Source organism: Canis lupus, chromosome 1 (assembly GCF_011100685.1).
Source record: "Canis lupus familiaris isolate Mischka breed German Shepherd chromosome 1, alternate assembly UU_Cfam_GSD_1.0, whole genome shotgun sequence".
NCBI classification, from domain to species: Eukaryota; Metazoa; Chordata; class Mammalia; order Carnivora; family Canidae; genus Canis; species Canis lupus.
The window spans coordinates 55,580,064-55,723,250 of record NC_049222.1 but is presented as its reverse complement, the minus strand read 5'-3'; the positions used below and the strand labels follow the sequence as shown (position 1 = coordinate 55,723,250).

The 143,187-nt window shown below is 48.9% G+C and overlaps 2 protein-coding genes, 2 long non-coding RNA genes and 2 pseudogenes across 10 annotated transcripts; 3 read left to right on the top strand and 3 right to left on the bottom strand.

The window, feature by feature from the left end:
* Window positions 1-64,241: 64,241 nt before the first annotated feature.
* On the bottom strand, window positions 64,242-77,335 carry LOC102153253. Of its 2 annotated transcripts, XR_005353799.1 has the most exons (4): window positions 76,513-77,335; window positions 74,380-74,858; window positions 68,273-68,434; window positions 64,242-67,189 (listed from the first exon to the last, which is right to left on the bottom strand). It is a non-coding gene; the product is annotated as an uncharacterized LOC102153253 (long non-coding RNA). The 2 variants fall into 2 exon arrangements; XR_005353798.1 differs by lacking the exon at window positions 74,380-74,858 and having other exon boundaries at window positions 64,244-67,189.
* On the top strand, window positions 76,735-118,391 carry UNC93A (unc-93 homolog A). Of its 5 annotated transcripts, XM_038526550.1 has the most exons (11): window positions 76,735-76,868; window positions 78,894-79,044; window positions 80,187-80,324; window positions 93,654-93,791; window positions 96,669-96,850; window positions 97,775-98,004; window positions 100,339-100,464; window positions 102,929-103,140; window positions 105,023-105,158; window positions 106,152-106,283; window positions 117,606-118,391. In XM_038526550.1, exons 4-11 carry the CDS (start codon window positions 93,705-93,707, stop codon window positions 117,869-117,871), a joined length of 1,371 nt encoding a protein of 456 aa, XP_038382478.1. In that variant the 5' UTR covers window positions 76,735-76,868; window positions 78,894-79,044; window positions 80,187-80,324; window positions 93,654-93,704; the 3' UTR covers window positions 117,872-118,391. The 5 variants fall into 5 exon arrangements, with proteins under 5 accessions (XP_038382478.1, XP_038382475.1, XP_038382477.1 ...); XM_038526547.1 differs by lacking the exon at window positions 80,187-80,324; XM_038526549.1 differs by lacking the exon at window positions 80,187-80,324 and having other exon boundaries at window positions 76,858-76,876.
* LOC100855528 lies at window positions 83,893-85,353 on the bottom strand (annotated as a pseudogene).
* Window positions 115,038-126,329, bottom strand: LOC111095973. 2 transcript variants are annotated; one of them, XR_005353801.1, is made up of 4 exons: window positions 125,762-126,329; window positions 123,458-125,448; window positions 123,006-123,146; window positions 115,038-115,804 (listed from the first exon to the last, which is right to left on the bottom strand). It is a non-coding gene; the product is annotated as an uncharacterized LOC111095973 (long non-coding RNA). The 2 variants fall into 2 exon arrangements; XR_005353800.1 differs by lacking the exon at window positions 115,038-115,804 and adding an exon at window positions 122,531-122,699 and having other exon boundaries at window positions 125,762-126,328.
* A 7,082-nt stretch (window positions 126,330-133,411) lies between these two features.
* TTLL2 (tubulin tyrosine ligase like 2) lies at window positions 133,412-135,467 on the top strand. Its single transcript, XM_038526546.1, has one exon. It carries the CDS (start codon window positions 133,839-133,841, stop codon window positions 135,429-135,431), a length of 1,593 nt encoding a protein of 530 aa, XP_038382474.1. The 5' UTR covers window positions 133,412-133,838; the 3' UTR covers window positions 135,432-135,467.
* Window positions 135,451-136,837, top strand: LOC111095971 (annotated as a pseudogene).
* Window positions 136,838-143,187: the final 6,350 nt, after the last annotated feature.

Genomic DNA, 143,187 nt, shown 5'->3' with positions numbered 1-143,187 from the left:
CTTAAGACAAGACTTGGGTATTAAGAATCTCAGTGATTTGTCTTTAATCCACAAGTGTCCCTGCCCCACCCCAAATAATTTATTTTAAGTTGAAAAAGGCTGAGTGGCATTGGCGCTTCAATCCTGTCTCACTGAATGATCCCAGGAACAGAGACTCTTGCTGAGTTCCACTTCGATACATAACCTGTGAAGCCTTAGAATTTGACTGTTTTAACATTTGTAATTTCAGATAATCCTGACTAGATCACTTATATTGTGATCAAAAAGTGGATATGAAGAAAAAAAAAAAGTGGATGTGTTCTGGAAACCAAACCAATGACACAAAAACAGCAGGTGGGATAATTTTGACCGGTACAAACAGAAAGAAAAAATATGGGCCACTCTTAACGCATCTTTACTGCCTCAAAATTGACCCATTAAACTGTGTGCTCCTTGAGGATCTCTGGGTGGCTCAGCGGTTTAGCTCCTGCCTTCAGCCCAGGGCATGATCCTGGAGACCCTGGATCGAGTCTTAGGTTGGGCTCCCTGCATGGAGCCTGCTTCTCCCTCCTCCTGTATCTCTGCCTCTCTCTCTCTCTGTCTATCATAAATAAATAAGTAAGTAAGTAAATAAATAAATAAATAAATAAATAAATCTTTAAAAAAAAATAAAAATAAACTGTTTGCTCCAGATCCTCTGATCTGGTACAGTGTGTATCATGTAGAGAGAACACTTTTAAAAAGGGACTGGTTGTTTGTGGACCAGATTCTCGCTTCAAAAACATTCAGAATCTACAGCGAGGATGATCTGGGGAAATGCCATGGATTGAGTTAAGGATAAAATGTCAGCAGGTGGCAGCCCCCCCCCCCCATTTTAACTTGGGGGGGGGGAGTTGGGAGAAGAATGCTTGGAATGAGCTCCTCTTTGCTTTGGTTTCAGAAAATAGTAGAAAATTTTAAGAATTATAGTAATTTTGGGGAAATGTTTTAAAATAAGAGGAAACCAATTGCCTTCCTAAAAATACCTCACAGTGAATCAGGAAACTATTGACATAATATTGTGATAGCTAATGTGGAAGAGCGCTTGTTTTTCCAGGTCCTACATGTTAGAACAGAGAAATCCCTGGGTCCCAGCTCTCAGAAGGAGCCTCCTGCTGGAGGGAAAAGCTGGGTTCTTGGTTGTGGGGTGGGAGAGACTTAGCAAGGAATACAGGAAGTAATGTGAGTAATGCCTGGACAATGAGGTTCTCCATCAGGAATCCTTGGTTTCTGTAGGCAGTGTCGGGCATAGTGCCAGAAGTGGTAATTCTCCCAAATTTGATTTATCAATTTAATGTGAGCCAAATCAACCCCCTCCCTCCCCGCCACAGAGTTTGTCATGGAGCTTTACAAGCTGATTCTAAAGCAAAACAAAACAAAATGAAACATTAAAGGCCCAGGAATGGTCAACACATGCAGGGAGAGGGAACTTGAGAACAAGATATCAACATTTATTATGAGCTATTAGGATATAAACATAGTGTCCCAAAGGGGCAGCTGCACCCCAATGTTTACAGCAGCCATGTCCACAATGGAAAGAGCCCAGCTGTCCATCGACAGATGAATGGATAAAGAAGATGTGCTCTACATATAAACAATGGAATATTACTCAGCCATCAGAAAAATTGGAATCTTGCCATTTGCAATGACGTGGATGGAATTGGAGGGTATTATGTGGAGTGAAATAAGTCAGTCAGAGAAAGACAATTATCATATCATCTCACTCATATGCAGAACTTAAGAAACAAAACAGAGGCTCATGGGGGAGGGGAGGGAAAAATAAAACAAGACAAAATCAGACAGGGAGACAAATCATAAGATTCCTAATCATAGGAAACAAACTGAGGGTTGCTGGAGGGGAGGAGAGTGGGGGGACGTGGAAACTGGGGGATAGGCAATGGGAGGGCACGTGATGGAATGAGCACTGGGTGTGATTTAAGACTGATGAATCACTGAACTCTACCTCTGAAACCAATAATACACTATATGTTAAATAAATTGAATTTAAATAATTAAAAAAATGAAAGATAAAGCCACCTGGGTGGCTCAGTTGGTTAAGTATCTGCCTTTGGCTCAGGTCATGATCCTGGTCCTGGAATTGAGTCTTGCATCACACTCCCTGCTCCGTGGGGAGCCTGCTTCTCCATCCAACTCTGCCTCTCTCTCTCTCTCTCTCTCTCTCTCATGAATAAATAAAACTTAAAAAAGAAAAAAAGAAAAAAAAAGACAGCTGCTGATGATATAAGAATATAGAAATTGGTCAATGGATTAGAGCAGACAGCCCGGAAACAAGCCCACACCCACAGGACCTTGATTTATGACAGAGCAGTCACAGCATTGCAGAGGGAAGAAGAGTAATCCACCTCCTAAATCCAGAAAAAGCAACTGTTCACTTGGAAAAACTAGGGATCCCTACTTCAGGCTGCATCCAAGGCAATTCCAAAAGGCTTTAGGACTTACCTGTCAAAAGAAAACACTTTAAAACCTCTAGTAGAAAATATAGGTGTATTTCTCTCTGTCCTTGTGGAAAGAAAGGAATTCTTAAGTAAGAATCCTAAGTGTTAACCACAAAAAAATAATACTTGATTCTACTAAAATTAGAAATTCTGCTCATCATAAAGACAATATAGAGAAAACAGACCATAAACAGGAGAAAATATTCTCAGCACATTTAACCTGAAAGAATCAGTGTCAAGAATATATAAATAGCTAAAAATCAATAAGAAGATGATAAACAACCCCGTAACAAAAAGGGGCAAAAAATCTGCCAGGCATTTCAGAGAGGAGGGAACACAAACACCCAATAAGAAAATTAAGAGGTTGTTGGCATCCTCAGTAATCAGAGAAATGCAAATCACAGATTCTGATTCCGGAGGTCTGGGGTGGGGGGGATTCAAACATTTGCATTTCTAAAGGGCTCCGTTTCCCAGATGCTGCAGTGCAGAGCCTTAACTTTCATGACTGCTGCCTCAAAGAATATCTTTAATACAAAAAGTGCAAAAGCAACAAAATCTAAATAAAATACTCCTCCTTAGGCTTATGTGGGCACACGCACACCACTCACCTGCTAAGGCCTAAAACAATGCCAGGGCCAGCGGAAGAAGCAGGAGAACCAGGGCAGGGCTGCCTGCAGGCGGGGCAGGGTGGGGGCACAGATGGGGCCAGCAGTATGGACAGTGTTGGGTGGAGGAGAGGTGGGAGTATAGGGTTTTCATTATATTAACTGAAAATAGGGAAGTGAATAGGTGGAAGGAATAAAATCCAAGAGGGCAGGAGAGTCAAGTAGGAACCAGGGATGTGGTTTTGATGATTTTGTCATGAATCAGGAAAAACTAATTCGTGATAAGAACTTGAGTCCCATTCAAAAAAATAAAAAACAAAAGAAAAAAAAAAAAACCCGATGGATGCCAGTATGAGCAGCAAGTGAGAAGGTGGCCAGCTCCATATTTGAGGAGTCCCACGCACGGTGCCCAGGAAAGACTAAAGAGGACGTGGGTGGCTCTGTACCCACCAAGGTGTCTGCAGGGGAGGGGGGTGGCCAGCAGGAGGAGGCTCTCTCCTTCCTCCACTCTACTGGGTAAGGGGAGATGGACACGGATGATGTCAGGTTAGGGAGAGGATGAGGGACAGGTGGGGAATAGGGAGGAGACTGCCAGGTGTGAGTGAGCCCAGCACCTCCCTTTCTGGTCCGTGGGGACTTCTCATCTGGAGAACAGAGGTCAGGGCACCTGCCTTACTCCACCTGGGGTCACCGTGGGCATGATCTCGGCGGTGGAAACTGCGAGGCTAAGGAAACACCAGCACTCATGATGAGGAGCAGGTGAAGTCTAAGCGATAGGCTTCAGCTGTGTCACCTTCGTCTTCGGGTCTCCTCGGGCACCTAGATGAAAAGGAGCCCTCCATGGCCCACCTGCCATCTCTCTGCCCACTGACCCAGCTCTGCTTTTCTTCCTGGTGTTTCTCACCATCTGAAGCTGATGTGCACGGACTCATTAACCTACTTATTGGACATCTGCTCTGAAGGAATACAAGCTCCAGGAGGACAAGGGTCTGGTCTAGCCCATCCATTCCTTATCCATGGGGAGAGAACAGGGCGGGTCTACTGGGAGTTCTCTGTGAGTTGGGGTGATGAATGACGAGGAGGGGGGAGGCGGAAGAGGAGAAGGGGAGGGGAGGTCCTGCAGAGGCGGAAAGACCAAGCACCCCCCACCCCCTCCATCCCCACTCTGTGCTCCAGTTTCACCTCCAAGCAGGGATCTCTCACTGACCCTGCTGCGGCCACCCCACAGGACCCAAGGGTGTGGTGCTTCCCTATGAAGCCCTGGTCCACGGGCGGGCGAGTAGACCTCTCTGTGTTCCTTGGACCTCACTGAAGCTTGCAGAAAGGCTCACTAAACATCAAGGTGGGTTCACTAAAACATATCCCACCACCTGGGCTTTCAGAGCTCCGGGTCCTGCTTTTCCCTGTCCCCTCCTGAGGTGGCCTCGCTCTGGCCACAAAGGCTGGTACAACTCCACAGGGATCTTGCCAAGGGCCCTGGCCACCTTGATCCAGAAGCGCTGGATCTCCACGCACGGTGCAGGCAAGCGGCTCCCATAGAGGATGCTGAAGCTTTTCTGGCAGGACCAGGGGGGGCCAGTCCCTGGGGCAAGCATCCAGGGTCCAGGCCCCTCCCCGCGGTGGGCCCTGGGATGAGCATCTCTTCCGGGTCTGCTGCTGAGTGCCATCCTTCTGTTCATTATGGAGATGATTTTCTAGCTTGACTCTGACGTTCTGACTCATCCTAAAACCTGCTCAAGAATCCTGTGGCTCTAAACTGATTGGGTAGAGGTTGTCAGGAGGAAAGCTGCCCTGCCAGACCCACCCACCCCGCCCTGAGCCCTCCTGCTGGGAGGGGCAAGGGAGTGGTCACACCTGCCCAGGCCCGGACCCCACTCCCGAGGCTTCTGACTTGGGGATCTGGGTGTGGTCTGTGCTTCAGGATGTTTTTAAAAGTTACCCTGAACTATTCTAACAGCAGCCTAGATTGAGAGCCATGACTGCACAGCCAGGCAGTGACTTCCAGTTCTTCCAAAGGAGACATGTCACCAAGGGCATTGCCGGGCACATTCGTTCTGTTGCGAGTTGACTTATGTCCCTCCAAGTTCCCATGTGGAAGTTCTACCGGGGTCCCCCCACCCCGGACCTCAGGAGGTGACCCTGCCTGGAAATAAGGTCTTCGTATGAGTAACCAAGCTAAAATGAGGTCCTTGGGTGGCCCTGATCCAAGATGACTCATTAAAAGGGGAAATTTGGATAGAGACATCCATAGAGGGAAGAGAACACGAAGACCGGGAGGACGGGTCTACGTGCAAGCAAGTGAGGCCTCCGGAGACCCCACCTGTGCCTCGGCCTCCCCTCCCCTCCTGCGGAGGATGAGGAGAACCGCTCCTGTACTCAGGCCCCTGGTGTGGGGGTTGTGTCCCCGTGGCCGCAGCCCCACCGAGCACACTCACAGCACACAGAGATCTCTCGTTTCGTGGCTGATGAGCTGAATTCCCCACCAGGACTATCTCACCTTCCAAGTGCGCACGCCGTGAAGTGGGAACCTGTCATTACCGTTCTTCCCGGTGACAATGCTGAGGTTCGGAGACACGGAGCCCCAGTCAACCCTGGCCCAAGAGAGCCGGGAAGCTGCTGGGGCCCCAGGGGGAGGGCATGGAGAGCAAGGAGCCTCAAGGTCCTGACCCAGAACTCAGCTGCCCACAGCCTTCCTCCCTGCCTCCCCACAGCTCACCCTGGAGGCTCCGGGAAGCCAGGGGGCTGGCCAGGACCTGCCTGATTTCTCGGTGCCATGGGCTGGGTGACACAGCCTGTGCCAGGAGGACCTTCATCGCTACAAGGGAAGCGTTCCTTTTTACTCAAGTCATAGCACCACATAATTTCTCTTTCAAATGAGCTTCCAGACTGTAGTCCCTGAATCCTCTGGGGTGAGTTAATGCAGCTTGACACCCTGTCTTCAAACTCCCTCTTTGCTTGACCTCCTTTTCCAACCACATCATGGCTTCGAGGTCAGTGGGCGGGCGGGGTGCTGGTGGAGCCCGGGCCGGGCGGGGGTTCTGACCGCTGTCCCGGGGTCTGTGCTGAGGACGCATGGGTGGAGCTGACCACGATCTGCTCATCGTCTTCCAGGCCTGTTTTGAGAACGTATTGGATGAAAGGCTTTCATTTAATGCTAGCTCCATTTATTATAGCTCAACCTCTGAATTAAAATGCAGACAGGAAGCATCTACACTCCCATGACTGCATAGCCCCTGTTCTGAAAGATTGCATCCGCTCCAGCTACCTTCCTACAGATTCAGTGACGCAGCCATGCTTGCTCCTGGAACCCCCAAAACCTCGTTCTCTCCCTTGTACTGTAGCCCCCCTCCCTTCTGGGCTCTAAAACATGGGCCTCAGCTCTGCTGACGTTCCCAAGAACCCTCAAGAACAACTATTTTCATGGCGAGGAAGGATTTGAACTCGGTCACTTCAGCTTTGGAACGCCACACGCATGCAGACTGTTCTCCTTGGGGTGGGGGGTTCGGGTCTCCTTCATGCCCTCCTGCCTGATTACCTGCCCCCCCCCCATGACCTTTGGACTTCAGTCTTCCTGTGGCTTTGGCTGCCACGTTAGCTCTTTGGGGGCATCTACTGGCCATTGTGGTTGCAGGTAAGAGGTGGCAGCCTGGGGGTGGGGGGAATGGGCCTTGCCTCTGCTCTAAGCCACGTCCTGGGATTTTGTCTGCTTATACCAACCCCCTCTTGTTCGCATGAGCATCCATTTTGTGACGAGGAACCGGTTTTTCCCTATTTAATGAGCAACACGATGTTAAAATGGGAATTTTCATGGTCACTAATGTCCAACAGGTGCTGTGTTCAGAACTGAGGTGAGAGCCCGGTGAAGGCGACAAGGGGCCTTCCCTCCTCCTGGGAAGGTGCTCCCTTCCTCCTGGCGGGTGCTGCCTCCCGCATCTCAGTTCAGGGAGCCAGTGTCAAGAACAGCCGTAGGGAGCTCGAACCCACGTCCCCCACAGCCCACGGATGGCGCAGGGCCTGTGCCTGTGCCAGAAAACTGGGAGGAGAAGGCGACTCAAGACCACAGGCGTGGTTCCAGGGGATCCACGAGGACCGTGGAGGTTTGCCGGCACAGACCCCGCAGGGCTAACAAACTGCGTGTGTGTACGTGTGTGTAGATGCACACACACCTGTGCAAGCACACGCGTGATAGCGAGGGAGGCGAGGCTGTGGCGGGGAGAACGGATGCCGTGTTGGCGGTGAGACGGAGGAGCTGCTGTCCGCGTCCTGGGGTCCTGAGCGGTCTCCTGGGGCTGCCAGGGACATCAGCACAGACCGGTGGCTTGCGACCAGGGGAACGTGCCCCTTGGGGCTCGGGAGGCCAGATCTGAAATCAAGGTGTCACCAGGCCCGCTGCCTCCGAAGGCTCTGGGGGAGGAGCCTGGCTGTCTCTTGTGCCCCTCCCTGACCAGGCTGGGGGTCGCCTGGCTCCTACCTCTGCCTCTGCCTCCACGGCCTCCTTCCTGGGGTGTCTGGGCCTCAGATCTTTCCCTCCTTTCTGCTTTAGGCCACCAGCTCTTGGGTTTAGAGCCCACCCTCAATCCTGGGGGATTTCATCCTGAGATCCTTAAATCCAACTGCAAAGACCCTTTTACCAAATGAGGCCACATTCACAGATACTAAAGGGTGAGCACGTGGACACCTCCTTTTAGGGGCCTGGGGCTGAGGAAGAGGTAGCAGATGGGAGCCCCAGTGGTGGAGAGGAGGGCAGAGGCTCCACAGAGCCATGAGCTCAGCCCCCAGGAAGGGGACGGTTCCCCTGGCAGCACACAGAGCTTCAGGCCAGACCACCCGCTCGCCCCCGTGAGACCGCCGCTCTCTCCTCACCGCCTCTGCTCCGAGTCACACTCCCGACACAGTGTAGACCGCCATGGGCAAGGTGGGTAGAAGAGAACTGTCTGGATAAGAGGTAAAAAAGTGACCATCTCCCCTTCCCTGGCTGAGATTCCTGCTTTGAATCAAGAGTGAAAATTTGATAACTGAAAGGGGCTGGGCTTCTTAATAACTAAGCAGGCTATGTTTCTGATTAAAAATGAAGGAGATTTTAGAGTTTGAGACAGACCAGAAAATCCTAGGATGTGTCCAAATTTCATCAAAGTAAATAGGAAAAAAAATCATCACACACACACAAAAAAAGAAAAGAAAGAAGAAAGAAAGAAAGAAAGAAAGAAAGAAAGAAAGAAAGAAAGAAAGAAAGAAAGAAAGAAAGAAGAAAGAAAGAAAGAAAAAGAAAAAGGAAGGTTTGTTGCTCTCTGTAATGGTTTCAAAAATATTTTGGTGGGATTGACTGTAGAGAACACCTGCCTGCCCCAGGACCAGGAAGGGGCCGACTCCTGGCCTCCCCCTGGAATGTGACTCAAGGCTAAAGAAAACTGTCAATGTTTACTACCTGTCCCAGTGTCAGAGTCCTTAAGGAGTTGACATGAAGTGCTGAGAGTGATCCAGTGCCTGTCCTCTCTGACCTCACGGTCCCCTTTCCTGTAAATGCCCTTCATGGCCAGGGGTAGCAGGAGTCTGTGTGTGGCTTGCAGTCAAAGAACCCTGGCTGGCCCACAGCATTGCCTTCTCTCAGCTGTTCTTGGGGAGACAATTCAATGACCTGGGTTCCCATCCGTGTGACTCAGAAGCAATGCTTGTCCTACAGCCAGCGGGAGAGTCAAGGGACATACATGCTGGCCGAACAGAACAACTCCTGTCTTAGTCCATCTGGGCTGCTAAAACAGAGTAACACACACCGGGGAAGGTATAACAACAGAGCCTTTTTCCTCATATTCCGGAGGCTGGCAAGTCCCGGATCAGGGGACCACCATGGTGGGGTGAGGGCTCTCTTCTGGGTGGCAGATGGCTGTCTTCTGTCTCCAGGAGCACAAGGTGCAGGGAGCTCTCTGGGGCCTCTTTCATCTGGGCAGGAGTCTCATTTGTGAGGGCCTCACCCTCATGACCTAATCACCTCCTAAAGGACCTACTGCCAATACTCACCCTGGGGGTTAGCTTTTTAACTTTTGAATTTGGGAGGACACAAAGATTCAGACTATGGTAATAGGTAAAAGTGCTTTGCAAATTATAGATCATTCTACAAATGCAATCCATTATATTTGCATTTGTATACTGTGCTTTTAAAACCACAAGTCCCCCTGACTTCAGGGCGTATGAATTCCACTGCCTTCCTTTGTTCTAATGCGCATGGCAGTGAGGGCAACTCTCCTAGAGGGTGGGTTGGATCAGACAGGGTTGCACCTGAGTGGATTTTCACAAGAATGGGTGAGTGGAGAGGGTTCACTTAGCCCCACAAGAAGTAAGGTTCTGTGTGGTCGCGTGTCTGTGGTGATGGGGGTGGGAATGTTGCCCTGGGGCAAGATTCCTGCCTGGGGAGCAAACTGTGGCTTCCATGGAAAAATGTATTTTATGTTCTAAAATATCCCCAGTAACTAGAACACAGCCTGAAGATCTCGTGCCCTACACAAACACTTGCTGGAACCTGGAGCCACCTAGAACCACGTTCCTTCCACCACCACCACATGAAGGTGTGGAGCGCTGTTGTAGAGAGGTGGGTCTGGGATGTGGCCCTGGCCTTTGGGTTTGTTCCATTTCTTCTCTTCCATGGGAACTTGTTGCTCTCATAAGCTGCCAGCAATTTAGGGTACGACTCAGTCCAACACCTGCTGCGTTGCATGTATGCACCATATATGAAGGGTAGTTCAGGGGCTGTGGGTACATGAGACCCCAGCGGAAAGTATATGGACCTCAGACCAACTCACATAGGCTCTCGCAATGTCAGACTGGCTTCGGGGCCAAGCTTTGCACTCACGAGTGCATCTGCTCAGATTCCCCACTTCTCCAACTCGGAGAACAAGACAGCAGTTCTCGATGGACCTGTGCACTGGGCTCTTGGAAGAGTGACATGGAAAGAAAGAACAGAGGAGCTCCTTTCCTTGCACTTGTCCACGCTCTCTGACCACGTTCTCTGACCGCATCACCCCAGGGCGCATTCCTTGCGCTGTCTCTGCTTGAATCTGGGTGCTCTCCCACGAGTCTCCTAAATAATTCTCAATAATCGGATGCGTAGTTAGAGTTGGCGGTATCTTTACTTTAGTGATTAGTATATAGATACCGAAGGCTTACTTAAATTTTCACAGAAATGATTAGGACCAGAAGCTAGGTGGATTGATTTCCAAAGGGCCCATGACTTTCTGGAGTACAAGACGTTTATAAATTAAATTTCTTTACCGTCCATCTCCAGACTGGTGGCTCAACGTGCAGCGAGCATGCCAAGGAACCCCAGACCGTGGAAATGGCTCTGACTGCACCTGCACTGACCCAGAAGGGCGCTCTCCTGACAACCCATAGAAATGGTGGTTGTGGAATGAAAGCAGATTGTGTGCGATTATCAACCACAGAGCCATGACTGTGTTTCTAATATAACAAAGTGAGAACATGAGATTTTCCATATACCATCTGTGCTGTTAAGTTAGCAGTTTGGGGGGCCCTTATGTTATGTTAATGCTCTTTTCTTCTGTGAATATATATTAACAAATGCACGTGTGTTTGTGTGCATATATGTGTATGTGTGTGCATATATATACGTGTATCAGTGCACCTGGGCACACACACAAACATATTCACTTTACTCAGCTTCACCACCTTCCACTTTCCTCTTATAAAACCTTTCAGTCACTTGTTATGGAGAATAAGTGTTTTCATCATATAGACGCCCTGTAGTTGATATACATGTAATGAGAACCATTCAATTCTTTCAGAGATGGTTTAGTTTATAAAATGCTAGGGGTGGGGCCACCCCAAAACATCTCAATGTTTCCAAAAGACCATAAAGTTCAGGCAGCAGAACAGGTGGTCAGGAGTCCTCTGTTCCTGGTCCCACAGCAGGCGCTTCCATTCTGCATGACTCTGCTTTCCAAAGCAAGATACCGTGTCAGGTGCCACCACAGCCAGCTCCCCGACCTCCCCGGAGTTCAGTAGGCCCTATTATCCCTTACTTCTTCCCTCAATCCCCGTTTTGCCTCTTCTCTGGGAAAGCCTCCTACATGGCATGCAGCCCAGCACAGCTAGGCCATGAAGATGGTGCAGACCAGCCCCGCGCGTTTCGGGGCGTCAGGCAGGACATGCTAGGGCGGCCGTGCTGGGCAGAGAGAGAACCCCCCCTCAATGCCACCCGGCCACTTGGCCCAGCTGTGGAGCCCTGGCAAAAGAAGCTGGGTGTTGACTTGCTAGGATTTCTCTCTGAGACAGTGGTGTCTCGGCTTCTGCGTGTCCCTGAGCCCACCTCCCCTGCACTCCCGCTTGGCCGTCACCAGCAGCAGTGCTATATGGCTCCTCTAGATCGCTGCAGCATTAAGAAAATATCAGATTTGCCCACGACGTACAATCAGTATTTCTGCAAAATGATGAAATTTGCATGAGAAAGAGAACCATCAATAATTAAGGTGCTCTGAGCTGGCATCTTCCAAAAGAGGAACAGAAGCAGAAGAAAATTTGCAAGACTGCACGTCAGGGGCAACTAGTCATGGTTATAGTTAGGGAAAATTATGGCAAAAGATTTAAAATTAGAAGCCCACAGTGTGCCTAGAGACCATCTAAAACATTTTATTAAATGCCAATGGAAAAAGGTATACTGTAAGATGGCAAGCAAAGGTCCAGCTAATTTTTATAAGTATGTGCCACAAACAAGGAAAGCAAACAAAACCTTTCCTACAGTGGCACAGAAGTAAAATGTGCAGCATTTTTTTTCTTCATCCAACAGATACTTACCAGCACTGTTTCAGGCTCCGTGCTAGGTGCTGGCACCAAGTCCAGCCTTCAGCCCTGCAAGGAGGAGGTGGGCATTCACCACAAAAGGCACGTGGTGGGGAAGTGGCACCCCCACCAGGATCTGCAGAGGCTGGCTCCAGCCAGGGCAGGTTGTGGGAGGGGAAGGAAGGGGAAGGACGGAGGGAGGGTACCACAAGCCAGATTAATGAGGAGTCCTTTTTTTTTTTTTAAAAGTTTTTATTTATTTATTCATGAGAGACAGAGAGAGAGAGAGAGAGAGAGAGAGAGACAGAGGCAGCGACACAGGCAGAGGGAGAAGCAGGCTCCATGCAGGGAGCCCGATGTGGGACTCGATCCCGGGTCTTCAGATTGGCACCCTGGGCTGCAGGCAGCGCTAAACTGCTGTGCCACCAGGGATGCCCACTGAGGGTTACTGACGCGAGTGAACACATCAGGGCAGAAAGCAACCAAAGATGGAAGAGAAACTGGTTTTCTGCATGCAGGTGGAGCAAAAAACTTCATATTCACAAAGGGAGAGGGATACTAACAAAGCATGACTGAGGGGTACCTGGGTGCCTTCGGCCCAGGTTGTGATGTCAGGGTCCTGGGATGGAGCCTTGTGTCAGGCTTTCTGCTCAGTGAGGAGTCTCCTTATCCTTCTCCTCCCCGTTCATGCTCTGTCTCTCTCTCTCTTATATATAAAGCATGAGTGAAACGGGGTACCTCTGCTCCCCCTTCTCTGCTCCCCATCTCAGGCAGCTCCTATGAGATGTAGGCAGAGCCCATGACCTCTCTAGCCACCCTCTGCTCTCAGCAAACACCCCATGAAATGAAGAGTGGAATCCTGAGGCAGATTCAGGAGGCATTAATATAAACTCCTTAGCAGTCCCTTGATAACAAGTTATTAATGAGACCTGGAAATCGTCCAGCAGACGCCCCAGCTCCTCAAACTGGCGCCAGAGGACACGAGCTTGTCATTTGTTGGTGGGACTGTGAGAGCAGAACTCTCTGCCTTGGAGAAGGCCCCGACTCAGTGTGGCGCTGGCTCTGCCCTTTGGATGCTCGGCTCCGGGAGCCCCCAGCAGGCCGTGCACACCCTCCCTCCTGGCCTGCACTTGCCCAGACATGTGCCCGCGCTCTGCCCGCTAGCCCAGACTACAGCATGTCCTCGCTTAGCACCACTGTGCTGCCAGCGGCCAGAGGCATGGAGGGTGCTCCAGAATCCGGTTTACGAGAGTGGCTGGAAAGACAGCATAGTCCAGAGGATTCATGTCATAGCAGTGTCATCATTTTTTTTTTTTTTTTTTTTTTTTTTTTTTTTTTTTGTGGTATGACGGTTATTGATGGAGTGTTTCCTATATGCCAGGCTGGCTAAATCCTGGGGCTTCCAGTTTAGTTAGACGCCTACAGGCAGGGTTTGAAAACGTCCAAGAGGCTTGAGCTGGCTTATGTGGAGATGCCATTTCTTTGTTCATTCTATTGGCATGAGGTCCATAGGTTGTGGAAAGAACCTCAACCCCTTTTGCCCAAAGGGAAGCAGGATTTTTTTTTCCGGATTATAGCAATTATCTGCCTGTGTAAAAAAAATACCCCAGTGCCTAAAATGCGTAATATCTGTATTTTCCTGAATTGTGCAGGTGCAGAGCGAGTTCACTGAACCCTTGCTTTCTCTGTTAGTGGAGGTGGCTGGGTGGCAGCAGCCTGTCGGGACCCGAGCTCCCGAGGGGCTTGGTCCCTCCCTGGATGGAAGCAGCCTGTCTTCCTCCCTGTCCCCAGCTGGAGCTCCCACCCACGCCCGAAGCAGAGCGCTCCAACAGGCAGGAAATAATTCGACCGTCTTGCGCCTCAAAGCCGCACTAATCCAAAACATGACTGGTTTTTAAATGTCTATCTTGACTGTCAGGCAGCGCTGTGCACGGAGACGGAGCCTGTATCAGGAGGGGGGGCTGCAGATTCGGGGTGGATCCCGGACCAGGCCCTAAGGCAGAGGGCAGGGAAGGTGGGACCTCTTAGCGGGGGTGCTGGGGAGGTGGGGGGCCCACCCCCGCCGACAGACACAGGACGCTGTGTGTCATATTTGAACTTGAGACCTTCGACAGCCTCCAACAGACAGGCGGCCAGTGCGTGCTGAGCTTGGGAGCTCGGAATTTCCTTCCAACGCGTGTCCGTGCAGGGGCCTGCTCTTGTTCTGCAGTGAGCCCCCCCCCGCCCCCACCGTGTGTTCTTTTCTGCTCCATTTATCTCACACAGCTGTCATGTTTTTGAATTCTGCATCCTTGTCAGTTTTAATGATTTTATTATTTAATCAACCCTGGCTGGCTCCACCGCAATGACTCAGGGCTTTACAATTAGGTGCATCGTTCGATGAGCGCAGGGGCCGCCCTGTCCCCGCAGTCCCAGCGCGGCCGCCACCGCCTTCCCTGCCCCCCTCCCAGACGATTGTCAGCTGTGACGTTTTGTCGGGCAGCCTCCCTACGTGGCTTCCCAGCCTGGCTTTCCTGCTATGGAACCATCTCCTGCGGCATCTGGTGTCCCGGCCTCCCGTTGCCTAGGAAATGAGATGGGGCCGCGGCTGCGCGCTGCGCTCCCAGCCGGGTGGGGGGACGGCCCCCTCCTTCTCCTCCTTCTCCGACAGGGGTTTCTGCAGCGGGGCGGCTCCTTCACATTTTTCCCAGGCCACACCACAAAAGAAGGCTGGCGGCGACAAAAGCGGGGTGCAGGCGGCAGCGCTCCTTTGTCCCTGGCCCGGCTGCGTCTGCAGGCGACGCATGCATAATTGGCGCAGCCGCTGAGCCACATTGTGCCTCCTCCCGGAGAGGCCGCCCTGGGCCAGGGGTCGGGACCGGCTGGTCCAATTAGGAATACCCGGTTGTGCTTCGTATTTCTTTAAAAAAAAAAAAAAATTTTTTTTTTACATTTTTAAATTTACATTCAATGTGCTTTGTATTTCCATAATGCAGACTTAAAATTTTCTCAGGTTGTGGAGCAGGGAGGAAAGCATGGATTTAATCTCTCACGACAGTGAAGTGGGATCGGAGTACCTTTAGATCCAGGAATGCCACCCTCTGGAAAGAGTCCTCAGCGTGTGTGAATCAAGGCAGCGAGGACGCGCACGCCCGGGCCTGGCGGCGCCTGTCACCAGCACTTTGTTCCGTGTGCTGCTGCTTGCGGGCTTATGTCCTCGGATCCTTGGAGCAGTTTTGTCCTCGCAAACAGAATTCGCAAACGGAAACTGGGGCGTGCTTCCCATTGTGCATGCTGCTCCTAGGGACTGATGGGTCTTGCTCTTTGCACGTCTTCCTTCAATCAACCTGTCACATCAGCCTCCATGGGGTGTGGAGGGGGGGACAGGCAGTGCTGTTTGGTTTTTAGGACTGAACCAAACACACCTTCACCTGCCTGATGCCCAGCAAGCCCATGGGGGAATAAACCCTGACACGGAGCTTTTGCAGTGAGGAAAGATGGATTATTTATCTGTATGGCACCATCCAGGGGGACAGGGAGCTAATGCTCAAAATCCCCAACTTTCTGGTGGCTTGCAAGGGAAGGTTTTTATTTATTTATTTTTTATTTTTTTAAGGGAAAGTTTTTAAAGGCAAGGTTTACAGTTAAGGTCTGGGGGTGGAGTGGCCTCCAGCCAGTGGTGGACAGGGAAGCCATGTGATAAGATGCCATCTTGTCTTCCTTGATGCTGGTGTGCCTGGTTGGATAGGGGTCCACTTCCAAGGCTGTGACTTTGAAAAACATCTATTCCTAGTGCAGCAGGACAATACATCCTGTGATTCCCAGCCCCGGTGATGTACTGTTTTACATTAGTTAGTAGTTACTTCCCTACTTACCACACCTCAAACAACACACACCTGAGCCTCTATCACGGTGCCCGGTGATGCCAACCTGCAGCTCATGAGTCCTAGGCCGTGTTCCCTGCTCGCTTCACTCTGCCCCTGGTGTCCTGTGTTGATTGGTACTAAGCTGGGCAGCTGATGGCTTAGACAGGTAGTGCCAAGGGAAGCTGAAGAAGGATAAGGAAGATAAGACTCTTTTTTGGAAATTCTATAATAATTGCAACCTTGAGTACTGGCAGCACTGTCATTTATGTTTTAAATTTCAAGAATTCAGGAGGCTGCGATCTTGCTGCTTAAATAGGACACCCCTATTTCCGATGTGGGGCTGCCAATTTTCTAGACAATGGTTCTGGAAGCCCTGCATGTGCCTCAGAGTCCAGTGGGGGCTGTGAGAGTGCTTACTGGTTCCCCACTACCTGAAGGCCTCACGGATTGAAGTCTCCAGGTGGGCGCTGGGGGCGGTGCACAGGTCTCTACATACAGTGTGTTGGGTCTACCCATCCGTTTGGGGAGAATTAACATTTTAGACATATTTACTGTCCAGTCCATGAACATGATCTCCGTTTAGTTAGGTCTTCGATACTTTCTCTCAGCAAGTATTGTATTTTCAATGCGTTTTTAAGAAAGATTTTAAGTAATCTGTATCCCCAACGTGGGGCTTGAACTCACAACCCCGAGATCAAGAATCGCACACCCTTCCCACAAAGCCAGCCAGGCGGCCCTTCGGTGAGCTTTTTAGATCTTGCAATTATTTTGTTAAATTTCTCCTTAAACATGTGCTTTATACCATTTTAAATTTTTAAAATTTCTTTTCCCAATTTTTGCATCGGTAGTATGTGGGAATGTCATGGAAGTTTTGGTGTTACATTTGCCGTATGTATGTTTGCAGCCTTGCTTCAGAGATCTAGAAGCTTTTCTGGCAATTCCTTAGAATTTTCCACATACTTAGTCATATCACTGGCAAGCAAAGACAGATTTTCTTCTTCCTTACCAGTACGTATGTCCTTTATTTCTTTCCGTGGCTAATTTCACTGGCTACTTTTATGTTGCGTAGAAATAGTGAGAACACATATCCTCATCTTGTTTACCGTCTCAGGACAGAGTGTGCATCTTCCAATATGAAGTATGTTAGCCATAGGGCTTAATCAGAACAGAGAAATCTCTTTTATTCCTAGTTTACCAAGGTATATCTATTTATTTAATTATGGATGTTAAATATGTTTTTCCAGATCAGTTGACATGATTATGTTTTTTTCCTCTGTTCTGTTGATAGGATGAATTACACTATTGGCTTTTCACATAATAAACCAGATTTACAGTCCTAGAGTCAACCCCACGGATCACTGTATTATTTTCCTGAGGCTGCTGTCACCAAATACCATTAACAAAACAGCAGAACTATGCCCCGTCACAGTTCTGGAGACCAGAAGTCTGACATCAGGGGTGGGCAGGGCCATGTTCTCTCTGAAGGCTCTAGGGAAGGACCCTTGCCCACCTTTTCCAGATTCTGATGGGGCCAGCAGTCCTTGGTGTTCCTGGGTTTATAACCTCTGCATCCATCATATGGTGTTTTCTTTGTTTGTCTGTTCCCAAGACATGCTCTTCTTCGCCTGTCTACTGCTGTTCTTGCAGAGACGCCAATCACATGGGATTTCGGGCCCACACTAACCCAGCATGACCTCGTTATAACTGAACTAATTATAACTGCAGAGACCCTATTTCCAAATATGGGCACGTGCAGAGGTACCTGATGTTAGCATTTCAGCAGATCTTCTTAGGGGCTGCAACTCAACTCACTATAACCAGGATATACCATCCTTTTTGTACATTTGTGGAATCAATTTTGCTAATCTTTGTTGAGAATCTTTGCATTTATGCTCATGAGATGTATCATTCTGTAATTTTGTTGTCTTATAATGGGTTGTTTGGATTTGGGCACGAGCAGAGTGCCAGCCCCAGTAAGTGAGCTGGGGAGTCTTTGTCCTTGTTTTCTTTCTCGTAAACGTTTCTGTACGGTTAGTATCTTTCTTCCCCAAATGTCTGATGGAGTTCACCACTGGGACCATCTGGACTTCTCTGTCTTTATTTCAAGTTCAATTTCTCTATTAGATATTCTTTTCTTTAAAACGTATTTTTATTTCAAGTTCATTTTCTCTGTTAGGTATAAGGCTATTCTTTTCTTTAAAATTTATTTTTATGTCACCGGGGATCATTTGTGTCTTTCAGAGAATGTGTCTCGAATCTACATTGTCAGATCTGTTGGCATCATTGTTCGTGACATTTCTTACCATTTCACATCTTCAGCATCTGTAGCAATGTCCACTCTCTTATTCCTGATCCTAATTTCTGTTTCGTCTCTGCTTTCCCTAACCAGCCTAGAAGCTTATTGATTTTATTGACCATTTAAAAAAATCAGCTTCAGGTTTTATTCATTTTCTTTATTATGGTTCCATTTTCCATTTCCCAAATCTCTTCCTTATTTTATTATTTCCTACCACATACTTATGTTAGGTTTGTTTTGTTTTTCTAGCTTCTTAGTGTAGGAGCTTAGCCATTGATTTTAAACCTTTCTTCTTTCGTGATGGAAATATTCATAACTATTAATTTCCCTCTACTTATGACTATAGCTGCATCCCAAGGGTTTGATAATTTGTGTTTTCTTTATCATTCCAAATATCGAATGAGCTGAATGGTGTCTCCAAGAATAAGTCCACATCCTCACCCCTGGAAACTGTGAATATCATCTTACATGGCAAAGATGTGATTGTGTTGACAGTCCTGTGAGGGGAGTTTATTCTGGACCCTCTATGTGGGCTACATACATCCCTGTGGGACAGACGGAGGGGGTTTCGACAGATGAGCACAGAGGGCAATGTGAGGGCAGGCAGGAGGGATGATGACACCCACAGCACCCTTGAGGCCCCCAGGAGTTGCAAGAGGCAGGAAGGATGCTCTCCTGGAGCCCCAGCTGAGCACCCCCCCCGTGGCACCCTAGTTTCTGTCCATTAAAATTGATTATGGACTTCTGGCCTCCACGACTCTGAGAGAATAAAGTTCTGTTATTTGAAGCCATCCAGTTTGTGGCAATTACAGCAGCCCCAGGAAAGCTAATGCTCGTTCGTTCAATCTTTCTTTCTTTCTTTCCTTCTGTTTTTAAAAAAATATTATTTATTTATTTATTTATTTATATATTGAGTTATGTAGTTATGAGATGAGAGAGAGAGGAGAGAGGCAGAGGACCACAGCGAGGAGGAAGAAGCAGGCTCCATGCTGGGAGCCCAATTCTGTCTTTCTTTCCTTTTTCTTCTTCTTTATTTCTTTCGGTCAATTCGGGAGGTTATTTCTTCGAGGATGCGTCTTCTTCGTCTTCTGAGGAGTCTGCTGGGAGGGAGGGGGCATGAGCGGAATCCCCTCCTCTCTCCCCCTATCCTTCTCCTCCTCCTCCTCCTTCTCCTCCTCCTCCTTCTTCTTCTTCTTCCTCTTCCTCTTCCTCTTCTTCTTTATCCATGGGTTATTCAGAAGTGTGCTATTTAATTTCCAGGTATTTGGAGACTTCCCAGCTATGTTTGTGTTATTGGTTTCTAATATAATTCTGTTGTGGTCAGAAAATACATTCGGTATGATTTCAGCACCTTTACATTTATAGAGACCTGTTTTACAGACCAGAAGGTGGTTTATCCTAATTCATGAATGATTACGATGCCCTGTAAATGTCAGCTGGGTGAAGCAGGTTGGCACCGTTTCTCAAACCTCTGTGTCCTTACTGTTTCTCCATCGAGCAGTTACTGGGAGCTATAATTGCAGATTCGTTCATTTCTTCTTTCAAATGTCAGGTTTTGCTTCATCTGTTTTGAAGCTATTATTAGGCACATCTGCTTTTAGGCTATTAATAGAGCTACTCCAGCTTTCCTGTGATTCCTGTTTGCACGGAATATTTTCCTCCAACCCTTTGCTTCTAACCTATTTGCATCTTTATGTTAAAAGTGTGCTTCTTGCACATGGCATACAGAGAGGCATACAGAGAGACTTCGCTCTTTATCCGCCCTGACAATGTCTATCTACCCTCTCTTAGGAGAAGTTAGGCCACTAAACTTAATGTATTTACCAGTACTCCTCACGAGTCTATTGTCTGGGTATTTCTATATGTGCTCCATCTTGGGTTTTTTTAAAAGCACAAATGACAGGTATTTTCTTTAGATCCCCTTGGTGTCCTGCCTCAGTAGGACCACAGGCTTGTCCTGCAGGGAATCAGCTGCATGAGGCTTGCAGTGGATTCCCAGGCTGGGCAGGTGTGTAATCTGTGCTCTTCCCAAAACACGCCCCTGTTCACAGTTAGGATGGTCAAAGGGACTGTGAGAAAATGGGGCTATCTGTTCACTGATGTGGGGAGGCTACATGTTAAAGATACGGAGACAGATGTTTCTGATTGTTTGCGTTATATAGAGCTTTCTCCACTTGTCAAGGGGTGACTGCTAGGCTTGAGCATTCCCAGTCCCTGGGGTCACATCCTACAACCCAGAGGGTAAAACCTTCTTCCCCATTCCCCAAAATAACACTCAGGAAAGGTCACTCATGATCCCAGCTTGTGTCACTGCCTCCTCCGGGGCCCAGCAGTGAGGCCAGGAGAACATCACACCCTCATCCCCTGGGCAGCAAATGGAGCTGGGGAGGACCCCTCCCAACAGAAGTGGGGTGCTGGGCAGACATGCTGTTCTGGTTTCTGGCCACCTGAGCTTCCCTCTTGCAGACAGGATCACAGAGAAGTGCATGTTCGGAACTGGGTGGATGCTGAGGGGCTGTGCTCCACGTTGAGATGCAGCATCCGGGACAGTGGGACCTTGAGCCCCCGGACCTATTCCCATTTACTCTCTGGCCATGGGACCTGGATGAACCACCCAGCATCATGATGACTGGCTCTCCTCGCTGGTGGTGTGGCAGCAGCAATAATGTCACAGCAGCTAGCAGCCACCAGATCTGGTGACTGGATGCCATGGTGGCAGAGGCTTGTTTCTCATGTGTATCAGACCAATAAAGCCTACTGTTCCAGACATCTTGGGAGACTAATGCTCCTTGGAACACATTTGTGAAAAAGCTGGGCAGTGGGAAAAGAGTGGATTTGGGAATTGGACTCTAGATCTTTGGGGAGTTTTCTTTCATTTTTGGTGTGGGTGGTATATTTCACTGAGTAATATGTTTGTTTTCAGAAAGAGTGCATGGGTGGTCAATATCTTTTTCTCTCAAAGTTAAAAAATAGTTTGGGTGAGTGTAAAATTCTAGTATCTCCCATCCTTCTCTCAAAATCTCTATAATCACTGCTTCCTAAATGTAGTGTCTTGGTGAGGACCTCGATGCCAGTCTGGTGTCTCCTCTCCCGTAGGAGGGTTGTAGAGTCGTCTTCCTCTTGGAGCTCAGAGAATTCAGTCTGCATTTCTGTGCGTGACGTTTCCCCCCAGTCCTCTGCCTCAGCCCTTTGATGTGAAGACTCGTCTCTATTTAATTTGCAGGAATGCTCCTATAGTGCGTATTTTCGTGTCGCCTCTCCATTGTCTGCACGAGTTGTACTAGTCAGCTATTGCCATGCCAATGCTTCGTAACAAGCCACCCCACTCCATGGTGAACCACCAGGAGCACGCATCACCTGGACGTCAAGGTAGTGCAGCCTCAAGCTGCAGGGCTGTGGTCAGCGGGTAGGCTCTGCTGGATGTGCCTCTCCTCTGTGAGCAGCTACTGCGGCCACGTCAGCTCATGGCTACGGAAGATGTTCAAGAGCAAAGCAATTCATGTGGCCAAAATCAACACCAAAGGGACTGAGACATATACATACACTGCCTCTAACAGGGAAAGTCGTGTGGCTCGGGGTGTGGGTACAGGGAGGGCTGAGGCCCCCGGGACAGTCAGGCATCTGCTAATATAGGCTATGGATACGGGTTCCTGGTTACCATGACCGTGCCTCTGACTCTTCATTCTGTGGTGTCTCTCTCCCTGTAGTCTCCCTCTCTCCCCTTCTCTCCCTCCCATCTGATCTTAGTTCCAAGTGGATTATATGTGATAGTCTTCTAATTCTGTCATTCCGTTCTAAGCATAAAGTCAAGAATAAAGACAACCTATCGTTAAGCTTCACCACCAATCAAAGAAATGCAAATGACAACCCGCAGAATCACATTGTCAGCTGGACCCAGAGTTCGGGAAGCAGGGCAGTGCCCCTCGCTGCTCCTGTGGAGGCTGACGTTGGGAAGACACCCTCTCATGGAGGGGTGGACGCCTGCTTCCCTGACGGCTCCCCTCATCAGATGCCTGTTCGCCTGAGCCTCTGGCTGGTGCTGGAGAGCCTTCCATTCCATGGTGACCTGAGGTTTCCGCCCTTTATGCCGAGACTAAGCTGGTAGATACGGTGCCACTCATTAGCCACACGTGGCTGTTGGCTGTTGAGCACTCAAAGGTGGCTGCTCGAAACAGAGACACATGGTAAGGGTGACAATCACACTGGGTTAGAAAAGTGCCACCCCATGCAAGACCTCATCACATGGTTCGTACTGGTCATATGCTGACATGAGGGTGTCTGGGTAGATTGAGTTGCACACAACATGCCTTTAATATTAATTTCCACTGTTTCTTTTGACTTTTTTTAACTCAACTCCAAGAAAGTGTAACATTACCTAAGTGGCCTGTGTCATGTTTCTACTGGATGTTGCTATCTTAGGCGATTTCCCAATGGCTTTAAGATTTTAGATTTAGTCAAGGCTACTCTTAGAGTTTTTTTTTTTTTTTTTAAAGATTCTATTTATTTATTCATGAGAGACACACACAGAGAGAGGCAGAGACACAGGCAGAGGGAGAAGCAGGCTCCATGCAGGGAGCCTGACGTGGGACTCGATCCCGGGTCTCCAGGATCATGCCCTGGGCCAAAGGTGGCGCTAAACCGCTGAGCCACCCAGGCTGCCCCATACTCCTAGAGTTTTTGTTTTGTTTTGTTTTTAACGAACAAATTATTGTATGATGCTTATCTATTTGACCTTTTATACTTTACCTGACCTTCTGTTGTATCTTATCTTACAATTCCTCCTCTCTTTTTACAACAATGTATTTATCTTATCTTTTGTTCACTTTATTTTGAATGGAAAAGTGGAGATGATAGCGCAAGAAGGGATCATTTTTGTTCGGGAAAGGGGAGACTACATCCTGTCATTTATTTTTATTTATTTTTTTTAAAGATTTTATTTCTTCATGAGAGAGAGAGAGAGAGAGGCAGAGACAGAGGCAGAGGGAGAAGCAGACTCCATGCAGGGAGCCCGACGTGGGACTCGATTCCGGGTCTCCAGGATCACGCCCTGGGCTGAAGGCAGCACTAAACTGCTGAGCTACCTGGGCTGCCCTACATCCTGTCCTTTAAACAGCCTCCTGTACTTTCCAGGGAGGACTTTCCCAGTGCAGAGTGGCTCTCCTTCATTCTCTGAGGATGACCCCTGTGCCCAGCAAGACGATGTAGCCCCGGACCCAGAGTTCCAGGAGGGCCCCTCCACTCTTCTTGCTGCCGGGAGACCACGTTGTCCCAGCTGGAACCCTGTTCCGTAGGTCTTCTAGGGGACTCTCCATCCCTTGCTGGAAGGGGGCTCCTGGAGGCCAGGAGGCAGGTGAGGAAGGCTGTGCCACAATCCTTGTTGGCTCGGACACCTGCAGGGGCCACCAGGAGCCCCCCTAAGCTTGCTCCAGTTTCAGCCAGGACGATTTGGTCTCCTTGGGTGACACATCCATGGGCAAACATGCATCACAGCACCTTCCCCACCGTCCGGCCTTCCCCAGCTTTCACTCAAACACTGTCCAGGTGCGACGCTCTCACCGTCCTGGCTAGGCCATAACTCCGTGGCCAGCGGCAGCCCCTCCCAGGTCCTGGCCACCTCCCTCTGGTGGGCACAGGCCCCAGGCTGGACGTGTGCTCTCCGGACAAGAGATGGGAGGTCCCAGGTGAGACCACGCCTGCTCCTCTGTTCTGGCTCGGCCGCCCTGGGAAGGCCACGGTCTGTGCTGTCACAGGTGCTCCAGATGGAACGACATCACCCCGGCTGTGCGTCACACTAAATGGGAGACATGAACTCCAGCTTCCGAGGACGACCGGTCCCATTTCTGAGCCTAAGGACATTGTGCTGCACGTCCTCGGTGACCAAGGGTTCCTCTTGGAGTGGGAGGGGGAGGGAGGCCTTCGCAAGCTCTTCTTGGCTTTTGAAAACCTTTGACACTGCGGATCGGAGCTGAGGTGCTCACGTGCCTCGTTGGCTTGACTTTGACAGGAACTCACTTCGCTTTTACTTTCATCTTGCTTTCCACGCACGGGACATGCACTTTCCATTACGCATGCAAACAGCATCTCACAGGCAAACACACAGCAGGAGAGCAGAGGGGCCCCCAGGTCAGTGAGGGTACAGGTGGAGGGGCTCGGGTTCTCTGGGACCCACACTGCCTTGCTGTGAGGTGCAGGGGTGGGGTGCAAATCACCGGGAGGCTGGCCGGGGGTGAGACCTGGGAGCAGATGGAGCCTGGGCGGCAGCTGGGATATTGGACCCACCTGTGTTTCCAACCCGTGCTCCTTCGTGGCTCACAGCCAGCCCACCTGGGCTCTGTGGCCAGGTATACAGCAGGTGGTCAGGGCAGGAAGCCTCTGCGTCTGGGGCCTCTGCTGATGTTGGGGGTGGGGGAGGCATGTGGGGGGACAGACAGACGGTAGACAGAGCAGACACGGAACATTCCAGGCTAAGAATAAGATTTACACAAGCGATGATCTCACAGCTCAGTTGAGTAAATCAATGCATTTTACCTATGTTTTTGTAAGCAAGGAGGAAGCATTGCCCATGGCACAGAGAAACCTGTGCCATGGGGGATCCATGGGTGGCTCAGCAGTTTAGTGCCTGCCTTTGGCCCAGGGCGTGATCCTGGAGTCCCGGGATCAAGTCCCATGTCGGGCTCCCTGCATGGAGCCTGCTTCTCCCTCTGCCTGTCTCTGTGTGTGTGTGTGTGTGTTTCTCAAGAATAAATAAAATCTTAAAAAAAAAAAAAAAGAAAGAAAAGAAACCTGTGCCATGTTTTATACTGAAACCAGCAGGTCCTCCATAGCCTGTTGCTCTATGACTAGTTGCTATATTCCCAGGGCCTCTACTTTCTCGTGGATGAAGACATCCTCCCTGGGCCAACGGGCCCACCCTCTCCATCCTCCTGATCTGACTCCTCTAGAGCTTCCCTTGGGACTGACCAGACATCTGTCCACTGTCTTCTGATGTTTGAGCCACTCCAGACTCTATACTCGCTCTTCCCCTAACCTGGAAATCCTCTGGCCTCTCTCTGTAGGCTCCTGGAGCAGCTCCAACAGCCCTAAACCTGACGGGAACCACTGCTCCCTCCTCCCTGCTGGGCAGGCTGAGTAGGCGCTCCCGCCGGGTGGCTGGGTCCTACTGGCCACCCCTCCCCAAGCCGGGCAGACAGCCTGTCACACCGCGTGTACGATCGGTATCATATGGACTCATCTGCAGGCCCACTGTGTGTAAGCCCCTGAGTGCTTGGTGGTCTGGGGGTGCCCGGACCCAGCATGGGGCCCAGCACTGACTACATTGTATGTAGGTGGGGAAGGTCCCCCGCCCCCTGCCCGGCTGGACATCCCTGGTGGTGGTGACACTAGAACTAAACAGACCAGAGCCAGAGCCAAACAGAAACATTCCCCCTCTCCAGTTCTCACACGTTATTAGGAGAGCCTGTGGTTTTTGCTAATTCATAATCTCACCACAGGCTCCCTGTTTTCTTCTCTTAGCCTCACTTTCTCCCTACAAATGTGGTAGTTACTTTTAAACAATTTTAGCCTTCTGATGTGGTGAAGCCGTGAGCATTATTTATTTTCATGAATTCTTTCAAAGAAGAAGCGTATGAACACGGACTCCATTACAACCTTTTCACATACGAGAACATGTGAGCCTGTCCAAACTAAGCCTTAATTTTCTCACGTGTAAACGGGATTAACACCACTGATCTCAGGGCTGCTAAGAGGGTAAAACTAAACCACGTGGAGGCCCCATTGCTCTTGGCCAGGATCCCACACCTGGAGGTGCCTGGGAAGCCAGAGGAAAGCAGTGGACCCCAGAACCAGCACATATTAACAAACAGACATACTGAAGGAGGAGAGGCCCATAGAGAGGGAGGAGAGGGTGGACCCCAGGCTGGGGGATGATGGTCTGCAAGGGGACAAGGCCTGTCACCAACTGGGATGTGCACACCATCCTCATCTCCGGACCCAACGCCACTGGAAACTAAATAGTGGTGCCTGCTCAGCATCAGCCAGAGGAAGTTGAGTCCCATTGGGCTTGACCATGCTTCCCTCCACCAGGCTCTCAGGGTCAGGCAGGGTAGTTGAGGGCTCCCGGGGCACCTGAGCTGAAAAGGAAGAGTGTTGAGACATCTGAGGAATGTACACACTCTACTCAGGAAAAATTGATCATAAAAGGCAGCATGTTACACTGCATATAACTGAGAGTGGGACTCTGAAACCTGCATGGGTGCATGCACACCCATGTTCATGCGTTCCCCATGTTTACACATGAGAAAATTAGGGTTCAAGCTTAGTTTGGCCAGGCTCACATGTTCACCATGGTGGTGCCCGTCAATGCTTCAATGGGTAGACAAAGTATGACATGTTCTACAGCCTGAGGAAGGTGAAGCTCTGGCACCTGCTACCAGGTGGGTCAACTTTGAGGACATTCTGTAGAGGGAAATAAGCCAATCACAAAACCAATATCGCATGATTCCAATTACATGAGGGATCCAAAGCATCAAATTCCTAGAGACAGAAAGGAGAAGTGAGTGAGGGGGTGAGGAGGAGGCGGGATGATGAGTCACAGTTTGATGGGGACAGAGTCCCAGTTCCAGAAGATGGACAGGTCCTGGAGATGCTCCCTGGTGACGGCTGTACAGCAAACTAAATGCCGCCAATGCCCTGAACTATACACTTAAAAATGACTGTCACGGTCAACTCTGTTAGGTGTGTATTGCCGCTCTAAAAACGTAATATATTACACCATTCTGTACCTTGTCATTTTTATTTAAAATCTATTTCTTGGAGAGCTTTCTTCTTGATTCCTCAACTTAATAAGAAATGGATAATTCCTTGTTTTATGGAAAAGGAGAAAAGAATCAAGCTGATCATTTCTTTTATAAGGCTAAAAAAAAGGCTAATATAACCTTGATTCTAACTGGATGCAGAATGATATAAAAAATATGGAGGTCAATTTGACAAACATCGATTGGTCAATGAAGACACTGATTTTCAAACCAACTAGAATTAATCCAAAGGAATGCATCATGATGAAATAGGGCGAAAACTGTCAAGATGGTTTTACATTAGAAGATACATCAACTTAATAAATGACATTAGTGAGCCAAAGATATTCATGTGATCATTTCAGGAAGTGGAACATGATGATTTGATGAAGTCCCACAGCAGTTTGTAATTCAGACTAAAAAAATGGAAAGAAACTGTTTGATGTCAATAAAAGCTGTTTACTAAACACCAACAGTAAATGCACTAACTGAGAAATAGTAAAATAATTGAGAAATAGTAGAAAAAAGACCACTAATCTAGAGAAAGCCACCAGAAGAAACAGGAAGAGCACTGAGCATTGCTGCTCCTGGGGAGTGCCAGTTCTTTTTTTTTTTTTTTTTTTTTAAGATTTTATTTATTTAACATGAGAGACACACAGAGAGAAGCAGAGACACAGGCAAAGAGAAAAGCAGGCTCCATTCAGGGAGCTGGCTGGGGGACTCCATCCCAGGACCCCAGGATCACAGCCTGGGCTGAAGGCAGACGCTCAACTGCTGAGCCACCCAGGCATCCCTGGAGCTGCAGTTCTTTGGTAATTGGTCCTCCTTGGACGGACGTTGCTCCCGATCCATCGCTGGTAAAAGCTCTCCTGCAGGGAGAAATGCTTGCATTCACCTCATTTTGCATGTGAGCAAGTATATCTCAGGAAAAAAAAATCCCTAAAATGGAATTATTAAGTCAAAAGGTATACGCATTTGTAATTTTGAGAAATACCATGAATTACTCTCCAAGGGTTTGTACCAATTCACATGGACACCAGCGGTCCCCGCAGACGTGTGTCAGCGGTTTGTTCTCAGCAACCTGATGGAGCCAATCCACGAGCATGGCTTTGTCTACACCTCAGTTATTATGAGTAAAATTGAGCATCTCTTCATAAATTTAAGAGTTGTTTGCATTGCCCTTGCTGTGAAATATCTGTTCATATCCATTGCCTATCTTTTGATTGAACTGTTGGAATTCCTTCTTTTTTCTTCCCTCCCTGTCTCTTTAACCCCTCCCTCATTCCCTCCCTCTTCCTTCTCCTTCCTTCCTTTTCCTCCTTCCTTCCTTTTTCCTTTTCCTTCCTTCCTACCTTCCTTCCTTCCTCCTTTCTTCCTCCTCTTTCCTTCCTTCCTCCCTCCCTCCTTTCCTCCCTCCCTTCCTTCCTTCTCTTTGATCAATTTTGATCTCATATATTACAAAGGTTAGGCTGTCATATAAATTACAGATGTTTTCCTTAGTTGCTAGTCTGCCTTTACTTTGATATATACCATGTTCCTTTGGCCATGAAGATATTAAATTTTTCTGTATGATCAAACTTACCAGTCTCATCTTCTATGAATTTCGGATTTGGAGAAATAATTCAAAAATCCTTCCGCATTCCAGATTTATAAAGCAATTCTCTCACGTATAATACAAAGCACCTTATGTGTGTGAATGTGTAGAGGTTTTAACCCCCTTAAAGTTATTTTAAATAATATATTTCTATATTTAACTTGTCTTGTTGGAGTTCCTATCTCTGCTCCTTCCTATGAACCTTTTGTGTCTCTCGAGGCAGATCTGAGGTCAGTAATCACTCAGTGGAGAAGAGAAGAGCATTTTTGAAAGAGAAACACAGCTGGTCAAAATTTCACAGTAAGGAAGATGTTGTCTGTAGGAGGCAGACTAGGATCTGGGGGTGTCCCTTGTCAAGGAGGTGACACTGTCGGGGTCCCGCTTCCAGCCATGTGAGGACTCACCTGCCTCCCTCCCTCCCACGGTGCCATAGGCTAGGGCTCATGAGTGTCGCCTGAGCTGTGGACAACCTGGGGAACCTTCTGGAGAGTGGCCAGGGAGGATGGACAGGGCTAGCTGCGCTAATGAATAAGTGGGAGCCGTCTGAATGCCTGGCAGAGTGGAGAGGCCAGCCGAGAAGGGGGAGCGATGGTGGGCTGGGGACCCAGAGAAGCAGATCCACACACACCCCGCCTGTGGGTGGCAGGTCGTTTCTCAAGGTTAAACCAAGAGCAGCTTACAGACAAGGGTACAGAGAGGAGTATTTTAAAAACCTAAAACCATGAAAAGAAAAAGAAGCTGGCTGGATGCCCTGAACAGATGGACAGAGAGGACCACGTCCAAGCATGAGGGCCAGGCTGAGCCGGCCTCGTCCAGAGCGACAGCAGGGGACCTAGAAGCAGACCCTGCCTCCCGGGCAACGTGGTGGTGCTGGGGCGGTGCCCTGTGCCCAGACAGCCAATGTCGTGTGTCCCAGGTCCAGGCTGGATCTTAGCACTGGGACCTGCAGCCACCTCTCTGTCCCTCCGGATCACCGCCCAGCAGAGGGTAGCTGAGGGAGAGGCCTTGTCTGGATCCGAGCAGGAATCCTCGGTAAGATGAGAGCAGAAGGAGGTGCCCCCCATCCTGCCCACTTCCCAGCCTGGACATGCTGCCCTTCCCCCCGCCCCCCATCGTCCTCCACCCCTCCACAACTGAGTGACCCCAGGCCATGGGCGAGCAGGGCAGGATGCAGGATTTGGCCCGGGTCATCCTTGCCCTTCTGGGCATTGGCCCCTCATGGGAGCAGGACAAGGACCACATCATGTCCTTTCCTACAAGAAAGAACAGATGCTCCTCTTGTGCTGACCTGCAAGCACCATCCTGTCCCCACGGCAGGGGCACACCCCTCTGAGGCCTCGGAAGGACCAGGAAGAAACAAGGGGGTTCAGGTGGGAATATGCCTCCCACGTGGCACCCGTTGGCCCCTGTCCCACCTGCCCCCAGAGCCTCCGTGGGACCTGAGGGCCGCCTCGAACTCTGGACGGGGTGCAGGTGTGGGAACAGCCCACCTTATTTTCCATTGCATTTAATTTCTATTCACACACACCCTGCTTCTCTCTAAGGTCATTATTTTTTTTTATATATTTCAATCCACATCCGACTGTGAGTTGACATTCTTTAGAGAGAATGTGAATGTTGGAAGAGAATCCTAGTAAAGTGCTTCCTCAGGACCCGGACATTCTCGGTGTGGGGGACACATGATGAATGGGGGGCTGCCCTAGGGAGCTGGGGGCTCAGCATGCAGGCCGAGGCCGCTCTGCAACCGGCTCCAAGCCCAGGCCTCGCTTCTTGCTCCCGTCCTGTGTGGGATGCAGAGAAGAAAATTAATCACTGGGGGATGGGGAAGTTAATCAAATTCCAGTCCAACCACTTCCTTTACATAATTTAAACGGAAACGTGACCGTGGGCGAAGACTCCATTCCCGCATCTCCTAGATCGTATTGTCCGTTGTGGAATACAGAGCAGCTTAATGTGACTCGGGGGCTGTCGAATTCACTCAACACGGAGGCTAATTGTGTGGGTCCACTTGGCTGCGCGCTCTGGTCAAAGCGCCTGTGGATGGTCTGCATAGAGCAGAAGAAGGAGGGGACTCGCCCCCTTTTTCCTGCCCCACTGCTTGAGCAGGGGCCTCTCCTGTCATCTTCTGGGGTCCTCATGGTTGGCCCCCTGCTCCTCGGGCCCCCACGCTCGGGCTAACCTACATCCCAACCTCCCTGTCTCCAGTGTGCAGACAGCAGATGGTGGGGCTTTCCTGCCTCCACAGTTGTGTGAGCCAATCCCTATAAATCTCCTTTCATAGTATATATAAGCCTCTCTTGGCTCTGCATCCCCGGAGAAGCCCCCCCACACACACTCCCTCTCCATCAGGAGGCTGACCTGCAAGCACCGTGTCCCTCTCAGAAGCCCCAACAGCACACTGAGGCCCAATCGCAGGGACACGGTCTCCTCTAGGGAGAGCACTCTGTGATGCACTTGGTGGGGCCAGGGGTTCCCAGCCTTGACCTGCTCCCCTATCTCCTCCCGGGCCCCTAGATGTTCCAAGTCAGAATCCCGGGGCTCAGCCTGGGTCACAGACCTAAGATCTCAGGACGGTGGACCCAGGGGCACAGCCCGGTTCCCATGTCTCCTGCCCTCCATCTGGTCCAGGTGCACTTCGTGGGCAGTGGTGTTTGGAGCCGGAGGGGTGTGAGGCATGTATGCATGTTCAGTCTGCATGTTTATGTACCCAGTGGGGCGCTGATGGGTAATACATAACAGCTTTCCCAAAAAAGTGTGCATATAAAACATGTATTTATTACAAGGTTTACAGGTAGGAAGAGTATGGAGCACACAGTTCGCATCTAACCATAAAGTACGCAGGCCCCTCTGTCATGAACCCCACACAGCCCACTTATTCCCAGGGGATGCTCTCATCTGTTCTCGCTGGACCATGATTTGACACATCACATTACCTGGCATCTGCTCGTTTCCCCAGAAAGTCCCCGTCATTAGTCTGATTTACAATTTGCTCTGACACCATTTCCACCCTTGTACGTATCATATACATTAAGCCGAAGCCTCTTCCAGCTTCGACATGAAACATGTTCACATTTTCTCCAGTTCACTTTCCCACATCTGGACAACCCACAGCATCACAAGTCCAGCCCTAATCTGTGGTGTTTGTCACTTCCGTGGCTGATTCTAAGTCACCAGCACGTACTGAGCACATGGTTGGGAGGGATGTGTAGCGGCCGAGGACGTGGCTTCTCCACACTTACACTTGGCTCAGAGGCCCAGAGCCCGACGTGGAGGAGAATCGTAGGAGGGGATGCGTTTTGTGTATTTATTAACTCTTAAAATATAACTTATGCAGTTGAAAGTTTATATAATTTAATTTTTAATAACGGTCTTGTTGAACAACAGGTCTGCCAAAATCCTAAACCTCAGCTCACAGCTCTTGTGGCGGATTTTACAAAATGTGAGGTGTGTATAAAGGGGGACAGATGGCGCGGGGATGCGGGCAAGTGTGGAACTCTGGAAGTCACACCTTCAGATACGAGGTCCTGCCAATGTCAAAAGAGGGCGTGGTTTTGAGTGATCTTTTCATAGTGAGTGAATTTGTCTTTGCTGGAAGAGGCCTTGGCACTCGGCCCTGCCCGTGCATGAGCCACAAGCTCCGGAGGAAGACGGGCCTTGCGGCCGTTTTAGCATCACGATTCTTTTTTTTTTTTTTTTTTAAGATTTTATTTATTTATTCATGAGAGACAGAGAGAGCGAGAGGCACAGACACAGGCAGAGGGAGAAGCAGACTCCACGCAGGAAGCCTGATGCGGGACTCAATCCCGGGTCTCCAGAATCATGCCCCAGGCCAAAGGCAGGCGCTAAACTGCTGAGCCACCCAGGGATCCCCAGCATCACGGTTCTTAAGGCTACAGAGAAGTGGACCAGGAAGGATTTCTGTTTGTGACCAGGTGACTCTGCGGGCTGAAGGCCCAATGCCGCCCATTTCAGAGCCTATGCTCCTGTCATCTACAATCACATGCCAGGAACTTGTCACAATGTGTTGAAGTGGGTGGCGCTGGTGATGGGTGGCATTGGCGGGAGCTCTCGGCCCGCCGCCCGTCTGCTTCTCTGGGAGGGCAAACACGCCTGCCGCTCACCCGGCCCCAGGATGCAAAAGCCCTCTCCACACCTTCCAGATGTGTGCCAGCTGCGGCAGGAGCTGCGAGGGACATGGGCGCCACAGCCCCTCCTCTCCTGGATGCGAGGTGCCATCTGCTCCCTTCCCCCCCAGCTTTCTCCTAGACGTTGCAAACAATCTGTAGCTTACGTGCATGGGTTTTGGTTTTATTCTAAAACTAGACCGAGAAAGGAGACTAAAAAAGAAGTCCTTTATCACAGACTGACCTGCTTTGCAAACAAGGCTAAGAACCATCTTAGTGATTTTCCCATTTTGAAAAAAACAAAAAAAAAAAAACAAAAAAAAACGAGCATCTCAGCCTTAAAGGTTCTTGTTGCTGTTGGGGTTCTGGGATGTTAAAGGCACAGCAGGTGGTTGGCTGCTCCTGCAGGGCCAATGGGAGGCTGGTCTCCTCGTGAGGCATCCAAGGACCAGAGTGGAGGATCCCTCCCCTCTTACAAGAGCAGTGATTTTGCATTTTTACCTGCAGGTGTTGAGGCTCCGCAGAAGGGGCCCACCTCATGCAAACCTGATCTGGGTGCATTCAGCAGAACGATGGTGTTTGATTTGCAGTGGCTTCTGCCTTGAAGCTAGTATTTGTTTCCCTCACCCAGGATGCTTCATTCCCAACATCAGGGCTCTTGGCGAATCAAGTTCTAAACACAGGATTGGTGGGCACCTAGAATCTTGAGACCCCTGCATACAGGGGCTTGCCCTTGCCCGTCAGTGGCTGTGCTCCCCCAACCCACGCTGGGCTCCACCTCCCTGGTCAGGCTCCCTGAACACCCGGTACCATTACCGTGACTGTGCAGAGCTCTTTAAAGACACACACAGCCCATCAGGCTGCTGTTGACACAGGATTTCCGCCAACAGTCTGGTAATATCACCGACTGGTCCTGGCTTTCTTCACTAAGTCACAGATAGTCCCAAGGATGTGCTTTGGGTTCTTAGACTCTGGAAGTACTTTGAGCTAATTTGAGTTTCATTAACCTCTCATGGGTTAATGGGTTCCTTCTAAAACCGTTTCTCTAGAGAATCCAGCTTGATTTTTTTTTTTAAGACTTCATTTATTTATTCATGAGACACAACAGAGAGAGGCAGAGACAGGCAGAGGGAGAAGCAGGCTCCCTGTAGCAGCCCGATGCGGACTTGATCCTCAGACCTGGGATCACACCCTGAGCTGAAGGCAGATGCTCAACCACTGAGCCACCCAGGCATCCCGAGAATCCAGCTTTAACGTTGACTTGCTTCCCTTTCAGTGGTGACATTCTCTGAACGGGTTCCCCTTCTTCCTGGAGCCAGGATGCTCCGACTTTCCATAAGCATGTTTGTGGTCCCCTCCTCTTGCCACTCAACCCCAAGACCCAAGCTTGCTGTCTGATCTAAAGATGCAATGATTGGAAGTGACTCTCTGAATTCTTTACTGCAAGACCTGAAGCAGCCCAAGGGGCCGGAAAGTGGGAACGAATTCTGTTCTTCATCACTATTCCCGCTTGTTCCTTTATTGCAATGCTATCCTCGAGGGTCCTTCAATGAGGTAAATCAAGGAATCTGAACACCTGCTAGAATGCTTCACGTCTACCGGGGGCTCCGTGGATTATCCCCGAAGGGCTGTCGTTACAACATCCCACAGACAGCGCGGCTTCAAGAGCAGACACGTAGTATCTCCCATCCTGGAGGCTGGAGGTCAGATCCAGGTGTGGGCGGGGCTGGTCCCTCTGAGGCCCCCATCCTGGGCGTGGACGTGACCATCTTCTCTCTGTGTCCTCAGTGGTGTCCTCTCTGAGTTTATCTGGGTTCTCACCTCCTTTTCTTATAAGGACACCAGTCCCATTGGGTCAGGGCCCAGCTGAATGACTACATTTTACCTTAATCACCTCTAGAAAGGCCCCCTCTCCAAATAGAGTCACAATCTGAGGTCCTAGTGATTAGGACCCTGACATATAAATTTAGGTGACACAGTTCAGCCCATTACACCTGTGGCCTTATTCCTGTGATCTCCTCAGTGAGCCAGGCTCCATACAGCAGCCAGAGTGCTCTTCCAAAAACATGATTCAGATCAGGTGTGTCCCCTGCAGGGGAGCAGGTGGACGGTGGCAATTCCATTGGGCTGGATGGCATCAGCAGCAGTGGCGAATCCTGTGTCTTCTTTGAAATGCTTCTCTCTCTCTCTCTCTCTTTTTTTTTTTTTTTGTATAATACTTTTCTGTTTTAACTCTCACAATCAGATCCACGATCTATCTGGACTTGAACTATTTTGTAATCTCATCAACCATGCTCCATTTAGTGGAAATGTCATCCTAAAAGAGACTCCAGAGGGATGACTTTCTCTACCACGTGAGGCCCCAGTAGGAAGACAGCCAGAGAATCAGCCTGCAGTGAGCTCCCTGGGAGCAAACCGGCCACATCTTGCTCTTGCACTTGTAGCCTCCAGAACTGGGAGAAAGAAATTTCTGTTTAAGCCACCCTGTTACAGTATTTGTTATAGAAACTCAAACTAAGAAAACATGCTACAGCATGGATGGCACTTGAGGACATTATGTTAAGTGAAATAAACCAGATAGATACGTAAAAAAATAAATATTGCATGATCCACTTGCAGGAGGCACCTGCAATAGGCAAATTCATAGAGGCAGAAAGTAGGGGGTGGTCCCCACACACAGGACACTCGGGCCTCGACATCATGTTTTTGATGCCATGACATCATCGGCCATGCAGGCACTGGGAGACTTATTTTGCCCCAGATAACCTGAGAAGATAAAACCATTTTCTTCCATAAAGAGCATCTGCTGCTAGGTGTGGGATGATTTTTCTAACCTTTTCATATTTTTTATCTTGATTTCACCAGAAAACCAACTGGGACCATGAGACAGGGTCCAGGGACAAGGTGATAGAAAAGGGCTAATTTTTATGATTTCTGTAAATTCTGAACATGGTCGCATAACCACTGAGCTCAGGTCAAGCCCTGAGTGAGGTACATGGTGAGGGGTCAGGGTATAATGGTGACAGGAAGCACCCTGGAGTGAGGTACATGGCGAGGGGTCAGGGTATAATGATGGATGGGAAGTACCCAGCGTGAGGTGCATGGTGAGAGGTCAGGGTGTAAGAGTGACAGGAAGCACCTCAGGGTGAGGTGCATGGTGAGAGGTCAGGGTGCGAGAGTGGATGGGAAGCATCACAGGAAGGGGTGCATGGCAAGGGGTCAGGGTATAATGATGAATGGGAAGCACCCAAGGTGAGGTGCGTGGTGAGGGGTCAGGGTATAAAGGTGGACGGGAAATAGCGAACAGAAGGTTGGCTACTACATCTGATGACACTGGGCCAGCGTGAGAGGACACCCTGGTGCCATGGGCACACAAGGGCTTCATAGACCTTCACCCTCCCACACTCGTCATGGAATCTTACTGCAAGTGGAGAAACACCATCTGCCCATGCTTGTTTCTCTTTTCCTCTGGCCTCTGAAGATTTTATTTTAAAGCCACTCATTAGCGTCTTTTGTGGCATGGGGGGAAACAGCTGGTGTGAATCCTCCAGGCTACCACTGCAGAAATGATTTCTAGATCCATACACATGCGAGACCCAAAGACAGACAATGAGGAGGGGGGTGACAAGGGGGGCAGAATTAGCAGCGGCTCCTGGACCCAACCTGCAAACCCACTGGGCAGCCTGCCTCCCAGGGCAGGGGAGCAGCTCGCCTGCATCGGCGCTGAGAGAGGAGGGACCGACGCTCTAAACTCTCCAGTACAAAGTGAGCACAGAGGTGCATTTTATCCATCAGAAGGTGAACTACTTAGCAATTAGCTAGATGGAGGCTATGATTATTACATAAAAAAAAATAACCCGAGATTCACATTTGAAGCAGCTCAAAGCACACTCCCCATCGATCTCGATCCCTAATTGCTTCTTCTTCTCTTCCACTCTCCCCACCTCTCTCTCCTCTCTCTCCACAATCCTCTTTCCTTCCTTTTCCTTCCCAGCAGGTAGAGATAGGGCAGCTGTGGGGCAGAGGGACTCTCTAGATAATACCTATTGAACTGCGATCCGCTACTGATCGCTGACTGTATGACTTCGCAATTCCTTGCAGAGACCACACCACTGTCACTGTTTTTAATGCCTCTCCTGAGAATGACAGACAGACGTACAGCTATTGAGAGTTGTTATCATAATAATGCTGGTTGTCCTGGGACAGTGACACTGGGAAGCTGAGGCTGGGGTTGAAAGAGATTTGTCGCCATAAACACTTTTGTACTTCTGAATTTTGAACAAAGTCAATATGTGTCACCACATACATTAGTCAGTGTTTGGCTGTGTAACAAACAATCCTGGAATCTTAGTGGCTTACATCAATAGCCCTGCCTTCTTCATGGGGCATCTACTAGACAGCTCCCTCAGGCAGCTGGTCTGCGGGGCTCTGGACCCCAGGGTGCTCAGGTCTCTGGGAAGGGACAACGGTGTTCAGAGTACGTATGGAGGAGTGTGGACAGAGGCTCCAAAGGCCACTCTAGCTCTGTGCACTCTGCCCCACTGGCAGACCAGCATATCCACTTATGCTTGTGAGCACACGTCACCTGCAGAGAAAGGGTGCAGGAAGGGAGCCTGTCAAGCCAACCTCATGCTGCATTAAAAACAAAGAGCATGAAAAGAAATAAAAAGTTAAGGAAGATCAGGAGTAAATCAACTTCAATATTAATCATAGATCACTGGGGTACCTGGGTGGCTCAGTGGCTGAGTGCCTGCCTTTGGCTCAGGGTGTGACCAGGGGTCCTGGGATCGAGTCCTGCATTGGGTTCCCTGCAGAGAGCCTGATTCTCCCTCTGCCTGTGTCTCTGCCTCTCTCCGTGTGTCTCTCATGAATAGACAAATGAAATCTTTAAAAAAATTAATCATAGATCATTGAAGCTAACGGTTTTGAATTCATATCAGAAGCCAGGCATTGAGCTAAGCATTTTATGGGCGATCATGGTCTAATTTATAAATAATGACCTCACTGATGAATAAGGTTGACACCCTCCTGACAAGAGTCTGTGTGATTTTCTGCGCTATTTTAGAATGTGTGAAACCAGGTGTTTATGGAATTCAGGGCACAATTAAGGTATCAATAGCTTACAAACGGATACAAGGAGGGCTGTGCCAACATGATAGGCTCCTCACTCTAACCCTACCCTCCTAGCACCACGGGTCAGGTCTGCAACCAACACACACATGGAAACGATTCATGAGACCTCTCCATTAATAGAACGTCTTTTCCGGTGGGTCATGGATGGCATATTTTTTAGCTGACTTCCGTGTGATGGGATGTAACCATAGTGCAGTTTTACCAAGGAAGAACCGTGCAGGGAGAGGCCATGACCCCATGAGGCCCATGCTCAGCTTAGCAGCAGCAGATGCGGACAATGCACCTGGGAGATACCCGTGAAGCTTTTCAAGAGCCGTGGAGGGCCTGCGCGGCCACTGACCCTTACCCTTAACTTTCACAGGCTCCGCCGGAGCCAGGCCTCACCGCGCCCGCGCCCAGGGAGCCTGGAACCGCCGAGGGCAGCTCTGGTTCCCTGCACTTTGGAAGGACACTCGCAGCCGCATGGAGTGGGAAGGGGCAGGGATGCAGCTTCAGGTGTGCAGGCCCAGTAAGCGCTGCCGGTATCCTGCCCTTAGCAATGCTTTGTGCGCCTCACAAGAGGCTGACACGGTACATCCCCGGGTCGATGTACTTGGCGCATGCACACGCGCACGTTCCGGCAGGTGCAGGGAGGCTCAGGAGCTCGCCTATGGTGATGGTGTCGCTGGTGTTTGCGTTTGTCCGAACTCATCGAGAGGCACCCGTTAAACCAGTGTGATGTCCGTGTATCAGTTATAACTCAGTAAGCTGAAAAATAAACATTAAAGGAAGAAACCCCGTCTTCAGTGAAGCCTGGCTCCCTTCTGCACTCGGCTGGCAGGAGCTGTGTGTAGGAGGCCCGGGCCACCCCTGACAGTGCTGAGGGCTCCGAGGACACCACTGCTCGCTGTCTGCTGGGTCCCCAGCCCAGGCAGGTGCACCTCACCTGGGGCTCCCCAGCGAGCAGCAGGCATCTGGCACAGGCCAGATGTGGCACAGCAGGGGTGGGAGTCCAGACGGCAGCCGTCCTGTGTGAGAAGTCAGGGAGTTCTGGGAGGCAGCCCATGGGAAGGCCCGAGCTGCCCACTGAGGAGAGCAGGCCCTCCCCAGGCCAGCTAACCCCGACTCCCCTGACCCCTACACGAGCCCGGGACCAGGGGGCTCTGAGCACTGCTGCAGTGACACTGGAGAAGCTTGTGGGGCCCAGCTGTTCGGACCCATTGCTTCAAAGCTTGGGTTCACTTTGGCTCATGATTTCACTGAAATCCAACTCTGGTTCCTTTGTAGAGGAAGTGAGCCAAATCCTAGAACTCTCCATGTGCTGAGGGTAGCAAATCCTCTGTCTCTCAATTCAGATTTCCACCTGTGCTGGAGAAATTGTGAGGTAGGCAACTTTATTTTCTCTCCTCAGCCTCCGACGCCCCCCCACTACCCCCCCCATCCCCGCACCGCCCCGACCTTGCACAGCTGGCAGTGGCTGGGGCCCACGGGCCTGCTTCCTGACACCTCTGTCCCAGTCACATGAACGGATGGGGCCGTGTAAGCCCTAACCTGTCACCCCAGTAGATGACATTTATGCATGGAGACTACAACAGGGGACCCATGTCAGCCCCCTGTGGCCCTCTCAAGTGACCTCAGGGGGAAACCCAGGACAGGAAGTGCCAACAAGCCAGCCAAGCGGAGGCGTGCAGACCATCTTTTTGAACAACCGGGTAGGAGAGACCCAGCGTACCGAGATGATCTCGCGGTCTTCCTCGTGTCTCCGTGGAAATCAGTAAAACTTCATTTTTACAACCCAACAGATTGCACCTCGGGACGCACACGTGTCCCTTGGAGAACTGCTTGCAGCCCTGCAGACCCTGCCCCTTCTGCAGAGTCCATGTGCCTGGCAAACTCCAGCGGCTCCGCAGACCAGTCTCAGGTCCCGTTCCCCGGGCTCTTGTCCTCAGTGAGTCCAGGGACACTGCACTTCACTAGCCTGCTGGGAGGTTTTTTGTTTGTTTGTTTAATCAATAATTTAGCAACTATGAAGGGACCCCAGAAGGGACGCCACCTTCTTGGAAGGGACGCCACTTTTATGTCATTCTGCATAAAGCATCCGTTTCAGGGCTATTGGGGGATCGAATCCTCACCTCAGAAATGAAAAATTCTTTAAAACACTGCCTGTTTGAACGCTTGCTGCTACAGCTCTGTGAATGAGATCCTGAACGAATCCGAAGGCAAGGGGCACTAGCTCCTTCCATTAGAGAGTGCAGGGGTTAACACCCTGCAGCGGTCCCCAGATAGTTTAGGGGCTGTGTGGGCGTGTGGAAGAATCAGCCATTTGAAGCCCCCGGCACTTTCCACTGAGCCAGGCTAAATCCAGAGGAGACCAAGACACAAAATGCTGTCAACTGACTCCAGGGTGACACTGGGAGGGGCGAGAGGTCCACAGTGGAACCCCTTGGGTAGTGCAGGGCATCACACCTGCTAGCCCAGCTCGAAAATGGGATGCAGAACCACCTTCCAACACGCCGCCCTCGTTCAGTACACGCAGATCATATACTTGCAAGTCTCTAACAAAATGTAAAATTATACTGAGGCTGATTTTGGCACTGGAATGGCCTAAATGCAGATCCTTTGAAACACCTCATTAGTGTGTCTGCACACCCAACTCCAGAGAGCCAGCTGGTAAACTGAACCACTGAGTGTGATGCATAATTTGATTGGTATTTAGAAGCTTCCTGAAGAACGCTGACAAGATACCATCTATGTCAGCAACTGATAAGACACTTTCTGAAACAGTATCGAAATTGAGCTCAAAGTGATCAGCTCCTGAAGGGGTATGTCCTCCTGCTGCACTTCTTCGTGTCCCTCCAAGAGATGCCCGGGACTGGGGTCGAGCCCTCCTGCTGCCACAATGAAGGCACAATGAATGCCTGCCACGTTGAAGCCTTCGGAGCCCGACAGGAACGTCCATGAGGTCGTCTCCCCCAGGTCAAAACCAGACGGTCACCGCCCCCCCACCCCGGGAGAAGAAACTCAGAGAGCTGTCACTTAGGTGACCCTGCATTTGCTCGAAGGATTAAAAGCAACTGTCCTTACCAACAAATCTTTGTGAAATGGGAAACAATTCAAAGCCCTTCCATCTGTCCTTTGTGCCAATCCCCGAATCTCCTGTTCATCTCAGGAGTCTTGTAACCTCTGGGAATCTACATCATTCCCTATTCCCAAGGCAGAAGACAAGAAGGAAAAAAAGGACTTTTAAAAATTCAAATGTCTATAGAAGTGTCCTTGCCCAAAATCTAGCTTCCATGAGATTACTGAGCAGGGAAAAATACGAATCTTAAGTGTCTTCTCTACAAATGTTAGTAGAAAAAAGAGTTAGCCTTCCAAGCAGGTGAACTTATGTTACTCACTCTGCCAGGAAACCAGGCTGGATCCGACTGTTCCTTTATAAATTAGTGAGCACTGCATCACCATACCTACCCTCTGGCTAAAACGTTTAAAATAATAATTATGAGGTTTTCGTTTGTGTGTGTCTGTATGTGCTGTGGGTGTGTGGTGCTCTCACCCACGGGAGGGTAATGCCAAACTTATTTGTAAAAGAGCTGTATTTCATTGGCTTAAAGGAAATTAAGCACTCATATGAATTCTCAAAAATAGAATGAGTCCAAATAAGTCCCAAGCTCATGTGATCTAAGAATATATTTACTAAGTCAAGCTAATTGAAGTTTACTCATTTAATTAAAACAGGTGTGTTTTTAGAGTTGTCAGCATTAAAACTGATACTTTTATTTTACTTACATCTACTAAATGTCAAATTAGCTCTGCTGCAGAATTTGTCAGCAAGAGAGGCAGCTAAACATGATGGTCAGCTTTTTGACTCATCTAAACATAATTATTAAGAACAAGTGCATTGGAAAGATGTAAGTAAGATGAAAGTTTATGAATTTTTCAGAATATTTATGTCTACTTAAATAGTTTCCTCAAATCTTTTTTTTGGCAACCTGAAACTCCAGAGTTCTTCCAAGTAAATTACATGTTGGGTAGTCATTAAATATCTAGATCATTCCCAGATAAGATAAAGTACTGAACATAGGCTCATTTACTGCTGCACGTAGGTTTAATCCACTTTTGACTTCTTATGCAAGAGAAATTAAAGGTATCTGGAACTGTTAATAAACATTCCTGGTACTCTATTGAAAGATTATATTATGAAGAAGCATAATTTCTAAAAATTATGAAATATATTCATAAATTTGCCATTCTGGCAAATTTTGATATAACCGTTCACAATTGCTTGCTACTCAGTTTTTGCTAAAAATTAAGGTTACTAAGAGTTAACAATTCTAATGAACATAATTAAAACTACTGGAAATAATAAGGGAACACTTGTATGCAGGGAAAGTGAGATACATGTTTTTGGTTAAAATAAAAGGGAGACAGGATGTGAAGAATGGGAACACATTTTTGTCGAGGGAAAGAAAATAACCTTGTCACAAAATGAGACTGGTTTACAGAGGGAAAACTTGGGACAAAATCTAAATGTAAAAAACTTGTAGAAAGCTTGTGAGAAAAGAATCTTTGGAAATGAATTTTATGCATAATCAGGATTGACTAAAATTGGAATGAATGAGCTTTAATATTAAAGGGACTCTGGTATAAGACTAGAATTTGGTTTTTCTCTCTGCTAAAACGACAGTTTTCTTAGATTATTGGTCTCCTCTTAGTGAGAAATGATTGGACAAGGTTTTTCTTTGTTGTAAATGTAATCTACCTAGAAACACAAGGTTTGTATGTTTTGTCTTTATCAGATCTTTGGTTACTTAAGAAAGTTGAATTTGCTCAAGGTTTAAAAGGCAGTTTGCTAACAACCAGGTAGCCTACTCTATTTGCCTTGGGAATCTCTTATTGTCACCTTGGATAATAGGTAGTTAAATTTGCAAACTAAATTTGCAATGCTGTGTAATCCTATTTATGCATGTGCTTTAAACGTCCTGATATTTTTTAAATTCCTAAAACTCAAATTTTTTTTTTTTCTAAAACTCAAATCTTAAATACAGTGCTTTCAACTAAATAGGCTTGTTTGTTATGTTAAATTATCCAGGGAAACATAGTCACGTAAGTGATGAGAAACCTTGGGCTATGTTGGAGGGGTGAGTGCTATTAATATAATTAATATACTGCTCCAGAAATTAATATGAAATTCCTAAAGTTCTGACATATTCTGATACAGTGTCATCACACATAATTCTAATTATTGAAGTGTTATGTGTCACAGAAATAATCAGATTCCCTGTCACCTGTTTTATAATGAACTCTCCTCAGATTTTTAACTGCAGCCGTCTTTGAGACTTGTCACTTATAGTTCCTGTTTTACTCTGATGCTCTTGCAAACATGTTTTGGCTTGAAGGAGACCAGTAGAAAGGACTTATGACACACACAGGTTTCTGATACCCTTAAGATCGTAAAACTAAATAAACCGAGGAAGAATTTGTACAACTTGTAGGAACACTGCATTCAAACTCAAGAATTAGTAATATAAGACTGAATGAATTGAGGAAGATGATGATAGTTTGGGGACTTGTATTCCAAGCATTGCTGGTTCTCTAATGCTGGCTCTTCCAGATTCAAGGAAACTGTCTCTTAAGGTCTTTATGACTTACAGACATTTGACAAAATATTCCTTTGTAAACAAATTGAAACGTTTGAGTTTTCTCCCTACCAGAACCCTCAGAAACTCTCAGTGGGTGATCTCTCTTCCATGACGATTAGAATTATTAGCATAAGTTCAGTAAGAATCTGTTCTCCTGGTAACTGGGCACCCTTGGAAACACTGGTCATGTCACTGAGGCTTTGACTGTGATGTCATATCTGAGAGAGACATGCATAGACTCAGATATGACCAGACGGATTTAGGGAACTGAGGTTGACTTGATGGAGCCAGAGAAGCCCCTGGGAAATACCACCCTGGCACCTTGGAGCCTCACCAGCTGAGTAAGGAGGTCACTCCCTGGCAGGCTCAGGAACCTCAAGATATTTGAGGGACCTCGAGAAGAGAGGAATTCCTCCAAATGCACAATGGCAAATATCTGGCTTGGTTCTCGGCCTTCGGAGGCTCTTAGAGCCTTGATCTGAAACTCCTTATGAGTACCAGCAAAGCAGATTTTTAAAAACCTATATGGTCATCCACTATTCCTGCTGTGTTTATGTAAATAATTAGGACAAGTCTGCTGAAACTGGACTTAGTTTATGAACAAATTAGTCTTAATTTGGCTATTGTTTGAGAGCAAGAATTCCTGTCCCCTTCATGGTCCTTCTCACCGGACATGAGGCAGATTAACAGAGAAAACCAATGTAATGGTGTAGGTGTGGGGAATCCACACCCACATGGACGCTCCAGAGCCAGTCAGGTAAAATGAGAGAGATGTGTCATTCTGAACGAAGGAGAGGGGACAGGGGTCTGGGAGGCCAGTGGGAAGGAACACAGTTGACAGGCTCATTAGAAGAGCAGGTGTTTGGGAATCAGATGCTCGCCCTGCCATACAGATGGGTCACTTGGAGAACGTTGATCACTGGTACCAATCCTACCCTGGGAAAGACCCTCATCTGAGATTCTTCTAGGTCATTAAGGAAAGGGCCAAAATTTCTCTTGAGCATGTAGGGCCTTGATTGCCTTCAGCTCAAAATGACTTTTAGGTCAATGTGGCCCATTATGAGGTGGTCTGTCATTGGTCCCTCCTATATTTGATGGAAATGGGCTGATTTTAGAGAGAAAAACTATGTTTTAGTAACACACTTTTGTGGATGTTGGACTCTAGTTCTGATTAACTGTCTTTATATGTTGTTTGCCTACAAAACTGGGCCAGGTCCTGAATTCTTCCGGTTTCCTCAAATATCTGGACTATCTGGCTCTGATTCCCCAAACTAAGGTTTCTAATTTTCTCCCATTCTTTTGACTGGGGATCACTGAGAACAAAAATTGTCTTTCTTCCCTAGACCCTGCAAACTGAGGCTTGACCCCTTGAGGCATACCTCAGAGACATTGCCACAACAGCCCACCTGTTTACACAATCTCGTGCCTGCTGGTAGATGAGCCATGGAGAAGGATCACCAGAGACATCCCACTACAGACCATCCAGGGCCTGCTCCCACCCCATCTGAGGATGTTTCCAGCCCTACACCTGGGACCTTCTCATCAGCAGCAATCAAGGATGCTGACACTGGGTTTATAATTTGCTCTAACCGTTAACCTGTAATTTTCTTTTGTTTCCGGTAGGAATGCCTCTTATTAACTACCTGAACTTTGAAAGCTCACCTGCAGGACCTGTTCCTGAAATGAGACCACGGTTCAACTGAACTGATCTGTTCTCAGGACCAAGACCAGTTCATGAGATGAGGAGCAGACTCCTCCCCTAGGGTCCCCAGCAAAACGGCTAAACTCCAGCAATGAGGGAACGCTGCTCATCTGTAATATTTTGATGAGAAAAAGTTTCACCACAAGGAGAGGATATTAATTCATAAACACAGCACAAGGACTTTTCAGTGAAAATCTATTCCGGTTGTGGGACAGATTTGTCAGGATGATGCCCAGTCGTGGCAAAGTAGGTCAGAGGGCTCTGTTTTGCGGGGAACACGGTAACTAAACCAAGTATCAGCCTTAAGTGACACAGCACCCAGGCTCGGGGAAATATTAGTAAGTGCTTTAGTCCCGAAATTCTTGGCTTAAATCTATTCTAAGGTTTTCAGCTATGATATTAGCCTTTTTACTATTAAACTTGTTTACCATACAAATCGTTAGCCTCCTATTGTATCTACACTGTGGTCGACTCAGACCCACAAGCTCACAATGGTGAAATGTCTACACCGTAAATGACACTCACGGTTCTGCAGGAAGTCTGGCCCCTGACACCCAGGCACCACGAAACCCTATAAAAGAAGTTCTGTGGTAGGAACAGTAACCCCAGGGGTTGAAAAATGCTCACCTTCCTGCAGTTCCCTGGGTGGCCCAGACCACCCCATCTCCTCATCACCATGTCACCTTCTGTCAGGATGGGGCTCCCTGCAGACATAGGGCCAGGCTCAGAGAGGATCATTCCTTCTATATGACCTCCCCCCCCACCCCCGCCCCAGAGTAAACATTTTTGGTTTCTTCCTGGGCAGAGAAAATCTGAGTGTAAAAAATTTGATAGGCTGCCCAGAAGAAAAGTGAGGCCATATTTGCTTTCTAGCATATTTGGGCACGTGAATGTGCCCGTCTGCTCTTCCTTACCTGTCCCAGGGCCCTGGCTGCTGTGCATGTAGGGCAGATGCTTCCCCCCTACTACAAACTCAGTGTCAGCAGCACCCAGAGGGAGAGGACAGATGCTGGGATCCTGAGAAGCTGTCAGAACAAGGGAATGGAGCCCTGCCCTGTGGAATGGGGTCCATGGTGAAGGATAAATAGTGACGTCTGGGGACTGATGGCTAATGCAGGCTTTGGGGTTGGGAGAGGCTGACTTCAAGTCCCACCTGTGCTGTGTGGCCTTAGTTAATGACTTACCCCCTTTGGGTCTTAGTTTTCATCTCTAAGTGTCTGTAATAATAGTTTTGTGCACTGAATAGGGTTAGCTGAAGGGGTCTGTGCTCCGACATGCGTGGTAGCATCATAGCTGTGTCTCCTAGGATCCTGCTGCCCTTGTGCCTCTTCTCGGATGTAGAACCACTTGTAGGACAAAGACCAAGACCTGAGTGTCCACAGGAGACCGGCCAGCTGGGATCAGGTCTGTAGGCCAGGGCCCAGGCTGGGCTGGTATGCAGTTGGACGGCACGGAGAGACTGGTTCATGAGGCATCAGCAGGAGGGCAGGTGGAAGGACCGCAGAGGGGTGGGGGGGAGAGAACTAGTCCTCCGTCAGGGGGACATGCAGGGGCCAAGGGAGGTATGGCAGGGGCACCTACCAGGTGTTCTCTGAGACCCAGGCTATTTCCAGCACCTTGTGTTTCAATCACTGCATCCCCTAAACAAGCCAGGAGCTGTTACTCTCACCCTGTTGACACTGGGGGTTGCTGGGGGCAGGTTCGAGCTGAAAGCCACGTGCCTAGCAGGTCTCTGCTGGGGTCAGAGCCCCGTATCTCCACTGCGCTCTCTGTTCCACATCATCAGTGCCAACTCAGTCCGAAGGTCTGAAGTCCTTGGTTTTAATGCACCTCCCTCCGTGTGGCCATGCCTGAGTCTCTGGAGGGAGATGGGGTGACTCGTTCATGCTGCTTGTGATACAGGCACGTGCCACAGCTCACCATGCTCCACAGTGAGCAGTGGAGAGGGGATGTGAGAAAGGGCTCCCTACCTGCTAGGGCGGACTCCACGAGTCAGGGGCCAGGGGGCTGGAGTTCAAGGCTGCCCAGCCCCATTGGAGTCCTGCCATCCTCTCCTGTGTTGCCTTCCTCCTTGTCTGTGCACCTGCCATCTCCCAGCAACGCCCTGGGCCCTGAGCTGGGATGAGGCCCCCAGCACCTGGGCTATACTAGGGCTCCCACCCTCCCGGCAGCCGTCCTGAGCCACACTGTCCAGCAGACAGAAAAGGTGGGCTCCGAGTGGCAGGCTACATGCCTGAAGGAAGAGGGATAGCCTTCTGACGGCAGCAGGACATCCTTGGCCCAAAGGACAGGCCCTGGCCTTCTTCCCAAACACATCAGGCCCGTGGTTCTGGGTCTGGACAGGCTCAGCCCTCGCTGCCCACCAGGTGTTGCTGCGGGGAGTGCGGGTGCGCAACAAATGCCCTTCTCATGACCACCTCCAGTGGAGCTTCTGAACCTGGGCCACATGCTCTGATGCCCTGAAAATGCAATGTCTACCTTAGGATCCGCATCCCTGACCTGTTGCTCTGAACTCAGAAAGGTATGGGCAGGCAGGCAGATCCAGCAGCCCTGGGCGGGCACAGTACTAGCTCAGCTGCCACAGGTGAGGGTGGACCTTCTGAGCAGTGAGGGCACATGCTGGTCTCAGGGAGGACAACGGAGAGCCCAGGGATGGTGCTTCCTCCTGTCCTCATCTTGCACCCAGGGCCTAGGCTGGGGTCATTGTGTCCTATTTACCACCACCAACAGTAACTCCAGGTGAATGGCTGAATGAATGAACAGCTTCACTGTCCACAGGAAAATATAAATAAAGCACAGTTTGTAAGAGTGTGGCTGAGGCACTGTGTGAACCTTGACATAACTGAGGAGGTCTCCAAACGGTCCTTGCTGCCCCAAACAGGGGAACAAATGGCCCCTGGATCCCAAGCAGCCAACGAGGAGTTGAGCCACCACCTGTCTGCCTTTGAAGCATGAGTAAGGTTGGCTGGCCTGGATGCCATTTGGCATGTGGCGAAGGTCAGAGCATTTGCAAAACACATCCAGATGGCCACATTTGTCCCCAAGGAACATCTGAGTTTAGAGAAACTTTTGACCATTACAAAAAGAACTGAGAAAACAAAACAAACTAAAATAAACACCCAGAAGCAATGTATCATACCTGCCTGTGGCTTCCTTCAGTTCTTAGGCCATGAAGCAAATCTTTCTTAGCCGTGTACACAACATGCCACATTCACTTCTCCGAAAACTGCAGGTTTCTTAGCCAATAAGCTTGAATAAACCATTTTCAACACCCTTCCCAGGCACTGGAGCAGTGGAAAAGGGGAACGATGTGAACGTGGCAGCCATCACCGTGCAGTTTGGGAAATTGAAAATCTCAAGGTGACTCCTTCAAGGGATGGTGTACTACTGGTGGGGCCAGGCCTCTACCAGCCTGCTTCCGTCACCAAGTGATTCAGGGAAACACACTACTTCTTTTATCATTATAAGCACCAAAAATGATTAAATTTCAGGGAATTTGGAGTTCATCTAGCCCAACTCCCTTAATTTATCTCTTGCCTGAGGCCCTACCACCAGCATTAGACACAAAGGCTCTGGCCCACATTTCTGGGCAATGCCTCATTGAAGCTTAGATTCAGAACAATTCAAATAATTCCTTCAAGACTCTGCATTTAACCTCCCAGAGCAGAGCATCAGGGGAGAAACCGTATCAGTTACTTGACTGTTCCAACAAATCTGTCTCGTCTCTCTGCATTGACATAGAAAATAAATAAATAGACAGACACACAGATACAGCTTAAGTGTACATAGGACTACATCAGTGTGTGTGTTTAAGTATGTATCTGTGTGCATATACTTTATGAAACACAATGTATTTGGGGAAGAATGCTAGTTTTAGTAAAACTCCCAAAGCCTCTGCAAAGGTTCTACATAAACTAGCCATGAGCCAAAATGGGAAACTCATCTTTTAGATTGCTGCTCTTCACCTCTGATTATCTACAATTTCTATAATCACTCCGAGTATCTAACATTGAACATCCTCAAATTAAAATATTATGATAAACAAAAATTTCTCTTTCCCGGGGGCATTGATATTTAACAGAAATGGGTGATTTAATTCCAAGATAAAATTGTCTATGGCAGAATTTCCAAGGTTAATACATATATATTTTATTTCATCCACCCATGCATGCATGTATGCATCCATCCATCCATGCATCCATCCATCCAAGGAACCCATCCAGCCACCGATCCATGAAGCCATCCATCCATCCCTTCTTCCATTCATGATGCCATCCATCCATTCATTCATCCATCCATCCAACCACCCATCCATCTTTCAGTTCAATCTGAGATACTGTTTTGTGCCAGGGACTCCTCTAAGTGCAATATCAAAAGTTTCTCTTTTACAGAGAGCTCACTCCAGATGAGTACTCTTTAAAAGCAATTTATAAAGCATTTTCATATTGGTTGTTTTATGAGAACCTTGCAAAAATCCGTGAGAGGCCTAGCATATTAGTCAGCAATTATCATGATAATGCTAATAGGCCATTCCAAACTCAGTGGTTTCCAAGAACAAGTATTGTTTTTCACTTTCATGGGTCTCTAGATCAACAGTGGCTTGACTCATCTGCACTGGTTTTGGCTGAGTTGGCTAGGTGGCTTGGTTCCAGGCTGTAAGCTGAATTTTGATGTGCCCCACATGTTATTCTGGGGCTGCAGCTGAAGGACAGCAGCTCATCAGAGCATGTTCTTCTCTGGTGGAGCTCTCTCATGAGCACAAAACAGTTAGCAGGAACCTTTAAGAACCCCTGAAGCCTCCTCCTGAAGCTGGTACCCTGACGTTTCTGCCCATGATTCACTGGCAGACAAGTCCCATGGACTTGCTCAATTATCAATGGCCTGGGACATGTAATCTCACCTTCCTGGGGAGAAAACTGATAAATCCTGTGGCAGAGAGTAATCCTTTATAGGTGATGGAAGAATTGGGATTAATAATCCAGCCTATTGCACCTGGAGAGGTAGTAATATCCCTATTTCACAGATGAGAAAACTGAATCTCAGAGAGATAAGCTATTTGTTCATGGTCACAGAATTGTTAGTGTAAAAGCTGGACTTTATGGGTCCTAGTTTGATGCTCTTTTGTTATCACCCTATTTCAGATATGTAACCTGGGTGCCTTTGATTCACACCAAATAGACTAGGCTTCTTTTCTTTTTTTAAAAAATGTTATTTATTTATTCATGAGAGACACACACACACACATACACACACGAGTCAGAGACACAGGCAGAGGGAGAAGCAGGCTCCATGCCGGGAGCCGGACGTGGGACTCGATCCCGGGTCTCCAGGATCACACCCTGGGCTGAAAGAGGCACTAAACTGCTGAACCACCCGGGCTGCCCTAGACTAGCTTTCTTTTACAAAATGTGTCCCAATGTTACTGATTCTAGAAACCCTGCTTCAGGCTGGAACAGCTCATGCCAATAGCATTCATTCCAATCTGTGGTCACTTGAAACTCTTCCCTTATGTGTCCTGTGGATCACTAAATTGCTAGGTATCTCAGAGGTAGAGGTAACAAGGACGTGGACTCTGGGGTGAAAACAGATTTGTGAGGGACCACAGATCCCCCTCAACCCCAGAGCAATATAGTAGAAACAGGAATGAAAACCAAAGACCCAGACATCCCAGCATGGTTGTTCATTAAAAGACACAAACCAGAAGCCAACACGAGGTGCTTGTGTTGCTAGATGAAACCTAGCTACTTGAATTACATGCTACAGTCTTTTCAGAAAGGACCCAAGGCATCTGTCAAGAGATGTGCTCTTTAAAATGCAGCAGCCTGGAAGAAGTTATGAAAATGTTAATCCCCCAATGGCTGCATTGGTACCAGGGGTGTCTAGGCCCAAGGGGGGAAGGCATTTCTGTCCACTGGTTTTCCTTCCTTTGCCTCTCCTGGCTCTTGCTTGAGAGACAGGAACACTGGCCTATGATCAGAGAACATTATCGCTGAGCCAGTGCCAGCCAAGCCCTGCTTTAGAGCCCTCCCCTTCCTTCCCCCCTGCTCTCCCTTCCCCCTTCCTCTCCTGCCTTTCCCTTTTGTTCTTCTGGGGCTGAATTCCCCACACTTGTCAAGGATATTTTCTGTTCAATTGCTCATGATAAGCCATCTCAAAAATGCCTTTCTGGCTGATGAGGAAGATCTGACCCATCCATACTCTAGGTAAAATTTCAGGATAAAAACCCCAAAACATGTCCTTAAAACTTGAAACCAGACTCTAAAGCATGTTGGAACCAGATTATTTTGGAAGCAGCGAGCTCTGGGCAGTGCAGCAGACAGGTGCGATGCCTGAGACCGTACCTTCAGCCTCCCCTCCTTAGATTAGCAGGCCCACCCAAGCAGGATGGCATTCCCTCAGCTCCTTTGTTTTATAATTTCTTCTGGTTGTCACACAAACTGCCCTTCCACTCGATTTCAGAAGATATGATGATTACTTGAAATAATTAGCATCTCATTTTTTAAAATGTTTTTTTTTTTTTTTTTTTTTAAACTAGAAAAGCTTTAATTATCCAAATTTCAACTCAATTGACTCTCACATTTGCCTTTCGGATTGTAACTATGCCCTGGTCTGATCATTTTAAAGAGTCACAATTTAGGCTTACATGCTGTCCTTGGTGGGTTAGTAAATGTGCTGAGTTACAATTTTTTTGCTGGAAGACATGCAATTATCCATATGAATAGGATCGTGGTAAATGCAAGTGGAGTAGAAAGGGCATTTTATGATTGCACATTCTTTGCCAAAAATCATTCTGTACATTTATACAATTGCATACTTTATCAAATGCTTGATTAATTTATAGGGTATGATTATAAACTCAGACCAATTTTGACTCCAAGGATGACCCACCCTAAAATGACAGAGGTTCCAGTGGGTAAACCTCAGATCCCATTGTTTCTCTTTCTATATCAGTCATGCTCGGTTGATGGTTATGGAATTGTTTTAAGGTTAGAGCTGGGAATTAAGCCATATTACTACTCAGGCCCATTTCCTAAAGTAAACCACAATTTATAGATGTGGGCTGCATAAGCTTCAATATTCTGATAGAATTAGGAAACGTAAACATTCAGAAAATGAATTGGCCTCTGTTCTAAGGTAACCAAATGAATCCTTCCTTAAGTATTGAGAATACTTAGAAACAAAGACCCCAGAATTCCCCAAATTGATCAGTAAGGACTATAGGGATGTTCACTTCCTAACAGCAATACTCACCATGTCAAAGGTAGAAAAATCTTACTCTATCATTGAAAACAAAGGCATATAGTTTCAAAATCTGGTTCCTAATCCCCTAGCCTGATTTACCCACAAAATGGAAAAAAGCCAAATGCACGAATTTTCATGGTACAGCCAATCCTTGTTCTTTTTTTTTTAAAGAGGTAATTACACTAAGAATGAAAAACCCATAAGTCCTACAGCAGAGTCTTCATAGAAGGGATGATGAGTTCAAAGCACGTTCACTAATTCTCTGATAGCCCTGACCTGTGTGCAGACTGAGTGATTTGTGTTTGACAAGTAGAGAATGGTGGAGCTAACTGTACATCACTTCCTTGACTAATCACAAAAGGCATTTGGCTCCCCCCTTGCTCTCTTCCTGAGAGTCCTCACTCTGGCCGGCCAGCCACCATGTTGTGAAGACACTCAAGCCGCGCCAGGGAGAGGCCTGTGTGATGAGAATGGAGACTTCCTGCCAATGGGAATCTGTGGTGACCCGCCAAGAGCCATGCAAGTGCTCCATCTTGGAAGCAGTTCCCTCATCCCCGTAAAGCCCTCAGGTGACTGTGGGCCTGGCAGACACCTTGACCTCATCCTCAGGAGGGGCTCTAAGAGCCACACACTAAGCCACACTAATCCTGACCTGTGGATGCTGAGATAGCAAACGTTTACTGTTTTAAGGTGCAAAGTTGGGGGTAATTTCTTTTTTCTTTTTCTATAAATTTATTTTTTATTGGTGTTCAATTTGCCAACATATAGAATAACACCCAGTGCTCATCCTGTCAAGTGCCCCCCTCAGTGCCCGTCACCCAGTCACCCCCACCCCCTCCCTTTCCACCACCCCTAGTTCGTTTCCCAGAGTTAGGAGTCTCTCATGTTCTGTCTCCCTTTCTGATATTTCCCACTCATTTTTTCTCCTTTCTCCTTTATTCCCTTTCACTATTTTTTATATTCCCCAAATGAAGAGACCATATAATGTTTGTCCTTCTCCGATTGACTTATTTCACTCAGCATAATACCCTCCAGTTCCATCCACGTCGAAGCAAATGGTGGATATTTGTCTTTCCTAATGGCTGAGGAATATTCCATTGTATACATAGACCACAGCTTCTTTATCCATTCATCTTTCGATGGACACCGAGGCTCCTTCCACAGTTTGGCTATTGTGGACATTGCTGCTAGAAACTTCGGGGTGCAGGTGTCCCGGCGTTTCATTGCATCTGTATCTTTGGGGTAAATCAGTTTGGGGTAATTTGTTATGCAGCAGCAGATATCAAATAAAGAAAGGGAGAAAAGTATTTCTTCTCCCATAATCCCTGAGTCCCCAGGAAAACATGGAGGGAGGGCACACAAGTAAGGGTTAGGGTCTTGGCATTTCAGGTAGGTGTGCACGTAGTATTTACACATCTGTGAAACTTCTTCATCTTCTATTATCCTAGAAATCCCAGAAGTTGACAGTGAGAAGCAGAACCAGAATCTCTAGGTGTGATAGAGACAAACACTGACCCTCAGAGCACTCTTCACCCCCATTTTCTCACCGTGTTTTCCTTGCACTGTTGGCAGAGGCTTTGGGGTTGTCTATTACTTGGAAGATAGCAAAACCCATCAAGTGTAGATTTTTTGCTATGAACAACTCCTTTCCTTATTATGTCACGAATTTAAGGTTGTGATCTGCTTCAGAGAGACATCCAAAGAGGCTGTGGTGATGGATGGGTTTCAAGAACTATCAAAAACTTACATTTATCCTAAAGCCCTTTGTAATAATAATGATAGCAATACGTATTTTATATTCTGGGATTCTGATATATGGTGCTACTCTCAAGTACTGAAATGGCAGTATTTTTGTTGATATAATCATATCACTATTTTTAATTTTTTAATTAAAAAAATAAACTCTGAATTCTTTGCATTTCAAATATTTAAAAAATGACATTTATCATCAAAGGACTTTTCTGCTTGCTATTTTTAGCAATGTCCTCAGTAGACTCTCAACTTAGTGAAAAGAATCTGCTTCTGAATTAACTTCTTTTCAGGTCGAATCTGGCTTTCCAGAGCATCCTGAACCCCCACTTGAAACGATCAGCATACTGTTTGGCAGTGATGGGGGCTGCTCTGTGCTTGTCAGCCCTGGGGTGGGGACAGCTCAGAGCCCTCACACTCATTTGAAGAACAGAACCCTGGGACGCCTGGGTGGCTTAGCAGTTGAGCATCTGCCTTCAGCTCAGGGCATGATCCTGAGGTCTGGGATTGAGTCCCACAGCGGAATCCCTGCGTGGAGCCTGCTTCCTGCAGGGAGAGTGCTTCTCTCCCTCTGCCTGTGTCTCTGCCTCTCTCTTTCTCTCTCTGTGCCTCTCATGAATAAATAAATAAATCTTAAGAAAGAAGAAGAAGAAGAAGAACAAGAAGAAGAAGAAGAAGAAGAAGAACAAGAACAAGAAGAAGAAGAAGAAGAAGAAGGGAGCCGGAAGCAAGTCCTTGGTTCTGGCAAGCCTGCTCCATGATCCTTACAATAGCCAAACTGTGGAAGGAGCCTCAATGTCCATTGAAAGATGAACGGATAAAGAAGATGTGGTCTATGTATACAATGGAATATTCCTCAGCCATTAGGAAAGACAAATATCCACCATTTGCTTCGATGTGGATGGACCTGGAGGGTATTATGCTGAGTGAAATAAGTCAGTCGGAGAAGGACAAACATTATATGGTCTCATTCATTTGGGGAATATAAAAATTAGTGAAAGGGAATAAAGGGAAAGGAGAGAAAATGAGTGAATATATCAGTGAGGGTGACAAACATGAGAGACTCCTAACTCTGGGAAACGAACAAGGGGTAGTGGAAAGGGAGGTGGGCGGGGGGTTGGGGTGACTGGGTGATGGGCACTGAGGGGGGCACTTGGTGGGATGAGCACCGGGTGTTACGCTAAATGTTGGCAAATTGAACTACATAGAAAAAAATTTAAAAAATAAAAATAAATAAAAAATACCCAAAACAAAGCACACACACACAAACACACACAAACACACACAAAATGAAGATGACCTGCTCAGTTCACTTGTCCTAAGGTGAACAATGGAGGACAAAGTCTACTGCTACTCTGTTCCAAAATATCAATAGCTGAAGAACATACGATTCTCTGCCTAAACCTAGGTGTCTCTTTCAGCCCCAGGAAATGGGAAGCACCGTGAAGAGCTGTGAGAGGTCCTGGTCTCGAATTAGTTCTTCCTCCAGAGGGTAGTGGGCATGGAATCATTCCATGGCAGTTCCTTGACTGTGCATCTCAGGACAAGTTACTTACCTCCCTTGATCTTTACAGAAGGAATTTTTTGTTGATTCAGTGGGACAGTGTATAGAAAACACTTGATAATTAGTAGATTTTTTTGAAACTGCTAGTTCTCTACCTTTTTTTTTTTCTTTTATGGCCCCAGTTTCCCTCTTCCTGATTAAGAATTTGTAAGTAGATGAGATCTAAAGCCTGCTGTGAAATTCTATTTAGGGCTTTTGGAGAGATGAAGCTGATTAATGCTTTGGGTCTGCAGATGTCTTAGAAAAAACCTCAGTCCCAGGCGAATGGAATGGGATCAGGTTCTCCGAAAGATCCCAAAGCAAGCCTGTGGGGCATAAGTCCAGGTCCCCCTTCCATCCCCCAAGTAGAGATGGGACAGACCTCTTCCTGCCATTTCTCCCTACCTTATAAATACTGTTTCAACACAAAAATGAGTCCCCCCACTCCCTTCCTAGGCATTTTTAGGTGCCTGTGTGGCACAGTCGGGGTGCAGAGTTGTGGGAGCTGATGGCAGAAGAACCCACACTCAGTTGTGGCCATGAATGGGAAGTGGGCAGTATCTGTGTCATGACTCCCTTTCACATTTATGAGTTAGGGGCAGCATCACTTCCACACGTGACATGGTACCCCTGAGGCCTGCGTCCCCCTGCGACGTCTGTCCACCTTCCCCTGCAGCATCCCACTGTCTTTTCTCCTTGTTCATCCTTTTCTCCTGGAGACCAGCATTGCCCCTGCTGTGGCTCATCGTCATGCTTCTGTACTGGTGTGACGTCGCCTCCTAGGGGACATTTTTGGCATGGCGTTGTGTTCTCAGGGGCCTGGTGGCGGTGGTGGGGAGCGGGATGCAGGATGCTAACTATCCTGTCGCTAGGATATTCCCACGGGTGGAAAACCTGCTTCTAACTGCACACACAGAATGGGAGAAGATATTTATTTGCAAATGACATACCAGATAAAGGGTTAGTATCCTGGATTTATAAAGAACTTATCAAACTCAACACCTAGGAAACAATCCAATCTTGAAATGGGCAGAAGACATAAACAGAAATTTCTCCAAAGAAGACATAGACATGACCAACAAGCACATAAGAAAATGCTCTGCATCACTTGCCATCAGGGAAATACAAATCAAAACCACAATGAGATACCACCTCACACCAGTGAGAATGGGGAAAATTAACAAGGCAGGAAACCACAAATATTGGAGAGGATGAGGAGAAAAGGGAACCCTCTTACACTGTTGATGGGAATGTGAACTGGTGCAGCCACTCTGGAAAACTGTGTGGAGGTTCCTCAAAGAGTTAAAAATAGACCTGCCCTACGACCCAGCAATTGCACTGCTGGGGATTTACCCCAAAGATTCAGATGCAATGAAACGCCGGGACACCTGCACCCCGATGTTTCTAGCAGCAATGTCCACAATAGCCAAACTGTGGAAGGAGCCTCGGTGTCCATCGAAAGATGAATGGATAAAGAAGCTGTGGTCTATGTATACAGTGGAATATTACTCAGTCATTAGAAACGACAAATACCCACCATTTGCTTTGACGTGGATGGAACTGGAGGGTATTATGCTGAGTGAAGTAAGTCAATCGGAGAAGGACAAACATCATATGGTTTCACTAATACGAGGAATATAAGAAATAGTGAAAGGGATTATGGGGAAAGGAGGGGAACTGAGTGAGAAAAATTAGAGAGGGAGACAAACCATGGAAGACTCCTAACTCTGGGAAACAAACAAAAGGTTGTGGAAGGGGAGGTGGGCAGGGGGAGGGGGTGACTGGGTGACGGGCACTGAGGAGGACACTTGATGGGATGAGCACTGGGTGTTATTCTATATGTTAGCAAATTGAACTTAAATTTTAAAAAACGTAAAAAAGAAATGCACAGAATCAAAGCCTGTTTCCCACTAACCACACTCTTCATGCACGACCTTAACATGCTTTGAGCAGACCTGGAATGCACAACCACCTGACTTGAAGGCAGGTTGCAGTGGGCTTTGTTTGGAACTTCCACTAATGTGCGTTATGTGAGTCACCATGTGATATCTTGGTGTCAGTCTGCAGCTTTGATTACTGTACCTGGCGACCATTGAATCTTCTGCGTTATTGTACCCAGGTGTTCAGCTATAAAAATGCACATTATTTTATTGAAGTATCACATAAGGTTCTCTGGAGAAATTGAACCAATAGGGTATAGATCAAGCTATCCGGGAGAGGAGATTTATGAGAGGCGTTGGCTCACGTGGTTCTGGAGGCTGAGAAGTCCCACAACCTGCCGTCTGGAGACCTGGGGCCAGCGGTGGAACCCCCAGCACGAGGGCAGGAGAGGCGGGGAGGAGAAGCCCCAGTGCCACAGCCAGGCAGAGGGAGAGGGAGCATTCTCCTCTGCCTTTGTTCTCTCCAGCCCTCACGAGGTTGGACGAGGGCTGCTCACGAGGGGGAGGCCATCTGCTTCAGCGAGTCACAGATTCAAATGCGAGTCTCATGGGAGAACACTGTCCCAGACGCAGCCAGAGCCAGGTCTAGTCTGGGCGCCCACGGACCGTCAGGCTAACGCCAAACCTTAACCACATTTACTTTCCTTCTGCTTCTCCTTCATTTAGAAATGAAGGCATTAGGTTGCTTTTTATTTTTAAGTATTTATTATTTATTTATTATTTGTTTGTTTGTTTGTTTGTTTACTTATTTATTTATTTTATTAGGTTGCTTTTTAGACAGGCGTACTGTGCTGTCTATGAATCCATCCAAAGATCGTAAAGGAGCAGCGTGACATATTTGTTGTGGTGGAGGCGTGTGAGTCTGGTGAACGTGGACAGGTGGCTGTTCACCGAGTCCCCGTCCTCGGCAGCAAGGCTGTTTCTGTCAGGACTTCTTAAGGACAAAAGCTCAGGGGCACCTGGGTGGCTGTCGGTTTGAGTGTCAATTCTTGGTTTCAGCTCAGGTCATGAGCTCAGGGTCTTTTTTTTTTTTTTAAGATTTTATTTATTTATTCATTACACACACAAACACACACACACACACACACAGAGGCAGAGACGCAGGCAGAGGGAGAAGCAGGCTCCACGCAGGGAGCCTGATGTGGGGACTCGAACCTGGGTCTCCAGGATCAGGCCCTGGGCTGAAGGTGGAGCTAAACCGCTGAGCCACCCAGGCTGCCCAATGAGCTCAGGTTCTTGAGATCGAGCCCGAGTCAGGTTCTGTGCTGGGAGAGGAGCCTGCTTGGGATTCTCTCTCCCTCTCCCTCTGCCCCTCCTCTGTCTCTCTCCTTCTCTAAAAAATAAACAAATAAACAAAATAAAATACTTTTAAAAAGACAAAAGCCTAAAGGTCTAACAAGAATCCTTTCTAATGGGGAGATCTCAGAAAACAAAAAATTCAGGGATGAGTGGAGACGTTTCTGGAGGCCCCTCACACCATACCTCCTTGACAGCTACTGGATTCTCCGTTTTAGAGCAGAAACGGCATGTTAATAAGCTGGGTCCAGACTTCTTAAGCCTGAAATAATGATTACTTCTGAGCCAAGCAAAGGATTAAATCTGTGATTATCGGGCCAGGAGGGAAGGTTGTTGTCATGGGCGTCAGGGCAGAGGGAGGGTCCGATGAGCGCCCTCCAGGTCAGATCCCTGTGGGCCACTGCTGAGATGAGTGGACTCTGCGGGCAGCACATGGCCCGTGGCCTTTAGGGGCTTGTTTACTTCTCTCCATGGACATCTCAGGTCTAGAGCGGGTGTGCACCCCGACTGGGCTCTGGAGAGCCTCGTGTTGGCTTCGAGCTCCCTGAAGACGTGGACCTGGGGGTCTGGAAGCTGCCCTGCCCTCCCCGCCTCTGCGCAGGGGACGGGGAGCTCAGCCAGGAGGGAGGGGGCCTGGGCCTCCTGCCTGTCACCACGTGGGCAGCAGAGGCCGGGACTGGGGCTTCAGCTGGATACATCCCAGTTCCCTGCCTGTTAGCTGGGAAATAGCGCTCGGCAGGGCTTGCCCTGTTTCGCTGCTGCTGCGATCCAGCACATTCTTCCCTGGCCTCTGGGCACAGCGAGGGAAGGAGCACAAACTGGAATGGTCCAACACTCACCAGCTGCTTGGAAAGGCCTTCTGGGAGAGCCAGTGTGCACGCAGTCTGCAGGAAGCCCTGGCCACGGCTGCCGATTCCAGGTCCCTGGGAGGCTGCTCGGGCCCCGCAGCTGTGTTTGAGACTGACCTGGAAGGTGTGGTGACACGGGGTTCACTGGAGCCGGAGGCTGCGCTGCCCTCTGTGGCAGGAGTCCGGCCGAGGCGGTCAAACCATCCTTTCACTCACCGCACGTCCCTCTCTGCCCTGTTGTGTTCCCACCCGCTTCACGAAATTACCCCACTGGCAGGGGTGCGATGGGAAGGGAGGGAGGACGGGGAGGGAGGACGGGGAGGGTGAGGCTGCAGCTTGATGTCTGGGGCCTGGTGCCAGGTGCCCACTGTGCCGGGAGGTGCTCCTCGGCCACAGCCGTCCTCAGACCCCTGCCCGGCTGGGGTGCTCATAGACCTCATCCACGGTGCTCTCCTTCTCATTCCTAAATTTTCTCCCCTCTCTAGGGGAGGACGCTGGGGTCCAAGAGAGCATGGGCAAAGCCTCAGGCTGACCGAGGTTGGGTGTGCGGCCCTGACAGCCCCCTGTGGGCCTCACTCTCCCCCCTCAGCCTCCCCACGCCTGGCAAGACCACGGCCCTGATTTTGGCTGATGGGAAATAGACAGATGAGCCTACGCTCCTGCTGGCTGGGAGCTTCTGGAACCTTCCGAAAGAGGGAGGTTGCCTCTCCTTCCTCATTCTCTGGCCAAATGGGGGGGGGGGGGTAGACGGAATCTGTGGCCTGGAGGAGTGGAAGGGTGGGGACACCCAGGGACCCCAGCATGACCTCAGAGAAGGTCACCGACCAGCCAGGAGCATGGCGTTGCCAGCTCCCTTGGATAAGCACTGAGAAAGGAGGGTTTCTGTGCTGGGGGGCTAACACGGCCCTGAACACATGGGGGGGCTTCGATTTCTCCTCCACATGGGGTGGGGAGCAGTGAGGCCTGTCTGCTGGGGTCAGGCCAAGATCGAAGGACATGAAAGCTCCAGGTGCTCCGTGGCCAGGGTCTGGCCTCCTGGGGGCCAGACTAGTGTTTGTCTCCCTACCTCGAGGCAGCTTGTCCCTCTGTCTAGTTCACTCAGCTCCTGAGTGAATAAATATTGTTACACTTGCTCGTGTGGGGTATTTCCGTGAGGGAGGGCCCCCCGGGCATCGGGGTGCCCGGCTCCGGTCCCCGGGTACTGGTACTCCCCCCATTTCATTTGGTGCAGGGAGTGGGAGAGAAATCAGAACCCAGGACCAATGAGTCTCCCTGTCGGACCTCCAGCGAATAATGGGAGGGCTCGAGTCCCACGAGGGTGTGGGTGATGGCGCTGCTCCCAGCAGAGCCCGAGCGAGTCACCGTGATAGTGTGATACGCGTCTTGGCAGAGCTCACACTCGGGCAGGATCACTGGGCACGGGTGCTTGCGGGATGTGCACGCGGGCCCCGAGGCTGGCACCCAGCCTGTGTCTCCACGCCCCCAGCCCCCTGGCCCGGTTCCCCTGGAGCAGGACCCACCGTTTTTAAAAAAGTAATTGATTTTTACTCAACTTCGTGGAGGAATAGATGACAAGTGAAAACTGTCCTTGTGACGTGCACAGCATGACGTTGTGACAGGGTGCCTGCGGGGACGGACTCCCACACTCCAGCTCATTAACCCTTCATCCCCAGACCCACGTACCTCTGTTTCTCCTGTGGGAGATCACTGAACATCTACTCCCCGAGCCAACTCAAGGGTACGGAGCGGTACTACTAACTGCGGTCGCTGTGCTGCGCAGCAGACCCCAGGACCTGCCTGGCTGCCACCCGGGCACCCGGACCCCCGCCCAGCCCCCGCTGGCCCGGCCCCTCCCTGGGCGCCTGGCTTCCCTCGACTCCATCCACAGTGGTCCTCCCGCACGAAGCTCTCCCACTGGCCATGAGGCCTGCACGTGCATCACACACGCACTATACACCATATGTGCATCTCACACACACACACTGTACATACATCATGCATACACTATGCACCACACATGTGTCACACACACACCATACACCACACACATATCACACTTGTAGATTACACACGTGTCACACACTTATACACGGCATGTGCATCACACACACCCTGCACACATATTACACGCACTATTTAGCGCATGCATGTCACACATGTACTTGTACACCGCATGTGCATCACACACACACTGGACCACCTGTCCATCTGCACCCTGGTTATAGGGCAGGGTCACTTTCCGGGTGCAGTGACCATGTGTCCATCTGCAGCCTGATTACAGATCACGGTCACTTTCCGGGTGCAGTGACCACGTGTCCATCTGCAGCCTGGTTTCAGGACAGGGTCACTTCCCAGGTGCAGTGACCACGTGTCCATCTGCAGCCTGGTTACAGATCACGGTCATTTCCTTCTGCTGCCCTTCTTACACACCCCTACCCCGTGGTCCTTCCATCTCACACATTGTGTCCTGGCTCCATGGGAAAGCCATTTGGTGCTACGTCCTGTAAACTACCCTGTCAGGGGGGTGGGCAGTTAATCTCTTCCTCCACCGTGGATGCAGACCTGGGTGGGGGGATTCAAGCCCAGGCCTCATCTGTGGCTGGATGGATGACCTCTGGCACCTCTGGCCTCACCCTGGTGAGTGGCCTCACCCTGCACACACTCAGGGGATCCCTCACACCCTCTGACAAGCTCACTAGGGCTAACACTGTCTGTGTATGTGGGTCTTGTGAAGCTGGCGTGTGCCAAGTTCCCGTTGTCCTGCCAAAACCCCTTTCTTGGGGCTCCCTGTTAGGACCAGGACCAGGACCAGAGGCTGGCCCCGCCGCCTCCTCCCTGTCTGTGGGTCAACCGCTGGCCGGGGGAATGTCGGTCACTGCGGGGGCAGCTGCTGCTTCAGGATGTCGGGCTCTGTGAGGGTTCTATCCGTCCATCTAAAACCTTTGGATCTTTTTCCTTCTTCCAGAAGATTCTCAAGACTGCCCCCAAAACACAGAAGGCTGTCCAGGAGTCGCACCCCAGACGTGGGCTGTGCTGACCCCTGGTGGCCACTCCCCGTCCCCAGGACATCCCACGCAGCCTGCCATCTTAGGGTCATTGCTGAAGCCCTGCAGAAGCAAAGACAGAGGGACAGGAGAGAAAGGACAGGGGTCATGGGGGAGCCCGGGATGAGGAACTTGGAGGTTTGTTAGAATCTGGGCTCCGGCAGCATCTCTGTCAAAGGACAGTCGAAGAGAGGGGCTTTGAGTTCCTATGGGGGGCGATGGATGGGGAGGCAAATACACAGGGGACAGTAGGGGGAGGAGGAGGGGTGTACAGGGGAGGGGGCTGTGTGCACAGGGAGGAGGGGCGGTATGACCGGTTGGGGTGGTGTGCATGGGGGTGGGGGACGGGGCTCCCAGTGGAGAAGGGGTGGTGTGCACAGGGGGGAGGGCGTGGTGTGCATGGGGGAGGAGGGCGGCGTGCACAGGGGAGAAGGGGCCGTGTGCAAGTGCACGGGGTTGGCTCTGTGTGTCCTCAGGTGCCCTCCCTGGGGCAAGTCTGCACTTGTCCTGAATTGAGAATCGCCCTGCCCTTCCTCATGGGGAGAGGATGGAGAGTTTTTCTGCATATGCCTCTCTGCTGCCTCGGCTCTGGATGCTCCTATAGCGAGGGCGGGCCAAGGTGGGGCCCCCTGAGCCCTGGAGCTCACAGAGGTGCAGTGCGGCCCCTGCCCTGGGGTTTCACCCTTCTCGGGCCGATGGCCCATTCTTAGTGTCTTCTGAGCCGTCAGAAGCCATGGCCTGGCTCTGGGGAAGTCACAGAAGTGTGCACACTTGCCAAACCAACCGGTTTCCCCTGGCTTACACATGCACTCCCTCCCACTGAGACCACGGGGACACACGGCCCTCAGGAGGCTCGCGGCCCAGCCTCAGTCCTGAGGGACTCTGCACACACATGGGGCTCCCTGGAGCCACGGGCCTTAGTACCCTGAAGAGGTGTCTTTCTTTCAATTTGGATCTGAGCTAAATTCTCTGGGATCAGGGCAAAGGGCACAAAGATGGGCTCCAGGAACATTGCCGCTGCAGGAATTTGAGAATATTATCAGTTGCAGGCAAGATAAGAACTTTTTTCCCCAAAGCTAAGAAGTTTCATAAGACTCAAAAAGGAGGCCTTTTCCTGACACTGCTGACACATTCTCACTCTGCGTGGGACCATTCAGGGACCTGGGGGGCCGTCTGTTCAGTAACACCCAGCCGGAGGTGTCACTGGGCCCCCCAGGCTCAAACTCTTCCTGAAAACCATCTTTCAGATGTTCACACACAGACACTGTGCACAGAACGGGTCGTACTGTTCAGATTTGCCATGCGTTGCTAACGTCCTGTCCTGTGTTCGTGACCATTTTAGGCTACGGGCTTCCAGGAATCAGAAAACGTTCTCCTTGATTCTGTACTTTTTTTTCCCCTTGATTCTGTTCTGAGTGGGACCCTAACGATGTGTCCAAGATGTACAGGGCGTCTGCAGAAAATATTTGGATAGTTTGCTTCAGGCAGGGCATCGCCACAGAGGCAGCGGAGGGGAGTGTTTGCAAGAGCTTACGGCACCCTGGCCTGGGTGAGATGCCCAAGGATCCTGGTTGAAGCTGGGAAAATAAGACCACATGGAATAATACCTTAAAACTAATACCCGGCAACACACAATTTATGGTGAAGTCGTGGAATAAAACACGTTCTCAGACAAGTCCAAGAAAACAGAGGCCGTCGTGAGCTCGAGAAAGCTGCGCACTGGACGTTTGCACTGGACGAACCCCAGTGGCCATGTCCTTCAGCTCCTGCCCTGGCCTTTCCTGGCCACCCACTAGTTTGGGGTCTGCAAATCCAGCTCCTCTGTCTTGGAAGCTACAGAGACAGCTGCGTATTTGATGTTGAGAAGCAGAGAACCGGGTCCCACCCTCAGCAGAATAATCTCCTGCCTGGGGGAGCAGCCTTGTGGCCGCCCGCATGGGCCCCTTCATGCCGACGGACGGTGCCCTTGCAGGACTTGCAGAGTATGGAGCCAGGACGGGGACAGACTCCTACCTGCTGATGAGAATGAAAGCTGTGTGCTCTACGGGGAAAGCGCTAAATGCATGATGGTCGCATCCTAATTGCTGTCCCCAGCGAAGGCAGGGGGCACCCTTACATCCAAACAAAACTGTGCCATTCAAAGCTTTATTCCCTGCTTTGATTGAGGTTTCTCCTCAAAAGTCTTCATGTGCCTAACCAGGCAAGGAGGAGCTCCCCACAGGTTTGGTCCTGCCGTTTGGGAATGACAATCATTCCAGTCTTAAAGAGAGTCAAGAAAGCCTGAGGCAGGCTTGGTTTGCAGACCATGAGCAGTTGTGTTTGTGGAGCACGCAGTTGGGGTCACACCAGCTCCCGGGAGAACAAACTGCAAGGCCCGGAGTGCCTGGGGACCTGGACTCCCAGACCGGGCATGTGTGGGGACCTGCCCAGGCCCATGCTTCTGTGCAGCGGGTGGATGGGGCTGGCGGGGCCTCCTGTGTGCAGGGTGAGTCTGGACCCCAAACGAGGGCTGGAGCTTGCAGGGGACACAGGTACCAGAAAGTCCCCACTGAACAGCTGCACAACACACCACCCCAAAAATGCCTCTTTGGCACAAGGATTATTTTGCGAAACAGCAGCTACGGGGAAACTCTGAAACAGAGAAGTTGCCTGTTTGTAGGGGACAATTATATTTGTAAAGGAGATCTCCATCTGTGGGGCTGTCTCCCTCCTGCATTAGGAAGAGAGGACACGCAGTCACAAGGATCTTGTCAGTGGAGAAGACAACAGCCTCACCGCGTTGGCTCCTGGCCACTGCCCACGACTGCTCGCCCCACCCCATCTTCCTCTTGTCTTTAGCTAATGATGGTGGTTAAGCCCGAGCTCTGAGCCGCTCTCCCTGGGTGTCTCCCATGCACACGTGCTTGGTTTTCCCTTGTAAACCTGTCTCGGGATTTCCAGCTGAGAGCTTAGGAGGGTAAAGGAAGAAATTTCTTTCTCCCCTACACGATCCAAGGTCAAGCATCATTTTTATGAAGGAGAGCTGGAAATTCAGACCTCTCCTCCTTCCCTCTGGGCGATTGAACAATGTCAACTTTAGCAAATCTGCATAATAAAACTGGAAGTTGTATAAGGTGGATAAGTTATTCCTCCCCACCGTCTGGATTTATCAAGCATCTGCCAGAGGTGGAGAACCTGAAGAGCCATGTGAGGAAGACACAAGGTAAACTGAGGCATAGGAACCATTTTACGAGTTGATTTGAGCAACATTGATTTCAATTGGGCAGCAACAGACCAAAAGCGGTTGGCAGCCCTGCGCCCACCTGGCCTCCTTGAGGAATAAAGTTAACAATCTCTGTCTCCTCTTATCTTCCATACGTGAGGGGCTGACCGAGATTTTAGCACTAGCGCCACTCTAGGGTGCATCCGAGTTGAGTGGCTCTGGTCTTCTGGTGAGACTCATAGGATACGAGGCCAGGTCTGAATAGCTGCTGGGCTGTTCACTGGTTTCTGCTTCTCTACGTGCATGAGACCTTGTGCTGTCCTGCCAAGGTCGGGAACTCCGGCTTCAGACCCGGAGAGAACACAGCGCACGCGAGGCCACAGCGACGGCCACAAGAGGGATACAGACACACAACTGGTATCAGATAAATTGAAGACTGTGCCCAAAGGGGCATCAGCCTGGTTTGGCCAAGTGGCTAGTCTGTCAATTTCTTGCGCTTGCTAGGACACTAGCGGCTGGATCCGGGGACAGCAGGTGGACTGATCTGATACGGACTTTAAAGCAACCTGTTATCTAAAACCAACTACGCAAGAAAGCCTAGGGACCTCTGTCACGCAGCAACGGCCCTGGTGGGGGACTCAGCGATGGCTACCAGACTCAGGGAGCTTTGTCTTCCTTGCATTAACAGACAGAAAAATAAAATAGCAAGAAAGCAAAGGGAGGAATAAAGGCTTCACGTTGAGGATGAAGGTCCGCATCTGTGACCTTGGGAGAGCCGTGACCTCTCTAGTCAGTTTTAATTCGAGGTCTGTAGCTGGTGAGAGTTCCCAGTGTTTCAAGGAGCCCTTCTAATTGTGAGACCTGGACCTAAGGTGCAAGTCCCCGGCTTGGCTGCCCCCTGAGTGGTGGTGGGACCTGGTGTGGCCCCTGCAGAGAGGCTCAAGTCCAGTCTTGTTCTGCAAAGATGAGGCACCTTTGCCAAAACATCAGAGCAAAGCAGTTGCTGCAAATGGCAAAAAGGCTATTTTTAAATGGCTATGATTAAAGATATGATAAGAGTGCATTTGATAAGGAAATGTAGTTATTGCTGTGGCGGTCAGCAAATGAAGATCGTAAGTGGACAAGCTGGGTACTGACAAAGCTCTACGAAGCTCAGACAGCTTCTGGGTTCCTAGGCTGGTAACGAGCATCCAAGCCCACGTAACCCAGGGCGGCTACATCACCTCCTGCTCGACAGCGCTTCCTCACGAAGCGACATGCTGCGTAGGTGTGCTTGGCTCGACATCTCTTCTTCGGCCAGGGACCTTCTGGGAAATCTCCAAGTTAGTCTGAGGTCACAAATACTCCATGTAGAGCTAGATTTGGGACAGTTGTCAAAATGTCAGAAAGTTTGAACATTTGATCAAATAGGATCACAGGTCATTATGGAAATAATGCTTAATTATCTATTGAACCCAGCTGAATGTAGACATGGAAAATGCTTAATTATCTAAAGAACCAAACTTATTGCTAAAGGCAAATACAGAAGGCTACACCGTTATGAAGAAGACTCAGATGCTTTGTGGAGCAGACCCGTCATCCCACACACTCAAAGACCAGACAAGGATGGGAAGTCAGGACACTCTGGTGACAAAGGCAATCTTTGCTTTCCAGGCAGGTTACCAGAAAAGTAAAGAAAACCATTTCACAATCTCTTATCAAAAGCAGACCAATCGTCCAAGAAAACTTTGTTCTCTTAACAAGAGAAAAACAAATTTTCATTTTGCGCCCATGTACTTTGATAGCAAGACTCATTCTTTAACGACTTAAATCCGCTGTGACCTCAGCCAGCTTGGTCACATGCAAAATTCCTTTTCCACGTTTCCTTTTCTACAAACCTTCTACAATGTCTTTATATCCATTCAGGGTTTGTTCCTCATTCTGGAACAGCTAGTCATTCCACCTTGGGACAGAATTACTCACTTTTCTCCTTAACAACGCCAAAAACAAACCTGTCCTTCACACCTTTCCTCATGAAAAGGCAGTCTACTTCCCTTAGACAGAGTTTTTCTTTCACTCTGATTATTTCTAGTGGTTTTTAATTATACGTAGTGATTCCACATTTTAACCCTTAACATCCTTCATTTCACTAAAAGCCAAGAAAAAATCGTGGACTCTGTTACACTGGGATTCTGGGGATTGGCAGGTTTATAAATACATCTCATAATTTCCTGAAGTATATTCTTGCTCATAGTAAATATTTCAACATTATGCAAAAATGTTTACGAATAGGCTCAAATAGCTTCCGTTCCTCTCTAAAAGTAGATAATCTGCATTTCAGTATTTCAACTTCTTTGGAAAAGATCAAGGTATTTAGTGACTCTACCATTTAATTCACTAAAATTTTAAGGTTCCAAGTTACCAAAAAGATTTAGGAAAATATTTTTAAGTAGACATACCATAAAATGTAATTATTCTTGAAAAGTATGTTCGGAGACTTTTATCTCATATCTATTTAATTTACTAGCTCTTAGTGGTTATAGGTAGATTGTTCGTGAAAATTTTAATGAGACATTATGAGACATTCCGTCATCTTCAGTTATTTCTCCTGCTGACAAATTCTGGAAGAGAAGAAACTTGAGTGCACTTGACTTTCAGTAAATTCAGGTAGAATAAAAGTTGTACATCACATTATATTTGATTATCAATGACTCTGAAGACATGCCTATTTCAATTAAAGCCATAAAATGCAAACTAGTTTTTATCTACTGAAGATTATCCTAGATCACACATACTTGAAAACTATTTGAGTTAGTTTTTATATTTCTGAAAGAATACTTCATTTTTATAAACACTTCTTTTTCATTAAGCCTAAAGGAGGTCACACAAGACAAGGGGCTTTGCCTGAGGCCAGGACCCCTGGAAGACAGCCACGATTAATGCCCCCGCCATGCCCCCACCCCGTGTGGGTCAGTCCCCTAGGTCCTCTGGTGCACCTGTGGTTATCAGAAGCCAGTCTGTGACTCGAGACTTCAGACCACGGATATCTGCAGGCCGTAAAAAACCTCTGTAATTGTGCAGGTGACACAGTGTGCTAGAAAAAAGGTGAGGCTCCGACATGAGGTCAGAGTCTGCACTCTCTGCCTTAGACTGCCAAGGCCCAGCCCTACCCGTGCCCTTCATGGGTCGGTCTCACAGACTGAAGAGCAGAATGTCTTTGACAAAACAGAAATCACGTGCAAGGAGAGCCCTGAGCAGAGAAGCAGCTTTCGGGTGGTCAGGAAACCTGCTTTTGGGGTTGGGCCTTCGTCTACCATCTAATAGCCCTCATTGCTAGCTCTCCGCTTTCATTTTCTTCTTTCACAAATGGTTTTTATTTTTATTTTTATTTTTTTTAAGATTTTATTTATTTATTCATGAGAAACACAGAGAGTGGAGAGAGAGGCAGAGACACAGGCAGAGGGAGAAGCAGGCTCCATGCAGGGAGCCTAACGTGGGACTCGAAACCAGGTCTCCAGGATCACGCCCTGGGCTGAAGGCAGGCGCGAAACCTCTGAGCCACCCGGGCTGCCCTTATTTTAAAAATTCATACTGTTATTCCATATTTTTCTGTTACTCTGAGCATGCCTACGGGTATGGTGCAAACTCTACCTCTACCAACTGTTGGTCACCTGACTGTTAATATCTTTGTACTAGTTATGTTCTCCAGAGACATAGGACTGGCTGGGGAACTGTAAGTTCACTACATCTATACTGCTCATGTGCTAGGTGGGGCAACACCTCTACTTCCTAGGATTGGCGTAAGAACATTATTAATAATCTATGTAAATCACCTGGCCAGGTAGCTGCTGGCAGGAAAAATTGCCCAGACTTAGCAGTGAGACAAACAAATGGTCTGGTGTCCTTTCAGCAAAATACTGAGACTGGGTGTAAGCCGTCGGGAGTGGTTCTACAGGAGTGTGTGCCTCATGGATCGATCTTTTACTGACTCTACGATTGTACAAGTCTGCAGGGATAATAAGCTAACTTACCGAAAATGGATGCTAATGCAAATTATTTTTGTCCACAGTAAAGCAAAATGAGTTTTGTTCAGTAAAGAGGCAAAGATTTCCTGTAGAAAAGATCACCCCCAATGCTATTTTTTTCTTAGATATTTTAACCGATTTCACATCTATTAGAATATTTACTTCAGGGGCACCTGGCTAGCTCCATCAGTTAAGTGTCTGCCTTCAGCTCAGGTCATGATCTCAGCTCAGTGGGGAGCCTGCTACTCCTTCTCCCTCTTGCTGCACCCTCTGGCTTCTGCTCTCTCGATCTCTCTCTCTCTCAAAAAACAAAATCTTTAAAAAAAAGAAAATTTACTTCAACATTGTTGACTGTATTTCTGTATGTGTATTTGTGCTATATGTATACACACACACATAAACATACAGTTGACCCTAGAACAGCACAGCTTTGCATGAATCCACTTATATATATGGATTTTTTTCAATAATTGCAGTACTGTAAATATATTTTCTCCTTTTCATATTTTCTTTTCTCTAACTTACTTTGTCATAAGAAAAAGAATTATATTTTGTATAATATGTGATAGTCAACCATCCACATGATTGGTAAAGCTTCTGGTCAACAGCAGGCTGTTAGTATGCTTTGTGAGTGATCAAAATTTATAACTAGATTTTCACCTGGGCAGGGGACTGGTGCCCCAACCCCCCCCCCCCAATTTAAGAGCCAGCTGTATGTGTTCTGTTTTTCCAATTCTCTTTTGAACTAGTTGTAACAGTCTGGCTCCCCCATTGATTAATGATGTGAATAAAATCTGTGATACGTGTCTGTTGAAAATTTGCATGAGAGTTATGATTTTATGTTTTTGGAAATCATGCTTTACCAATGCCCAGTGGATGAGCACAGACACTGCTGAGCCATAGAAGCATGCACACGGTGAGCAGCAGGGCTGTCCCCCAGACCCGAGTGGTCAGGGACTTCCAGGCAGAGTCAGCAGACGTTGATATAAGGCTCCTGCCCACAAAGACACCAGGGGTGAAGGTGCTTCTGACAGGGCACCCATGCTGGGGACCTCTGCACTGCCCACTCAGGACCCAGGCTTTGAACCTGCCACACTGAGTAAAACACTTCCGGCACCCTCTCGTCTAAGCCTGGGGCCCCTGGTGGGCAGTGCAGCCTGGGGACATCTGGGCAGTGGGGCTGCCAGGGACACGCAGGGCTGGCTCCAACTCCTGCACCAGCCACGGCTCAGACTCTTTGCAAGAACGCCCTAGCTCCCCAGCTTTGGGGTGGACACCCACATCCTTGTGGCACCCACATCTGTGTGGCACCGGGTGACATCTGGCTTGCGTCTCAAAGAAGGCGTGGCTGGGAGGGTGAGGAGTAGTCCCAGACTCACACCCCATGATGACAGGAAACCACAATGACTTACATAATCTATCACTGGGAACAGATTCTGGAAGCTGCTGGGCCCTTTTTGGGGGTTAAAAAATCTTTCTCTCTGGGTCTTTAGAGACTGTGAAAAGGAGAGCATCCAAGAAGGTCCTGGGCGGCAGGGGTCAGCCTTCTCGTCCTCCTTGCTGTGTGGAGGGTATTTGGGTGGCTCTTGAAGCCAGAAAGAGAGTGACTGTGAGCTGCCAGGTGAGGACAGGACAGAAGGAGCCCAGACCCCTGACAACCCAGGAGCTGCCCCCAAGCTGAGAGAGGAGGGAACGTTTCTGGGGTGAGTCAGTGGAGTTCACGGTCCTCAGCGCCAAGCCTAGCCTTAGGTGATGCACGCACGGGACACCCGCAGGAGAAACAGAATGACTTGGAGGATGTCCTCTCCAACAGGAGCAACAGGAGCAACAATCGCCTCTCCTGGAGACAACGGAAATCGTCAAATGCTAACTTTTATCCAACAATGAAAGTGTTAGAAGGCCGGCTTCACACTAACGGTTCCGGAGATGAGCACCTGCGATGGTCCATAGATCAAATGACCAGGGCTAGTAACTGTAACACACTTTCCATCTCGAACTTGGCCTGAGCTCTGGCATGACCCCGGCATCTCTTCAAGTCTGTGCTGACATCATGTTGTATTAGTGTATAAATGCACAGCATCTCAATGGAGGTGTCAACAGGCTTTTGTTAAACATTATAAATTATACTATAGACATAAAAAATTGCAAGTGTTGAGAATACCAGCTGGCTCAGTTTATGTCACCTGTTATTTATCAGGAGGGATGAGGCAGTAAATGCAGCCTGATGAAGCCGACAGTGGCCTTGTCCCTACCACTGGGAGTGCCGCCCTCTGAGGACCGGCCCAAGCCTGGGAGGCCACCCCCACCCCCACTCCCTCCCAGGCCTGGCTGGACAACTCCAAAGGGCCAGCCCAGGGTCAGGGTCCCGGGTGAGCTGAGGCATTTTGGTGGGAATCCAGTATTCCTTCCTGGCTGGGCCTTCCAAGAAAATGCAGAGTGAGCCTGAGCTGAAAAGCAAACCTTGAAATCCTTCACCAGACCTTCCTGGAGAGGGACAGGGAAAGGCAAAGATCCCTGAAAATTCTATGCCTTTGGCAATGGCCGGATTTGGATGTTCTTTGGGAGCCAGTTTGTGCACATCTGGACAACTAAAGCTGTTTCCTCCCTGGATCCCTAACGCCCAGAAAGCGTGTCTGGATCCTCCCCCAGCTCCTGGCACACAGTAAATACGCCCTCCAAGATGAGTAAATAGCACTCAGGGATCTAAGTATGAGAAGCTGCCAAATGCGACAAGCTCTCGCAGAAGCAGCTGGTGGGAGGAAGCCGTGGCGCAGCCTGGCCGGCCGTCACTAGTGGACACGAGTGGGGCAGGGTCGCACAGTGCCAGAGGGTTGCAGGAAAAATCACGTTTGCAGGCAGGACTCCAGGTGAGGCAGATACAATTGCCTTCAGACCAGAGATAAACATGGGGCTTCCAATGACAGTCCCCACTGAGGTCACTGATGGTGCAGGACGTGAGCACGTTGGGTCCAATGGGAATATAGACGGCGCACCCGGGATTGAGGATTCAAACCTTAGAAGAGAAACAGGATTTCTTGGTAGAATATTCTCTGAGGCAAAGTTATACTGCAAGTAAGTTAATAGTATGTTTTTGGTGCTTGAAAACATAAAGCAGACATTCCTCAGGCCCCACTATCGCTGGCGGCTGAGTGATAAATGAAGAAAGAACTGGTATAATGAGCTCTCCCCCGACAGAGATCCTTGGGAGAATCCAAACGTGACTCTTCCGAGAAGGGAAGCCGTCCCCGCCGGCCTCACACACAGAGGTCGGGGATCAGAGTTTTCCCGAGGTCTATCTGCAGGGGAAGCCAGCTGGGTGTCGCCTGGCCCTGGGACCATGCATGCTCTCCCCGGGCGGCCGTGTCCCAGCCACAGGGATGGCCTCGTGCCAGGTGAGTGCTCCCTGAACACCCCACCCCACGGGTGAAATCAGACCGGTGGTGGAAATCTGACTCAGGCTGGTCCTAATCTGCCTCCTTCTGTCCTAAGAATTTTGCTTTGGGACTGTCAGAACTGAAGCAGCCTTTGCTTAGGGATGCAATTGAAGGAAAAAACTAAAAAATGAGTTTTCTTGCTATAGAAGTAGAGCAGTAGCTGAATCTGGCAACCCGTCCTATCACGGCTGGCCCTGGACATGCCCATCAAAGGGCCCTCACGTTGACTTCACTGAGGTGGTGACAGTAGGGAACACAGATTCAGCTGTGATGGGCCAGCTTGGGAATCATATCCAAAGTGAACACCAGCCCTGTGTGTTGCCCCTTGCAAACCCACCCACTCTCTAGAGGCTTCTACTGGAGCTGAAGTCCCTGTAACTCCACCAGGAGGTCATCCCAGGGTGGGGAAGGGGAGCCCCGGGAGGCTTGCAGTAGCCATCAATCCTGCCCCCCTGGAGCTGCCCGTGCAAAGTTAGGTCAGAAGAAGGTGGCCCACATCCTCCGTGACCAGGAGCTGGAACTAGCATGCATGCAGGACACGATAAGGTGGCCGACTTCATTTTCAATAAAAGACGACCAGGAGACTTGGCACCAGAGCAGGCCTCCAACACTTGCTCCCTCGACTCAAAGAACACTCGAGAACACTCAGGGAGGCGCGTTAGAGATGGAGGCGTCCGGCGGGGGCCACTTCAATGGTCAAGCCAGGTCGGGCAGCTAACACTCCAAGAAGTGTGCATTTTCACACATGGTCGGCTTGTGGTGAGGGCACATTCCTGGAGGGGCCCAGGCTTGCCTGCTAGAAGGGCACACGGGAGCGGGGGAGGTCCTGGCCCCCACGGTGAGGCTGCCTTCCTCCTGCAGGTCAAGTCGCCCTAACAGTGGCGCTCTCACAAGGCTCAGGGACAGCTGCGCCGGGGCTGCTCACCCTCCCGTGCACCTCCTGTGACCTGGGACCTCCTGATACCGCTCTTGGGGAGACAGGCATTTTAGCCTTCGGTTAGGGAGAAGGCTTAGCCCCACTCCCGGGAGGAAACAGTCTACCTCCAAGTGCAGATGCTGGTCCTCCAATGTCCTGAGAAAGAGGAATTAGACACTGTCCAGTCTTACCATTGGATTTGCGTGTAAACACGCATGTGATGTCACAGCCAAGCACCAAACAGGTTGGGACAGCTTTTGTTCTGGTGGCTGCAGTAGCGCTGTGCCCCGTGTGCACGGAGTCGTCAAGGTGGCGGGTTTGGACTTTGCTGGGGAGAAGCAGGCAGGCCTCGGATGGGCACCCCACCAACAGGCATCCACGCTCAGAGGAGCCTCAGCCGGTCAGCTGATCGGAGCTGACTTCCCCACATCTAGCTGGTTTTGGGGAGCCACACAGCTCCCGCTCAGCTGCTCGACCTGAGACGGTGGCAGGGGATGGCCGGGTCTGCCTCAGCACAGGTGCAAGCGGTCATCGTGAGTGTGCTGGGGGTCATGAGGAAGTGAACCACTGTCTCATCTATGTCACATGGGGGCATCCTCACGGCAAGTCCTCTCCTGGGGGATTTTATAACCGGCCCTGTGCTCCCATGGCAAACAGTTCCGTGTTGTCACTGAAAAACAGCATATTTTACAAAGGACCGTGAGGTTGATGGGGAGCTTTCCTTGTTGCCCAAATCCCAGGTAGATGTGTGGACTCGCGTGTGAAAGTGAAGGTAGGTGAGGTGGTAAGAGAAACAGGTAGCTTGGCGGTATATCCGGAGTACATCATTTATGTAATAAACCCAGCCCTGAACTATGCTTGCTCCCTCACTCCCCTCATTGCCTACCAGCTAGGGAGGAACAGGGTAAACACTGACACACACACACACACACACACACACGTGCATGCACACACACACACCCATACATGCCCATACATACTCACAGGCAAATATGCACACACTTTCATGCAGATATGCATGCACACACACCTATGTGCACACACACATGCACAATACACATGCATATATGTGCATGCATACATACCCATACATGCTCACACGTACACACACCTACACACACATCTGTGTGCACACACTCATACATGTACATGCACAGACATCTGTGCATGCACACATGCATCTGTGTGCACATATTCATACATGCATGCACACCCCTACATATATATCCTACATATATGCACATGTGCACACACATGTAAGTACACATATACACGTAAGCACACACATAGAGACATGCATACACACACCTATCTTTATTCTTTGGGAGTGGGTCTGAAGGACAAGAGACAAGGTTTCAGAGACCCCTCACTAAGATGAAAGAGAAGTTATAGCTGCTTAGTTATTGAAAGCGTGTGGTAATAAGGAAGAGCTCCGGTAAGTGACACCAATCCTAACTTTGGATGCCAGAAGCACAGGGGCTTGCAAAAGTTTCAATAAATTGGCTCTTCCGGACACCAGGCCACATCAGTAAATGACTTTATAGTGGAACTCACAGAATGTTCAGTCCCTTCTGGGAAGGTTACGCTCACAAGTTATGCATTCTCTTATTCTGGTAGAATCGATGTTCTAAATCCAAAAATATTTACTGCATGCAGAGTATAAACACAGGGCCAAACGCCGGTCAGACCCCAGGCCCCCTGGCTGCAGATGGCCAGACCCCGGGTGCTCCCCAGCTTCCCCGCCTGGCCCCCTGCAGAGTACCCACGGCTCCTCCAGACGCCAGAGCCCCCATGAGGCTGCAGGATGTGCACGGACATTTCAAGCCCCCGACCACCTTGAGTGCAGCAGAGGAAGGCTTTTCTATGGGTTTATTTTAAACTGTACATCATATTTTCTGCGGTAGACCTGGAGGACCAGAGGCTCCTCGGCACGGTGACAGGCACCAGTGGGTGCTCAGTAAAGAGCTGCTGAGAAGGGGTCAAATATGCAGCTCTCAGAACACAAAGGAACCGCCTTGGGGAGGCAGTGAAAGGGCTGCTTGGCCCATCCAGTCTGCTGAGGGGCAAGGGAAAGATGCAGGTAAGAAACTTGTCTGAAGGCCAGGAGCGTGACCGCCCCTTAAATCCCTGCTCCCATCCCACTTCACAAAACAGAGCTCAAGCCATGGCCACCAGGGATATAGCAAATACCATGACATAGGCTGAACATAACATGTTTAAAAACCAAGATATTAGGGGTTACTTGGAAAAACCCAATTTTGCTTGTAGAACCCCCACACAGCTCATTTTCCCAAGAAAATTCGGTCCCGAGTCCAGGGGCCCACCTGCTGTCCAGTTCAGAAGGCCAGCCGCCCCAGCAGGTGCACTACCCTCTCTCGGCTGGCTAAGAACTCTCAGGAGACGTCTCCGTGCAGAGGTTCTTGGGTTCACAGCAGCTGGGCATCCTCCTTGGGAACGCCCGTCATGCAGCCCCACTGGCCGAACCCAGGCCCACGCTGTAAGCACAGAATTCTTACTCACCTTGTGAGTCACAATCCCTCCGGGTTCTCAAAACACATCATCAGCCTGATTTCTCCTCCACAGAGCAAAAGAGTACTTCCCCACCCCGTCGTGGCCTGCAGTCCCACTGCGCGTCCCTGTCACAGAGGGGCAGGAGCTGCTTCTTGACTGAACAGCATAAGTAGGGATGTGGTTTATCTCCCAGACAGGGGGGCTCTGTTCCTCGGGGGGCAGAAAGCACCATCTGATCATGCCGGCCACCCCTGAGAGCAGGCCCCAGCCGTCTGGGGAGGGGGCCCTGTCTTCTCTCCACCGCACGTCTGTCTGTGGCCAGTGCAGAGCAGGACTCGGAACAGTAGCAGAATGTGGGGAGCCCTCTGTGCAGCTGGCTGCCAGGCTGCCTCTGGGGGCCCAACCACACATCTCACTTCTTTTCAGCTTAGCACAGACAGGCCAGGCTCAAGGAGCTGCTGATCCCGTGTGGGACCAGCTCAGGGATAAGCGATCACGGAGCAGCAGGGTCACAGGGGCAGGATCGCCTGCTTCCAAAGGATGGCCTGCTCGGCATGCGGGGCGGGGCAGGACGGAGAGTTAGGCTCGTGTGGAAACACAGGAAGCGTGAGTAGGGCTGCTGGCAGCTCCGGTGGTTTCTGGTGGCCTGTTTACATTTGCTTTGTAAACCACTGGCTTGGGGAGCAGGTGGGGCCTGAGAACATTCAAGAGAAGCTAAGAGGGGACTAGGTTAATGATTAAATCAGAGGCCTAAATGTAATCTGGAGTTTTAGTTTAATGTTTAGAGGTTTTTTTTTTTTTTAAAGATTTTATTTATTCATGAGAGACACAGAGAGAGAGAGAGGCAGAGACATGGGCTGAGGGAGAAGCATGTTCCCTGTGGGGAGCCCCGATGTGAGACTCGATCCCAGGACCCCAGGGTCACACCCTGAGCCAAAGGCAGATGCTCAACCACTGAACCACCCAGGTGCCCCTGTTTAGAGTTCATTGTAACAAAAATTCTTTATGTAAATCCATTTTCCTTTAAAAACCTGCATTCTTTTTAAAATTAAATGCTTTTTCTAAAAATACGAGAATAGTATACAGGTGCCTCCAGTACAGGACACACGCTCCCTCCTTCCACACTTCTGTCATCCAGAGAAGGGTTTGTGTTGTGCCCAAGATTGCGAATCCGAGAAACCACCGAGGAGCCAACACCGATGCAAGCGCACGAGGGTTTATTAGCAAGCTCGACGCTTGGGTCCAAGTATACCCGACACAGCGGAGCAGGGACTTGAACCCTTAAGTGGGTTACAGCTGGGTTTTTTATAGGCTGGTCTAGGGGATTTTCAGAAGGGGTGGAAGAATTTCTCAAGTTCTGTTTACATTCTGATGTGGGCTTTCAAGGGCATTGAGCTCTGTTCTCATTCTAATATGGGGCTTTCTACCACGGGAGTGGGCTCTGTTGTCTTTCTGATATGGGATTCTCTGCTGAGGACATTGAGGACATTCTGCAGTTTTTCCCATAAAGTTCAGCTCTTATTCACAGGGGCCTAAGATGGCTGTATTTGTGTTAATGCTAAACTTTAGGTGGGATGGCCTTATTTTTTCTCGGCCTCCACAGTTTGGTGTGAGTCTGCTTGTAGACTCACTGTACGTAGGTGTGCACATGTATGTTTCTGTGTGCTTATATTCACATACACATATCCACATGTGTGTATGCTTTTTCCTTTTTTCTTTTAACTCCTTTAATTTCTTAATTTTTCATTGAAGTATAATGAACACACAGTGTTATCTTAGTTCCAAGTGTACAATATAGAGAGTTAACACTTCCATATGCGACGCAGTGTTCATCTCCCTGTGTGCACCCCAACTCCCGTCAAGGCCTCTCCCCGTCCCTCTCTCCCCTCTTCCCTGTCCCACAACCACCAGTGTGTCTCTACAGTTCAGAATCTGCTTGCTTTTGTTTCTTTTTATTTGTTATTTTGTTGTTGTTGTTTCTTAAGTTCCACGAGATGACTTTTTTTTTCATTGAAATGAGCTTATGCTATTTTTGTTTGAAAACTAAGACTTCAGTAGGAGTCTTTATAAAATGTTCTCAGCCACGCCAGGCTCTCTCCCAGCCTACCTTTCCAAATCTTGCTGGCAGATCTTTTCCCTGAGAGTCAAGTAGTTCCCAGATAAGCAGCCCCAGGGACTTGTCATTTGCAAACAGGTTGTGTCACTTACTGAAGCGAAGGAGGTGTTGTGAATGATTTCCCAACACACTCACAAAAAGAGCAAGCCGGGGAAATGTCCAGCACTCTCCGAGATCTAAGAAGTCCTACGCCACGATGATGACGGGGACCAAGGAGGCACAAAACTAGGTAAAATCGACACGCGTGGCGTTACTTGGTCTGGGGACGGAATTCAAGCTTTGTGGATATTTGTGTGTTGTGGGATCAAAGGCACAGAATTATCTTTGGAGATTTACCAAGGTAATTTTTAACATCCCTGCAGCATTACCTGTGCAGACAAAGTAATGGGTTGAAAACTACCCAGAACGTTCAGGTGTAATCACCACTTGGCCCGAGTTGGAGAACTGAGGTCAAATGTGTGTTTGGCCCTCGGCTGCCCCAGGGACAGGTCCAGCTGTCTTAGTGGCCCCCAGGGCTCAAAGAGATGGACCCGGTTCAACCAGAGGGCGTCGGACTCTGGTCCCCTGGGCTCACAAGATGCCAGGCTGGAACTTTCAGTTTCTGTGGGGATGAGGTGGGTCTGGGTCAACACCTGTGGAACCGGGCAGCTGTGTGAGTGGTACCTGCCACCCTGTCACCTTCCCCATAGGTTCTATCACGTGAGCTGCTTTATTTGGGGGACAGTGTGCACCCCCCTCGAACTCATGTGATTTCTCTATTTGCTTCGTGGTTTACTATCTGTTTCCTTCAGTGGCTTTGAACTGTCGAGGGAACAGGGACCCCTGCCCACTGTCAGTGTGGTGGCCGTAGCACCCAGAACTGTCTCTGGCACAGGCCAGGCCCCAGCAAGTAGCTTGACTGCCTGCAGAAGGTGGCCGGGCTGCTCAACCAGCAGAAGGGCCACTGGACGGAAAGGAATGTGGAGAACAGAATGCTTGTGTGCGTGTGCCGGAGTGTGCACTAACCCAGCGCCTCCCTCACCCCACCCCCTCCCAATATGCAAGTATGGCATGAGGACTTTCCCCTCTCTGACTCAGTCCATGTTGCAGTGCTGGCAGGGCATGTGAAGGGCGTTCCCAGTGCTCGCCGTGGCCCGCTGGTCTCCTGTCTGGGACAAGATGAAGGGGCTTGGTCTTTCCCTTCAAGGGAAAAGGGAGGGTCTGCAGATTCCTGCCACAGATGCAGGCTGCAGTCAGGCCGCTTGTGTGGCCCAAGTGGAAAAGCATGCGAGGGACCCCAGGGACAGAGAAGAACCAGGATCTCACCACGGCTCCCAGGGCTGATGTGCCTCGGGAGCACTGTGAGTATAAAAAAATTTTGGAATATTTCAGGTCTTTCTCTGGGCCCTGATTCCACTGAGTTTGTCCTGAGGAAGGTCTGCGCTCTCTCTGATAAAGCTGAAGGGGCCTCGGCTGAGGGAGGACTGGATCCAGGAGGACTCCCACTTGCCTCCAGAGGACTGTGGCCAGGTGGGTCCTCACCCATGGGCCAGCAGGCCGGCCAGCCCCTCTAAAGCTTCAGCTACTTTGAAACACTTGCTACAAGATCAACAGAATGTTTGCTGAAGCCAGGGAGAAGAGAATATAAATTGGTCTCACTTAAAAAAAAAGAAAAGGAACCAAATATATTAACCTTCAAAGTGTAAGAATGCCAAATGTGAGCAATAATTTGCTCCATTCCTTACAAATATGTTGCTCATCTTTACTAGATGAAAGTATAACTAATGAATGGGACAAATTTGAATTTGTGTGGTGCTGTTTTTATTAACAAAGATATCAGGTCTAAATGTCAAGAAAATTGATATTAATTTGCTTATCTAAGTAAGTTCTTCAAAAGAGCCCATCACTGAAGAGACTTCCCTGGAATTGAGAGTGATCTTTAGCTTCTCAGCAGGAGGTTTTTGCTGATGTTAACCTGTGATCCTCTACAACTCACACCTCTGGGAGCTTCTGATGAGCTCAGCGTCGGCGAAACAGCGGCATCTAGTGGCTGGTACTATCCCCCGCCTGCCAAACTCTTGAGTCTATCTAGAACCTTCAATCTCAGCCTTCAGCCAGACACTGGGTCTTTCACTTGAATACCCAGTGAGTGGTCATGAGGATTCAAACAGATCTACAAAACCATCTTTTTTTTCATCCAAGTGATAAGGTATTGATGTTAAATGTAAGGCATGAAGCGCTTATTGGTATTTTGAGCCATTTATACCTAGATCTTCAGCCATTTGAGGCTCCCGCTGGCCCAGGTTCACATATCCAGTTAGGCGTTTCCATTAATGCTGAAGCTGGCTAACAAGTCAAGACAACTTTCGGGTTTCTGGAATTCCCCATTCTCATCTCGGTCCCAACCACATATCTGCAGGAATGTGTCAATTAGTGGGCACACACGTCTGAGGCTGGGGCCCTCTGGTTACGAAGGAAAGCATTGTGGCTGCAACTAAACTCGTCCTCATCACATGAACAGTTTGGGCACAGTCCTGGTGGACATCTCTTAAGAAATATTTTGGGAGAGTGACATTGCTAAGATGATGACATAGGTCGTCCCTGCCTTGGCTCCCTGTCACAAGAACAACTAACGACTGTTGGAGAACACTCCTGAGGGAATCCTAGAACCCGGAGTGAGGCTGATGCACCGTCTGCTCATCACAGGCCAGGACAGATTGCATCAGCCAGGTAAGAGAAGCAGCCACACAGCCACATGTTGACCACGTCGCCTCTTCCCTAGGCCAGCACCACACCACGCGGAGAAGTCTGGATCATCCAGTGGGGAAAGGGAACCTGGGGTAACAACTAGCCTCCCCAGCACTGTGGGTCATTTTGTGGGCATCTCTAATCTGGTTTCATACTGTCGGGATTGCAGGGAATGTGCAGGGCTGGACCACTGGAAATCTGACCGTGGGTGGGGGGGTACGGCTTACCACAACCAGCACTGGGACCTCAGCAGACCATGCTCATGCATGCAGTGCCCAAGTAGCAATCTCCACGAAGGTTTTGTTCGACTGCAAAACCAGGTCAGGGGTACGGTGTGACCAGGGAACTTGGTAGGGTGAGGATCTGTGGGATTTGGAGCCTCAAATCAGGAATTATTCCCTCTCTCAAGTCCAGTTTGCCCCTGCCCAGGCAAGGTGCTGAGTCACAGCCCCACTCACTGTGCAGAGTGCCTTCTAGCCCCATTCGAGCAGAAGGGCTGGCAACAATTCCTGGAAGCTGTGCAGGCTCGAGCCAAGAGGCGGGCAAGCAGAGCTGATGGCCCCCAGAACAAAGCCAGTACTGAATGTGGATGCTTCCTGAGCTGCACACAAGCAGGGGAATTTATACACAGCCAAGTCCCAGGGTAGCTCTCAGCCCCTGCCAGCCAGACAGCTTGTTTGGGAAATTGAGAGTAGCCTGGAGCAGCTCTTTCTCAGGCACAGGGGTTGAGACAGCCCCCCCCCCCCCCGCAAAGGTGCCTTCTAGCCCCATCTGGCCAGAAAGACTGGCAACAACTCCTGGAAGCTGTGCAGCACAGCTGCGCATGAGCTGAGAAGCAATCAGGCAGAGCTTTTTGCCCCCAGAGCAAAGCCAGTACCAAGCACAGATCCATCCTGCTGCACATAAGCAGGGAAATTAATACATGGTCAAGTCCCAGGGTGGCTCCCAGACCCTCCCAACCAGAGAGCTTGTTTGGGAAATTAAGAGAAGCTTTTCCTCTTCCTATCAAGGCATGGTGTGTGTGGGGGGGTGCCAGGGCTGAGACATTGCCCCATCCACCTTGAAAAGTGTCTTCCAGGCCCATTTAACCAGAAGCTTTGTGACAACTCCTGGAAGCTGTGTGACCCAGCAGTGCTAGAGTGGAGAGAAGGGCAAGCACAACTGGTAGCTCGCAGAGCAAAGCTAGTTCCCTGTTCTTCCAGGGAACTTGGGATGTGGGTTGGCTTGAGTTAAGACAAGAAACAAAGAACTTAGCCAGCTTTAGAGCTGCTTCTCTTACTGTTCCTGGCCATCCCTGCCACTGAATTCACAGCCCAGCTCGTCACTGAGTACAACCTTCAGCCTGTTGGACCAAGCAACTTAACCAAAGCATATGGGAAACTGCATAGCCCTCAATAATCCTACATATAGTGGCACTTGAATGGAAAGCCCAGTCAATGACTTCCCCGCTGACAAAACAAAATCAGGGGCCTCACATGACCAGGGAATTCTGGCCTGATTCAGGTCCCCAAATCATGAGCTATACAGGCTCTCATCCTGCTGTCCTGCCAGGACTAATTCATAGCCCTACCTAGTACTGAATATACTACCCAGTCCTGACCATCTTGTAAATTCAACCAGAGAATCCAGCCAACCGTGGAACCCATCCTACGGCTTCTTGGATAGGGAACCAAACTAGCAGCCCTATTCAACTTTTCTCAACCAATAGCACAACTTCAAGTCTCATCCACAGAGCTGGAAACGTTGCCTTTCCAGAAATAGACCATAATATCAGGGCTCATCTGCCAAGGACATTACCAGCAGACACACCCAGAAACCCAAACTGAACTGACTGGAGAACTGTCTCTGCCAAAGCAAACCTGTGACATCTAGAAGAGGAGCCCAATTACTCAAATGTATAGATACCAACATAATGAATCAAGGATCATGAAAAATCAGGTACATATGATAACATCAAAGGAAACTAATAAAGATCCAATAGCTGACCCTAAAGAAATGAAGATCTATGAAGTATAAGACAGAGAATTTAGAATAATCCTCTTAAGGAAGTTTAGTGAACTGCAAGAAAACAGACAGACAACTAAACAAAATTAGGAAAACAATGTATGAATAAAATAAAAAGTTCAATAAGGAATAGCAACCATCAAAACAAACAAACAAATGAAATCTTGGAGTCAAAAAATACAATAACTGAACTGATGAATTCAGTAGGTTTTTTTTTTTTTTTTGCCTCCTGTTAATAAACCTTTATTTCACTCAAACTGAGCAATAATAAATCTTCCACACTGAAGTAGCTTCCTTGCCCAATTAATCCAAAGGGAAAAAAACTGAAATGATTAGTAAAGAAAAATGTAGGGACTAACACACTCTTTTAATGTTTTTAAATATTTTTAAGGTTTAAAAAGTGTTTAAAGTTTGTAATTCCTAGTAGGAAAACATTATCTGAATGAATACCCTAATGGCAAACCACTGTAGAATGTTTCAGTTGCATGTGGGGCAGAGGGGTAGGGATTCTCTTCACAGCACCCCAGCTTTCTTCTTGAGAAGGTCAGAGGTACACTGGTTTGTATTATTGCGACATCCATTAGGTGATCGAAGTTGCTTTTCTTTCAGCAAGGGCTTTGTCAGAAGGGCATTATGCTTGACCTCCAAATTTGGCTGACAATTTACTGATGAGATTCATAACCTTTGGGTTGCTCTGATATTTTGACATATTTGCTGGGTTCTGGGCTACATCCTGGAAGGCCACCATAACTTCTGGATCCTGCATGGCTGCAAGAACCTCTGGGTCACTAAGAATTTCATTGAGCCCAGGCATTCCTGCCATTCCAGGCATCCCCCCTGCCATTCCAGGCATTCCTCCAGGAAAATTACTAGGCATTCCCCCTGGAAAGCCACCTGGGAAAGAGCCATACTGAGCTCCTGATTGTCATCTGGCTTCTTCCTCCCTCTGGGCTCTTTCATGTTCTTCCCGAGCCTTCTTAACCCTTTCTATTCTTTCTTTGATCTCTCGCTCTTCACTTTTTCGTTCATACTTCCTCCGATGTTCAGCAATTTTCTGGGCCCTGGGTTGAACTTCTTTCAGCATTGCACTAGCATCTTCATCATAATCCAGTTTACAAGCAAGGGCAAGATCATGTGCTGCTTCTTCCCAATGACCCAGAAGTCTGTGTGCTTTCCCTCGCCACTTGTAAGGCTGCGCTGAATCAGGATTTATTTCGATAGCTCTGTCACAGTCTCGAATGGCAGCATTTGGCTTCTGTAATTTGATGAAGACACTGGCTCTCTTGGCATACAAAATGGCTAAGCGAGGATTTAGTTTGATGGCATCTGTGAACAAGTCAATGGCTTTCTGTAGTTCACCATCATTTAGGGCATCAATGGCAGCCACTTTTTTATCATTTGCCTGATCCATCATTTCCTCGGTTATCTCTACATTTTCATCTCCCATTTCTTGAGGAGCATCAGTATCTGGTACAATTACACCTTCATTGTCAATTTCTAGATCACTTTCCTCACTTGATGGTTCGTCTGTCTTTATGTTTTCCTCCGCCTTCTTACTATCTGTTTTTTTCTTCCTTGATATTGTCTTCTGATTTAGTTTTATGAGTAGCAGGTGGTATTTTACCCCCCATGCTCTCCACCCACTCCCGCAGGAAACGCATTTCCTCGGTGTGCAGAACGCTCGGATCCTGCTTACACATTTTCACGAAGGCCCGAAGCTCGCTCACTTTGCGGGGGTCCATGATCCAGAGGCGCTGGCGGGCGGGGGGCGGCAGGCGAGGCTGCAGCCCGATTCCAGGCGCGGGTACTAGCCCAGCGTGACCGTGTGGAAGGGGAATTCAGTAGGTTTTAAAAGTAGACTTAACCATATAGAATAAGCAATCAGTGACCTGGAGGAAAGAACATTGGAAATTATTCAGTCAGAGGAGCAAAAAGAAAAAAAATGAAAGAATGAAGAAAGCTTATGGGTATTATAGAACACATTGAAATGAAATAATGCTCACATTAGGGAAATTCAAGGACAAGAGAAGGAGAAAGGAACAGAAAACATATTTAAAGTGACAATACCTGAGAACTTCCCAAACCTAGGGAGAGAAATGGACATCCAGATCCATGAGGTCCAAAGGATACCAAATAGGTTGAACCCACTTAGGACTACACTGAGAAACACTATAATTAAACTATCAACAGTCAAAGACAAGAAGAAGGAGAAGAAGGAGAAGGAGGAGAAGAAGAGAAGAAGAAGAAGAAGAAGAAGAAGAAGAAGAAGAAGAAGAAGAAGAAGAAGAAGAAGAAGAAGAAGAAGGTGGTGAAGGAGGAGGAGAAGAATTATTATTTTAGGAACAGCAAAAGAAAAGAGAGAAACTACATACAAAGGAAATCTTGTAAGACTAGAAGCAGATTTCTTAGGCCAGGAGAAAATGGGATGACATATTAAAAAATACTGAAAGAAAATAACTGTCAACCAAGAATTCTATACCTGGTGAAGTGATCCTATAGGAATGAAGGAGGAATAAAAATATTAAAGAGATTCTCTGAATGGAAGTAAGGGAATGCTAATTAATATCAGTAAAAACATAAAAAGATAGTGCAAACCTCACTGGTAATGGCAGATATACAGCCATAGTTAGATTCTGCAATATGGAAGGAGTGGTGCATAATTCACTTACAACTCTAGTTTAAAAGTAATAAAAAATGAAAGTATTAAAAATAACCATAACTATACTAGTCTGTTATTAGTTATACAATAAAAAAATGTAAATTGCAATAGCAATATGCTAAAATGTGAAGGAGAAGAGAAGTAAGAGTATAAAGTTTATGACTTTTCTTGAGGTTGAGTCATTATCATTTTAAAATAAGATGTTATAAATTTAAGATAATTTATGTCAGCTTCATGATAACCACAGGGGAAAATCCTGTAGTAATTGTACAAAAGAACATGATAAATAAATCAAGGCATACCAATATCAAAAGACATTAAAACACACCAAAAAAGATAGCAGAATAGGAAACAAGAAACAACTGGTCTATAAAGCAACCAGAAAACAATTAACAAAATGGCAAGAGTAAGTCTTTATTTATCAGTAATTACTTTAAGGTGATTGAGTTCTCCAAATAAAAGACATAGAATGGCTGAATGGATAAAGAACCAAGATCCAACAATATGTTTTCAAAAAGGAATTCACTTTAGCCTTAAAGATACATATAGGGAGTAAAGGGATGGAAAATGACGTTTCAAACAAATGATAACAACACAACAAAGCAGGAGTAGCTATACCTACACTGGACAAAATAAACTTTAAACTAAAAATGTTAAAAAAGAGATAAAGAAAATTATTAAATGATTATAAAAGGGCCAATACATCAAAAAGATATAATAATTGTAAATATTTCTGCAGTCAATATTGGAGCCCCTAAATATATAAAGCCAAAAAGTAACAGAGCTTATATAAGAAATCAACAGAAATACTATTATTATAGCTGGGGAATTTAATGCCCCCCTTCTCAACAATGGAGAGATCATACAGAGGATCAATATGAGAACAACAGATTTGAACAACACTATAGACCATATGGCCCCTAAGAACATATGCAGAGGATTCTATCCAACAATAGAATACACATTCTTCTCAGGCGCATTGATCATTTTCTAGAATAAACTATCTATTAGACCACGAAACAAGTCTTAGTAAATTGTAAATGATTGAAATTAAATCAAGTATCTTCTCTGACCACAATGTCATGAATCCAGAAATCAATAACAAAAGGAAAACTGGAAAATTTACAAACACATGAAAATTAAATAACACTCTCCTAAACAAGCAATGGATCAGAGAAGAAATTAAAGGAGAAATAAAAAGTGTTTTGAGACAAACAAAAATGGAAACATTACATATTGGAACCTGTGGAGTGCAAGATCCCAAATAAACAAGATCCCAAATAACAACAAAATTTTATGCCTTAAGAAACAAGCTGAACAAAAGTTAGAAAGAAAGGAAATAATAATAAAGATTAGAGTACAAATAAATGAAATAGAGAATAGAAAACCAGTAGAAAAGATTAACCAAAGTAAGACTTGGTTCTTTGAAATGATAAACAAAATTTACAAAGCCCCACCTAACCAAAGAAACAAGAAAAAGGACCCAAATCAACTAAATTATAAATGGGAAATGAGACATTATAATGGATACTACAGAACTTCAAAGGATCTTAAGAGTCTAGGATAAGCAACTACATGCCCACAAACTGGACAACCTAATAAAAATGGAAACTTTTTAAGAAACCTATAAACTACCAAGACTGAATAAGGAAGTTTAAAATTATGAACAGACAAATTAGGAAGGATATTGACTCATCAATCAAAAATCTCCCTGGGGATCCCTGGGTGGCTCAGTGGTTGGTGCCCGGGATCAAGTCCCGTGTCGGGGTTCCGGCATGGAGTCTGCTTCTCCCTCTGCCTTTGTCTCTGCCTCTCTTTCTCTCTCTCTATGTCTATCATGAATAAATAAAAAATAAAAAAAATAAAAATAAATCTTTAAAAAAAAAATCTCCCAATAAAGAAAAGCTCAAGACCAGATGGCTTTATCAGTGAATTTTACCAAACATTCAAAGAGGAATTCACACCAGTTCTTCCCAAGCTCTTCCAAGAAAATCAAAGGAGGGGGGCCATTCTCAAACTCATGAGGTCAGCATTATCCTGATACCAAATCCAAAAATGGTCATTACCTAAAAAAACAAAAAACAAAAAATCTTCAGGCCAATATCCCTGATGAATATCAATGCAAAAATTTTCAACAAAGTACTAGTAAACGAATTCAGCAGCACATTAAATGGACCATTCACCATGAGCAAATAGGATTTTCTGTTTGGAATGTGAGGATGGATAGTTTGACATATATAAATCAAGCATTGTGATACATCACATTAATAGAATGAAAGAAAAGAATCATAAAATCATTTCAATAGAAGCAGAAACACTTGACAAAATTCAGTATTTATTCTGGATAAAAACTCTTAGCAAATTAAGCATGGAAAAAAATTTCAACATAATAAAGGCCATATGTGACAAGCCCATAGCTAATATCATGCTCAATGGTGAAAGGTTGAAACTTTCCCTTTAGGTCAGGAAAAAGACAACAGTGCCCACTATCACTGCTTCTATTCAACACAGTACTAGAAGTCCTAGCCAGAGCAATAAGGCAAGAAAAAAGAAATAAATACATACAAATTTAAAAGGAAGAAGTAAAATGTCTCTATTTTCAAATGACAGTATCTTATATATAGAAAATCCTAAAGGTTCAATCAAGAAACTATTAGATCTTATCAATGATTTCAGTGAAGTTGCAGGATCAACATATGAAAATCAGTAGCATTTCTATACACCAACCACAAATTTTCAGGAGAGGAAATAATTGAAATTGGTCCCACTTAAAATAGCATCAAAAATAATAAAATATTTAAGGATAAATTTAAGGAGATGAAAGATCTGTACTTTGAAAACTACAAGAGCTTGATAAAATACATCAAAGGAGACACAAATAAATGGTAAAGTATCCCATGTTCATGGATTGGAGGAATTAATATTTTTAAAATGCCAATACTACCATAAGCCATCTATAGAATTATGGCAGTCTGTATCAAGATTCCAAAGGCATTTTTTACAGAAGTAGAAAAAAAAAACTTTTAAAATTTATATGGAATCACAAAAGACCCTCCAAAAGCCAAAGAAATCCTAAGAACAAAGCAGAAAGTATCATGCTTCCTGATTTCAAGCTATACTATAAAACAATAGTCATTGAAAGAGTATGGTACTGGCATGAAAGCAGATGAATAGAACAATGAAACAGAAATGAGAACCTAGAAATAAACCCAAACATTAATTAACTAATGTTTGACAAGGGAGCCAAGAATATTCAATGGAGAGAAGAGTCTTTTCAAAAAATGGTGCTGGGATAATTGGATATTCACATGTAAAAGAATGAAATTGGGCCCATATTTTACTCCACTCACAAAAATTAATACTAAATGGTTTAAAGACATAAATATAAGACCTGCCACCATGAAACCCCTAAAATAAAATAAAGAATAAAGCTCCTTGACATGAGTCTTGGCTGTGAAGTCTGGATATGACACCTACCACACAAGCAACAAAATCAAAAAATAAATGAGTGCAACTATATCAAACTAAAAAGCTCTACACAGCCTAAGAAACCATCAGCAAAGTGAAAAGAAAACCTATGAAAGGGGGAAAATATTTGCAAACCATATATCTGATAAGGGGTTAATACCCAAAATACATAAAGAACACGTATAACTCAACAGCAAAAAACAAACAAATGAACAAAAAACAATTCAAAAATGGGCAAAGGACCTGAATAGCAATTTCTCCAAATAAGATACATCAAAAGCCAACAGGTACATGTAAAAATGCACAATCTCTCGAATCATCAGGAAAATATAAATCAAAACCACAAGGAGATATTACCTCACACCTGTTAGAATGGCCATCATCAAAAAGACAACAGGTAACAAAAGCTAGCATGGATGTGGAGAAAAGGGGCCTTTATGCACTGTTGATAGGAATGTAGGTAGGTGCAATCACTGTGGAAAACAACATGGAGTTTCCTCAAAAAATTAAAAATAGGGGCACTTATTTTTAGGTGACCACGGGGTGGCTCAGTGGTTGTGCATCTGCCTTTGGCTCAGGGTGTGATCCTGGAGTTCTGGGATCAAGTCCCACATCGGGCTCCCTGCATGGAATCTGATTCTCCCTCCGCCTATGTCTCTGCCTCTCTCTCTCTGTGTCTCTCATGAATAAATAAATAAAATATTTTTTAAAAAAAAGTTAAAAATAGAATTACCATATGACCCAGCATTCTCACTTCTGGGTATGTATCCAAAGAAAATGAAAACACTAAACTCAAAAATATACCTGCACCTGCATGTTCATAACATCATTATTTATAATAGCCAAGATATGGAAACAACCTAAGTGTCCATTGATGGATGAATGGGTAGATAAGGTGTGTATATAGGTACAATGGAACATTATTCAGCCATAAAAATTTGGAACTCTACCATTTGTGACAAGATGGATGGACTCTGGGGATCCCTGGGTGGTGCAGCGGTTTGGCGCCTGCCTTTGGCCCAGGGCGTGATCCTGGAGATCCGGGATCGAATCCCACGTCGGGCTCCCGGTGCATGGAGCCTGCTTCTCCCTCTGCCTGTGTCTCTGCCTCTCTCTCTCTCTCTCTCTCTCTGTGTGACTATCATAAATAAATAAAAAAATTTAAAAAAAAAAGGAAAAGAAAGAAACCCATTCCTCCTAAAAAAAAAAAAAAATAAGATGGATGGACTCTGAAGGCATTATGCTAAGTGAAATAAGAAAGAGGAAGACAAAAATTGTATGATCTCCCTTATACATATAATCTCAAAAAATAAGATTTAAAAACTTAAAAACCAAAATCAAAGGAAAAAAGACTTGTGGTTACCAGAAATAGAGGGTGATGGGAAAATGGAGAAAGGTGGTCAAAAGGTACAAACTTCCAGTTATAAGATAAATAATTACTAGGGATGTGAGGTAAAGCATGATAACTATAGTTAATACCGCTGGATTTATGTCTTGGAAATATAGGAAAGTTTTTAAATTCTAAGAGTTCTCATCACAAGAAAGTGTTTTTTTTTTCTCTTTCATTTTCTTTTTATTGTATCTTATATGAAAAGTTGGATGTTAGCTGAATCTATTGTGGTAATTATTTTCCAATAGATGTAAATCAAACCACCATGCTGCATACCTCAACTTATTTTTTTTTAAGATTTTATTTATTTATTCATGAGAGACACAGAGAGAGGCAGAGACACAGGCAGAGACACAGGCAGAGGGAGAAGCAGGCTCCATGTAGGGAGCCCAACGTGGGACTGGATCCTGGGACTCCAGGATCACACCCTGGGCCAAAGGCAGGCTCTAAACCGCTGAGCCACCCAGGGATCCCTATACCTCAACTTAGACAGTGATGTATGTGAATTATTTCATGAAAACTGGGTAGGGGTGAGTATTTTGTTCTGCTAAAGAGCCAAGGCAGATTGTAAAATACTTTTCATTTAAAAACTCACTATTATAACAGATAAAAGGGAAGAACTAGGAGGGAAAGTAGAAGCAGATAGGATTAAAGCAATTATTTTCCAGCAAATTCCTGACTCCCAGAAAGACAGCTAGAGGGACAGGGATGGATGTGGCTTGCAAAGACGGAGCACAATGAGGCTTCGCTGCAGAAACACAGACAGAGCCAGAAGGGTAGCTCCCTGGGGTCGCTCCCCAGAGTCCCCAAATCCCAGAAGATGGTTCTGGTACGTTTCAACAGTGGGTAACAAAAGAAAACCTCAGTTGTGTCTTGTAAGATTACAGTGGACATCAATGGCGAATAGTTGTAGACAGACCAGAACTGAAGTGAGCTAGAATGTTGCTGAAAATAAAGAAGTCAGAATTCATTGATCTGTAAGATTGGTGTGAAAAAGTCCATTTTATGCTAAGTATTATATTTTTTAAAAAACTGACGCAAGTGATATTTTCTCTGAAAGTTAAAATGTCATCTTAGCCAATTAACATTTCCTGGTGATGGCTCTGTGTTAGGGATATCAGGGCTTTCACAATGATTAGCTTCTTGAACTTTTGCAACTCTCCTTTTTCAAGAGGAGGCAGGTTTGGAGAGTGGTGTGATTTCCCTGAGACTCCCCAGCAGAGAGGTGGCAGGTTAGTGTTTGAACCCACAGGTCTCATTTGTTTCCATGTTAGTGTCTTTTACTGGCCTATGCTGTTTGCATGTCTGTATTAAGCATGACTATCCACATTTTTTCAGTACATAAAACCATTATTTTCCTAAAGATTTTATTTTCACAAGAATAAATTAAGCTGCAAGGGCTTTATCATGTTCTTCAAACAGAATAACATGCTCCCATGAGTGGCGTCACCAACACGTTATGTTCACCAACACCGCAAGGCTTTTCTTATGGGTCCAAACTAAATAAAAGTCACTGACTTCACAGAACTTAGGAAACAATCTTCAAACATAAAGTTCACTAACAATTGAAAAAAACAGTTGAACAAACGATTGGATAAACCAGTGATTTGGCTTATTAACTGTGAGATACGGGGTAAGTTGTTTAAAGCCAGATGGGTGCTGCCCAATATGGTAGCCACTGCCAGGCAGCTATTTAAATTTAAATTAATTAAAATTAAGTGCAGTGATGAGTTGAGTTCCTCAGTAGCACTAGCAACATTTCAACTGCTCAATAGCCACATATAGCCCGTGGTTGCCATGGATAGTGCAGAAAGTTCTCTTGAACAGCACTGCTGTCTTCCAAAAATCCAAAATCTGTGACCTGCTCTGAAGCTCAGCTCCCTGTCTGGTAATATCCGAGAGTTCCAATGATAATTATCACAGCTCTACTTTGGGGCAACACAAAACGATGCATGTAAAGTGCTTTGCATATTGTAAAATGTTATACTCAGGAGGTGTGGTCTTTTGTTTTTTTTTTTAATTATTGCAGTGTTGTAAAATCATGCAGTCTTTGAGAAACCCATATTTTGGCCCTTGGTTCTCACAATCATGTTAAGTTGTTTTCAGAAGTTGAGCTATATATATCTTGAAGCTGACATTTCTATTTTGTTCTTTAAGACTGAAGTATATCCACATTCTGCACCACTGACCATTTCTTTTAATACGAAAAGGTACCATTATACGTATATATAATGTAATTATATTATACATGTAATGTATTGTATTATATGTCTATAATATGAAAATCATTGTTTCACTGTAAGGATTATATCTTCTAGAAATTAATAGGGAACAAGTGCAACCACTTACAAGCTGATAAAAGTCCTAATCTTTTGCCCTGTTAGAAAGTGGTTATTGCAGGTTACAGAGAAGGTGAATGAATAACAACCCCCATGGTGCCTCATGGTGTCAGTGATAACCAGGTTTATTAACTCACAGTGGCCCTAATGACCTGCACGCCTCTCACTTAGACGAGAGAGAGAGAGAATGTCACTCCCTGGGACTTCTTGGGATGGATTGCTTTTCCTGTATCCCGACTGGTTTCTTTCAGGGAGCTCTGAATCTACGTGCCCACTGATGGTTGAAACGTTTAATCAGCATAATGGAAAGAAGCCTGAAGAATGTCCTCGTGGTTTCTTTTGGATTTCTGCTTCTCTTTACAGCCTACGGAGGTCTGCAGAGTCTGCAGGTAAGTGAGAACACTTCTGAATGGACATTTGTCTCCTGGCCTCCAAGAATCTCCTTGGTCACAGAAGATGAGGAATGTAGGATTTCTCATTAACCAATTCACTCCCAAATCCTGTCAAACAGTGGTTTTTATGTGCGAGCTTGCAACGCACAGCCCCACCCATTCCAGCTGACTGTGTGCTTGACCCTTGGATGAGGGGTGTGGGTCCTGGGTTAGTGATGTGATAAGACTTTCTTTGCCTTTGGACTGTTAAAGGAAGAGACACAGGATCAATCATTGTGAATTCTATGGTTTCATGACTTTGGCTTTGTGGTTTGGGTAGTAATGTGAATTTATCAGATTTCATCAGACTGTATAGATTTAGGCCAAACAGTGAACTTGGCCAAGCTGGTTTCTGTCAGTTTGAACTCCATGGCATTCTTTACTCCTTGGGCCTTCTCTAAATGGCTGCAGCAGAGGTCACATGTGCCTACTAGAAGATTTGCTATATTTTCCCCAGACGGTTACTTTTTTTTTTTTTTTTTTTTTCTGAAGTGTAGTTGCTGTGGGGCAGAAGCCCAGGGAGAGCAGATGCTCCCTACCCCCTTCACACCCAGATCCTCCCCAGTCCACCTGGGCTCCTTGGGTGTAGAAGCATGTGTGACCATTGCTGAGGTCCCCTCTTTCTGGAAGACCAGAGAAGTTCGAGAACCAGACCTCCAGCTCTGGCATGGAACAATCTCACCCATCCACTTTCCCTACCTTCTGTCCCAGCCCTAACTTGCCATATTTCTTTGCTTGCTGATCCAGAATATGTCAATATGGTTTCACTGGGACAGTTGTCTCCATCAGTCAGGACTGAGCTAAGCAAAAGAAGGCAATGACGTGGACAGAAGTGACCTTAGGCCTGGCTGTGTCCCCACGATGTTGGGAGCATCTGCCTGTCCCTGTCATTTCCTTCAGCTCTCATCTGACCGGCGCACACGGTCCCAGGATCCCCAAGGTCCCAGCCAGACTCGCCCCAGGACCCAGGCATGCACTTACACAGCCTCCCCCTACAGCAGCTGGGCCCTCTCACTCCTGTGGCTAGTGACCTCCTACTAGTCTTTCAGATCTCCACTTGGATGTCACCCCCTTCTCCCCTTCCCTGACCCCTGGAACCAAAGTCCCCGGATGTGTTGCTCTGGTGCTGTGGCAGGCACCGCATTATGCCTGTGTGAGTCCATGATGCTAGGAGGATGGCCACCACTCCATGACCATGTCCCCCTGACAGCACATAGGATGGGTAACTCTGTGAGTGAAAGTCATCGGCTCAGGCTAACCTCCAGTTTAACTCCCTTCCCAGGTTCTCCATGGGTTTAAAGATCCAACCCTACTCCCCAGGATTGAACCGAGACTACTCGTGCTCTAGTCTGGCAGGCTGCCCAGCCTCACTCCCCCAGAAGAGCTTAACGGCTCTGGCCAAAGCAGCTCAATGTTCTCTGCTGCCTCTCAGCTGAGGACAAGGCCCATGAAAACTCATCACCTCCCACCCTTCCTCAGGTTACCCTCTCATCCTCCAGATCTCACTTGGCCTTCACTCCCTCTAGACAGTCTTCCTGACTCCACTGGGCTGGCCCCTGAGCTTCCCTTGCAGGACTCAGGCCTATTGCAATGGCCTGTTTGCTGGTGTTACTGACCCCTGTCGGCTCCTGTCCACCATGTACTCCCGGATGGCAGTGGCTGTCATAATTTCCTTTGTTTCACTAGAGCAGTGCACAGAGCCTGTACTGGTAAGTGCTTAAGGCTACATTTGTTGAATGACTTGAGTGAATGTCCTACTTGCTTATATAAGCAGGTCTTGCATTATCCAAATTCCACATGCACACATACTTATCCTCATACATGTGTTTTGCAGGCCTGCTCCCCTAACACATGCAGATACAGGCGACTGAACGTGGCCATTTACATAGAAAAGACCTTTGTTTTTAAAATTTGATTCCCACTTTGTCTACTGAGATCTGTCTTCCTTTGCAGTGGTTTGCAGTAGAATTAGATTATGAGTGACTAATATACCTTGCCGATTTGCAGCAGCACCATGCCTAGAAGAGAAATTCCAGTGCACAGAAGTGCTGCACGGTTGTCATTAACATGGAGGAGCTGAGCTCAGTAATACGGGATTTCATACGTTTGTGTTAAGGAAACAAAAGGCTCAGGCTGAACCAACTCTCACTCCACACTTCTGGCAACAAGAATCATAAGCAGAAATTTCCAGATAACCCCCACATCATGGAAAATGAACACTCAATTTCTATCTTCTAACAAGATTTCAGAATTTTCATGGGATTAGCTGTTGTTACTTTCAGTTTCAACTAATCCACAAATATACTGTTATGTACCTGCTTTGGGCAAGGCATGGGGAGAGATTTGGAAAAAACAGAACAATTTCCCATGTTCCAAGGGATCTTTGTCAGCTGGGGTGACATCTTGGGTCACAAGGGTGTGTGTGCTAGGCGTTAGATGAAATTCTAGCTAAAGGATCAAAGCTGAGGTCTCCATGGACCACATTATCCATGGGCCCTTGGAGACCCTTTATCTGCACTTGAGCACCCTTTGGAAAGCGAGGACAAGAAGGAAGGTCAGGGCACCCCAAGGGGTGGGGAAGGAAAGGAAGAGAGAAAGAAGAGAGAAGCCTGGAGTGCTGGAGTGTCCAGCACCTGGGCCTCAGGCTTCCCCTCTTCAGAGTCTCTGGCAGCAGCTGACCCTCTGTTGGGACTGTGCTAGTTTCCACTCTCGCCGCACCTGTCAGCTGGGAAGCCACAGGAAGCCTGTTGTGGCTGTCTCAGGAACCTAGTGGTGACCCAGAGCTCTTCCCCTTGGCGGTGGGCCCCTCTGACCAGGGTGGTTTTGTCCCCACAGAGCAGCCTGTACAGAGAGGAAGGCCTGGGCGTGACAGCACTCAGCACGCTGTACGGCGGGGTACTTCTGTCCTCCATGTTCCTCCCGCCGCTCCTGATTAAGAAGTTTGGCTGCAAATGGACCATCGTCGTCTCCATGTGCTGCTACGTGGCCTTCTCCCTGGGCAACTTCTATGCCAGCTGGTACGGCCCACACAGCTCACGCCCCGCTTCTGGGTCATGCCTCAGGCCCAGCTGCTCAGGCGCACATGGCTGGACGTGCCCAATGACACCCCATTGCTCCCACTTCAAAATGAGTGCCATTCCCTAAAATTCCTCTCTGTTTCCAGGATAGGAAACTACGGAGGCTTTTCCCCCATTTTTTTCCCATCAAGATGTCTCTGTCCATTTTGCTGTGCCCATTTCTTCCCCTAAGTCCCAGCCTGACCTCCCCTCAGGCCTGTTCTGGGCCTTGAGCTTCCCTCTCTGTCCCAGGGCCCTTTTGTGACCACAGTGATGAAAGCTAGAAGATGTCCAGGGTGCATTTCAGGAGACTTAGCAGAATGTGACCAATGGACCCACCACCACACCCTCATCATCACAGAAAGTGGACGTGGCAGGGCTGGAACTAGACGTGCAGGGGCCCATGAGAGGGGTTCTCAGTGACCAAGCTCTAAGGGCACTGGCCCCACACTCTTATTCAAAAGAACACACCTGTCAAGCATCTCTTTGGAGGGATGCCCATTGACATCCCAGACATAAGATTATGGTGACTTCACATTCTTCTTTTTCTTATTGCCATAGAGTTTTCACCAATCAACCAATCACTGTTTCAATAAATAAATAAATCATTTTTTAAAGGTATAGCTGTTAGAAATACTCAGAAACCATACAGCCTTACTTGTAATCCCAGTTTATAAGTAGTTGCTTTCAAATGCAAAGTTCACAGGCAATGAATTTCTCTCTTGTAAATGAACCTGAATCAGAAATGGTGCTGGGTTTGGTCATTTATCTGAGTCTGATGGATGGTGAATCCATCAATCTAGCCAATCCATAAACATAATAATGCTTACAGGGGACTAAGCATGGTGTTTCCTTCTTCACAGAGGTAAGCATTTTGTTTTTCAGGTACACCTTGATTCCCACCTCCATACTGCTGGGCCTTGGGGCTGCCCCTCTGTGGTCCGCCCAATGCACGTACCTCACAATCATGGGAAACACAGAAGCAAAGAATGTGGGAAAAGTTGGCAGAGACGTGGTGAACCAGTATTTTGGCATCTTCTTTCTCATATTCCAGTCATCCGGTGTTTGGGGCAACCTGATCTCATCACTGGTGTTTGGCCAGACACCCACTCAAGGTAAAAGAAAACGGTGGTCAGTGATGGCACCTGAGAAGGTCCCCCATCCCATTTACACACATCTTTATTCCACGACCAGAGCAGGTGAGCCACCTGAAGACGTGATTCTCACCTGCCTGCGGCCCAGCCTCTCCTGGTTCCCAGCTGTTCTCCAGGATGGTCTGTGTAGATCTGAGGGTCTGTCGTCCACAAGGGCCCCAACCATTCTGGTCCTGCCCTCCCAGGGCCAGGGGGAAACCCCTGAAGAGCAGAGCCCAGAGGAAACAGAGGGTCACTGCCAGTGGAACTCGGGTTCATGGAGCCATCACTATCCTTTTAGACTAAGAATGAGTTTGATTGATTTATCATCCCACTGAACTGATCCACTGTCCAGAGTCTTAAACATTTCACATAAGACCAGTTGACCCTTAACTGATGTCAACATTTGACAGCTGGTGTCTTAACTCACATCTTTCCTTGCCCTTGCCCAGACACGGATATAAGGTGTGTATCTGTTTTATGTCTGCACCCTTGGATGTCTGAGGATTTAAACCAAGGGCAGAGGAAATAAATCTCTTCAGTGCTCACAGGCAACCTTTATTCTTAGGGGGGTGGGGGGAGGAGGGGAAGGTTCTGACTCCTGACTCTCTTTTTTTCTTTTTTAGAGTCCTTTATTCCATTTTTATTTTTATTCCAACTCCTCATAGTAGAAGTGAGGCCTTTGTACACTAATGCTGTTTCATCCATATGAACAGTTAGGGAACATCTATTTGTTGATGATTACTACTATTCAGCACCTTGGCCTTTCGTAAAATGTCTTAGACAATACAAAATGTTACATTTATTTTTCCCATGAAATCAAATTATTGTAATTCTAATCTCTCAGAGTTAATAAATAGATTTGTAATGTGTATGAATATCTATAGGATTCCCAAACATGTGATTTATATTGGTTCTAATCAAAAGGATTTATTTTATTCTTTTCTCTACAATGGATTATTACTCATCCATAAAAAAGGAACAAAATCTTGCCATTTGCAATGACATGGCTGGAGCTAAAGAGTATTATGCTAAGTGAAACAAGCTAGAGAAAGACAAGTATCATATGATGTCACTCATGTGTGGAATTTAAGAAACAAAACAAACAAACATGGAGGTGGGAGGAAGAGAGGCAAACCAAGAAACAGACTCCCAATGTTAGAGAACAAACAGATGGTTATCAGAGGGGAGATGGGTAGGGATATGGGTTCAATAGATGATGGGGATTAAGGAGGGCACTGGTTGTGATGAGCACCAGGTAATGTGTGGAAGTGCTGAATCACTAAATTCTACACCTGAAACTAGTATCACACTGTATTTTGAATAACTTTCTCCCATACTGACTCCTGACTCTAATCAGGATTAGTCCTATCTCTGCATCGTGGTCCTCGGTCCTGCTCTTCCCTATAAAGTCCACCTTTAGGAAACTCCAAAATCCTCCCTCCCCTTTTTCTCATGTGATGCCATCACTTGCTAAGTGCATCTGAAGAAGGGAAACCATTGGGTTGATGGATACCTGATTTTTACTCATTATTGCTATCAATAATCCAACAGAAACTGAGATTAAGGGTCAGTCTACAACACACCTGGCGTGAAATGGAGTGAAGAGATTTACTTTTAATGACATTCAGGCAAGTGAGCTTAATTCTCCAAGTGATCCCAGGACACAGACTCCGAGGAGTGAGGCATCCCCAGAGCCCTGCAAGCCTCCTTCGCCTCCCTCGACCTCTGACCTCCCTCCAAACCACCTCTCGTTCTTTGGGCTGTGGCTCTCACCAGTCGAAGGGGACTTTCAGAGTTCTATGTGATGAAATTTCTATTATGACAAATGCTCTTTCTTCCATGACATCTTCCCCCCTCTCCCCAGCACCTCAGACATGGTCTGAGAGTCATTGACAGTGCACATTTTATTCTTTCAGCAGATAGGGAAACTAACACTCAGAAGGGGTGTGAAATGACCTACCCAAGGTCGTGGAATCTGAAAGAGAACCCAGCAGTTCTGACACCTATTCTAATGTACCTTATTTCTTCTTGATTCTTCTGGAAACGTTGAGCATGTTCATTATGTCCAGAAAGTAATATAACAAGCAACTAGCATTTATTACACCTTTGTCCAGGGTCTTAAAATGTGCGCCTAAGGGGAAGGGTGATTTGAGGTAGCTGGTCAAACAAACCCATGTCCCATGCTCTTGACCTATGGTCACCCTTGCTTTGAGGGTGTCCAGGCTCTTGTTAGCTACATATTTCATTCCTCCCGCCCCTCATCCTGTCAGTTCCCCACATTCTCACATCATCTTTTTGCTTCCAACTGCACAGAGGCCATCCCAGAGGAGCAGCTTCTGTCCTGTGGGGCCAGCGACTGCCTGATGGCCACAGCGCCCACCAACAGCACCCAGCGTCCCTCGCAGACTCTGATCTACACCCTGCTGGGCATCTACACGGGTATGTGTAGAAAAAGAGTATCTTCCCAAAGTATAAATATTCCTGCAAAATGAGTTCAGCTGGGTTGTACTTTGGTATTTTTCGTACGAAATCCAATACAGCAGAACAGGGCTGTCTGACGGTTTCCTATAATGATAGAATCATTTTTCTTTTGCGAAGCCCAATACAGTGGCCAGTAGCTACATGTGCTTGCTTATATTTTTATTAGCTAAATTAAAAATACTGTTCCGAAGTCACAATGGTGAGGATTGAGACTGTGCTGTGGTCTCAAGGCACAGCTCAGGCCACAGAAATGCATCTTCTGCACCCTAAGCTCCTGTGTGAGATTCCCCTCATCAACACGCAGCCCTCTGAGCGTCCCCCTGCATGAAAGCAACATGGGTCCCCACTGTGGTTCCCAGTAGCCACCCCAGACCCAGAGCACATGATGCCCACCTCCTGGTTCACACAATCCAGCAGCTTAGGGGAGCGCGGTCTGGACATTTATGTGAAACAGGGACCATGCCTTTGTTCCGGGGAGAAACTCTCTTATTATTCAGATCCTGGCTTCCTTGCAGAGTTTCATGGGTCTTCTTTCTGTAAGCAAGGCCATGTTACCATAAAGACACACACATAAAAGGAATGGAGAACCAGGAAAAGAGAATTCTACTCCCCAGGGTAATTTTCCATGATTTCCTCTGTCCTCAGGATGATATTCCTTGCAAAGCCATTCTCTTTAGTATGTTCGATGAGCGACACCAGCACATTCATGCCCCTTTGGCAGGTTCTGGGTCACGGGACAGCTCTGGACACACACACATTTTTACTTTTCCTAGCAAAAATGTGGTTTCTGTACCATGATCCACCTCTCGTGACTGCCTTGTGGCTCTCGTCCTGGGATAATGCGTGTCCTGAGGGCTTCGTGTGCCTGCCCACGGTGGGAGGCCATGGTCCTGAGTCCCTGGGGAGCTGACACGACTCCTCCATGTGATTACACACAACCTATGGATGGGCTGTTCTGGAAGCTGCTTCACAATTGAGGTGCCTGAGACCCCATAAGGGCAGCTCTAATGATTTGGTGGCACTTATGGCTCTCGAGAAAACTAGTGACCACGTGTGACCTTGGCACGAGCTCAGCAGACCTCCACGTGGTGTTTAATGAGCATTGTCAAAATGCAGTTGTACCGACCTGGGGAGAAGGATTGTGTTTAGCCGGGAAGACAGTGGCTGCAGGACAGCAATAAGGCTGAGAAGTCAGCTGTCACATCTGTGGGGGGAGCCCACTGAGGGGCTATGGGGTCAGGCTTCACCAGCTCTGCCCACCACCTGGCAGAGAGCTGCTTTGTAGACCTGGCAGTCTCGGGGACGCCCGGCCCATGGGCTGCAGTGGGACGGACCTTGTGTCACATGAGCTGGTGAGATGAAGCAAAGAGAAAAAATAATTCAAGTCACCTTTAGAGGCTGACAGGTCTGACCCATCGGACTAGACATCGTGGCTTAAAGCTGTTCTGAAGGGTTTCCACTGCCTTTCAGAGAAGGAAGCATCAGGCTCTTGAATGAACCTGTGGCTCCTGGAGCGCTGGGTGTCATTCGCGTTGCCAGAGAGGAGGAACCAGGGACAGATACGCAGCTATCACGAGCCCAGTAAGGAATGAGACAGTTTCTTGGTAAAGATGAAAAGGAATAAATAAACACTAGCCCTCCATCCAAATAATGAAGAGGCGCAAGGCACAGAAAGAGGTGCGGTCACACCTCCTGGACTGTGAACGCGCAGGGTCCCCTCTACGGGGACGTGAATCTTTGCCTTGAATAAAATGTGTTTGCATCGTCAGCCCATCCATGTGGTTCAAAGCACACCCGCTGTGAAAGGGAAAGCCCCCCCTGCATCCCTCCCCACCCTCCTGGGCCCCCAGTCGCCCCCCACCCCTGTGGCCTATAGTTCCTGGACACAGAGCAGCACATGTGACAGCGCCCCCCTCCGCCTTCCCCTCTGAAAACAGCGCAGCCCTGCACCCCAACTCCCCAGCTGCTCCCCATGGGTCCCCCTTAGCATTTAGAGTTGCTTCGTCTCCCATCTTCGAATGTGCAACATCCCCTCACGTTCGGGACGCCCCGCAATGCATGCACCCAGTTCCCACCGCAGGACATTAGGGGAAACACATTTGGAATAAACACAAAGCTTAGCAAGGGATAACCTTTTGGGACTCGAAATCCTGAGAAGGGAGCCCAGCTGTTGCTGGAAGTTACCTGAGGGTGAGGACAAGGGAACAGCCTCGGTTGAGGGCACCGAGGACCTCAGGGCCTCGCGGGGTTTGTGCTGCAGGCCAGAGGCCCTGGTCAGGCTCGGCAGCCTCGTTTCATGGCTTAAATGAGGATATTTGAAATAGATGCCCCAAAGGGGAGAAGGAAGTAAATCAGTGCCACATAGCCAGGACTTCCCGGCTCCTGCGAGCACCCCAGCACCCCCCCTCTGTCCTCCCTGCAGGGAGTGGTGTCCTGGCGGTCCTGCTTATAGCCTTATTTCTCGAGCCCATCAAAGATGCTCAACAGAAAAGCGAAGGAGAGAAGAAATCATCTTTCTGGTCCACCCTGCTGTCGACCTTCAAGCTCCTTCGAGACAAGCGCCTGCGCCTACTGGTGCTGCTGCCGATGTACAGCGGATTTGAGCAAGCCTTCCTCGCTGGCGACTACACCAGGGTACGTACGAGAGCACCCAACACCTGCGTTTGCGTGTCGCGGGGGCTGCTGGGGGCGCGCCAGGCCCTTCCCGGCCGTGGGAGAGCAGAGTTTATGGTTCAGCATCTCAGCTTCCAGGCTACTTCCACCCCCTGGAGCTTGGCCTTGTCCGGAGGGCCCACCTCCTGGTTGAGATGTGTCCTTAGGGAAAGGGCCTGAGCTGTGCGGCATCATGTGTAACACTTCCTTGTGTTATGCCTGCCTGCACCTCACCCTATGCCCTTATTTTAGGGAAAAACGTGAAACCCATGAGTTACACCGAGTGACACTGGGATTCCTTCTCATGCTAGTTTTCAAATTGTGCATTTCAATCTGGAAATGGATGTGGCTCTGGGGCACTGTGGCCCTGTCTTTCTCTAGATGCCCGCCTGCCCACTTCGTGCATAGGGAAGGCCTCGTGGGGGCAGGCTGGCAGAGGGACACCTGTCTCCCGGGGCTGGCACATCAGGAACACAGGGCCACCATCCACCACTGTCCCTCGTGGCCGTGGCATGCTCACCAAGATTCTGTTTCCACGGCTCCCTGCCCCTGTGCTGTCCTTTCCTGAAGACCCTCCTAAGGTGCCATAGGAGGGACGCCGTAAACTAGGCTGTTAGAGAGCAGAGATCCCCTTTCCAGAAAGTGCTACGTAGGACCTGGGGCAGCCAAGGGGCCACAGAGCCAGGACAAGTCCACTCCTCCAGGATTGTCCTTCCTTGACCAGGAAACGTCTCCCACTCCGTGCCTACCGCAGCTCCCTCCTTGGTAGACGTGCCACACTAGCAAGATGCCCAGTTAAATTCAAATTTCAGGTCGCCACCAACATCTTTTAGGACATGTACGCTCCGTGCAGGATTCGTGGGTCCTAGATTCTCTCCGGCAGCCCCTGCTCCAGGGACAGTGTTGCTGGAGGGTCTTGGAGTTCCAAAGACCAATGACAGAAATGACAAAACAGCCCTTTTGCATTTGGCCACGTCCCCTCCACATGGAGTGGGACCTCAGCCACGGCCCCTGCAGTCCCAGAGCAGTGGGGCTTCCTGTCCAGCCTGCCCATCTGTGTGTCTGTCCTGATTCTTCCCGGGGACGGGAGCAGGCCGGTGTGGGCGTGAGGGCACTGGGTCCATGCAGAGGTCCGTGCCCTCTGTACCCCGCAGTCCCACGCAAGGAGAACTCCTTTCTTCTTCTCTCTGCAGAGATTCCCTTCATTTTCTTCACATCTGCTTCTTTTCTATTAGGATTTTATTTTATTTGTAGAGCTCTTTCCGGTTCACAGCAAGGTTGACAGAAGGTGTCAGGAGCCCCATATGGCCCAGCCCCACACATGCACAGTCTCCCCCATTATAACGTCCCTCCCGTTGGTTCCAGCCGGTGAACCTGCCACGGCATGTCATCATCACCCCCGTGAGGGGTCACTCTGGGTGCTGTGCGGCCCCGGGGGTTTGGACAGAAGTATCAGGACACACGTCCACTGTTTTGGGATCACGCAGAGTGGCTGCCCCAAGCATCCTCTGTGCTCCACCTGTTCCATTCATCCCTCCCACCTTCTGCTAACCGTCTGGTGTGCAGAACGGGAAATGACCAGCCCCACTAGGAATTGCTCAGATTAGCCCCTAATTCCTAAGGAGAGCGACATAGGCAAAGGATGCGCAGGGACGCTTCTGTGCAGGAGTCCTTGGGGGTTCCTGCCTGGCATGAGCGTCTCCTCCTCCGCCAGGTGCCATGAAGCCACCATGAAGGTCTGGGCCTGTCCAGCACGTCGGCTGTCCCACGGCAGACCGCGTGTTAGTGTCAACCGTAACCCCACATCCACACCAACCCCGGGCCCCGAGCCACCAGGTAACGCCCCCTGTGCTTCCTCCCGCAGTCCTACACCACCTGCGCCCTGGGCATCCATTTCGTCGGCTACGTGATGATCTGCTTCTCCGCCACCAACTCGCTGTGCTCCGTGCTCTACGGGAGGTTGTCCCAGTACACGGGCAGAAAGGCCCTCTACGGGCTGGGTAGGCAACCCGTGGCCAGACACGGGCGGGAATGGGGACCAAGGGGCGGGAGGAAGGCCATGCTCCGCTCAGGAGCGAGTGCATAGGGGCTGAGCGCCCGTGCACCGCGGGGAGGCTTCCTGTAGGAGGTGACCCGCCCTCCTGCCTTCTACATTTTTTTATTTAAATTCAACTTGCCAACATATAGTAGAACACCCAGTGCTCATCCCATCAAGTACACGCGTCACCCTCTGTCTCTGTTGGGAAGAAAGAAGAAGCAGAGACAGGGTGAATAATGAGAAATGAGGGCATTGGCAACACAGTTACCCGGCCCCCCAGTCAGGGTCTGAGGTGTCTGCGGCGACGACACGGTGAGAAGGGAGAGTGATGAGCTGACCAGGGGCCGTGTCACCCGCGTAGGTTTTCCCATCTTGTCCCTACGATCGCCCTGTGGCGTGGCCACTGCCCACTTCACAGATGCGGAAACCCAGGAACAGGGAGTGTTGTGACAGGCCCGAGGCACACAGCGAAGGCCACAGGCACCTCCCCTCTTCCCTGTCAGCAGCTTCTGGAACGCCCAGAGCTGTTCTTGGGCTACATTGCAGTAATAGAGGCCTCGGTGTCCACGGGAATCAGGCCAGAACTCACGAGCCACCGGGGTAGCATCAGGCGGGTGAGCTGGGTGCCTCTGCCCGCCCCTCCGTGCACCTCCGCACCTGCTGGGGAGCCTCAGGGAGAGGCTGGGGCGCTGCAACCCCCCTCCTTCTGTTACTCTGGGGTCTCCTCGGCCGGGGCACCGTGACACTCCCTGTAGGGAGCAGGGCTCATCACCCCAAGCCCGGCCTGGATGGTGGGGGCCCAGGGGTCTGCAGAGGCTCACCCCCTGCCAGGCTGGAGTATTTCCAGGAGACACTGTTTACCTGTTGAAGCAAACAAAGAGGCTCCTTCACCATCGGGGGTCCCAGCCTCCTGGGGCTGCGCTCACATCCCGGTTTCTGCCCCCCGTGTGCACAGGTGCGGTAACCCACCTGTCTTGCATCGTGGCCCTCTTGCTGTGGAAACCTCACCCCGACCAGCTGGCTGTGTTCTTCGTGTTTTCTGGCCTCTGGGGTGTGGCTGATGCCGTCTGGCAGACACAAAACAACGGTGAGTGTCCTGTCCCCGAGTCCCCTCTTGGGGGTCCCTACCTAGGCCAGCCGTGGGGACACGTGGTGGGCAGAGGGCCTGCCGTCCCAGGGGCCACGTGGGGAAGTGTCGTGCCACCTAGTGATGCTAGAGCAGGAGGCAAGAGGGGGATGTGGCTCTAGGTGCCAGCTTGGATTTGAGCGTTTCTTCAGTCCCACGATGCAAAAGGAGGGAATCACCTGCGGATACAACTTTCTTTCCTAAGAATGTCGGGTTCCTCACGGCTTTCTGTTTGCGGAGCGTCCCTGAGCAGGGACGTGGCCATGTGCCGCGCGCTAGAACCATGGGGCTGGAGAGGCCTTCGAGGCACCCCCGGCCCGATGGGGACAGAGGTGTGGGACCTCCGTGTGGAAGAGCGAGCAGGTGCCTGTAACTGCAGCCGACTGGAGGCAGTGGGACGGGGCGTGCGGTGCCCTGGGAACTGAGCTGGGGGCGGTTGGGGCTTCGTTTGGGGTCAGGCCTGAGTCAGACCCTGGCTGGCTGTACTCGGGCGGGGCTGCTGTGTAGGAGGCCGGCGGCTGCTGGGGCACCCAGGGGAGGCCGGGGTGCCGGGAGGGAGGCTGCAAGGCTGACCCCACGGTGCAGAGTCCGTGTCCGGTGAGGTCCGCTCCCTGGTTCATAGAGCTGTCTTCTCGCTGTTCCTCCTGGGGCAGGAGGGACATGGAGCTTATAAGGACACAAATCCAATTGAGGAGGACTCTGCCTCAAGACTAGATTGCCCCCAGAGACCCCATCGCCTCATGCCATCACCTTGGGGTTAGGGTTCACCCTATGAATTTGGTGGACACAACTAATCTGGCCACAGCAGCTGAACATGCTGGGGGCACAGGCTGGGCTAGGTGCTGGGTGAGGTGGTGAGACTGGGGGCCTCAGGGGGGCCCAGGCTGCCCAGGGAAGGCTCCGGCTCTGCTCACCGTCAGTGCAAGCAACAGAAAAGGTGCAAGTGGGAAGCGACAAGGTCAGCCCCACTGGGTTATGGGGGGACAAAGGGCTGCTGCACTAACAGTCCCCCTCATCCCTCGTCCTCATGAGAAGATGAGACAGATCTGCATCGAGGCAGCCACAGCACAGAGCAGGAGAGGAGATGTAGGTGGAGGCAGAGCTCGGAGCAGGAAGCCAAGGGGCCGGTGGGTAGGTGGGACGTGTGGCTGCAGGCACAGTGTCCCCAGGATGGGGGTACAAAGGGCAGATGAGCAAAGGCAGAGAGACGACACTCAGCACTGAGGCGTGGTTGTTGGTAGGGTTCACTGCTCTCCATGATTGCATTTGGGTTCAGAGTTAGGGACCATGCTAAGAATGGGGGAGGATGGCAAGCGGCTGGGGAAGGAGAAGGTAGGGGAGCTGAATGAGGACATGAGGACAAGGAATGAGGGGGACAGGACGACAGAGGGGTCCCCGTTGGCCAGATGAAGGCTGCCCTTTATATGCAGACCAAGAGATGGGAGTGGGGGTGAAGAGCCACGGGGGCCTTGTCACCATGGGGAGAGGAGTCAGCAGGGTTCCCATGGAGAGCCAGCCAGTGACAACGTGACAGACGGCGTGACTGCGGTCACTGCGTGCCTGGTGCCGTCAGTCCTGGGGATTGTGCTCCGGAACTGAGCCCACCAGCCGGGCGGCCGGTTAGGCAGTCTCTGAGGCAAGCCAAGAGGGCAGAGCGTGCGTGAGCATGTGTAGAGCCCGAGACCCAGCCACCCACAAAACAGAGGACAGGAGGCTGTGACAGGGCACCAGCCAGCCTTACGGGGTGCCGCGTGACACGGAGGCCACCAGGAGTCAAACCACGAGTGGTGTCTACGGGCCGCAAGGCGCCCCAGGGACGCACAGTGGGAGAGACAAAGTAGAGGCGGGCAGGTGACAGCACAGGGGTCAGGGGGCCTGGCCCTGACAGCAGGGACGCACACACAATGCTGGGCTGCTGCACCTAAGGGTTCAGGGTGGGGTGCTGTCCACGGAGCAGCACTGTCCCACTAAGCCAGGGGCCACCTGCAGGAGGAAAATCGTGGTTACCATGCAGCACAGAACAGCAGGGGTGGCCTGGGTTAGGGGCGAGGGGCCTAAGCCTAGGAGTAGAGGCCCAGTGGGAGGCCAAGGAGGCTGGGTGGGGATCAGAACAGGTGCTTGGCTGCCCCCAGGGAGGCCTGCTGTGGGAGGCAGCAGTAGCCGAGCCACTGGGGTGTGTGTGGGGGGCACCTGTGTCCGCTGTGGGTCCTGCTCTCTGAGGTGAGATGAGCCATTGCAGGGGGGTGTCAGAGGCACCAGTAGAAGAGAGGCAGGAAGCAGGGGTGTGGGTGGCACGCATACCAGAAGGTGACTGATGGCTTCCATTTGGCAGGGGAGAGTGAAAATGACAACCCTGAGTCCCCAGAGGCCCATCTGCCTGGGACAGGAAGGGGTGCTGGGGGCCCCAGGGTTTGGCTCCAAGGAGAGCCTTGTCCCCAGGTGACATGCCACCCAGCCCCGCTCTGGGAAACACGTGTGGGCTAAAAACTGGGTCAACCCAGGCCAACCCGCAGGCAACATCAGGAAGGAGGCATGGCTGCTGACCCACACCCAGACCCCAGGGGCCCGGGCTTTGCAGCCTCCCCACCGCCTCAGCCGTGCAGGTGGCTCTCATAAACCTCTGAGGCGTGTGCAAACGTGTGCGATCAGGGCTGTGATCGCAAGTGGTTGGAGCAAGGTCAGCACCTGGCAGGGCTGGGCTCGAAGTGTCGCTCCAATAGAAGTGCTGACCCCATGGAGGATTGGTAAAGACAAACGGACGTGAGCTCTGTAGACGGTCCCCAACTGTAAACCAGGGACAGGTCCCATCACGCAGGCAGCATCACAAGAGAATTTCTTTCAACCTCCGCATGCAGGTGGGAGACACCCGGTGTGTCCCGAGCACCACACGTGCATGTGCCAGCTTGCCCCCGACAGCCGTAGCCGACACCTCTGAGCCCCTGGGAATTTTTCAAGTATTTACACATTACAAGTCAGGTAGGGGGCTGAGTAAGTGGCCGCATAATACCTGGTGCAGCAATCCCCTGGATGTTTCAGGCCACTGCAGCGAAAAGGCTTGGCTTTCTCCCTCGCTGAGACACAGGAGTGATGGCTGTCACTCTCCTCGTCTTGCGGAGGACAGAAGAGCCCGTCAGGATTGTGCAGATGAGGTTAGGTGAGGTCCAGTGAAACCCCCCGGGACCGCTTTGCACCGTGCATGGCCTGAACGCACGGAATCAGGGGTGCTAAGTTAACATGGATTATCTCTGTCTTTTTGTAAAAACAAAAAGTAAATTTTTTTTTTCAAGGAAAACTCAGTTGTTGGGGAAATGTGATCTTTGCATTATTTGAGAATTTCTTTTGCAGTCTGAGCTCGTGGCCATCCTACCCCAACACTGAGCTACGTTTCAATCACGGCATCCCCCGCAGGCGGACTGCGCCAGGCTCCCTTCGAGCTTGCCACCGGCCGCGTGGCGCACCCACGGGGGCTTTGTATTTACAGAGGCTGCAAATGTTGGGGTAGCTGTTGCCACCTTGCCCCCCAAGAGCAGCCCTCTCCCATTTTTGTTTTTTTAGATAGCACAAGTTGGCTTCCTCGTCTTGTTCTCCCTGAACGTGTGTCTCTTTGAGAGAATACGCGAGGTGAGCCACGTCCTTTCCTAGCCAGTGAGGCTGAACACAACTCAGGCAACAGGACCCTCCTCCCCGCCATCACCTCTCAATTGAAAACCTGGCTTGGAAGTGAACACGGTGCCACCCGAGCCACCCCGGCCCTCCTTCCTGCTGAGGGTTGTGCAACCGCCGCTCCACGATCCCCCGGGGCTCCCGTAGGCTTCAGGGCCACCGATCTGGGCCACTTGCTCTGGTCTGTTCATTCGCTCTGACAGTTCAGGGAAGCCCTGTGCCGTTGCCATGGCAACTGCGTTTGAGATTCAGAATGTCTGGTCTAAAAATACTCTTTTGCCCTGCTAGCTGCCAAAGGGACTGTTCCGGGTTGATAAACACAGAAAACCTGCCTCTCTTACATGCCCGGTTCATATAACCTGTCCTTCCCAAGCAAACGAGACGGCCTGATGACGTGTTCACACCCCCATGCAAGGACAGGAGTCAGTCTCTGGTCACTCCCACCGGTGCCTTCTTGGGGAGGATGAGGCTGGGAGCAAGCCTTCTTTGCTTTTTTTTTTTTTTTTTTTTTTTTTAAGATTTTATTTATTTGTTTGAGAGAGAGTGAGTGAGCAAGAGAGAGCACAAGCAGGGAGAGGGACAGAGGGGGAGGGAGAAGCAGGCTCCCTAAGCAGGAAGCCTGATGCGGGGCTTCACCCAGGACCCTGGGATCATGACCTGAGCCAAAGGCAGAGGCTTAACCTACTGAGCCACCCAGGGGGCTTCTTTTCTTTCTTTCTTTTTAATAAATTTTTTTAAAAGATTTTATTTATTTACTCATGAGACAGAGAGAGAGAGAAAGGCAGAGACATAGGCAGAGGGAGAAGCAGGCTCCATGCAGGGAGCCTGACACGGGACTCGATCTCAGGTCTCCAGGATCAGACTCCAGGCTGCAGGCGGCGCTAAACCGCTGTGCCACCGGGACTGCCCTCTTTTCTTTTTAAATAAACTTATTTTGGAATAATTTGAGTTTACAGAAAAGTTACAAAGACAGTATAGAAAGTTCCCATATACCATTGACTTAGTTTCCTCTGATGTCAATATCTTACAAAACAGTGGTACATTTGTCAGAACTAAGAAATTAATGTTGGCACTTGACTCAACTAAACTTTTGACTTTATTTGGCTTTCTCCAGTTTTCCCTTTTGTGTGTCCCAGGGTCCCACCCAGAGTCCCACCCAGAATCCCACCCAGGGTCCCACCCAAGGTCCACCCAGGGTCGCACCCAGAATCCCACCAGGAATCCCATCCAGGGTCCCACCCAGAATCCCACTCAGGGTCCACCCAGGGTCCCACCCAGGATCCCACCTGGAATCCCATCCAGGTTCCACTGAGGGTCCCACCTGGTCCACGCAGGATCCCATCCAGAATCCCACCCAGGATCCCACCCAGTATCCCACCCAGGGTCCCATCTGGTCCCCATTACATTGAGTGGCCACATCTCCTTGGTCTGATCTGTGACCGTTTCTCTTATTTTTTGTTGTTCCTGACCTTGACAGTTCTGGAGAATACTGGTCAGGCATTTTAGAGACTGTCCCTAATTTGAGGTTGTCTGATGTTTCTCATGATTAGGCTGGAGTTATGAGTTTTTGGTAGGAAGACCCCAGAGTGAAATGGGATCTCATCTTTTCTCATCACATCGGTCACTGACTCTATGATCGATCCCTGGTCAGCCTGGCACCTCCAGTACAGAGTGCTGCTCTTCCCTTTCTACTGCCAATTTTGGGGAGCCAGTCATCATGTCTAGCCAACAATCAAGGGAGAGATAATTAATCTCCATCTGCTGAAGGAGGAATCTGTATATCCATTATGTATAATTCCTTCATAAGGAATATTTGTCCCTTCTCCCCAGTTTATTTAGTTTTTATTTAACCATTTGTCTTCATCTCTATGGGCTCATGTATTCATCACATCCTTTAGGTCACAGTCCGGTTCTACGTTACTTACTTTGCTATTCTAATCATTCCAGCTTTGGTCATTGGGATCTTTCTGTTGGCACCTCTGTCCTTCTGACATACCCATCTATTATTGGTTTAGTACTTCCCAGCTTGCTGGCATTACAAACTATTCCAGATCCTTCTCCTGGGCCAGCAGTACCATCAGCCATTTCTCCAAGGACCCTGGGTTCATTTTATTGGATAACAGTGTTAGAAAATAAGATTTGAGTGCTGGGCATGCTCATTGCATCTGAGATGCATCTGAGAGGACAAGGCTTCCAGGGGACAAAGCAGGGAGACCCACACACACACACGTCTGACTCTTTCATTATGTATGTATGTATGTATGTATTTATTTATTTATTTATTTATTTATTTATTTATGAGAGACACAGAGAGAAGTAGAGACACAGTCAGAGGGAGAAGCAGGCTCCATGCAGGGAGCCTGCAGTGGGACTCGATCCCAGGACCCCGGGATCACGCCCTGAGCTGAAGGCAGATGCTTAACCTCTGAGCCACCCAGGGATCCCTGTGTGTCTGTATTTCTGTATCTGCCTGTCTGTAGGTAAGTTAAGCGAAGATAGGTCCACACTGGGGTCCCCGACTCCTCTCGAGCACCACAGGTTCATTCTAGCCCTCCCTTTGCTGATCTGTGACTTCCTTCTCTGACAAGGAGAAACTTGGCTCCTACTGTGCACATCACATTGCTTATTTGTTCAAGCCTAGTCTACATGTGAGGTGACTTCAGAATTGTTGAAATATTATTTTACCTCCTTTCCTTTTCTCCTTAAGAGTATTTATTTTCTCTTCATTCTTCCCACCATATCCTTAAGCAACTGTTGGAATTTGACACAATTAATGTGTTGCTTTTTTTTAAGATTTTATTTATTTATTCATGATAGACACACACACACACAGAGGCAGAGACACACAGGCAGAGGGAGGAGCAGGCTCCATGCAGGGAGTCTGACGTGGGACTCGATCCTGGGACTCCAGGATCATGCCCCGGGCGGAAGGCAGGCGCTTAAACCGCTGAGCCACCCAGGCTGTCCAATGTGTTGCTTTCTTTATGTTAGGATTAAAATCGGATCCAGATTGTAATTTCCTGAAAAGGCCAATTTGGTAATTTATAATCATCACAATCTAAACTTAATCTTGAAATCTAAAGACATCAACCTATAGACCATTAACCACACATTAGCTTAAAGTTAGTGTTGCCGTATTACTAGAAGTTATTACTAGAATATTCATGAAATTGGGGTGCGTTTACTCTGGTACTGCACCTGCTAAGAGCACTGCTGCGCCTGTTGGCCACAGAACATAGAAACACCCACCGCTCATAGCCATCGTGTCTCAAACATGGATTTTCCTCACTAGCATCTCATTTATGGATCCAGTTTTAAGTGTCATCCTCTAAAGAAAGACAAGAGATCTTTATTTAGTCAGTTAATTTTTATTTAAATTTCAGTTGGGGGCAGCCCGGGTGGCTCAGCGGTTTAGTGCTGCCTTCAGCTCAGGGCATGGTCCTGGAGACCTGGGACCGAATCCCATGTCGGGCTCCCTGCATGGAGCCTGCTTCTCCCTCTGCCTGTGTCTGTCTCTCTCTGTGTCTCTCATGAATAAATAAATAAAATCTTTTAAAAAATAATAAATTCCAGTTAGTTAACATACAGTGTTGCATTAACTTCAGGTGTAAAATATAGTGATTCAACACTTCCATACAACATCCGAAGTGCACTCCTTAATCCCCATCACCTATTTAACCCTACCTCCCACCCTTGTCCCCTCTGGTAACCATCAGTGTGTTCTCTGTAGTTAAGAGTCAGCTTCTTAGTTTCTCTCTCTCTCTTTCTGTCTCTTATTTTCCTCTTTGCTTGTTTGTTTGGTTTCTTAAATTTCACATATGAGTGAAATCATATAGTATTTATCTTTCTCTGACTTATTTCAATTGGCGTTATCTTTTCTAGCTCCATCCATAGCATTGCAAATGGCAAGATTTTGGGGTGCCTGGGTGGCTCAGTTGGTTAAGCAAACCACTCTTGATTTTGTCTCAGATCATGATCTCAGGATTGTGAAATCAAGCCCTGCATGGGGCTCTGCACAAGGTGTAGGTCCTGCTTGAGATTCTCTCTCTCTCTCTCTCTCTCTTCTCTGGCCCTCTTATCATTAAAAAAATGCCGAGATTTCATTCTTGTTTATTACTGAATAATATTCCATTGTATATAAACACCACCTTTTCTTCATTCATTCACCAGTCAGTGGACAGTTGGGTTCCTTCCATAATTTGGCTATTTTAAATAATGTTGCTATAAACTAGGGATGTATGTACCCCCCTTTGAATTAGTACTTTGTATTCTTTGGATAAATACCCAGTAATGCAATTGCTGAATCTTAGGATAGCTCTATTTTTAACTTTTTGAGGAACCTCCATATTGTTTTCCAGAGCAGCTGCACCAGTCTGCATTCCCACCAACAGTGCACAAGGGTTCCCCTTTCTCCACATCCTCGCCAACACCTGTTGTTTTATGTTGTTGATTTTAGCCATTCTGACAGGTGTGAGATGGTATCTCATCATGGTTTTGATTTGCAGTTCCTGATGATGGACGTCTTTTCATTTACCTGTTGGCTATCTGTAGAAAGACAAGAAATCTTTAAAATAATCTTAGGAGTTACTAAATCCCAGATCTTGTTATTAGACTTACAATGTCGGTGGACTTTTATTAAGGTGGGCACTTCACAGACTCAGATCACGTGGGCACTTTCTTCTGAGCCTTCCAAATGGTCTCTCATTTTCCCAAGCACATGAATGTGGTTTATGATGTATATCTGGTATTACATATTTCTGATGGCCTCACCCTCCTGAGTTCCTCCCATGGTAGGCAGACAGCTGAGTAACCAAGTGCCAAGAACCTTCTGAGTGTTGAAATTTCTTTTTTTCTTTTTTTCTTTTTTAAGATTTTATTTATTCATTAGAATACACAGAGAGGAGGGGAGAGAGAGAGAGGCAGAGACACAGGCAGAGGGAGAAGCAGGCTCCACGCAGGGAGCCCGATGCGGGACTCGATCCCGGGTCCCCAGGATCATGCCTTGGGCTGAAGGCAGCGCTAAACTGCTGAGCCACCCAGGCTGCCCAGTGTTGAAATTTCTAAGCAGGGTTGCAAGAGATCTTGCTGTTGGCCTCAAACCTTCCCCCCAGTGCTGGAGAGGCTCCTCTACCCTACATCCCTCCCCTGTGAAATTCAGGGAGGAGGCAAGGGATAAAGGGCAAGAACAGGATGCAAGCTGGTAAAGGAATGTATGAGAAAGTTCCATGTGGGCTCTCCCTCCCACAGCTGCCCAAGCAGGAAGGGCATTCTTAGCAAAATCCCTACATCTTTTCAGACTTCAGCTTCCCCCAGGAATAACAAGCTCTGGTCATGGCTCAGATGATGGCTGGTCCCCCTGAGGCTGGGGGCAGACAGAAGGGCTCGCTGTCCATCCTTCCCGGTGCTACAGGAGTGATATCTTGGTTTACTCATTGTCTCATTCACAGGGCAAACCTGGCACCTTTGCCTGCTTCGTTCTGCTCTGATTGCACATCCTGTGTTACCTCGACTCTCTCCCAGGGTGGGCTTTGGGTAATATAATTAGAAGGAAAGAAGAAGAATAAGCAGCTCTCTTCATGGTAGCTCCACAGGACATTGGCTTGGGGTTTTACCTATTGGTGCTACATTCATGAAGTCATTGTCCATCCACTGGTCCATGTGGTCATTCAATAGTTTCTTTTGCTGACTCTTTGAGAGCACTGGAATTATTCTTGATAAGAATGGGACGCTTGGTGGGATGTCATCACGGAGAAATTAAATCATCACTTTTGATGATCTTCAGATGTTGTATGGAAGTGTTGAATCACTATATTGTACACCTGAAATTAATATAACACTGTATGTTAACTAACTGAAGAATCACTGGCTGGGTGGGGGGGGGTCACTGGAGAAGCCCGGCAAGGGGACTTCACACAGGGCCTGCCACATGTGAAGGCACAAGGCACAGAAGTGGGTCAGTGGGGCCATATTGAGGGGCATGCTCAATAATGACAGGCTATGAGCTGGAGTGACAAGGTCAGGTCACAGAGGCACCTGCCCTCATGATGAGATGCTTGTTCTTCTACCCCATAGCCAGGCCAGATCACTGAAGACTTCTCCGTGTGGGAGTGACGTGACATATTTACATTTTACAAAGATTGTCCTAGCAGAAATGTGGGAGTAACATGGAGCAGAGTAAAATAAGAAAGGAGGAAATGGGTCAGTCTGAAGCTGTTGAGAGACAAGGCAGTGAACAGTCCAGATGGGACAGATGGATCACACTGAGAGGGAATCCAAATGTTTGGAGCCCAAGTCCAGTGAATGGGCCATGGGCTTCTTGAGAGCAGACATCGTGCCTTGTTCATGTCTGCAGAGCTCAGTGCTGTGACTGCCATGTAGTAGGTGTAGACAGACAGTGAGTGTTGGTAGAGGGATGAAGAGGACCAGAATCCAGCTTGTGTGACATGTGGGAAAGAGCTGGCTTTGTTTCTAGGCTGAAGAGGAGGTAAGAGAGTCAGGCTGAAGGTTCAGCTCTGGAGAGGGGCTCCATGATGGAGTGAAGTCCCCCAAGGGGACGGAAGCAGAGTGAAGCCTCTGTGCAGGGCCCTTTCTGGGCTATGGTGGATGGAGCACACAAGGAGAGGTGTTCTTGGTGAAGAGGCAAGTCCATTGGCTGGAGGGGAAGGTATGGTGGCTGGGGCAGCTCAGGAGAGGAGAGAGGATGGGCCAGCACGGGGCACCAGCTGGGATGCTCAGCACGGCCCCGGGAATCAACACTTCTCTGCTGAATGCTTTCAGCTTCCTGGCTGTTAACTCCCCTACACATGGGTCACCTCACTCAAGCCAGCAGACGGGGAGCTTGCAGTTATATCAAACATTTTACCATCTTACAAACTGGAACAGAAACCATTTACTTTCCTCTAGAAGCATTTATCAGGCTGAACTAGCCTGCTAGGGCTGTCAACAGAGTACAACCAGATGGGCGACTGACACAGCAGACATTCTTGTTCCTCGGAACTCTGGAGGTGGGAGGTCCAAGATGTGGACAGGTTGGCCTCTGCTGAGGCCTCGCATCTGAGTGTGTAGACAGCTGCCTTCTCCCTGTGTCCCCACATGGTCATCCTTCTATGCATATCTGTGCTGTGATCCCCTCTTCCTATAAGGACACCAGTCTTGGGATGAGAGCCCTCTCTAATGACCTCATTTACCTTAATCACCTCTTTAAAGGCCCCGTCTCCAAACATAGTCACATTCTGAGGTCCGGGGGTTAGGATTGCTTGTGTTTGTCTTTGCTTTTGGTCTCCAGTGAGGAGCCATGCCTCATCTGACACAGGTCGATCCTCTAAGCAATACTTTACTTTTCTGCGCACTCACACACCAAGTGATCGGCAGGCCTGAGCTCTCGCCAGTGCTAACATTGCTTGAACTCTGTTTCTTTTATGTATGATGGTTCTTCGCTGCTAAAGAATGTCTCCAGACTTCCATAAACATGAAATAATTCTGCTTTTTTAAGAAGGACATGTTTCCTGATTTTGTCGAGAAAATTGGGGAGCAGGAAAGCTGCATTGTTTTCACCAATAATTGAAAAAAAAATCCTTTGAGGTTTTGTAGCAACATGTTCATGCCATGTGTCCTCTGCAGTTCTTTATGGTGTCCTGTTCGAGAAGAACAAGGAGGCTGCCTTTGCGAATTACCGCCTGTGGGAAGCACTTGGGTTCGTCATCGCATTTGGATACAGCACATTTTTGTGCGTCTACATCAAACTCTACATCCTCCTGGGCGTCCTGAGTCTGACCATGCTGGCGTACGGGATTGTTGAGTACCTGGAGGCCAAGAACCCGGGCAGGCCAGTTGTTGCAGAACAGACAAAGCCAACAGAGGAGGCAGAAACAGAGACAGTCATGTGACGGTGACACACGCTGCAGCACAGGAACTCTGTGTCGGCAAGACAGCTCTACCTGAAGTGCCTCAGAGTTTATAGCTGCTTCCTCACAATGGTGTCAGCAATATTTAGCCATCCCGAAGACACAGCATAGTTACCTACCATAATTTTTTCTATTCTAGTACGTTTTCAGTTCACCACGTCACCAGTGGAGATCGCGAGTGTGCAGGAAGGAATCCATGATCTCCAGCACAAAGGCAGAAAGTTGAGTGCATAATCAGCCAATGGGAACTGGCTTAGGTAGAACCAACAGCTTCCACCTGTTCATGTTGTACTCATCGTGCTTGTTGTTTGTAAGAGTCAGAAGGATGTAAAAATAACAAGTCTGACAGTACAATTTTATAATTGGGTAAACTGACATCCAGGCAAGTCAGCTGGCTCCCTCCCAGAGTCAGTGAGTGACAAAGCCAAACCAGAGTTTATGTCCCTTGAAATTTATAAACTACGAAGTTTCTAAATAAATGCAACGATGTTATCAACATTTCTCCCATTCAGATACTTTTATCCCAAATACTCACCTCACTCACACACACCACAGTCATCAGATAAGGGAGCCAGCTTGCTGTAGACTACAATCTGCAGGGCTGATGAGATGATAAGCCTGGACCATGGGCGAATTTATTACCTGTTACATGCACACCTTCTGATCAGAATCTACATCTACCAAGAGTCTATTCCCACCCTCGTCGTCTTTAGCCAGCTGCTAATGCTGGCCTCTGCCTCCTTCGGAGACGTCTTCCCTTCCCCGGAGCTCAGCACCCTCTGGCACCTCTGCTGGTGTCCCCGGGCTGTGTATTCCTTTCCCTCTTCACCGCACGGTGCTCACCTTTCATCCTCAGTCCTTGGTCTTCACCAAAGCGTCTCCTTTTACGTCCCATGAACGTGGCCCTTCTGCACATTTCTGCACCTCCTATTGTGGACAACCCCCCTCTGACTCCAGCCTGCACCCCAGCCTGACACTCTTCCAGGCCTCTCAGCAAAGTTCTATCAGGTCAAACTTCTGTTTAAAACCTTTCGTACCCTGCCCCCTTCAACGAGGAGAGCTTTGTCCAGTCCCAAGGCCCACAGGAGGATGCCGGGCTCCTCTCCAGGGCACTTTGCTCCAGACCTTTGCTCACAGGCTGCCTCCACCTTGACAACCTTCCTGCCCCCCACACCAATGCACCCAGCTTATGTGGGCTGTCCTCACAAGCCAATGCAACTTACATTCTGTTGTATTTATTTTTTGTACGAGCATCTCCCTCAATTGAACCTTGACCTTTGCAGTGTCGGGATACAATACCAGCAGGTACTTAGTGAATGTTCCATTCATGGTGAAGAAAGTCTGTCAATAATTCAAATAATTCTTCACCCATTCCTTGGTCTATGAAATTCCAGCCAGACCCTGGCCCCCTCACCCCCTCCCTCATTCAATACTAGTTGAACCCATTATGCTGGTGATGTGGTGGGGACTCAGACACGGCCCTCAGTTTTCAGCCTACTGAGGAGATATGCCGAATGAATAAAACTTTCAGCTGCTGTGAATTAATGTGTATGTGGCCTCTCCAATGTCACTCACCCTCAACTAAATCTCCCCTCAAGTCCCCAGCTTCTCCTCCCTGTCTTCCAGGCCCAGCTGGCCCTCAGCGGCCTTCTTTCCTCGGTCTGTTGGACCAGGGGCAGGCCCTGTGGTTCCCCACCAACTGGTTCACCCACTCTTCCACTGCCTCTGTGTACCCATCACCTACTTCACATCTTCCTAATCTCTCCTCTACTCTGAACTGAGGGCCAGGCCTCCCTTTTGTGTCTCCATGTGAATCATTTCTGCTCTCCTAGGATCAAACAAAATTCCATAACTACTTGAGGCCTTCAGTGATTTTGACAAAAGTGAGTTTTTATGTTCTCTGAATCTTGTGTTGTGGTTTTCCCCTTTTCTGCCACTTACTGCAGGCTGCCTTGCATTGCATTTGCCTGTAAGTTACCTGACCATCTCCAAACAAGGAGTTTGGATTATTTCACAAAAAGTCAAAGTTCAATAGGTATTTGCATAGAAGGCCCTCAGTGAGGGGTAGATGACAAGCCTGGTCCCTCCAACTCGAGGTTTAGGATTTTGTACATAAACGATGTGTGTCTTCTGGATGCACATCAGGTTAAGATAGGCTGATTTGGAACTGATTTTGGTTACTCTCTCAGCTCAGAGCCTTTGAAAGTGAGGCAATCTCACTTCCTTAAGAATCCCTCATGTCTTCCAGAGAAGCCCTTGAAGAGTATCCTGGAGATAATGGGCCAGATTTTCCTAACCCCACCAGGCATCTGCTGAGACACAGATGACACTGAGGAGTATGCCCAGGTCAAAGATCTGGGAAAAGACCCTCAGGCTGAGAGCAGAGCCAGGAAGTATAAGCAAAGCCTCACAGAAACCTCTAGGGACACCTGTCCAAGCCAGCATCCAGCATCAGAGCCCAGACACAGGGGGATGCAAGTAATCCTGATATTTTATGTTATTTTATCTTATTTTGCTTTGTTTTTAATTTTTTTTTTTTTTTTTGGAAGGCTGAGGAGGTGTCCTTGGTAACTGGTGACATTGACTATTTCCTGACCCAAGGGCAGCATGCTGTCGAGTGTCTAAGGGAGGGGGATGGGCTGACCTGACATAAAAGGCAAAGGTTGGACTCTCAGTACCGGTGCTGGGGATGCTCGACCCTCCCTCCCTGAGGGGCCTGCTTGACGTGTTTAGACACTCAAAGATAAGAATGTGAGCAGAGGGCCTGATCTTGGACTTTAGGCCCAAAGACCACCCTCGCCTCAATACCACGGGGACAGGGAAACAGTGCAGTATCTTCCAGTGTCCCCGCAGCAAGGATATTGCTGCCTTGAAAATTTTCACTCAAGGCTAAGGGGGTCACCAGAGTTGGGGTCACATGCCTGAGCACATGATCCCGTTTGTTATGGTTGATGCTCACTGGAAAGTGTGCCAGACAACTCTGCTGCCAGGAGCCCAAGGCCCTTGAGTGACAGGCGGCCTGTAGGTCAACCCTGATGCACACACGGCCTGTGGTCACTTGGGGAGCATTTGGCTGGTGCTAGTGGAGGTTCTCGGTGGGCAGCACTTGCCCATGTGCCCAACCAGCTGCTCGGCTGGGTGTCCTGGGTGTCCTGGCTCTCCCTGAAAGATTGTCTATGACATGCAGGTCTTCTCTTTTCCCTTCATGCTTTGAATTTCTTGATGGGAAGAGTTTGTGAATGTTCCCAGAACCCTGGTGCAGGGCTTGGACAGAGAACCCCCCATAGCTCTGGTCTCCTCTGCCTGGTCAGTGGGTGAAGGATGACAGCCAGTGCCCATGGTCACACCAGTACTTCTGGCCTCACCTGTGCTAGCGCGAAGCCAGAATTGTAGCAGAAAGTAAATGATTTAATCTTGCTGTTAGCATTCCTTCTATACAATGAGAATTATCTCATTTCATAAGGAATCATTAAGACAAAGTGTTGTTGTGAAACACCATGAAGTGCTGTGTGCGATGTGGTGTCCATCCCCTGGATGAAGGTTAAAAGATAGCACTTCCCAAGCATCCCTGGCCTTCATGGAGTTATTACAAACCTTGACTGGGTTTGATCCAACAATCCTAACTCTCTTGACCCAACTCCAGGGCTCAGCAACAAACACATACTTCTGTTACTTGCTCAGAGTAATTAATAGGGGCAAGGCTTAAAAAATCTATAATGTATGGATGTGTGTTACAATACATTATATAAAAAAAAACTCCCTGAAAATTGGAGAGATAGCTGAAAGAAAAATGCTAACTGTAGAAATAACAATGTTAAAACCACCTAATAAAGAGCAATGTGTCAGAAATTTAGGCTTATGGCTACTGGAGAGTCCCTTCAATTTGCTAAAATGAGCCCAAGTCTACTGGTAGCCAAGGCAAAAAAAAAAAAAACACAGATTATATAATCATCAATCTTGGATGAAAGAAGATTTGTCAGGGTTTTCAAGGAGAATCAGTTTCTAGGTCCTAACATGTAAAGGGATATTCATGCGTGTCCCTGAATGAGGAACATAGGCAGGCACAGCCAACGGCTGATAGACGTCCGGGGAGGAGGGTGTTTTATGGCAGTTTGCTTACCGGGACCCCTGACAGAGGTGGGGCGTATAATGGAAATGGGGTCCTGTGCACACATGGGGGAGGGGATCTAGGAGGCCCTGAGGGGGTGGGGGGATGCTCAGGGATGGCTGGGTCACTCTGCTGCCTTCTGCAGGACACTAGAACCTACTCCAGAGCTAGGGCCAAAGGCCTTCGAGGTCTTACCCTCATCCTCATCCTCACCTGGCTGGTGAGGGTCTCCAGCCTGGGCTTCACATCTTGTGACAGCAGCACTGTGTCTGTCTGTGTGTCTTTTCTCCTCTTCTGAGAAAGACACCAGGCCTATTGAGTGGGGGCCCACCCTACCCAGCCTCACCTCGTCTTAACTATACCCACAATGATCCTGTTTCCAAAAAAGCTCATATTCTGAGGTTTTGGGAAGGACACGAATTTGCAGAGGATGCTATTCACCCCAGTACGGAATTCACAAGAGAGAGGAGTGACATGATGTGCCTCAGTTTTTTTTAAATATATTTATTTATTTATTTATTCATGAGAGACAACATAGAGAGAGGCAGAGACACAGGCAGAGGGAGAAAGTCTTCCTGCAGGGATCCTGATCCAGGACTTGATCCCAGGACCCCGGGATCAGGACCTGAGCTGAAGGCAGATGCTCAACCTCCAGGCACCCAAGTGTCTCAATATGCCTTAATTTTAAAAGGCTCACTCTGGCTGTTGGCAAAGAATTGTTATACTATGTCTTGGCAAATTGAATGCCAATAAAAAAATATATATATACAAAAAAAAAGACAAAGAATTAAAAGCCATTGAACTAGGAAGTTGTTGAATCTTTTGAGCAAGAAAGGACAGCAGCTGGTAGCCGGGAGGCTTCCAGAGCTGTGAGTGGAAAAGGTGTGGAGGGCTCAGATGGGGGATGTGCTTGCAAGGCAGGGTCTATGAGATATGCTGAGGCAGAAGGAAAGGTCCCCAAGTTTTAATCACCGAAGAATCAGAAAGGCCAAGTGGCCACTTACTTACACTGAGGAGCCTGCCAGAGGAGCAGGTTCCTGGAGCAGAAATCAAGAGCCTGGTGTTGGTATGTGAGGTCTAATGTTCTCAGACATCCAGGTGGCTCTGGTGAGTGGCAGTGGGACATCTGGGGCTGGAATCTGGGGATGTCTAGGGAGGGAGAGAAACGGGGATGTCAGCACCATAGAGAGGCTGTTAAAATCATGGCTCGGAAGGAGACTGACGGGGTGAGGGGGCCTGAAAAGCAAAGCCCTGCACCTTCCGACTTTAGAGGTCAGGGCAAAGGGGAAGAGCCAGGAAGAAAATGACCAGTGGGACAAACAAGGACCCCTGAAAGAGTGACACAGGAGAGCCCATTAGTGACAGTGTCTCAACGACAGGTCAGCTTTGGTGTCCACTGCTGGGGGATGTGATCAGATGGTGGTGGGAAACAGATCGCTGGTTTGGCAAAACAACGTCACCTGTGTCTGTGGCCAGAGCAGCTCAGATGAAGGCCTGAACCAAGTGGCTCAACCAGAGGAGAGAAGTGAAGATGGGTGGGGGGATCTCCAGTCCTTTCCTGAGACTCTCTCCGGAAGCGAAGCAGCAGCTAGAGACTGATGTGGGGGCCGAGGATTGTGACGCAGCTGAAATGTTGGGCATTAAGTTTATTCTAGTTCAAATTCCTTAGGTGATAATGATGAGAAACGCAGGAATAATCACCAAGGTTAAAGACTCATCTGGGTCACAGAGCCGATTAGTTAAAGAAATGGGACAGAACTTGATTTCTTAACTCCCGGTTGTTTTTCTACTAAAAAGCGTAGCTGCTGAGGGACTCCAGATGTTATTCTTCAACTAAGATAGATGCACTTAATTTTTGCAGAACTTTCTGTTGAATTTTAAAATAAAGACAGGAAATGTACAATTATACAAGTACAGCTTGATAAAATTTCACAAACTGGATACAACCATATAACCAACACCCACAGCAGGAAACCGAACACCTGCCGCATGGAGCCCCATGGGGATCAATTCTATCACTTCCTCTGAGGGCAACAACTTCCAAACCATGGATTCTTTGTTATACCTAACTATATGTATTTCTCTCTTGATTCCATTTGATTGTAAAAGGATCATGTTTGTAAACGTCCTTCAAGAAGTACTGAAGTGATCATAGCAACCGATGAAAGTCCATTCTCAGTAAATATTCACCATCTTACTACTGAACCAGGTGCTGTGCTAGGGGTAGTAGCTTCCAGGGAATCTTAATCGGAAAGTGTCAAGAGCTTGGTCCCTGCTTGGGAAGATCTGCAGGGGCGGGGAAGATTTCCAGGTTCCCGTTGATCATGCTCTTTTTCACATCGTTCTACCTTGGGCTTGAAAGATGGAAAGATTCTTTCTCCATCAATCACATGGGGGATGAGTTTCGGTGCTCACTTGGTGGATAGGACTGAGGTATTAAAGAAAGGGAAAAGTCTACTTATTGGTTCAATGTTTCCTTGGACTCTGCCAAAGTTCTAGATTTAAACATCATAATGAACTCAGCTTATTCTAGATCTTATCAGAGGAGCTGAGTGTGTCCTGGTGCAAGGAACACTTGCACCTGAAGGTGAGACTCCATTGACACCATGAACAGCGCACACTGCTGAGGTCCCAGAGCCTCAGATAGCAAGCCCCAACCCCGGGAAATAGTGCAAGTGGTCCCAGCGGGGATGGGGTGCTCCTCTGGCTCCCTTCTCTGACCCCAAGGCCCAAAGTCCATGTGGTCAGCCACTAGGAGGCTCTCAGCTTCCCTTAGGCCTTCCATGTCAGAGGGGTACAGGATCCCACTGCAACACCATCCAAGGGAGAATTGAGCCCAGTGAGAAATTCAGAGACACCACCCAGGGGAAGAATGTGGAAAAGACATAGTTTGGGGAAATGAGTTTGCTCACGGTGTTTGTTTTGGACGAAGCCAACATGTTTCATCTGGTAAGTGCGCCCCGCATCGTTTTACTGCTTGAGTTACCAGTAATCTCGCAAGCTGACGTAAACATCTCGAACTGAAGGGGACAATTTTAAACGAATGAACGAATTCAGAATTTGTAGCTCTCTAAACTAGATGATTTCGGCCTAGAAATCCTAACTTGCATCTGGATTGCCAACCCTGCGTCTGTGCATCACTTGAAATCACAGCCAACGCCACCGTCGTTGACGCTCGTGAAGACAGCTGGGGGATGGGCTCCATCATTCTGTTTTTATATTATTTCCCGGCACATATGGCTGCAGGGTAACAGTAAATAATTAACAACGACTGAACACGTCAAACCAAAAAAGAAAAATGCCTGGTAGGCTGCAGACAATGAATTACTTTTATTCTTGGTTTGCTAATTAGGAAATCTGTGGTGTTTCCCTGCGCCTGGCACGGCGTAGCCCACGTCTCCGGCTGTTGTGTTGAGCAGTTTTATATATCACGTGAAGGAATTTATTGGTCCTGCAAGGGTGTAACAGTGTCTGTAATTAAATACTTGGCATTGAAACATTAAACATTAATCAACAGAGTAGTAAGATGCCGGAGCCTGAGTGAGTCAAGTACAAAGATCCCACGTAGAGGTGCCTCTACGCAGAAATGCCTGGGCGGATTCTCTTGGTGTCGTCCTAAAGTCCACAGGTGGGGCGAGCAGGTCCCAGGGGACAGAATGCGGGTGTGGGGGCAGCGCACAGCCTCGAGGGAAGGACGGGGCCGACTGGGATCCCAGGGGTACACTGGCTTAAAGGAACAATAAAGATTCATTTTGGAAACTCACCTGTTTTTCTGTGGAAATGACTTATTTTGAGATCCCACCAGGGAAAAGCACGAGGAGATCCCAGGCAGTCCCCAGGGGAGCCCACCTGCATCTTCTCGCTGCCCTGCATCCTCAGGTTTGCAGCTGATGGGGCCCCTGAGCTCCGGGCTGAGTGTGGTCCCCACAGAAGGAAGAAAACCCTTGAGAGGAAGATAGACGAGACACAGACAAGCCCGGGTCCACATCCCATGGGCTTCTGAAGCCCTCAGACCCTGAGGTCCTGAGGTGATGTGCCCCCTTTGTGAGGAGAGCAGGCTTGCATCACTGAGCCACCAGCACTGGCGCTTCCAGCTCTGCCCCTGGGCTCTGCAGTGGCTGAAGGCAGACCACAGACCCCCTTGGAAGCAGGGCCTGCCTTCCTCACACCGAGCCGGGCTCAGGGACAAGTGCATGGACATCACGCCCAGCAGTGGACGGGGCCGCAGTGTGGGCCTCCATCCCCAGACCCACCCGTCTGCGAAAGCACAGGGGGCCAGGGCTGCCAGGACCAGCCACCGTGCACTTTGACCGGCGGGGCCCCTGCGCTCCAGATTCCGTGTGACTCCAGGGGAATAGCACTCAGTCCCTGGCTGGGTTGTGTGGCTTCAACACACTTTCAGTCCAGGAAACACATAGAGTGCCTACTGTGTGCAAGGCCACAGCAATAGGAAGGGCAGGGCCAGCCCATTGTGTGACAGGTGGGCAGGAGGAGGGCACTCTGTGGCATCCCATAGGGAGTGGGTGGGAGGGGTCAAGCCAAACATCCTGAGCAGCCTGAGTTTTCCAAGATCTAATGGACGCTAAGGCTTTGGAGCAGAGCAAGACATGTCCTGGAATGCAGATGGCTGCAATGTAAGGGGAGCAGCCTTCACTAAGGTGAGTGTGAAGGGCGTGGGCCCCAGGGGAGGGGAGCGGGGGACATGAAGTAGGGATGCACGGAGGCCACAGCAGGGGCCTGGTGTGGGACATGTGTGGAGCTGGAAGTCAGGGCTGGGATGGGGTTTCAGCTGAACAGAGGCTGAGGACTCGGGGGAAGGCCTTGAATGCCATGCTAGGAAGTGTGGCCTTCAGACATAGACAGGATATTTTGAAGGCTTTCCAGTAGGAAATAAAAAAATCACCACAGGACATTGCCTTCCTATGTGCAGTTTACAAAGGGACAGGCTCAGCTCTGCAAGTCCTGGGACAATGGACATTTTTACTCTGAGTCAGTTCTGTTCCATCAGGGCTTGTTGCAGATGGATGTGACGCTTGGGACTCTGGGTGCAAGGTGTCATCAGATGTGGCCTTTGCCCCCAGGGAACTGATGGCTTTAATCATCAATTACAACCTATTATTAATGCAAAAAATAGTTCAGGGGCATCGACTTAGAATAAGTAAAAATTGTTCTGAGTTTAAGGTAATAGTAATGTATTTCCAAAAAAAAAAAAAAAAATGGTTGCAGAGGACAGTCCCTCCTCCACCACCTGGCTTCGCCTCCCTGGGAGCCCACAGCCACTTGCTGTTTGCTAGTCAATAAAAATGTGTGAACCACTTCTAAATTTGAAAGTCACCTCACTGAGGAGTGTGAAGTGTCAGTCTCATGGGCAGCACTTACACCCAGCAGGACGGCGGACGTTTCTAGATGTTTACAGTATGGCTGAAGGCTAGACCATGGATGGTAAACAAGTTAACAAAACCACATTTTCACGTGGGACACAAGGACACACAGGCTGCGTATAGCAAGTCCCCAGTAATCCCAAGTGAGAGCAGGGAAGATGCTGTTGAAATTAATTGTTAAGGTTCTGAAAGACCGAGACCCTTTTATGGCAACATGAGAGGTGTTCATTCTTTCATCCTACGTATGTGTACGATGTAAACAGACACCCTGGGGGAACCCGTGGACTGATGCTCTTAAAGAAACTGGTTCTCTGCATCAGTGGGATCTGTGTTTGCTCTTGCAGTGTCAAATTTTAGGGTCACCTGAGAAGGAATATCCTTCTCCCTGACCTCGGAATATTTCCTGCCTCCATCCAATGATGACAGCCATGCATGGTGCTCGATTGCAGGGCCTAGCACTGCTGCGGGGTCCCGGTCCAAAGGCAGCCACTGGGGCTGTTGGTCCCACAAAGCAGTCAATGCGTGAAAAGATAGTGCACGCAGAGAGAATAGGCTCTGGTTGTATCTTGAGGTCCCAGGTTGCAAGGGAGAAGATGGGAGAATTAGCACTCTGGTGGGTGTACAGGTGCCGGGAGCTAGCATCCGTGGGAACCAGTCCTCCGGAGAAGCTGGGGGCCCGCAGGGGCGTTCTCAGGGCTCCCTGGTCCTGTAGCGATGGCAACGTTAAATGCAGCTGATGTCCCTCCTGTGGGGCCCCGCATACCCAGGGACGTCCTTGAGGTCAGGGGAAGAGAAACCTCTCCCTCCGTGGGCTGGGACTGTGTGACCCTGTGACCAAGGCTGAGCCACACCCAGGAGACCACAAAGCCCCAGGATTATAGTAATGACCCAGTCATACGTTTGGATGTGCGGCTTCTAAGAGCCGGGTAGCTGCTGCTCCTCCGATGCTGCTGATGCTCTGGTGAAATCGGCCCAGGTCCAGCCGAGGAAGAGCCAAGAACGTGGCTTGCCCTGAGTTGTGCGTCTCCAGTTGCACATCACCAGCTTCGCTGGGCCTTTTCTTGTTCCTGCTTCACACACGGAGTCGTCAGATGGTGGTTCTGTCGCAATGTGTGTTGATGTTTTCCATCCAGACGAGGGCTTGCACCCTAGGAATGTTCCAGCCACGTTCCCAGTCACAGGCTGTCCCTCTCCTAAAGCATGTGGACTTCGTCCTGTGGGCCGGGGGACCCTTCCCCCTTCGGAGACTGGCTCAGGATGTTCTGGTTTCCTTCTGGAAGTTTCTACATGGAGCCTGACCTTAACCTTGGAATGCCACACAGGGGTTCTTTATCCATCAAGCCTCATTGACAGACGCGCCGTTTCCTGCGTCTGTAGATCTATGGCTGTGCACCTGCCAAGGCTGTGCCCACGTCACAAGGCCCCTCCTTGGGGCCACACCTGGAACACAGCTTCCCACCGGAGAGTGCGTCCGGAGCGGCAGGCGGGAGAGCATGACTCTACCAACATGACTGTACAGAGGTAACAATTTCTCTGCGGTGAACTGGCAGGGTGTACGTATTATTAGTAATTATTATTACTTTGATATATTTCTGGGCCAATCGTGATATGTCTGCGTGACTGCCCAGGGCGGAGGAGAACTGTATTCCAAATAAAGTGTTTTCAAGTTGGGAGACAATGTTAAGTGGCTTCTTTTCAGGGTAAGGAGAGCCCTTCTGACCAGCAGTCCCACCTGTGTTCAGGTTTAGAGCTGCAGCAATCGTGTTGCCAAGGGCCTCCACTCCAGCCCTGGACAAATGGCAAATATTTTTAAATATTTAACAATTTCATATTAAATTTTCATGTCATATGTGTGTGTTTGTATATGATATTTACACCGAATTGTACATTACTTCGCCTTTTAAATATCAGTACAGTGAACCAAACTTAATATTTTAATTATTTATTACAAGCATCAATTAATATAAATGGATGCCTTTGGGAAACAGCCAGGGCTCCCTGCCTGTGCAAATAAAATACCCAGCACCGCTGTTATTATATGAGTTATTTGTATCTTTAATTAATTTCATTATAATAACAGTCATTTCAATTTCCTGCCCATACAGCTTGTATGTCACAGTTTTCAAGTCCAAATACCCGTTTAAACACATAGTTACTGACTTAAACACTCAGAAGGTGGAAAGATCTAGTGCTTATTCACTAAAATGTCAGATTTGGTGATGTCGATTTTAGTTGGGAATAGAATTTTCCACTGAATTTTGGGTTCGAGACAGAGAAACGTAAGTTAGCCATAAACCTCTTGGCTCCTGACCTATAGATACGTGGGATGTTATAATGTTATAAAAAGGGAGAAGAAATCTGAGGCAGAAATGAGCAATAGAGTAGGAATCCTCTACCTGTCTGTACTCGGATTATTTACCCTCGGCTGAAAAGGAGGAGGAATCCACGACGGCTTGCATTCCTGTAATTTTATAGGAAAAAAATGTCACCCCCATGCTCCCCCTGCCCCGACGCTGCCTGGTTTGCTGGCTCGTTCAGCTGTTCTGCAAACAGGGCAGCCGATGCAGAAAGACACTAAAGACGGCCCTGACCTCATGACCTCCTACTCTGCTGGATGAGGCAGGCGTGTGGCCATTTCCACACCAGGAAGGGGCAGCGAGCAGGGCCCTGTAGAGACCTAGCCAGAGACCCCAGGGTGGGGGCACCTACAGCGACAGCACCCCGACCTCCTGGCCTGAGCGCAGACATGCAGAGCCCACACAACCCGGGCTGGAGCACATTCACCGCAGGTGTGCGTGGAGCGCAGGTGTGCGGACTGGGTGCCAGGGACCCCACCTCCCTGCTGGTCCCAGGGCAACGGCTCCTTGGTGTAAACAGGCCGGTTGTCAAGGCCAGGACAGACGGTCGGACGCATGTAATGAAATACAAAGCCTCCTCCCCTTACAATGGCAGAGGCTCGAGATGCCGCTTCCCTGCAGGACACACGGTCGCCCCTGCCCTGTGACCCCCATCCTGTGGCCCCCGCCCTGTGACCCGAAGCCCCACCTCCAGGCCCTGATCACTCTTGGCACCTCTGAAGCTCCTGCTCCCTGGCCTGGTCTTGGGTGTTTCTCACCTCCTCTGCAGGGCCTCCCTGCTTCCCTCCTCAACCCCCAGGCCCTGTGCCTTGCAGCGATTTGCCCCTCCTCTTAAGGTCACGGGGTATTTAATTGTATACAAAAATACATGAGGGAACGGTGACAGCGGGAGCCACCACCCGCCTACACAAACAGCCTTAGTGGTGTCACCCCATGGAGGAGACACCTCCAACCCTCTGCTGGAGTTCGATGCTCCTCCCCCCTCACCTCCACCTTCTTCTCCCCCTTCACCTCCTCCTTCAGCAGCAGGAGGCCAACCTCTGGACACCATAACACAGGGAAAGGACACGTGCATCTCGCAGGTGCTCCTACATCCATGGACCACATGGCCACAGCTGGAGCTGGAGCTTCCCAAGGCTGGTCCTGCCGTGGCCATGAGCAGTGTCACCTCGTCACCTTCCTCCCTCCTACAGATGAGGACTTCCTTTCCCTCAGCTCAGGCCAGGAAGAAAATGGGTTATTATGAAAACCTCCGTGGATAGCTTCACTTTTACCCACGAGGAAAGCCATCTCTTCTAGATGCAACCATGGTGTGATGGTCAGCTCATGAGGCCCGCTCCAGAAAGGAGCCGAGGCCCTGTGGCTCCAGGCCCCAAGAGCATGTGCCACAGGTTTTGTCCGAGTCTCCTCGGGCAGGTGGCTTTGCCCCCAACCATCGCTGTCTCACCTAGAGTGAAAACATCCTCACTCACCTTGAAGTCAGCACCTCCTCCTTCCGACCTACCGGAGGCCAAAGCCCTGGAGCTGGCATGTGCACCACGGAATACCGGGAAGGAGCCTGGACACCAAGCCTCATCCTGGAGGGTCCTCTGCTGGCTCCTCTTCACTCAGCCACCACCCATGTTGCCTCCCCCGTGATGGCCTCTTCTCGCCAAAGACCCGGTCCTGACGCTCTCCCAGGGAGGGCTTCCGAATTTATCCCTGACCCGTTTTTCATCCCTGTGCCTCCTCCCCGTCCCACAGGCTTTTCTTAATCAGTCAGAACTACTTGCTGTTGTCAGCATCCGTGAGTCTGAAAGAGGCAGGATGGAGAAATGTCAGCAGCTCCAGAAGAACTTTTATTGAGCAGAAAAACTCTTTTTTTTAAAAGATTTTATTTATTTATGAGAGACACAGAGAGAGAGAGACAGACAGAGACAGAGACATAGAGAGACATAGAGAGAGGCAGAGACACAAGCAGAGGGAGAAGCAGGCTCCATGCAGGGAGCCTGAAGTGGGACTCAATCCTGGGTCTCCAGGACCACACCCTGAGCTGAAGGCGGCGTTAAACCGCTGAGCCACCAGGGCTGCCCCAGAAAAAACTCTTAGTGATGCATTTGATTTCTCCATGAAATTTTAACAGGAAGACAGATACTTAGCTGAAATGGGATCCAGTGGGTGCATTGCATAAGCAGCCCTACAAAGTACCCGAATTCTCATTAAACCAACTCTATAACACCACCTCTCAGAGGTTGACTGATTGGTGGGGGAACCCGGGTTTGCAGACCGGCCTCGAGAGCTGCATCTCAGATCTGTTCTTGTCCACTGACCTGCGGGGTGGGAAAGAGGCCAGGCTCTTAGCCACCAAGTGCTGATTCCCCACAAAACAAGGCTCCAACCACAATGCCACACTGTTCTTGATAGCCTCCAGGGCTGGGAGGGTGGAGACTGCCAGAAATTGGACAATAATCAGTTTGGTTTGCCTGACTCAGTATTTCCCACTCCGCTTTTGTGAAATGGTAGCTGATATAACAGCAATCTTAAGAGGGCTTCATGATCGAATAAGCTTGGGAGGAAAGATGGCATATTTCTTGGAGCTGGAAAGAGTAAAAACACTTTCCACTGTGTCTCATCCAGCTTCCATAATTATTTGTGACTCCGGATCTTCCTCCTCTCCACCCCTCACATGTGTGTGCGCACACACATTCTGCTAAAATACCTATTAGTGTCATTGAACATGGTTTGCAAACATTGCTGTGGATCGCCAAGATTGGATTTCTTCATAGCCGTGCCGCATTTACAAACTCTGTGCGCTCCTCCTGGTCCAAGCAGTAACAGCACCGGCAAGGCATGTTGACGCTGCTTGTGTTCACAGCTCTTTTGGACATTGTTTCGGAGCCACCGCCCCAGCCTGTTAGCAGCCTCAGGACCAGAGGCCAGCTGTTCTCTACGGTTGGCTTCAGATTCGGAAACAAAGTCGCTGGGAACAAGGTGTCTGCTTCACTCCTTGACTCTTCTCAGTTTCAAATCTGGAAAAAAAAGGGTGAGCAAGCAGGATTTCTCTCCCTTCCGGCCTCCCTCCCACCCACCTTCTCTCTGGTCAGACTGACTTCACTGAACATACAGTACACGTCAAAGTTTACTCCTTTAGCATCTGTCAAAATCTCTCAAACACTGCATAATTTCCACCAAGTAAGTTATGTTTGCCTCCTTAGATGATAAATTATGCATGAACAATCCTAATGTTGTCAAAGAAACAAGTCGAAATTGCCTGAACTTGGAATTTTTGATGAGCTTGTTGTTTTAGGACTTCAGAATATGGACACCCCCCACCCACCCAAGACTTAAGACTTTTTTTTCCCCCTAGGTCATAACAAAACATCATGCCTCATCATCAGTTTTGATTTTCTCAAAAACGGTCTTATTTTCTTCCTTTGAAATTTCGGAAAATTGTTGAGTGTGCACTTTTGATGTATCTTGCAAAATGTGAGGCATGATCTTGACATAATCATTGTTTTTACAAAATGAGTTTTTTAAAACTCAAATTTTTCCTATTTTTTTCTTGCAAGTTAGCATGTGTTTGAGAGAACCCAGTCTCTGACCCTGGGGATGCAAGGCAGGGGCTGGTGGTCATCATAGGTGTCTGGTCTAAGCTCCTTGAGCCTCTCAGGCCAAGGGACACCTGCTAATCATGTAATGCCAGCATCTCACACTTTTTTCCATGTTAAAATTCAAAATAATGCAAAATGTGACATTTGCTTTTTCTAAAGAATGTTCGGGTTTTAGGCCAACAGGATTCATTGCATCTCCAGGCACAGAGCAGAGCGGCCCTCAGCAGCATCAACGGTGTGACTGCCAACACTTTGAACATGTCACTAAAAGGAATAAATGGGCAGGTAGCTCTGGAGAGACGGAATGTGCAGGGAGGGGTAGGTCAGTTTTCGCAGGCGTAGTGGAAATGTGGGTATCCAGGGAGACCGTATGATGTGAGGGAAGGCACAGACCAAACAGCTGGCCATGGGACATGGACTCTTTTATGTGAAAGCTCCTTGAGATTGTGATCTCCCCACCCACCTGCTAACGCTTTTGTGATCATCAATTTTTAGAAAAGCGAGCCTTATCTGATGGTGGAAGACAGACCTCCAGGGCCCATCCTGAAGCCACCAGTGTTTCATGTGGACGACACCACGCCAGAAGTGGTGCAGAGTGTCCTGCTGGAGCGTGGGTGGGACAAATTTGATAAAGGAGAGCAGAACGTGGAAGACTGGAACCTGTACTGGAGGACGTCGTCTTTCCGGATGACCGAGCACATCAACGTTAAGCCGTGGCAGCGGCTGAACCACCACCCAGGCACCACCCAGCTCACCAGGCAGGACCACCTGGCCAGACACCTGAAGCACATGAAGAGGATGTACGGCACGCCGCTGTACGAGTTCATCCCACTGACATTCATCATGCCCAACGACTACAATAAGTTCGTGGCCGAGTACTTTAGGGAGAAGCACGTGCTGGGTGCCAAGCACAGCTACTGGATTTGCAAGCCTGCCGAACTTTCTCATCGGAGGGGGATCATCATTTTCAGCGACATTAAAGGCTTACTCTTTGACGATACATATATAGTACAGAAATATATCTGCAACCCCCTCCTTGTGGGCAGATATAAATGTGACCTCCGCATCTACGTTTGTGTCACCGGCTTTAAGCCTTTGACCATTTATATCTATCAGGAAGGGTTAGTGCGGTTTGCCACGGAAAAGTTTGACCTCAGTAATTTGCAGAACAACTATGCCCATTTGACCAACAGCAGCATCAATAAATCCGGGGTCTCGTATGAGAAAATCAAAGAAGTGATCGGTCACGGTTGCAAGTGGACCCTCAGCAGGTTCTTCTCTTACCTTCGCAGCTGGGATGTGGATGACCTGCTTTTGTGGCAGAAAATCACCCAGGTGGTTATTCTCACGGTGCTCGCCATCGCACCCTTGGTCCCCTTTGCAGCCAACTGCTTTGAGCTCTTTGGGTTTGATATTTTGATTGATGACAACTTGAAACCATGGCTTCTAGAGGTCAACTTCAGCCCTGCCCTGTCCATAGATTGTTCAGCGGACATATCGGTAAAGAGGAAACTTATCCATGACACCATTGAACTGATTTACTTGCAGGGTCTGAGAAACGAGAGGACGGGATGTCGTGATGGTGCAAAGGGGAGCCACAGCGTCTCCCTCACGAAGCTGGATGTGGGCAGATTCAACAAGGTTTGCAGTGCTCTTCCCTGTGAGTCCCTCTTACAGTTCACGAGTAGAACATTTAAGGACGAATCTGCTGTAAAGAAGGCTATAAAAATATGCCCTGAAAATAAGCATGCCTCCCAGCCTAGGGAAATGACTAGCAGGAAGAAAGACCTACTTCTGTCAACAAGAGAAGCCCCCAAAACCAAGCCAAAGCTAAAGGGCAGACGCTCGCCCCACAAGAAGATCATTCCATTCATGTCACTCATTCAGTCACGCGCGGACAAGACCAGCATCTCCCCGTGCGTCCCCTTGGACAACGGCAAAGTGCCGGGTCTCCAGGCAGGGAACTTTGTTCTCATTTTTCCCTTCAATGAAGCTACGTTTGGAGCTTCTAGGAATGGACTGAATGTCAGAAGGATAATTCAAAAGCTCCAGAAACTAAAGAATAAGCAACATTCCCACATGTTGGAAATGGAAACAAAAAGGTGACAGGGTCTGGGGAAAACCAGGGATTCCTTCGCCAGAGACAGCAACAGCTCAGCCCCTGACCTCTGCATCCAGCACTCTGACCACGTCACTGGGACCTGATGGGGTGTGTATGTAAATATAACGATTCTGCAAAGCAGAACACATTCAGGTGGTGATTAAATTATATGATATGATTGGCTAATTTCCTCCGATTTTTGGGAGAACACCACCCAGCCTGTTGCCTGCGCTCAGAAATCCTTTATATTACAATTATACTGTACACTTATTTAAACATGAGAAAAGATTATTAGAACAGTCTTTTCAGGATTCTTAGGTGAAAACACTACCAAAAAGGCCAAAGGTTAACTTTTTGGTTTTTGGCTCTCTGCTCCTCCCCGTTTGACAGACAGCCACATTGTCTGGTGCTGTGCCGGCCGCGTCCCCGAGACACGATGGTGAAGGTCGGAGTGAACGGATTTGGCCGTATTGGGCGCATGGTCACCAGGGCTGCTTTTAACTCTGGCAAAGTGGATATTGTCGCCATCAATGACCTCTTCATTGATCTCAACTACATGGTGTACGTGTTCCAGTATGATTCTACCCACGGCAAATTCCACGGCACAGTCAAGGCTGAGAACGGGAAACTTGTCATACGGGGAAGTCCATCTCCATCTTCCAGGAGCGAGATCCCGCCAACATCAAATGGGGTGATGCTGGTGCTGAGTATGTTGTGGAGTCCACTGGGGTCTTCACCACCATGGAGAAGGCTGGGGCTCACTTGAAGGGTGGGGCCAAGAGGGTCATCATCTCTGCTCCTTCTGCTGATGCCCCCATGTTTGTGATGGGCGTGAACCACGAGAAGTATGACAACTCCCTCAAGATTGTCAGCAATGCCTCCTGCACCACCAAAGTCATCCATGACCACTTCGGCATCATGGAGGGCCTCATGACCACCGTCCATGCCATCACTGCCACCCAGAAGACCGTGGATGGCCCTTCTGGGAAGCTGTGGCGTGGCGGCCGAGGGGCTGCCCAGAACATCATCCCTGCTTCCACTGGCGCCGCCAAGGCTGTGGGCAAGGTCATCCCTGAGCTGAACGGGAAGCTCACTGGCATGGCCTTCCGTGTCCCCACCCCCAATGTGTCAGTTGTGGATCTGACCTGCTGCCTGGAGAAAGCTGCCAAATATGACGACATCAAGAAGGTAGTGAAGCAGGCATCAGAGGGCCCCCTCAAGAGCATCCTGGGCTACACTGAGGACCAGGTTGTCTCCTGTGACTTCAACTCTTCCACCTTCAACGCCGGGGCTGGCATTGCCCTCAATGACCACTTTGTCAAGCTCATTTCCTGGTATGACAATGAATTCAGCTACAGCAACCAGGTGGTGGACCTCATGGTCCACATGGCCTCCAAGGAGTAAGAGCCTCCTGGACCACCAGGCCCAGCAAGAACAAGAGGAAGAGAGAGGCCCTCAGCTGCTGGGGAGTCCCTGCCCCAACTTAATCCCCCAACACACTGAGAATCTCTTGACCTCCAATTTACATCCTAGACCCCGAGGAAGGGGAGGGGCTTGGGGAGCCCTACCTTGTCATGTACCATCAATAAAGTATACTGTACCCAGCCAAAAAAAAAATTTGTTTTTTAATACGCCATTTTTTGTTGAAAATTATTTTTCTCAACTTCATGATCAGTCATCTGAGGTGAGGCCAATTGCTGAAAATCTCCCCCAAAATACCCAAATGACTCTGTCATTCATAGGTCCTGGGCCCTAACTCAGACACTGTACCACACAGCTTCCCACTGGGGGCAGCCATCAACCATATTTAAAAAGTGGCCCCCTGTTGGCTGACCCCCCTCACTGATAGGTTCCCATCCCAGCATGGGATCTCAGAACTTTCCAGATCCAGCTGCGTCCCCACCACTCCTGCCACATAAGCAAGTACTGAAGAGTCCTTAGACATAAAAGCTGCAGCATTTACCTGAAAATATTATGCGGAGTAAAGAAAAAAAAAAAGCCAGACACAAGAGGCCACATGTTGTAGGATCCCATATACAGACAATGTCCGGACTTGGCAAATCAACAGACACAGAACACAGATTGGTGGTTGCAAGGCCCGGGGTGGGGGGCAGGGGAGTGACAGCGAGTGGGTAAGGGGTTTCCTTTCAGAAGACAAAAATGTTCTGGTGATGGCTGCACAACGGTGTGAATGTGCCAAATGTCACTAATGGCATGTTTCACGTTATGCTTATTTTACCACAATAAAAAAAGGCTAAAGCAAAACAAATTTAAGATAGACAAGAAGAAATCATTGAGTCTGGGGACGCAGGATACAGGGAGGGTGATGCAGCCATAGAAAGAGAACATAAGAAAGTCATTGCTGTTGTTGCCAGCATATGATTACGGGCTCTGATGCCACCTGCAGGCTCCCCTGAATGGCTAACAAAATCCTATTGCTTGATCTGAATGGTTCAGAAAAAAAGAGGATAAAAAAATCCATTAGGTTTGGCATGAGGCTGTAATGCATATTTTGTTCATTGCCTGGTTTCATGCGTAAGTACATTTATGTGTTCCCAGACTCGTTCCAGGAAAGATTTAAAGGAGTCAAGTAGGAATCAAAGAGCAGCAAGACCATTCTGATCTTGTATTTCAGGTTTCTACTTTATAGTATTTGGCAGAGAAAGAATAGGTTCTTTTCCACAAAAGTTGAGGTGCGCTCTAACACGACCAACCACGCGTCTGCCACCACTGGCAAATCAGAGGTCAGCTCTCACCCCCTCCGTGTCTTCAAGTACTCACTCCTTCACCATGAGCCAGGTTTTAATGACTCTGATGGGAGGATGAGCATTGCAGAGATGAGTGAGGTGTGTGCTATTAAGGAAAGATAATTTTGAGCATTTGAAGTGTTACAGCCGTGGACCATGTGGCAGGACAAACATGCACAGTCTCGGCAGTATGTATCTCTCAAACAGCAGAATGTGAGCCAATTAAACCAAAGTTATAATGGGCCAATGTCGACTTCAAAAGCAAAAGGAAACAGTATGTGCATTGAGTTTGCATGCAGGTGCACAGTTGTGTAAGGGACACGGAGGGAAAACAAACGTAGTCTTGCTGGGGTAGAAAAGTCAAAACTGCATAGTCCAGAGACTTCTCCAGGAGGTATGTGGTCATTCTTTTTTTTTTTTTTTTTTTTTTTAAAAAGATCCTTGGTCTCCCACTCCTGGGAGATTGGAATGGGTGTACATGTCCTTGCACCTTCACTGCGTGTGAACCTGAGCACCTGGGACAGTACAAACACAGCACACAGAGTCTCCCAGGGGAGAAAGGAGGCAGTCCCACGAGAGGCCCCAAGAAGAATAGGAGGTGGGGGTTTCCCAGCTTTGGGGATTTGGGGGGTTTATTGCCGATCCTCCAGACTGGGTGCTAACAGAGCCGGCAGTGCAAGTGGACACAAGAGCCAAGACTCACCTCCCAGAAAAGGACCAGGAGAGAAGAAGCTCTGGGAAAATGTAAGTACAGGAGCCTGGGCCACGAGCGATCTCCGACTCCGAGGCATCTCCGAGGGAGCAGGTCTTGCAGGTGAAGGTGAAGGTTCCTACTGCATTTCCAAACGGGATGCCATCTGCCCCGGACTTCGAGGTTGGAAGACCAACACGTAGGGGCATGGGAGGTCATGATGAGAATCTTCTGGATGGAATGGGGAAGTAAGCAGTGAGCTCCTGTGCCATGGAGGTCACACTGGGCTGGAAAGCACTGTGGGAGAGGGTGCCCCCATTGCCAAGTCCTCCCACCTGCGGGGACCCTGGGCTGGAAGTTGCTAGATAGCACGTAAGGGCAGATGGCTGAGCCCAGCCTCTCACGGGGATGAAACCGATCCACAGGTAGGGCACAGCCAGGTTGCAGCCTGGGGCCCTCGTGGGCATATAGGGGGGCAGTGGACACGGGCAGGAAGGGGTAACCCCTGCGTGTGGGTGTGCAGGGGGAGGGGGACACGGGCAAGATGGATGCAAACCCCTGGGTGTGGGGTGCAGGGGGAGGGGTCACAGGCAGGAAGGGGGCAAACCCTGGGTGTTGGCCTGCAGGGGGAGGGGGACACGGGCAGGAAGGGGGACACCCCCACCCGCCCGCCGTCTCCAAAAGCTGCCCTTTCTCGAAGGCTCCTCCTGTCTGTCGATCCGACTCGCAGGTTCAGCTTGAAGCTGTGTGTGCTGGTGCCCCCGACCCCCGTGTGGGAGGCCCCTCAGCTCGCTGCAGGGTGGACCCTGACAGGAAGGGAGGCCGTGTCGCCAGCCACGTCCCGAGGCCTCTGCTGAGATGCTAGCTTTGGACTCACTCTCCGCCGTCACCGTCTCCCTACAGTGAATTTCTGGGGTGACGTTGCAATAGGACAATGCCTGAGAGCGGCAGATGAGGGACCAAGGGGCATCACGGGATCCGGCAGGACAGGGCAGGACCTCCGTGCTCCCTGTGGGACCATCCCCTCCCCTGCTGGGCTCACCGCTGCCCTGCTCACCCCTCCTACAGCTACATTCTGCTTTCCCGAGTCTCTTGGGTTCAGTCTGACATCTCATTTTAGGGTGAGAGGGTAAAGAGAGAAATACCTTCTCTCTTCTGGAGAAATCCAGGGAAGACCCTGGCCCACGCCGAGCAGCAGGGGGATGACAGGGCTGGCCTAGGTCCGTGGGTATCCCTTATCCTGGGAATGGGGGGCAGGAGCACCCTCAGGTCCCCCCAGAGGCCCTGGGGAGCAGGAGATGACTGTCCTCGAGGAGAGGGTGGAGGGACGGCCCACAGAGTCAGGGGTCCTCGCAGCCGCAGGCAGGGTTTGCCTATGAAAAGGGAAGGCTGGCCAGACGGGGGGATGTGGGGAAACCGAGGCTGCCGGTGACCGCCAGATGCTGGGCAGCACCTGCCGCAGGAGACGGCAAGAGAAGCGTCAGCCTGGGGTCCACCCACGGTCAGGACCAGACGGAAGGAAGAGCACAGGCTCCCGCCACGTGGCCCACAGCAGCCCCCAGAGGCCGGGCACTGGGCTTCAGGACCCTTGTCGCCTCAGACCCCCGAGCCCGGGGAGTGAGAGCGCGGGGAGCCCGGGGCCAGGCATCCAGGAAGGTGCAGCCGTGCAGAGCACATCAGTGCCTTAAGCCGGGGTGGACATGCCTTCCTGAGGCCCTCCTAGGCCCCTCCCTGCCCCTGAGCTAGAAGACCCGGGGGGACCGGGCGGGGGTGGCGGTGGGGCGCCTGGCTCAGCCGCGGCGCTCCTTGCGGAACCACAGACGCGCTCCAAAGCCACACAGCCAGATGGCACCGTGTTGACAAGCACAGGATGCCAGGGCGTCCCCGGGCCGAGGTCTGGAGGGCTGGCGGGCCAGTGGGAAGGGATGCGGGGTCACGAAGAGCGGGCTCCTCCCCACCCCCCTCCGGTGCAGCGTCCCTAAATGAAGGGCACGCACGATTCATTTATAGGACATTTGAGCTTTAAAATAACTAAGATATTATTTTCATTAAAAAACTGACGATGGTTTGGTTTTGGGGAGTATTGTATTATCAAATCTGCACAGACTACACAAGCTGGACACCCTCAAGCCTGATGGGGTCTCTTTTCAGGTTTGTAAGGAGGTTTTCTTTTGTTTTTTTCCAACGTTTCTACGTACGTCTCTCTGCTGATCAGCGTCCAGAGAGCCGGACGGCGCTGACGCAGGGATGCAGACCCGCAGATGCAGATCCCCTGGGGATCTCGGGTACCGCGAGCCGCCTCCTTCCCACCAGAAGTGCAGCGTTCATCTTGCCTTTAATTTAACCAAACACCTCAATGTCAGTTTCTCTTTTACAAAACTCCACCTACCCCAAATAGGGAATAATACGCTGGAATCGCATTTCAAATAGTTGTCCTGGTGCTGTGTACGGAGGTCACGCTTTTCTAGTTTTCAAGCCCTGGAAACACACGCCACGTGCTTTGGGAGGGGATTTGCCAGGTCACGGATGTACTGCGTGATGTCAAGGAAGGTGTCTCAGGAGAGAGAGTATTTTTGTTCCCAAGAACCCTGGAGCCCATCCAGTGGAGGATGCCATTGGCAAGAGGACACTGATCTGGGGAGATGGGTCCTCACAGGGGTACACGTGACAGAGGGTCACTAAAGCCCAGATTCAGGTGAGCGCCGACTACATGGCAGGCTGAGGGGTTTCCAGCAGTCCTATGGGTGTCCCCAGTGGACACGAGTAGGCCGGGGTTCTGGGCAGGAAACATCCAGCAGTAAATCCCGTCACTGCATGCACAGCGCCATCAGGCAGGAGCCACAGAGCTGCTCATTAGAGGCAGGTGGCCCCCGAGTGAGTGACGGAGCTAGGACATCTTTGGTCTCAGATACTCACCACACTGGATCAGAAACTTGTGTAGGACTCCGGACTGTCATACATGCTGTCATACATACATACATACATGTCATACATACATACTCCATGTGGGCGTCATACGCATTCACATGGAATGTCACTAAATTGTCTTCTCTTATGCAGCATTGCAGCTGGCAGCGATGCCCCCCAAAGATCTCTGCATCCTAATCCCGGGGACCTGTGAATGCGTCATCTCACACGGCGAAGGGGTGGTAACAGGGGCAGAGTCAGAGAGGGGCCGATTGTGCGTCACTGGCTCTGGAGGTGGGGGACAGGGCGCCACGGGCCAAGGACAGGCGGGCTGCGGAAGCAGGTGGAAGGAAGCAGGTGCCCCCGAGAGCCCCAGCCGGGACGCAGCCCCGCCAACCACTAAAATTCGGACGTCCAGAACTGCAAGCCGCTGAGGGTAGAGATTTGTTTCAGCAGCAGCAGGAGACTAAGTGTTGACTTCCAAGCAACAGAACTCAGGCGAATACGGCTGCTTATTAGGGATCTAACAGAGACAAGTTCCGCTCGAGTAGGGCAGGAGGCAGTCGGCTTGGCTCCCCTCAAACTTTCAGTCTCTCTGGTTCAGGATTAGCACCAGGTGGTTGGCAGGCTGCACACCTGTGAGACTGTGTGGGTCCCTATGGCCCAGGTGAGTATCCCTGAGGAACAGGTGCATGTCCCTGAGGAAGAGGTGAGCGTCCCTGAGGAAGAGGTGAGCATCCCTGAGGAATAGGTGTGCATCCCTACATCCCAGGTGAGTGTTCCTATGGCCAAGGTGAGCGTCCTTACAGCCCACGTGAGCATTCCTGAGCAACAGGTGAACATCTCTGAGGGACAGGTGAGCATCCCCGAGGAACAGGTGTACATCCCTGTGGTACAGCATGCATGGAGCTCAGGGCCACAGACAGGAAAGTGGGACAGACATGTTCCCCTTCCCCACACCCTTGGCCCATGGCATTTGGGGAGACATCCTAGTGGATCAAGGGGCTGTTCAATGTGAAGCAGAACAACAACATGTATTTGGGAAGAGCTGTGTACACCCATAACCTTAACAAGAGTTGTCCGTCAGGCTCTGAGCTCTAGAACTGGCAGCAGGCACGTTCCATCCAGATTCAGAGCTCCATGCACTGCTCTCTGCTTTTTGTCTCCAAAACTCCTCTGTCCTACGGCCACCTGGGGGGCTCAGTCAGTGAAGCGTCTGCCTTCAACTCAAGTCATGATCCAGGGGTCCTGGGATTGAATCCCGCATCGGGCTCTCTGCTCAGGGGGGAGTCTGCTTCTCTCCTTCTCTCTGCTCACCCCCCCAACTTGTGCTCTATCTCTCTTGAATAAATAAATAAAATGTTTTTTAAAAATTAAAAAAAAGAACCTTTGGCAGGCACCAGGTGGAGTCTTGTC

Excerpts from the sequence above, each read along its gene's own strand:
- UNC93A (XM_038526547.1), top strand. The coding sequence starts at position 93,705 with ATGGAAAGAAGCCTGAAGAATGTCCTCGTGGTTTCTTTTGGATTTCTG. Across the intron at positions 98,005-100,338 it reads TGGCCAGACACCCACTCAAG|AGGCCATCCCAGAGGAGCAG; the intron begins GTAAAAGAAAAC and ends CCAACTGCACAG. Across the intron at positions 100,465-102,928 it reads CCTGCTGGGCATCTACACGG|GGAGTGGTGTCCTGGCGGTC; the intron begins GTATGTGTAGAA and ends TCCTCCCTGCAG.
- TTLL2 (XM_038526546.1), top strand. The coding sequence starts at position 133,839 with ATGGTGGAAGACAGACCTCCAGGGCCCATCCTGAAGCCACCAGTGTTT.